We start from the raw sequence: 144,179 nt of genomic DNA on the forward strand, positions 1-144,179 counted from the left end.
GCGCCTCAGGGCATTGCCCGCCGGCTCGTCGCCGTACACCTCGACTCCCACCAAGCTATCCACGCGATCAGAGAACAGCTGTTTCGGCCGAACGACGCATTGTACATAAACTGTAAATACTTGTATATACACTTCGAGAGTCAAAATATATTATTATATTTTATTTAAATATACCGAATCGAATTTATTGTCTTAGGGACCTTTCCTACACCCAATCCTGGCGAGCTAAAAAGTCCACGTAGGAAATACGGTCGGTTACAAATTAATTAATCTGATTCTCCTTAATTACTTTTTAGAGAGGGGGTAAATCTCTGACGCCGGTGCATTTGCACTCGCACTAGACCATTCGGGGTAGGGCAGCAAGGGCCGAACATTCTTATTTAATTAATAAATGGTGTTGTAAGCCGATTACAACCGTATGTATCGAAATTGCGAAACGCATCTTTCGAAAGACGCACAAGAATCCGCTGCGCTCACGGAAGTCCCAAGTAACTTCCGTGAGATTACAACAGCGCGCTCGGAAGCAGTTCGTATCGTCCTAGAAACAGGCCTACACTGCAAAATCAAAACCGCGAGGCTACCGCGTTCCGATGTTGAAACTCTTAGCCTCGCGGAAGCTACCAACGCCCGGTCACTGGCCCCCGAAATTGCGCCAGAAACCATCATATTTAAGCGCGACCACACCGTGACTGAGCGGAGAGTAACATACTAACGTCCGAGCTACGTCGCGTGCTACACACCTTATCGCGAGTGATACCTGACACCATCACAGCTGACTGTAAGCGCAAGAGAAAAAAATAAAAACAACGAACAAGCAAGTAAAAAGCGTCTTCTTTACTCTCATACACCGACCCGAATCTTCACCCTTTGGGTCCTAACTCTTCAGGCAGGACGAATCCCAACTACTGACGGGAAAGAATTCCCAAAACGAGCAAACGCTTACAACAATGGAGTAAATTAATTCCGAACACGAAGAGAAGCACGCTGTACCTCCATAGTACCAGAATTTCCTATCCTTAACTCCTTTATGAAAAACTCAATTGAGAAATGCGAGCGATTAAAAAGAGTGGACGATAGTTGCGCGCCCCGCGATTAAAAAATGTGAATAAGAAGGCAAAACTTCATCTGGCGACCATAAAATCAACCACGATAATTAATTAGTTATTGAATTGGATGACAGGCGTTAGATGAATTATTGCTCCTCTTTCCGCGCTCTTCACCCCCGAATGCCCTCACTTGCGGGTATATAAGCCGCGATTTTCGGGCGAAATTCGAGATTTTGTCACTTTGTCTCGCGCCGAAAGGTCGTAAAACGTACTCCGTACCGATTCTTATACTTACAAAATTTCGCGATTCTTTCAATTTGAACTTAGAATATTTTCGTGATCTGAACTTATAAATTCGAACTTAGAATCTTCTCGTAACTTTGAACTTAGATTATTTCGCGAATTTGAACTTGGGATTTATCCGCGACTTAGAACTCTCTCGTAAATTCAGACTTTGAAATTCTTCTGCGTATTCAAGGTGGCAAATTCCTCCCTTACGTTACTAATTAATTCCTTCTTTATAATTATAGAACGCGACGAGTGATCATACCGAGCGTAGTGCGTGCGAACTTATACGAGTGAACCCAGCAAACTAAATTGTGAAAGCGAGTTCTCTTTTTACATAAAATTTCTTTTCCTTTTTTAAAATTAAAATCAGTGCAATTAAAGTTAAGTTCTTTTTTTTCTTCTCCTTTTCCTCCTTTTCTCCGCGCCACGGAACAGCGTGTAAAATATAATCGGTGGTGCTTCAGTTCAGTTACCTTCCTTCTATAGACATTGTGAGTGGTGAATCATGGTACAGAGTTGCAATTCCGTACGGAACGCGACGGCTCTCGTCACCCGCTGAGAGAGCGCGTTTCAGCGTTCTCTCGCAGTATACGGGCGGATCACGCGCTTTGGTTCTCTTTCTCTCTCTCTCTCTCTCTCTCTCTCTCTCTCTCTCTCTCTCTCTCTCTCTCTCTCTCTCTCTCTCTCTCTCTTTCTCTTTCTCTCTCTCTCTCTCTCACTCTCTCTCTCTCTCTCTCTCTGTCGTTATCCATCCCGCGGGAGACATACAAGCCAACAGTGCGGGAAGGTGCGCGTTGCGAAGCGTACGTCCTTCCCCGCCAACTGTCCCTACGAAGACTTTAGCGTAGGTAGGCGCGCTATATGCACCGGAGCGGACACCATCGGTGCCGCTGCAAACCAGGCGCCTCCATCTATGTCTATGGTGTGAGGTATTCGTCTCCCATCCTAGACCGATCCACGCTTAGAGCGATCCAGCGTCCTGCAAATAATAACAATCGTCGCGTGAAGCACCGACCGAACGCGTTGCCCGACAAATTAAACCACAATCTTTTATTCTGCGTATCTATCAAACAAAAAGAAGAACTAAAAGAAATGGCATTCCCGTAATAGATGGGAAGGTTTCGTCGGGGTGGACAACATCCAGCTGAGGAGATTCCTTGATTTCTTGGTTAAGGGTGAGGAGACCGGCTCCTGAGCCCCCAATCGGCCTCTTCCCCGCGACCCTACGACAGCCCCGTCTCCTACATCGTCCTCGCCGCCGAATCCATCCGACGCTGCTGTGCCGATTCCGTCTGGCAGCAGAGCCGAGCAACCGCCATCGGAGAATTAGCGGGATTACTCCCAGCCCGTAATCCTGCGCATCACCCCGTTCCTCCCCGGGACTCGCCTCCCGGCCAGGATTACTTTAATAGGGCCAAAATAATAGATCAAATAAATCAGTCAAGAAATTACTTAGGCGTATTTTTACACTCATCTTCCTACAATTCCCGCCTGCTCCAACTCTCTCAGTTTCCGCTCGGCAAAGTAGAGTAACTTAAAAATACGGAAAAACAATAATTCTCGCGATCCTAACCCCGCCGGACGTAACAATACTTTAATTCTAGAGAAGGATTTACAATTCTATGAAATCAATTAAGAGCCAAGTGAAAAAGAATTAGTGTTCAATCGGTAAAACAGACGACTCCAGCATCCCCTTAACTGCAATAGTTGTAATGTCTCTTATATTGGACAGACAAAGAGACATCTTGAAACTCGCATTAATGAACATAAAAAGAACATTAAAAAAGACGAAAGCAACCATTCGGCTGTAAGCAAACATTGCCTATCCCAAGTACATAATTTTAATTGGGATTCTCCCACGATCCTTTACAAAGAAAAACATACGAGAAAAAAGAGAAGTAGCGGAAATGTTTTACATTAAAAAATTCGATAACATTATTAACTTAAAAAAAAAGGCACAAAAAACTTAAATTGTATACATGACAGAGTTATAAATTTGACTTAGCTTATGTTTTTGTCGCTAGTTTTCAAAACAATATTTATCTAACTTTCCATTGCTGACACTGAATACACGCCAGTCACTGTACAGGTTTTGTGTTATACAGACGCGATTGACTTTTTAATTTTTAATTTTTATTGTGCCATTATTCTATTCACCTTTTCTGTGAAGTTATCGTTGTGCACGTTTACCGTCGTTTTTCCCAGATGACCACAAACGTTGCATACAATTATATTTAAACATCCACACATGTAAGTTTTTCGTTGCTCTTGAACATTAATTATTTTTAATTTTCGTGTTACGGGTCGGATTTCTCTATCCGACCTCGTAACCGATATATGTAGACCGCGATTAAGCATTCGGCGAAATATAAAATGTAGCAAAGAAAAGATCGCGCAACGCCGAGCGCGACAATGAGAAAAAGAACGCAACGACTCAATTAGAGCCGGACAATCGGAATTCAGACGCAGCAGCCTTATCAAGTAGCAGGAACGCTGATCGGCAAAGTTGCATCGTAACCCAGAAAACGGTAATAAAAAGGGAAAGCCCAACGCCAAGGCAGGCTCAATTAATTCAGTCAATTCAGTCAGTTATAATTTGTCTCGTACTACTGTAATCTATCGCGTGGACTTTGTTACTCTGTAAAATAAAAGTGTCTGACATACGAACTTCGTGAATGCCTCATTAACACCTTAGCCCCTGTAGCGCAACACCTAGTGAGACAGAGTGACCGGAAACAGAACAACCGCGACGTTATCTACAATAACCCATCGACATTTAAAAGACCAGCGGTGCAAAGACCTCTGACGGAGGACGGACCCCGACGTGCACGGAGCGGCACGACACTCGCATGTTTATTCTTTTATTTTTTCCTTTCATTATAAGTTTTTTTTTTTTTTTTTGAAAGAGAGGTAATGGCGGACGGTGATGAATGGGCAGGAGGAGTGCTCTCATTAGTTTATAGTAGGAAAGTGTAGAAGATGTGAAAGAGGAAGTGCGAGTGAGTGGAGGAGGTCAAGGAGGTGGAATAGTTGCTCGGACATTGGAGGGAAGTGCAGGGTAGATGGTGGAGAAACAGGAGAAGTGTTTGAATATCAGAGCAGGTGACCAGTGGATGAGATAGCGGATTTTGGAGATGGGGACAATGCGTAGGAGCGAATGGATGCGGAAGCTGAGCAGACAAGCGACGTGAGAGATGGAGAGTGTGCAGAGGAGAAGCAGAGAATGTGCAGAGTAATCGTCAGATGGCGTGGCAGGAGGCAAAAGAGGGCATGATAATCGATAATTCGATCCATCGATGTACGAGGCGAGAGGCCGTGATTGGTGGAGAAAATGATGTATGGAAATGATTGGTGGAATGGAAAGAAGGAGGTAGAATATTGGTCGATAGAGATAGGTGGATAGTAAGAGATGTGAACGGTGGTACCGGGTTTGAGAACGTTTGCGTTTCCAAGCGCGTGGTCCGCCAAGAAGGTGTGACGTAGCGGAGAGAAATGAAAATGAAAGTGAGAGAGAGAGAGAGAGAGAGAGAGAGAGAGAGAGAGAGAGAGAGAGAGAGAGAGAAGAGTGGCTAATGAGAAAGGAAATATGAAAAATGAAAGAGATAATCAAGGAGTTAAGGGAGATAAGAAAAGAAGCTGGTGGAAATTTGGAGGAGATGGGAGGTGGAAGGAGAGAAGAGGAAGAAGGGAGGAGCTGTCAGGGGGAGAAAAGAGGAGTAAGAAAGGCAACAGAAGGGAGATGGAGAGAGAAGAAAGACACAAGGTAGAGTGGAAAAGAGAGAGGGACAGTGAGCACACCAAGCACGGAATGGGGCAACAAGAGGAACAAGCGAGGAGCGGAACGGTAAAGACAGGTGACGAAATGACAGAGGACGGCACGGAAGATGGCGAAGGTGGATGATGGTCAGAGGAGGAGAGGGAGATGGTGGTAGATAATGAGATGGAAGAAGAGGAGGGTCGGGGAGAGAGCGGATAGCGAAATTAAGGAGGATAGAGAGCAAGAGAGTGAGAAGAATGGACATGGAATAATAGGTGACGGAAGGACGGAGGGTAGAAGGAAGGAAGGAGAAAGGAGAGCGACAGAAGGAAGAGACGACAGAAAGGTGGATTGAGGAAAAGACAAGGAGAGACGATGAAGGAAGTAAAAGAAGAACGGAAGGAGAAGGAGAGGGACGGGAGAGAAGGAAAGGAAGAAGAGAGGGGGAGATCCGAGAGAGGAGGGAAAGGGCTTTCTGGGGATTAGAAGGGAGACGTGGAGGGAGGAGAAGTTTGTAAGGGTCGCAAAATGGCCAGGGCGTGTAGGGGGTAATAATCGAATGTCGTGTTAAATGAGATGTATGATGTTGAGTCTGCAAATCCTGAAGGGACGTAGTAAATGAATACATATTAGTTTTTTTGGATACATGACATTTCTGGCATAATTGCATGCCTGATGCGTAGGATTCTAGCTATTGTCACCAAGCGTTAACGTATGTAATCTACAAAAAAGTTGTTATGATATTACCATTTACACGGCTTTCACTGCCCTAATTCTTTTCAATATTAATTAATTCCCCAAAACTGTAATATTTTATATCTTGCTTGATAAGAGCCAAAACTCATGGCCGAAACGTTGCAATAAAGCAGTTTCATATAAATTGCCAGTTTGGTCTTTTAATAACCAAATTATAATTTATATATTGATATGTAATTAAAATAATTGTGAACGTGAGATTCGTGTAGATAAGTAAAATCGACGGGTTTCCTTAAACTCCGGGCGGAGGAAATATTATTATTTGGGAAATCGTGGTGTTATCGTAGTATGTTGTTGGGTCCAATGTCTCTAATTGTGTGGCCTGGTTTTGTCAACGAAAGGTTGTTAAAAGTAGTCGCTGGCACTGCTTGTAATTAGTGAGTGCGGTCACTGAATTTATATTAATTAATTGATAAAAGCGAATAAGTTCGCAGTGACTTGGAAGGTCGAATGATACTCAAAGATCGACATTTAAGACTGAAAAAGTATAAATATGTGACTGACAAAATGACAGATAAGTGACTGACGTGTAGTTGACCAAAAGTGATTGGAAAATTAAAGAATAGTAACGTGACTAAGAACCGAAAAATTAAAAAATAATGACGCTCCAGCGTCCGTGCGCTGATTTAAATAGGGCGCGGACAAAGAGATCGACGCTAGCGCTCCGAAGTAGGGAACACTAGAGAGCCTTTAATCAGAGTGGCGCCGTGTGAATACCACATTTTGATTGGTTTGCCATATTTTATCGGGTCCCGCCGATTTTCAAATCTGAATATTTGTATTTTTATTGAAAAAATTAGAAATAAATAGTATACATATATATGGTGTGACATGGTGTTTTTCGCCCGTCACAAGGGCCGAAACGAGTCATTTAGGGCCGCGCCGTACCTTGAGGGGGGGCGGCCTTTCTCTTTTTGGCTAATTTAGTTTATAAGTTAATAACGAGCGGGTGGAGTGGTGTGCCAAGACGATCAATTGTAAATTGAGGAGCAGCCGTCGAGGGACTGTCAATAGAGAACATAGACGACCGAGCGCCGGGGCCCCGAACAGCCGAAAGACCACGAATCAGGTCAAGTATCTGAGAGTAATACCGAGATACATAAAGAAAGTTGTGGGGCAGTCACAGCCGTTATGTCCTCTTTAAAAAGATAGCAGAGCAACCGGGAGCCATTAGAAGCGCCCTCGGACGCTGAGATTCTACAGGACGAGCAGACCCCCCTCCCCCCATCGACTAGCGATCCGTGTGCGCGAATCGAAGCGCGATCGATGCGCAAGCTGCTACCGGCGTCCGCGGCACTCGACCGCTCACGGTTTGTCATTGTTTGGTAAGGCGACCAAGGGTGCGGGCCAGCAGCCACCAGCGACGTCCCCGACTATTGTAAGGCCACCATATCGACCACAAGGACGGAGGCACGGTCACTCCGCGATTCGCAAAATAGTAAAGAAGTTGGTAGACGCCATAAGAGAATATCGCGGCGAGAAATTTTCGGGATACCGAGCATATCCGGGGTCCGTGTCGAACTCTGTCTCATAATCTAAGGCCCTTATCCTGTAATTCTCCCCCTCGAAAGCCATCGAGCCGACAGTCACATTGAAAGTCATAAAAAGAAATTGCGCGATTTGCGGGACACCGGGACGACGCAAGAGAGTGAGACTTCTGAGATTCGTGTTCCGGGATTGAAAATACCGAGGATTCCGAGCGGACACTGAGCCGAGACGAGATCTCGAGAGCTCCGCCTTCCGGACGAGGATACCGAATACCCGGGGACGATGCCGTTGTACCGAGGCGCCGTAACCGCCTTGCGAAGATTTGTGTAAGACCCGCTACGGGCAGGGCTATACCTCGTCGTATATGTTCGAGCTTTCTGTATAATGTACGAAATCCCGTGTAGAATTGCGAGTAGAACGTGTGTGTCCCGAACATCGACGAGAATTGCGTTAGTCGTTAGCGTACCGAACTATGCTGTCGATCGTACTGGCACCGTGTAGAGTGATTATTAATCGTGTTATGAATTCGAATATGATTGTTGTAGATACGATGTGAGCGAGGCACTCACAACCGATAGTAAAATTAAATATTATAGTATAATATTGGATAATATAATAATATTAAATCTGAATTAAGAAAGATGTTAGAATAGCTCGCCGAGGAAGGCTCCTTATCGCGAGGTGTCAAGTAACATGCCTCGTGCGCTGCCGACCGACCATCGCACCGGTCAACGCACCGGGTATCGCATGAAATTTAGCGAAGTTCAGCTTAGCAACGATCATGCTACCGGAAATGCATATTTGCGTTTTGGCAATTGTTGCTGGATGCGCGCGGTTATGACCATATATGGTCATGCGGAGGGCCCATTGCCCCACTATTATACCAAATCCGCGGCACTACTTAAGCCGCCACGGGATCAGTGATAGTCAGTCAAGCCGATACATACGGCCCGCGAAATTAGCATACAAACTCAGAGTTCGGGACTTAGTCACAAGGCATCTCGAGCGAGCGAATATACAGCGCGCTATCTCAGAGCCGCGCGCCGTATCTTATCACCTCAAACAAGGGAAGTTATCGAACCCGAAAATTCAGAAAATTCAGAAAAATTATATGCAAGTAGAGTAGTTCGTTCCTAATAGGGAACTATTTTTCATTTCTGCTAACTTTCACTTTGAAGGGGTAAAACACCCCTTCGAAAAAAATTGGTTTTTTCCTTTTCATGTAAATATTTTCGAAACTATAAAAGATAGAAAAAAATTTTTTAAAAGTCGAATGGTTTTAAAAGTACTTCTAAAGTTATAAACAAAAAAAATTTTATTTGCTTTTGTTTAACAAAATACCCCCTCTCTTTCCTCTATTTTTTTAATTTTTAAATTTTTGTTTACACTAAATTAAAAGTTTTTTTTCCGAATTCAACCATATATGATTAATTTATATTTCAATAAACCATTTTCGAGAAATAATTATAAACGTTTCCGCATATACGTTATCCGTATATAGACTATTCGTATGCTATTCGTGTAAGCACTCTATTCTTTACAAAAACGACGACGATACTACAATTTAAGAAAAATTACTCTGTAAAAAAGACTTGGTTAGGTGGTATGACTGTGAGCGGACGCATGGTGTGTACGTGCGAATAATTTTATTGTAATTGAGAGAATATAGATAAGATAGAGGCGATATTTAGTGTCAGGAGAATAGCGAAATAGTCGAGTGCAAAGGGTAATTGGAGGAAGCATCGAGAGATAAGGCGTTATAATAGTAGGTAGAGGAAATCAGGATAGGTTAGGAGGTTAGGAATCACGGGTAGGAAAGTGCGGGAAAATGTCCAGGGAGATAAGAGAGAGAGAGGAGTAAAAGGTAAGAGTACAGAAGAAGGACAGAGGAAATTAGTGATGGATGGTAGTAAACAGGGTAAAAGGGTGAGTTCCAAGGAACAAGAGGAGGTAGGCAAAGAGAATTTGGATAGGGACGGATTAACTAAGTTAAGGAAGGAAGTCAAAGCAATAGCCTTAAAATTGAAAGAATTTAAGGACAAGATAAGGCAGGAATTAAAAATTTTAAAGGTAGAGCAAGAATTATGGAAGAAAAGAATAAAAGAATTAGAGGTTAAATGCATAGGAGTGGAAAAAGATATCATAGAGTTAGGAGAAATAGTAAAAAGAGGGGAAGTAGAAGGGGGGAGGGCTAGTAGGACAGAAGATAGCGACAGCATAGGAAGTGTTGCAGTAGGAAGAAGGAGAAGTGAGAGTAGAGAAAGCAGATACACTAGAGCGAGCTCGGGATATAGTTTTGAGAATAGTAGCGGAGGACTAAGTGACAGAGAGATAGGAAAATTAAAGAAATGGGTTGAGGATAGGGAAAAAAAGGAGAGGAGAAAGAACATAGTAATTAGAGGATTAAGAAAAGAAGATTTAGATAGGATACAAGAGGGATGGATAGAGGAGATGATTAGAGAAAAGCTAGGATTGGAAATTAGGGTGACAAAGTGATGGATAAGCGGGTCGGTGATAATAGGAAGTCTTGAAACCGAGGAAATGAAAAGGGATATTATGTGTAACAAGAACAAACTTAGGGGAGAACGGTTATTTATTGAACAGGATCTGACATAGGAAGAGAGTAATACGCAAAGAAATATCGCAAGGTGGTTTAAAGAGGAGAAGGACAGAGGTAGGATAGTTAAGATAAAAATAGGCAGGGTAAAGATAAATGGAATATGGCTTAAGTGGGAGAATGTGATGTCAGATAGGAGAATAGATTTGCCCAGAAGGAAGTTAGGAGAAGGGGAAGTTACAGATGATTTAGGCTTAGGTAGAGATGATAATGGTGTTAGTGCGGATAGGAATAAAGAGGAGGTGAAAATGAAGGTAGGAGTTAGTGTAGGAGATAAGGAAAACTAAGAGAGAGCCAAGAAGGGTGGAAAAAGAAAGAGAATAGTAGAAATAAGTTTATAGTTAATGGTAAAGGTAATGGTAAATATAATAGGGTATGTAAAAAGAAATGTAAGAGTAAGGATAGTAATAATGTAAAACATAGGACTCATTTGGATAGGAATATAATATTTTGGAACGTAGCGGGTTTAGGCAGACAGGACAGAGATTTTTGGGAATTTGTTAAAGAATATGATTACATAGGTCTAATTGAAACTTGGGTAGAGGAAAAAGATTGGAATAATATAAAGGATATGCTTCCTGGATCACATACCTGAGAATGTTGTTTCGCGGAGAGGAGTAAAAAGAGAGGTAGAGCTAAAGGAGGATTCATAATAGGAAAAAAGAAGGTGTGGGGGAGAGATGATAGGAAATTGATAGATAAGAGATGAGAAGGGTGGACAGCTACTAGGATAGAGAAAGCATTTAGAGAAAAAAGTATGTGGATAATAACAGTATATGTATAATCAAGGCAACTGGGAAGACGTAAAAAGTACAATAGCAGAGATAGTAAAAAAAAATAGGAATGATGTGATTTTAATAGGTGGAGATTTTAATATAAGAATTGGAGAACTAAGTATAGAAGAAGAGGCTTTAGAGTTAGGTAGGAAAAGTAAGGATAAGACAATAGGCAATAATGGGAGAGATCTCGTAGAGTTTATAAATAACATAGGTGGCTATATATGGAACGGAACGTTTGAAGGTGACAGGGAAGGAGAATATACTTACATTGGTGCTAGAAGTAATACGGTTATAGGCTATGTTATTACATGTGAAAATTGTATTGATAGGATAATAAGTTTTAGTGTAGTGGATAGAGTGGACTCGGATCACATGTCTCTGACAGTGAAGTTGGACTCAGAAGAGGAACTGATGGAGGAGGATCTACAAGATATAGAAGAAAGGAGGACAAAAACTCTATGGGACTTGGAATCGAGACACCTGTACGAGGAAAAAACTGAGGTAGCAGAATGGACGGAAAATTTGGAAAATGACTCAGCGGAAGAAATCTGGAAAAAATTAAAGAAGACGATTCTGGAGGCGATGGTGAAAAAAGAAATAAGATTGAAGAGAAGAAAAATAGGATATAAGGAATGGTGGAACAAGAGCTGTTCCAGGGAAAAGAGAAAAGCTCACAGAGCTCTGAAAAGCTGGAAGAAAGGTAAAATTACGAGGGAAGTTTACCTGGAGTGTAAGGGCAATTTAAAAGAGTTCCTGGATAATAGATATGCTATTTGGAAAGAAGAAGAAGAACTGGAGCTGAGAAACCTGAGGAATGCAGCTGAAGTATGGAAGTATATAAACAAAAGAAAAGGAAGGAGAAAGAAGATAAAAAATAGTATAGGAAAGAGAGAATGGGAGAGGCATTTCAAGAATTTGTTGGAGGGCTCGGACAGAAGAGGTAATGAAGTTACTCCTGAAGAGGATGAGATAGAAGAAGGAAATGAGAAAGAGGAGGGGGTGCTGATCAACGAAGAGTTAATTGGAAGAGCAATTGACAAACTGAAAAATAAGAAGGCACCAGGATTAGATGGAATTTCTATGGAGGCATGGAAATACGGAGGTGCTGCTATTAGGAAAGGGCTGACGGTATTAATAAAGAAGATCTGGCTAGGAGATAGTATTCCAGAAGATTGGAAGGCAAGTGTGATTCTACCTTTATATAAAAAGAGAGATCAGGAAAAAACGGAAAATTATAGGGATATTTCCCTACTCTGTTCTGCTTATAAGATTTACGCAATTTACGATCTTAAAAGTCTCCCTGGAGGAGGAATCAATGGAGCTGAAGGCGCTGCCGGAGAGTCAAGGTAATTTTAGGGAAGGAAGAGGAACGATGGAGAACATCTTTATTTTGAATCATGTGGTACAAAGAGAGAAACTAAAGGAGGATAAGAAGGTGTTCGCTTTATTCGTGGACTTGAAAGCGGCTTTTGATAATATAAAAAGGAAAGAATTATGGAACATCCTAGAAGAAATTGATATAAAGAAGCAAACAACTAGAAGACTGAAGAAGGTTTATGAAGAGACGAAGGCGGTAGTGAAAACAGAAGGAATTCTACATGTTCAAAGGAGTTAGACAGGGATGTGTGATGAGTCCACTACTTTTTGACTTATACATCGCGGACATTGACAAGTATATGAGTAAAAGAGGAATAGGTGGTATTAAATTAGGAAATGATAGGATATGGTCGTTAGCGTATGCGGATGACATGGTTTTATTAGCGAAATATAGAGTTGGATTAATGGATATGATGGATACGCTTAGGAGATTTCTAAAAGAGAAAGGTTTAGAACTTAATATAGATAAAACAAAGGTCATGATATTTAACAGAAATGGAAAGGAAAAGATTGGTAAATGGTTATGGGAAGGTAGAGAATTAGAAGAGGTTAGTTCGTTTAAATACTTAGGTTTTGTTTTTAATAGAAAGGGGGATTATAGAAATCGTATAAAAGACTTGAGTATTAAGGGTAGACTGGCCGCGAATAGGGTATGGGGTTTGGGAGAAAGAATTTATAATAACGATTTTAGTAGAAGATGGATGTTATTTTGTTACTTGATTAAAAGCGTTATGTCTTACGGGGTAGAAATTTGGGGTTGGGAAGAAAAGAAAGAATTAGAAAAGGTAATGTTAGATTATGTAAGATGGGTTTTCAACATAGATTTTTGCACGCCAAGGTATATTATGATGTTAGAACTAGACTTAGATAAATTAAGAATTAAATGGGGTATAAGAGCTAGAAGATTTGAGGAAAAAATTAAAGCTATGGTCGATTACAGATGGGTTAAACTTTGTTGGAATGAGAAAAGGAAATTTGGTTGGAAGGATCTATATGGGAAAGAGAGAGAAAGATATTATAACAGGAATAGATGGAGTTCGCAGGCTTTAGAGGGTTTAGATGGAGATGCAGCTAGGAGAATTGGCAAGGAGTTAGAAGCTAGAGATAAAGATGTACAGGTACAGAAATTGGAAAGTAAATTAAGCGAGGCGAGATATAATAAAAAGTATGCGGTAATTCTGGATAGGAAAATACGGAAGCCAAAGTATTTAAGTAAGAAATTCGTAGACAGCGGTAGGAATGGTATAGGAATAAGAGTGTTAGCTAGATTTATATGCGGCAACATGGAAGAAGATAATAAATATTGGTTAAGTAAGGTAGATAGAGAATGCGTATTTTGTTACAAAGGTAAAGATAATTTAAATCACTTTGTGGAAGAGTGTGAGATTACGAGGTCATGGTTTGTAACCTTAGGCAGAAATAGGAGAGAAAGAATAGAGAAGCTACTATGTGATGATTTCGATGATGTAAAAAAGGTGTTGTTAAAATTTTTGTATGAAAAGAAAAAGGCGTTTAAAGCGTGTAAAGAAAAGAAGAGATAATGTAGTAGGTAAGGAATTCTGTATAAATAAATTAAGGAAATAGTCTGTATGTAACTAACTGTGATCAAACCGTGATGATATGATAGGATAGGGTAAGATAAATTTTAATAAGTTAGTTGTTAAGATTCAGTGCATGGACGGATGAAAGAGTGAATGAGGTAGAATTATCATGTAAACCAAGTCCCCTTCTTGGCATGTAATTGCTGAAGTAAATAAATATATATATATATATATATATATACTCTGTAAAAATTATAGACTTTGTTTTTACGGAATAACCATCAATAAGTAAGAATCAAAAAAATTGTATCTAAAGTAATTTTTTAAAAATTGTTAGCAGTTTTAATTATTAAAATGGTTTCACAAAGCAATATTTAAATTATTTATATTATTATTAATATATAATACATTTCAGTAATATATAATACATTCATTAATATATAATTCATATTAATACATAATACATTTCAGATAGCTTTTAAGCCGATCAGTATGTACTTACAAATATATAAAAATTAAAACAAATTAATACTAATTAGTGACACGTATAAATTATAATAACAATAAACGTTATTTATTATTTTGTAATAATAACATTCATACATTTATTATTTCAGTGAATAATTTTGCAAATCAATAAACAAGATACTTGTATCTTGTACAGTAAAACTACTTTAACATTAAATGACGTAAAACTACATAATGCACTGATAACCTTGTCTAACTTTCTGATTTACATAATGCGGATATGTTTAACTATTTTGTAAATTACGGATTATAATTTGTACAATAATGATATTCTTCATAAAAATGTTTAAAACAAAAATATTCGCCTCACCACGCACAGCGCATAAAAACGGCCATTCCACAAATACTACATTTGGGTATATGCTTTTCATTTTGTAATGAAAGACTTTGTAATTAACAGAACTCTACAGGATTTTGAAATTCGTCAGGATGTATTTCTACATATACGCTTTTAAACCAAGCATATTGGAAAAGATTGTTGAATCTAGGCGAAGAAAACTGATTAATGTATGCAATTTAATTATTTCATTACGGGAGTGCAAATTGACATCTTTCTCTTGAAAAATTATATTATCTGAAAATGTTCGCACAAAATTTTTCCAAATCCGGAATCCAAACACATCTAAAGGCTGAATAAGGCCCGTCGTCTTTTTTGGAATGGTTAAAAGTTGTATCTTTTTGTCTTGTAGAATCAACTGCTGTAGCTGACTCGGGCAGTGTCCCGTCCATGAATCAAGTAATAGCATGCTTTTACGACCAGTATTCGGTAAATACACGTCGCTGAACCAAATTTTGAAATGTTCAGATGTAAATTTTCCTGATGTTGAAGCTTGGATGTAAATATTAACTGGACGAAAAAGAGTTTCTTGCACTCTTGGACCAAATGTTCCTGTGGATTCCTTTAAAACCATGTACAGTGGTGAAAGAAGACGTCCGCTTGCCGAAATAATCGGCATTATAGTGTAACTATGTGTCGCAGAAGATATCTATTGAACCGTTGCTTTAATTATTTTTGCACCTAATTGCGTTAATGTTTGTCCAGAATGTATTTCAAGGTTGAAACCACTTTCATCTGCATTATAAACTTCTTCAACTCCGATGGCTGGGATGTTAGATCTTACGTTTGAAACAAACAATTCTGCGATATCTTGTAGATTATTAATATTTTCAAGCATAAATTGCGTTCTAAATGTTGTTATTTTGCGGGAAACAATTCCATGCACATGCTTAAATTTCCAAATCCAATATTTACTTGCTTTAAATTCAAGTAGATCTATTTGGCTTTTTGCTTCCAAGGCCCATGATCTTAAATTCCTGTCATGAACAATAGATCTTCTTTCACGAGCTTCGTTGAATTTTTGCAGTACGTATTCCGTAATAAATACAACTTTATCAGCATTTGTTCCACCTTTCTTTATACTCGCTTCCCACCTGTATAGTTGATGTATGGATTTAACCTTGCGAAAACGGTTTTGTACAGTAGTTAAAGGTTGACTTGCTTTCTTTCCGGCTTTCCAAAACTTCACAGCTTTTCTCTTATAATTAAAGTCGACCTTTCCAACTTTATCATCAACAATGCATTCTTCAGGTTCAAAACTGTCTTCTTCTTTTTTTGCAGGCATAATAGGTTCTACAACTTGTGCTTCATGCGGTTTTGATAAATCTTCAAAATCAAGTACATAATCATGTTCAAATAATGATACCAATCGTACGTCTTGACATTTTTGTAGAATATCGCGAATTTCATTATGCACTTCAATTTCAAACGACGTTATAGGTGTCTGTGTTATACTTGCAATTTGAAACGTGGTTGCTAACATGTTTATTATGTTTGCTACATTTAACGGTGTCATTTTTAAGAGAATTATATGAAGTAAGATATTATATGAATCACAAACTCTTCTCTAAAATTATTGATTGCCGCCGTAAGTAAAACTGAAAATAATATTTTCTTGAGCATATTTATATGAATCAAAAGACGCATTACATATTATTTTATTTTTTTGCAAAATAGTTTAATTTATCACTTATATAACATTAATCTTATCTCATTTTTCGTGTAATAAATAAATAAGATGTTACACGATAAATTCTATTTTGATATTAAATGACGCAAAATCACATGTTGTGCCGATAATCTTGTCGACTTTTCTGATTGATATAAAGCGGATGTGTCTAGTTATTTTTGCAATAATATTTATTAAATAATTTTAAACAGCACGATAAATAAGATATTAGATGAAACTCTATTTTGATATTAAATGACGCAAAATCACATGTTGCGCCGATAATTTTATCGACCTTTCCGATTTATATATAAAGTGGATCTGATTTATACGTGTCTAATAGTTTCTAACGGATAAACAAAAATTATTTCTAATAAAAAAAAATAACGCAAGTGCGAGAGAAAGAACGCCAGATCCCTTTATCAAGGAACCAGAAAAGGTATTTTCTTTTAAAAGTAAAATTATTGTTAACAAATTTTAATTTAATTGTTTTAAAAGATGAAACTACCAACTGACAATGAGGAAAGGACGGAGTGGAAAATGGAAAACTACGGACCCATCGATGGGGTACAACCCATTGATTACCCGGAGACATATATTGTGTCACGTTGGTAAAAAAAAAAAAGATAACTAAAATCGCCAAAAAGCATTCGAAAGAAATTTCAAGCTTTAAAACGCTTTTTGGATATTGTTTCTATGATGATTTTTCGCTGAGTTGCAGCAGTTTAAAAATAGCCTAAATTTTCGGTATACAAAAAGTGTTCCCTATTTTTTTTGAGTAGTGTATATATATATATATATATATTTAGCATGTATATCCACATACACACACACACACGCACGCACACATATTTGCATACATTAAAAATGTTTGTTTACTTATAATTTAAGGAGAATGTGTTGATGGTACAGCATTCCTATTATTGACGGAAAATGATTTAAAAGAATTATAAATAAAGATAAATATTTCAGGATTAATCAAATTATTCAGGTGCCTCTCTACAATTTCTCTTCCATTCATTCTCTTTTATTCTCTTTCACTCTCTTCCCCCCATACATTCATCTCCTTCCCTCTCTCTTTCTCGACCATCCTCATCCACCATTCCCCCTCTCCCTCCTGTCCTAACACTCTACCTACCTCCTCCTGCCAACTCCCTCCCCATTCTGCTCCCCAATCCCTACATCTTTCCAATACGTGCTCCCAACTCTTTATCTCTCCTCCACATAACCTACCTACACATCCTATCCTCCTCTACCTTTCAATACCTACTCTCTGTTATCTCATTCCCTAATCTAAATCTTGCTACTCTTTGCCATCTACTTTCCCCCCTACTTTTTTCAAATATCCTGGAATACCTTCACTCTTTATCACACTGTACCATCTATTATATTTTGACTCTCCTATTTTCCTCCATCTGTCCCTCTTCTGCCTTTCTTTTTCTTCCTTTTCCCGCCAGCTTTCCTCCTCCCCTCCACCCTCTCCCTCCTCCATCCCTACCCCTTTACCCTCAATGAACTCCTTTCTTTCCTCCTCCCATCCCTTCCTAACCTTTCCTTTATTCCATCTTTCCCTTATCTCCATTAAACATTCCCTCGCCAACCTACTTCCCTTTCCTTCCATCAATCTCTCCTCAAAGCTCCACGCTCTTTTCCCTGCTCTTCCCTCTAGCTTGTTCCTCTGTATCTCCTCCCTTACCATATTCCCCGGTGTTTTCCCTCCCACTCCTACCACCCACCTTATGTACCTTGCGACGTTACTTTTCTTCGCGTCTACAACTTCGTCGCGCTCTGGGCTCTAAACTCTAAACTTAAAGGCTCTAAGCTCTAAACTCTCTTTATTGTAAGTTGGGCGCCAGGCGCGGAATCCGCGCAGCACAAAAGTCGAAAAACTCGGTATTTCGCACGACGGCCAAATGCCTGCTAGCCCGCCTCTACACGAAGTGGCAGAGGGGCGAAGTTCTTCTCGATACGCGGAATAGGAGAGGAGAGGTCTTGCATTAAAAACTAGATAGAATTAATAAATATAAGAATCGTATATTAAAAATAAGATAGCAACAACTTTATACGACGAATACATATTAGTCATTCGACACGACTCTGTTATACGACTGTATCGTACTCGACTTGGGATTTACAACATATCGAAAACTACACTCTATAGGTTACACACTGAATTTAACAATACAACACACTGCTCTAACAATAGACGGGATAGGCCTCGACGGAATGCGCGTATTCCTCGTAGATATTCTCACCTACAGTTCGTATATGGCTCACACTCTCGGTATGTGGCAAGTGAATCCCGTACTATTACCCTACGCGCTATCCCGTCGCGAAACTCTTACACACAGATCGACTGTCGGCTCGACATACTCCCCGAGAGAAGAGACAATAAGCGCAATTATTAATCTCTACGAGACGGAGCTCGACACAGCCTTGCCACGCGGTGACTCTAATCTCGGTATTCCGATTACAATCAATCCGAACGCTCGGTAGGGTAATTATTTCTCACGAAAGACTGGGCCGTCTCCGCCCTTACCGCGTGGTCAAAGTGGTGGCCTTACAGATGGTGACGTCGTCGATGGCCGTGGAACCGCTCTCGTCGTTGTCTCACCGAACAGTGACGAACCGTGAGCGGTGGGGCGCGCTGCGGATGCCGGTAGCGGCCTGCGCATCGATCGCGCTTCGATCCGCGCACACCGATCGCTAGTCGATGGGGGGTCCTCTGTCAGTCCTACAGGATCTCATTGTCCGAGGGCGCCTCTGATCGTGACGCCGCGCAATACGAAGAGTGCGGACTGCACGCCTCGATGTCCTTTTTCGCCGCATCGGCTGCTGCTGGATCGGTTCGGGTTGATCAGGCCTCGTCCGGCTTACTCTTCGAGGCCGAGACGACCACTCCGGCTGGGGTCTCCTCCACCCTAGTCATCGGATGTAAGGGCGCACGCTCTCTCCCCGGCGTCGTCCCAGGCTGCACCGGAATGCTGTTCCTCTCTCTACAATAGAATATAGCGGCAGTGTTTGTCCCACGACTTTCCTTACGTACCTCGCTACTGTACGTAGATGCTTGACCTGATTCGTGGTCCTTTGGCTGCCCGGGGCCCCGCTGCTTGATCGTCCAAGCTTCTTACTGACATTCCCTCTACGGTTGCTTCATTAATTACAAATGGTAATCGTGGCACACTACTTCTCCCGCGGATCGCATCTTCCGCTTGGCGGATACCTAAGCGTCTTATTAACTAAAAAAATATTACTCAGAAAAGGAGAGGCCGCTCTCCCCCTCGGGGTAATGAGCGGCCTCAAATGACCTTTCCCAGTCGGGCCATCCGGCCCTTGTGATTGACGAAAAACGTCACGTCACAACCTCTCTTTTATTTTCTCCACTTTTTCCCTCTCTTTTCATCCCCATATTTCCACTCCATAACTCATAATCGTCCACACTAATCTATCGAAGAACTATAATCTTCTTTCCCAATCCTTACCAAATTTCCTCTTCTCAATCCCCCATACCTGCCCCATTACCGCCGCCGCTTTCCTTTGTAGCATATAACCTAAATACTTAAATTCTCTTACCTCCTCTACTTTCTTTCCCCTCTACCTCCAATTCACCAATTTCCATCTTCCCCTTCCCTTTCTAAATCTCATTACCTTCGTCTTTTTTACATTTATATATACAGCAGTAGCCCCTTCTCCTCTATATAATCTTCCTATCTTTCTATCATACTCCGCATTTCCCCTTTCTCCTTTGCCAATAAAACTATATCGTCCGCATAAGCTAATGTGTACACCTTTTCCCCTCCCAACTTTACCCCCCCCCCATCTCACTCTGTTCATTTTCTGCTACTAGCACATTAAATAGAATCGGACTCAATGGGCATCCCTGTCTTAACCCCCTTGCCGTCCAAAACTCACTGCTAACCTCCTCTCCCACTCTTACTCTACTCTTTGTCTCTCTCAACAAGAGTAAATAGAGAGACAAAGCAATTCTTCCAGCCTCTCTACCAATCTTTCTCTAATCCCTCTCTCTCTTATTGCCCTACATAGTACCTTCCTATCTACTGAATCAAAAGCTGCTTTCAAATCTACAAATAGAGCCACCAATCTACCTTTTTCTTTTTCTATCTGCTTATTGATCAAATAATTCAGCACGTATATGTTGTCTATCGTTCCCATTCCCTTCCTAAAACCTGTCTGATTATGTGGTATTATCTCTTTCCTTTATATTTCTTCCTTTAATCCTTCCGCTAATATCACTGTGTATATTTTATACGCCGTTGGCATCAATGTCACTTCTCTACAATCCTCCACCATCCCCCCCTCTCCTAACCATCCCCTCCTTCCAAATCTCCGGCAACCCTTCTCCTTTCCATACTCTATTGCAGAATTCCCAAATCCAAACCTTCATTCCTTCTCCCCCACATTTCCATACTTCATTTGCCACCCCATCTACTTCCGCCGCTTTTTTTCTTTTCAACCTGTTTATTACCTCTTCCACCTCCTCCCTTCTTATTTCCTCTTCTTTATCCCTCTCTCTTCCCTCCTTCTTTCCTCTTGTTACCCTCCTTTTTACCCCCCTCCCAGCAAATCTATAAAATAATTCTTCCATTCCCTTCCCTCTATTCCCTCATTTATTCCCCTCTCCTCCTTCTCTTCCTGTTTACTATTTCCCACACCTGTCCCTCCGTTTCCGCCTCCTGAGCTATCCATATCCATCTTTCTGTTCCTTCCCTTTTTTTCTTCCCACATAATTCCTGATTCTCTCTTTTCGCTCTTTTATATTCCTGCTCTTCTTCTCTCCCCCTTCTCCATTCCTTCAGTTTTCTTCTTGCTATCCTCTTTCCCTCTCTGCATTCCTCATCCCACCGTCCTCTACCCCTCACCCTCCCATCTCCTCTCTTCCTCTATTTTTTCCACCGTTCTCTTAACCTTATCCTCCAGTTTATCCTATTCCTCCTGAACCCGCTCTTCCCCTAACCTTATCTCCTCCATTTTTCTCCTAAACATTTCCGCCCCTTCCTCATCCCACCATCCTCTCCATTCTCTTCTTTCTTTGTTTTTCCTTCTAACCCCTTTTCCCCTATAAGCGTTACCTCCACAGGATGGTGGTCGAAGTCTATCTTTTCCCCTATCTCCAACTTATTTCCTCATTCCCTATAACATAATCTATTCTCTCTGCTTCCCGTAGACGTAAATTCTCCTTTCTCATCTCCTTTAATCCCTCCGTTACATATACTCCACCCCCCCACAAATTTCACTAATCTTTCTCCCTCCCTATTTATTTTCTTATCCTTTGATCTTCCATTCTCCTCCTTTTTCCTCTCCCATTTTCCTGCCTCCAACCGCCTCTCTTATTTCTCGTTCTCACGTTAAAATCCTATAAGCGTTTCTATCCCCTTTTCCCTCTTTTTCATCCATTTCTTTGAAACCTGCAACACTCTCTCCATATTTCCATTTATATATATCCCTACCACTCTCAATCTTTTCTTTCCCAATTTAACCATCCCTATTATCATCCCCTCCATTTCCGTTTCTATCTCCGTCCCTTCTTCTGGGACTGTCCCGATTGCGCACATAAGCGATTGGACACGAACTCGATTGGACACAGACCCGTTTGCACACGGATCCGATTGCGCACCGACCCGATTGCACACGACCTGTTTGCACACGGACCCGATTGCGCACCGACCCGTTTGCGCACGGACCCGTTTGCACACCGACCCGATTGCACATGATCTGTTTGCACACCGACCCAATTGGACACAGACTCGATTGGACACGGACTTGATTGGACACAGTCTCGATTGCACACCGTCCCGATCGGACACAGTCCCTATTGGACACAGACTCGATTGGACACAGAACCGATTGGACACGGACCCGATTGGACACAGACCCGATTGCACACGGAACCGATTGCGCACCGACCCGTTTGCACACGGACTCGATTGCGCGCCGACCCGATTGCACACGACCCGTTTGCACACCGACCCGATTGCGCACCGACCCGTTTGCACACGGACCCGATTGCACACGATACGATTCCGCATTGCAGATAGTACATGGGTTAGCGACTTGGATGGGGTGGGTGCGGGAGGGGGGCGAAGCCCCCCTTGCACCCCCCCGTGTGTGTGTGTGTGTGTGTGTGTGTGTGTGTGTGTGTGTGTGTGTGTGTGTGTGTGTGCGTGCACAAAGCATTTTCTGCACCACATTGGTTTGCGACTATAAAATATGTATAAGAAAGAAAAATATCATAATGACTATTTTGTACGTATTTTTATGTCTAAATTTGCCAAGTATGAAAAAATTATGATAAATATTTATGAAAATATTAAAAATAAATATTTATTTATAATCTAAAAATTATTATAATCTAAAAATATAAAAAATATTTCGAGTTTATATACATAAATATTTTTCAGTACATTTAAAAAATATATTATGTATATTGTTAATAAGAATTTTTGTATTATTTCTAAATAATTTATGAAAAACGATTATATAACTTTTAAAAAATGTTTTTAAAAAATAAATTCGTAAAATATTTATAAAAATTTTCTGTGCTATCTAAATTGTTTTTGCATTATTCTGCGATGCAGAGTCGTGTCGTGTGCAATCGAGTGAGTCCCAGATGCGCACAGTAATAAACGAACACAGCAGGCTGAGTGAAACGGACACAGACCAAATGTGCACAGATCAAATGCACACAGACCAAATGCGCACGGATCAAATGCGCACGGACCAAATGCGCACAGTCGCAAACCTATGTGGTGCAGAGAATGCTTTGCACACACACACACATACACGGGGGGGGTGCAAGGGGGGGCTTGGTCTCCCTCTCGCACCCACTCCGTCGGTAGAGGTGCCCGAAAAGTCGCAACCCATGAAGTAAGTTTGTAGGTTACTGTGTCCGTTTGGTCTGTGCGTATTTGGTCCGTGCGCATTTGGTCTGTGTCCGTTTCGCTCAGCCTGCAGTGTCCGTTTATTACTGTGCGCATCTGGGACGCTCCCGTGCAATCGGGTCTGTGTGCAAGCAGGTTGGTGCATAATAGGGTCCGTGTGCAATCGGGTCGGTGTGCAATCGGGTCCGTGTCCAATCGACTCCGTGTCCAATCGGGTCTGTGTCCAATTGAGTCCGTGTCCAATCGGGTCCGTGTCCAATCAGGTCCATGTCCAATTGGGTCTGTGTCCAATCGGGAAATACTACTGTGTCCAATCGCTTATGTGCGCAATCGGGCCTCACTCTCTTTTTCTACTAATTCCAATCAAGAGACGGTAGTGGCTCGCGCCAAGTGAAAGCGCAGCGCGAGCTTGACCGTGCTCTTTACGCGAGTACGCGACTTGCGAGCACCCGAGATTATGGGATCTCAGAAACGGCTAAACGGATCGAGTTTTAACTAGGCTCAATCGAAAGTTTGGGGTCGATTTGTATAAAAAAACTTTTTTTATTTTTCTTCTACGTACCCTATGAGAGGAGATATCACGACGCAAAGTCCAAATATAAAAATTTTCATTTAAGAAACGTCATCGTCGTCCTCGATCTCTCATCAGAAAATGTCACTTTCACACTTTTGACACAAGAGGCGTTGTGTGCTATATGAACGTCAGGTTATTTAGGAATCTGTCATACCGACGAAATATAGTGATTCGTTTCACGCATGATCACGCATGATAATAATCAAGAGACACGGTAATGGCTCGCGCCAAGTAAAAGCGCAGCGCGAGCCCGACCGTGCTCTTTACAGTCTTTACGCAAGTACGCGACTTGCGAGCACTCGAGATTATCGGATCTCGCGCCATGTATTACCAGCTCACGCGAAGTGAGCTGACATGTATAGCGTGAGATTATGTTGATTTTTTAAACATCTCATCTATTTAATCATCAACACCAATGTAAAATTAATAATTAATCTGAGAGTAATACATTAAGAAATAATTAATCAGAGAGTAACATAGTACATTAAGATTTTACACTTGTGTCGATAAAATAGATGAGATGGTATGTGATGTAAAATGCGTATTATTGCTGTAATTGTCAATGATAATGTTGTAAGAATAAGAACTATCACCATTACCAAGGTATTACTTTTGTCAGTAAGATATAATTATACATTACTAGTAAAGTAAAGAATAAAAATAATATTGTTAAAACCATTCATTTGAAATTTTGTTAGATCTAATTAATAGTTATTAATATTGGTTGACAATTACAGCAACATTTAATACACAATTCTTCTACATCATACAACATTTCATCTCTCATCGACACTAATATAAAATCAGAGAGCTATTTTATTTTAATTTTATAATGGGTCACATAGGTTGCTCGGGCCACGGGTCAACTCGTGTCAAGTGACATGTGTAGTGGGGGTTAAATAATTTATTTAATGATTTTAAAGATTTTTAACATCTCATCTATTTAATCATTGTTCATTAAGATTTTACACTTGTGTCGATGAATTAGATGAGATGTCGTGTGATGTAAAATTGTATATTTTTTTGCTGTAATTGTCAATTAATCATTGACACCAGTGTAAATATAATTAATCAGAGAGTAACATAGCTCAGATTTTACACTAGTGTCGATGAGGTAGATGAGATGTTGCGTGATGTAAAATGTGTATTATTGCTTTAATTGTCAATGATAATGTAAGGATAAGAACTATCCTAACCATCACCAAAGTATTACTTTTATCACCAAGATATCAACAATTATATGTTACTAGTAAAGAATAAAAATAGTATTATTAAAACCATTCATTTGAAATTTTGTTAGATATAATTAATAGTTATTAATATTGATTGATAATTACAGCAACATTTAACCAATTCTTCTACACCATACAACATCTCATCTATCTCATCGACACTAATGTAAAATCTGAGAGCTTTACTTTTTGATTTTAATTTTACATTAAGTATATATTCTTATTAAATATACATTTTTAATTTAATATAAATGTAAATTTTTATAAATATTTAAAAAATTGAGAAATTTTGAAGCGAGTTTAATTCATTAATTGATTATTTGTTTTATGTGTAAATGTTCTTTTTACACAATAAAATTGTATTTGTGCTTAATACAATTTATTAATCAATGATTAAAATATTCGCTTTAATTAATCTATGTTACATCATAGGTTAAATTTGATGAAAAATATTTTATCTTCGATTTATTTGATACATAAATAAATGTGATATGTATGTATTTAGCTTGAATCAAATGTGATTTTTTGCTTTTTGAAAGAAGCTTACACATATATATTACCTATGTTGAATTAGTTTAAATTTCATAAAAAGTATTATCTTGAATTTATTTGATACATAAATAAATGTGATTTTTTTCCATCCAAAGGTATATATTATTTAAGTTGAATTTGATCAAAAGTTTTATCTTGGATTTATGATTTTTTCCTTAAAATAAAATATCACTTGATCTATGTTACATCAAATAACATTTTCGTGACCAAACATAATTATCCTTTTAAAAAAAAAGTAAATGGGCTCCAAGTGTGTGGACTTCTTTAAGGAAAGACACAAATTTAAAATAATCATTTTGATCAAATTCAACTTAGGCCTGGTTTCAAAATATGCCCTAAAGGAAAATTTTATTTAAAAATTTATAATAATATATTCGTTATATAAACTTTAGCTTCTTCTCGTAAAATTTTTTTCAAAGAGAAAGTTTTAGAGTGTAATCTTAAATGGTCTAGAAACCTAAGTAGTTTATAAAAAAAATACAAAATGCGTGATATCCAAACAAAATTACCTTTTTAAAAAAGGTAAAAAAAAGGCGCCAAGTGTTTGGTTTTCCTTTTAAGCAAAAAAATTATTGGATGATTTAACCTAAGTAATATAAGAAAAAAATAACAAATTCAAGGTGAAACTTTTAATCAAATTCAACCTAAGTGGTATATACTTTTGGATGGTTCAACCTAAGTATTATATACTAAGTGTGTCAAATTCAACCTAAGTAATATATACTAAGTGTGTCAAATTTAACCTAAGTAATATATATTTCTGAAATTTTTAAAGTTTATACTCACACACACAAATTAATTTCTCTACAAAAATAGTAATATCTAAATATTTTGCGCCAATTATAAGAACAAATATTTTTATAGAAACTAAAACATTATTACTATTCTTTAGCTAGTTTTTATAATAGAAAACAATTTTTTAAATTTATACTATAAAATGAGAGTATTAATTTGATTGTTTTAAGTTGGATTGTTTTAAGTTTGTCTTTACATACAATTTCGTTAATTACGAAGTATTTTAACGATAAACTTAAGAAGATGCTTAAATATAAGATTAAACTATAAATATTAGTTTTTTGTATTAAATTATTGGCTGCTGTGCACCGATACGAGGCTGCTGTGCGCATGCAAAAAACAATTGTCAGGAAGCATATTGGCAAGAAATAAAGGAGATAATTGAGCTGGCAAGTAAGTTTTAATACAAATAAATTATAAATATTACAAATAAATACTTTAATAGAAATAAATATTCTACTACAAAAACTTGGCGCTGCTAAACCAAATAATTTTCCAGCTCTTTCTTTTTCTTTTGTATGCGCATCTGAATGTGTGTGTGTGTGCGTGTGTGTGTGTGTGTTTAGTATATAACTTAGTTTATACATAAAGAAACGATTTATCTTTAAGGAAGCGGTTAATATCTGTCTCTTATGCATGCGTACGTTACAATCCCTTTCTCTCTCTCTCTCTCTCTCTCTCTCTCTCTCTCTCTCTCTCTCTCTCTCTCTCTCTCTCTCTCTCTCTCTCTCTCTCTCTCTCTCTCTCTCTCTCTCTCTCTCTCTCTCTCTTTCTCTCTCTCTCTCTCTCTCCCTCCCTCCCTCTCTCTCTCCCCCCCCCTCTCTCTCTCTCTCTTTCTTATGAGTGCGCAAACACAGAACATTGCAACAACATTGCGGCAATGTTGTAATATTTGTGATGTTGCTACAATGTTATAACATTGCCGCAATGTTGCTGCTATGTTCTGTGTTTGCTGGGAAGTGATAAAATGTAAGAAAAAAGAAAAAAAAACTTTTAATCCGATAAACTGAAGGATGGATGAGAACAATTAATTGATTGCAAGATGGTACGTGCGTAAATAGGTTCAAACAAGTTCTCTCCCCCTCTCTCTCTCTCTCTCTCTCTCTCTCTCTCTCACTTATTCATTTCTTCCTTTATTACATAATATTCGGGTGATTCAAAATACTAAATACCATCGTTAAAGATAATTGAGATGATTATCGATTATTGAGCGCAGCAGATGCCTCGCGGTGCTCGTGGTGCCTGCGAGCAGCGGTGAGTTGTGCCACCCCTGCTTACCTCTTGTATCCGATTCAGGATACGTAAACTATTTCTTATTATATCTAGAAATCTAAGCTCTGGATAATTTTTTGCGAAAGAAAAAGTTGACTCAGAATATTACTAAGAATACGTCTATGCAAGGACATATAGTTATTTTGAATCACCCTGTATATATATATATATATATATATATATATATATATATATATATATATAGTGATGTGACAGCCGCAGGCTGCTGTCCGTCACAAGGCCCTGAGGGCCCTTACGCGTTAACATCACGCGGGTCCTGCGTCCTCCCGCTCGGGAGCGGACGCAAAAGCGTGTTATCTCATGTTTTTGTGTGTGTGATGTCCCACGTGCTGTCCATTCGAATAATTATCAAGATTTTTGCGAGCGCTGCATCGTGAGTGCGGCGGAAATCGGTGGCCACAGCGATCGTTCTTGTAATTTTTTGGCGTCTCGTCTCGATGGAGAACATTCCCGGAGGTCACCAGGTGAGCGGACACTGAGGGAATAACGGAGACCCTTTTCGAGCGGTGGTCTGCAGGTAATACCGCCCTTATCTTGCCTACAATTCGTGTCGTTCGAGAATTCCGATACTGCCGCCAAATCACGTTTTCAGGATCCAGCGAAGGCACGCGAGGCCGATGTTTCGACGGGGCACCTACAAATCCGATCCCGCGCTAGTCCCGGCGGAGATCATGACAATTGGACATCAACGAACGCCCTCGTCGAGGAGGAAATAACGTCCCGGTAGCGGAAAAGGCGCCCGGCCAGGAGAAAGGAACCTGCCAGAGGAAAGCGCCAGAAATTCCAGCGCACGGGGCCCAACAGTATCGACCACCGCGCCTGCATCGATCAGCTGGCGACGGCGTGCACGCCGCGCGCTGCGCGAAAATCGATTTTTGGAAAATCGACCAATAAGGGCCCGGAGTATCGGGGGCAAGGTGGGGCGCGTCGCCGAGCGGCCCCCGCAGGATCCAGGATCCCGCTCTCGAGCTCTGGACGTTGTATTGTCTTATGCGTGCGATCCCGATCCCGAGCTGAGACACCATGTAAGAGGACGCAGGAGCCGGAAACCTCCCGATCCGGACGAGGCCGAGACGAAGGAGCCGGCTTGGTGAGACGAGCGTCGTAAATTGTAAAGCCACTGATTTCGCGATTAGGCGACTCACGAAAGAGTTAGGGATTTATTACGATCTTGTGGTCCTTAGATTAGAGTCGCGAATTTATTAGTGTATCGCTGCTTCGCCCGATCGCGCCCGCCCGCGTGAGTTCGTTCCGTGCTGTTCGTTTCGTATTCTGATTACATTGCGTGTGCGTCCCGATCCGCAGCCGAGTCAACTGTGATTTCGTCCTATAATTGTGTCGCGAGCTATTAATCGCGCTGTGAATGGTCGCGCATTTATGATTTATTGTTCAAAGAATTTGGTTTAATCTATCGCATCAATATCGCGAATCGTTGTTAATTGCGCTTTCGTCCGATTTCATATTCTTGTCTTGTACTACTTCGTTGGTGAGCTCAGAATAATTATCGCGCATATTACTTGTGGGATCTTGTAACGTGCGGAGGAGCACGAGCCCGCCGCTTGTCGCGTGAACTCGGAGCTACTGTTCGTCCCGATCGCTCTTGGCGATACTGTTATTCCATCAGGAGTTTGGCGTCCACCAACAGCGCCGGATAAAAAGCATAGATCCGTCGGAGAATTCCCACGTACGTCAAATCATCCGTGCATTGATTATTCCGTATTCGCGACAGGTAATGTCAAGCGATTGTCAGCTTGTAACGCGCGCAGGTCACCATTGCCGCCACATAGAGCCGTCTAATCCTGTACTACTTACTGTTAAATATATTTGTTAATTTTATTGTTAAATTTATGTCGCTTCAATAATTCTCTCGCCTTCCCGATTCCATCCGCCCGCGCCGAACCTCCCCCTCTGCCATTTTAGGGCTGAGCAGCTGGATATCGGAGCCGCTAACGCCCCGGTCGTCTAGCGTGCGCCCGTCTTTCCCGCGATTCTGTTACCGTAACGTTCATTAGCAATTTGGTGCACACAGAGTGGTACGCTTAACGTACCTGGCGCTCAACTAAGCATTGCAGTGGAAAATTTCGCGGAGGCAGTCGCCCCGACACCCGGGCGGCTCAGGGCCGCGACCAGGGACGGAGGCGAAGTTGGCTGTCGCTCGTGAGCACGGTTACAATATATACATATATGCGTGTGTGGATATATATATATTTGGATATATATATATATATATATATATATCCAAAAGTGCTCAATATATATGCAGAGTTGGTAACTTATAGTTAAAATTTAAATAATAAATTAATTTTAAATTATTTTATTTTTGACTTGAATAATTTTAGATATTTTTTAAACAAACATTAATTTATTAACTTTTTTTAAGTTAAAAATTTATACCTATTGTTGTAAGCCGATTACAACCGTATCTATCGCAATTGCGAAACGCATCTTTCGAAAGACGTTGCAAGAAGCACCTCTTTCGAAAGACGCACAAGAATCCGCCGCGCTCACGGAAGTCCCAAGTAACTTCCGTGAGATTTCAACAGCGCGATCGGAAGCAGTTCTGTATCGCCCTAGAAATAGGCCCTACGCTGCAAAATCAAACCGCAAGGCTACCGCCTTCTGATGTCGAAACACTTAGCCTCGCGGAAGCTACCGACGGCCGGTCACTGGCCCCCAAAATTGTGCCAGAAACCATCATATTTAAGCGCGACCACACCGTGATTGAGCGGAGAGTAACATACTAACGTCCGAGCTACGTGCTACACACCTTATCGCGAGTGATACCTGACACCATCACAGCTGACAGTAAGCGCAAGAGAAAGAAATAAAGACAACGAACAAGCAAGTAAGAAGCGTCTTCTTTTCTCTCATATACCGAGCCAAACCTTCACCTTTTGGGTCCTAAGGGTGCCTTCAGGCAGAACGAATCCCAACTACTTACGGGAAAGAATTCCTGAAACGAGCAAACGCTCACAAAATTGGTGGCAGCGGTGGAATACAAAAAGCCGTCGAGAACAAGGGAAAAACAACGGATACCAAAGAAGCCGTTAGGAACCAGCTGACTGAAGAAGCTAAAAAGAATTAACAAAGAACCAGTAAATTTTAAAACTAGAAGGAAGCACGATCTCGCAAAAAAAAGACCAGCCGACTGTAAGACGAGCTGAGACAACACCATCGTGTTATTTAGTGCGCGAGTGCAAAGATCTGTGCCAATGCGTCACGGTGTTAAGTGTTCTTGAAGAACGAGCTCCTCTGCCGGGGGAAGGAACGGCCGACCAGCCAACAAGGGGTGGACCACAACAAGGGGCGACGATTAGACAACTGTAGACTACGAGGAAAAGCCGCACATCCTACTACAACGCCATACGCGCCAGTCCATCCAGCGAGCTAACCTACGACAATCGCCATGCGCGCCGTTCTACTATTGTAAGTCAGAATTGTAAAAATATTTGCGCACTCATTGTAATGTCCTGTGCGAAGGGCAACGCGACCGAAAAATAATAATTCAGATAAAACAGCAGAAAATCAACACCGCGCGAAAAAATGAGGCAACGCGAAGTTTATCCGCGAAAGAAAACGCCTGTGAAAAAAAAAGAGGAAAAGAAGTGCTCGCTAATAAATAATACATTATTAGCGAGTAAAACTCTGATTCAAGTACGACGCTCTAGCACGTACACACGCGACCGCGATAAGACGCTTAGCCGTGCGTAATCCGACTCCACGGATAATACTCGGGAGACGACCGCGAGACATACAACATGCGATCTGCACATTGTCTCGAATAATTAAAACAAATAATTAATGTCTCATAACGGAAACAGCCCGCGAAAAGACCAGCAGCCATCGGAAGATTCAATAAATTCTCCGGAGCGCGAGGTAGTAGGCATAGCGGAAACCGCGTTACGCGATATACGAGACGCGACGCAACACGCGCTACGAGTTACAGGCGAAAACGGCACACACGTCGTCACCGAACGAGGAACCACAGCGGACGCACGCGAGTTTAGTTTAATAAGCGCCGAACCTAATTCGACGCGTGACTTAAACGGACAAAATCGGACCGACAATCGACTGACATCCAGTCCAACAACAATGGCCCACTCTCCCGCCGAAGCGTCCGAAAATATCCCGCGAAATGAAGTCGACGCGGAAATATTACGACTTCATAATTCCCTGCATGGAAACAATGACCATGCAGAAGAACGACCGGCACCGACGATAAATCCGAACCTCCCGCCACGAGAAACAATGTTATTGTATGATGTTATGCATGAACTACGCATCCTGAAATTCCAATTAGGTCTAAGTAGAAGAGATCCGGGTTATAAGCGAAGGACGGAAGCACCCCTGAGACCCCAAAATTTTCACGATCACGCCTTAGATTTGTCGTACGGACGATCGAATAACGACATTAGAAATCAGCGCGGATCGACAGTAAATTTTCTGAGTATGAAAGAAGCGCGAAATATGAGACCGGACATCGATGGCACACAGCGAAACCGCGTCTGCGAATTTATTAGCGCCGGTACATACGCGATGAAAAACATACACCCAGCCGATGAACATACCCTGCTAGAAGCCATCCTGTGCACGAAATTCAAGGGTAAGGCCATGATGGACTTCTATATGCGCGATGTATATAGCTTCGAACAACTGAAAAGAGAGCTCGAAAATGAGTACTTTTTCAAACGAAACACCGCACATCTGCAACAAGAGTTCAACTCACTAAAGCAGAAACCTGCGGAAAGCGCACAGGAATTCGGACGGCTAGTGGATCTTCTTGCCATAGAACTATTCGAATCAATGGAAGAGGGCAAGAACCACACCATCGAACAACAGCGATTCTAGAAAATATCAAGGAGCAGGCCCTGTACAATTACCAGATTGGTTTGCATGAAGACATCAAACTTCTGGCGCCCAGCAATACAGAACGCTGCAGGACGCGATATCAGGTGCAAGCGCCGAGGAAAAGGTAAGAGAGCCTAACCGAAATCGGAAGGAAAATCCTCGCACCGCGCCCAAGTACGCACGAAATACTCTGCGATGCGGAAAATGCGGCAAGAACGGGCATGACGGGCGAGAATGCCGCAGCAGCCGATACGCTAACCTGTTCGAGTTACCGCGACCGGAGGAACGGCCTCGCATAAACACAGTGGAACTATACTGTGACCATTGCAAAGAGGTAGGCCACACCCGAAAAGAGTGTTGGTCCCTTCACGGTCGACCCAAGAAAAAGGATGATGACCGCCGGAGCGAAAAACCTAAGACTATGAAAAAGATGGAAAACGGCAAGCGAGCAAGCAAGGAAGTGAAAATGATTAAGCATACCGAGACAGCAAGCAGCGACGAGAGCTCGCGCGATGACGCAAGCTCCTTGCGCACAGCTGATGCATATCGTGTGACATACGTGAAGCATGCACGGGGCAGCGACACTGGCCTCGACATGATTACACTGCCCGTACGCGAAGCAGAGCAGGGCCAGATCGAATTTCTGTTTGACACCGGCTCAACCGTGTCATTAATAAAATTAAAAACGCTGAAAGGACAAACCAAAATCCGTGATGAACACATCAAATTGACCGGAGTAACCGGGCAGTCTATTACGACACTAGGAAGAACGTCCGTGCACGTGGTAATGCACGACAAGAAAATCAAGCATCCCATGTACGTCATACGAGACGATGCCTCAATAGAATATGAGGGCATACTAGGAGCTGATTTCACAAGAAAAAATAATGTCACGTGCAACTATGGGACCAAAATAATAAGATTAGGCGACACCGAATTCAAGCTGTATCGCCGAGTCACTCTGCAGCTACGGAGCGAGACGATAGTGCAAATCACAGCAAGTATAAATACCCTAGGAGTCATCAACTACGAGGAGATGGCACCGGGAGTATTCCTAGGCAGCTGCCTAGTAGAACCCAAAAATCACACGTGCCCGATAAGTATTATAAATACAAACGACAAAAAAGTTGTTCTACAATTACCTCGTGTTGAAATTGAAGAAATAAATATAAACAACGCACCGGATACCCACACGGCGAACGTAATCCGAGATGCATGGAAACAAGAGATACCGATACCTCGCGCAGAGCGCACAATTAAACTACTTCAATTAAATCATTTAAACGAAGAGGAAAAGAAAGCAATCATCGAACATAACAGATATATTGGATCAACTCGGAAATGCAAAGTATTTTACCACGCTCGATCTCGCTGCAGGATATCACCAGATATCAGTAGAAAAAGATAAGGGGAAGACGGCATTCTCCACACCGTACGGGCATTACGAGTTCAATCGAATGTCGTTCGGATTAAGGAATGCCCCCGTGACGTTCCAACGCCTAATGAACTCAGTTTTAACGGGTTTACAAGGTCTCAAATGTCTAGTATATTTAGACGATATTGTTATTTACGGCCTGAGCGAGCATTACAAACGGCTAGCCGCTGTGTTGACACGGCTGAGAGACAGTAACTTGAAACTCCAGCCGGAGAAGTACGAGTTCATGCGCAAGGAGGTGAACTATCTAGGCCACGTAATCACCGAGGACGGAATTCTACCCGATCCCAAAAAACGACGCCGTGGAGAAATTTCCCACCCCCACAAAAGTAAAAGACGTGCAAGCGTTTATTGGACTAGCGGGGTACTACCGGAAATTTATTGAAAATTTTTCAAAAATAGCGAAACCCTTAATGCTAACAAAAAAGGGGGAAAAATTCGCATAGACGACCACGCAACAAAATGCGTTCGACACACTCAAAATAAAATTAACTACCGCACCGGTATTAAAATACCCGGACTTCAGTGAAGAATTTCTCGTCACTACCGACGCGTCAGATTACGCGGTAGGAGCGGTGTTATCTCAAGGCACCGTCGGCCAAGACCGCCCGATCGCTTACGCAAGCAGAATAATGAATCGAGCAGAACAGAATTATAATACGACCGAAAAAGAATTATTAGCGATCGTATGGCCGTGAAACATTTTCGGCCATATGTATACGGCACAAAATTTAAGATAATTATGATAATTAGAGTCTGATAAAATGGAGACTCAAGCTCGCCGAATATGATTACGAGATAATACATAAAGCAGGCAAAGGCAATACCAATGCCGATGCACTGATCCGATACCCCGTAATAGAAGACACGGAGCACGTAAACACCGTCGAAAATAAAAACCGACAAGAAGAAGAAGAAGAAACAGCAAGCCGGAAATACACGGAAAAAGAGAAGGAATAGATATTATATGAATATCACGACACTCCTCTAGGAGGTCATCAAGGAATCGCACGTACACTAAAAAGGATACGATTGGACCATAATTGGCGAGGCATCACGAAAGATATGGAGGACTACAACGCAAAATGTGAACACTGTCAGAAAAACAAATTAAGAGCAAAAACAAAAATGCCTATGGTGATAACAGATACCCCCGAAAAATCATTCAAGAAATGCGTCATGGATATCGTGGGACCATTAACGATAACGATCACAGGCAACAAATATATCTTGATCTTCCAAGATATTCTTACAAAATTTAGCAAAGCGATCCCGATTGAAAGTCAGGACGCAAATACAGTGGCACGAGCGTTCGCCACTAAAATAATTTTTGAACACGGAATACCAGAGAAACTACTCACAGACCAAGGTACGAATTTTACAAGTGAGATTTTCAAGAATGTGTGCAAATTGCTGAAAATCGAAAAAATGTAAACTACTGCATATCACCCAGAGAGCAACGGAACAGTGGAAAGATCACACCGGACTCTGGCAGAATATTTGCGTCACTACATAAATACCGATCAGACAGATTGGGACGAGTGGCTACCGTACGCTATGTTTACGTATAATACGACACCACATACCGTAACCGGACTTATCCCCTTTGAACTAATATATGGACATAGAGCTACCCTACCTACAGCCTTAAACCAACCGCCTAGATTGACATACTCCTATGACGATTATGCGCAGGAGCTACGGGAAAAATTGCGAGCCTCAAGCAGAATTGCAAAAGAAAAGGCACAAGAAGAAAAGCAAAAGGCGAAGAAGCAATACAATAAAAATTCAAAACCAGCAATTTTTAAGGTCGGAGAAAAGGTCCTACTTTACGACGAAACGGTAAGACGCGGCCGATCGAAAAAGTTAGACGCAAAATGGATCGGACCGTACAAAATAATTGAGAAAAATAACGACGTCAACTATATGATAAAAATGGGACGAAAAACTATACGCGTACACGCAAACCGATTAAAACTATTTATAGAGGCGTAAAGGACTCACCAAGTAGCAGATCCAGGCATCGCTTCAGGAATAATCACGAATTAATCCAAAATCAAACACTCATACACAGCAGACGACCTTAACAAACGCCTTAACAAACGACTTATTGCAAGATGCGACTGAGATTCTCGAATAGTTAGCACTAATAAGTACCAGCGCTATTGCGAGTTATAAAAATACTTTCTCGTCTGTAAAACAAATGTAATAAATAAGATAAATACAAAAGCAATATAATGTATATACACGACCACAACAAATATTGTAATACGAACCATCTCCCAAGCAAGCGTGTAAGCAAAAAAAAAAAACTAAAGACTCTTGGGTGCATGTCACAAAAAAACCGAAAATTAACGAAGAGCCTTTTTTTGTCGAAAAAGACAACTAGCGGCGTTACTGTCTTAATCATAATAGCCATCATGATTTACATAATCTATACAAAACAAACTAGCAAACCACCAAGGCCTAGCAAAGCAAGTTGTCATCTAAGAACAAAACTGTAAGCAAAAACATCGCACCCTCGTTTTTTTGTCTAACGGGGGAGGGATGTTGTAAGCCGATTACAACCGTATCTATGTATCGCAATTGCGAAACGCATCTTTCGAAAGACGTTACAAGAAGCACCTCTTTTGAAAGACGCACAAGAATCCGCCGCGTTCACGGAAGTCTCAAGTAACTTCCGTGAAATTTCAACAGCGCGCTCGGAAACAGTTCCGCATTGCCGTAGAAATAGGCTCTACGCTGCAAAATCAAACCGCAAGGCTACCGCGTTCCGATGTCGAAACGCTTAGCCTCGCGGAAGCTACCGACGCCCGGTCACTGGCCCCCGAAATTGCGCCAGAAACCATCATATTTAAGCGCGACCACACCGTGACCGAGCAGAGAGTAACATACTAACGTCCGAGCTACGTCGCGTGCTACACACCTTATCGCGAGTGATACCTGACACCATCACAGCTGACTGTAAGCGCAAGAGAAAAAAATAAAAACAACGAACAAGCAAGTAAAAAGCGTCTTTTTTACTCTCATACACCGACCCGAATCTTCACCCTTTGGGTCCTAACCCTTCAGGCAGGACGAATCCCAACTACTTACGGGAAAGAATTCCTGAAACGAGCAAACGCTCATAACACTATGTAAAAGAAAAAAAGTTATAAAAAGAGTACGTTTCTACATAAAACACAATATTTTTTGTTATTTCATATAATTTTAACTTATTTTAACTTATTAATTTACAAATAAAATATTAAATTCATCGAATGATCTATATTATAATTATTTGAAGTATTCAACTTTAAAAATTTACAAATTTCAACAATAATATGAATAATGCTTGTCAAAATAAATTTTAAATCTAACTTAAATTAATTCAATCTTTATTTAACTTTAACTTGTTAGTTTTTTATTCATGTAACTTTTAACGTAACGAAATTAATTTTACAAACTGTTAACTTTATAAGTTGTTTTAATTAAAAATTTTTTCTACCCAGTTTTGTAAATGTATATATATAAAAAATTCATATATATTATATTCATATAATAATAATGATAATTTTATTTTTTAAGGAGAAAGAGAATTTAAAACTTACCAAAAAAAATTTTTAATCGGCTGTATTTGGTAATTTTGCAAGTAAAAAAGTCCCAAATACAAATTTACTGCGGTTCATTCATGTGAGTATTAAAAAAAATAATGTCCGCGAATTATTACGTAATTATTATATAATACACACATAATATATATTAATCTAATTATACATATTCTTTTGCAGACATCAGAAGATTTATTGTCTTATAATACAGACAAGATAGAACCAAAAAAATAAAAAAACGTACAGCCCTTTTTAATATGTAACATGATTGGCCAAGAAAAAGGAAATGTTTTTATTCAGACGGATGGACACTTAATTTCAGTGAGCGATGATCCCATGATATCACAGCTCATATTGTTGCGCGCCGCGCATCGCCCGATATATCCCTGAAACGCCAGTCAGCTGACGGACCGATCGATATTTTCGATCGGCCGGTTGCCGGGAAAGATTTGTTATAAAATAATTGAATTGAACGGCTGGTTGCCGGGAAATGTTTGTAAATAAGATTTGAAGACAGTTTAGCGTCGGACTCCTGCCGAGGAGGACGTGTCACGCGCTTCGTGTTTTGAGCTTGTTCGTTAATAAAGTTATTGAAAAGCACATTACGGTTTAGTTTTCCTTCGGCGCGAGCGTGTGTGTGAGTGCGTGAGTGTTTCTCCGGTAAGGGTCAAGGGACTATCTACGATAGAACTTTAGAGGAGGTACGCGCAGTAGTACGAAATCCCTCGCGAGAGTCCACTCCGACGGCATAGCTGGAGCAATTTGTTCCGGGAGAAACAATATAATCTAACGTATCGACCACGATAAAATCTGAAGAACTCCGTTCCGAGTCCCTTTATCTTACCCTCCCTCTGCTCTCCTCTCGCACAACGCGCTCTCTTCTATTCAAGCCCTGATGCACATTGAATTTTAGAGTGAATCTCCAAGGTTTTATCTCCATAGTGAGATTTTCTAACGGACATAACGTAAAGATCTTCCTACGATTATCGATTTAATCTTCGATTTAATTTATTAGATTAGTCCGGTAATAAATAGAACAAATTTTTTAATTATTATTAGTAGTTATACTTATTTTAATCATGTCCATTTCTGAAAAAACAATACTAAATACTTTTTAATAAAGCAGTAAACATTTCAAACGTATTCGACGCAGCAATATATTGAAAGAAACATATGAATCTGTGACTATTGACGTTACTGAATTAAACGATCGTCACACTTCTAAAAATATAAAAATGTAGTTGTTAAACATAATACGTGACTGGAATATACACAAAGAAAGCATTATAAACTTTATATCGGATAATGTGGCTAACATTAAAAAAGCAATTACAGATGCGTTTGGCACTGAAAAACATCTGTCTTGTTTTGCACACACGTTGCACTTAATTCCATCGAATATTATTAAAGAGGATATTATTATTAACAATTTCTGTAAAAAAATTAAAAGCATTATTACATGTTTTAAATATTCTGTAGTTGCTGCAGATCTCATTCAGCCCTCAAATTAATACAAAGTGTCGAAATTCGATGGAATTTAACTTATGATATGATTAAACGATTTATTGAATTAGCAAATAAAATAAGTAGTATTCTTCTGCAACAACCTGCAGCACCGATAATGTTAACTGCATTTGAATTACAAGCTGCAAAAGAATTTGTTTATTTATTAAAACCATTTGATGAATCCACTAATATCATATGCGATGAACATTATCTGACTGGCAGCAAAGTGATTCCGATTGTTTATACGTTGAAAAACAAATTAGACATGCTTACATCAAAAACTGAAATAAGTGTTCATTTTAAAAATGCATTAGAACGAGAGTTTTTAAAAAGATTTAGTAATATAGAAAAGTTGAGCCGTAGGTGATATCGACTATTTTAGATCCTCGATTCAAGAACCTTCATTTTTCTAATAAAATTGCATACTCTTATTCTATTAACAAAATATCGCAATTGATAAATTTGGATGCAAATGAGTCAGATACAGGCGATTTTCAAGACGCGCAACAAAATGATTCAATCCAAACAGATAATTTTTGGACATTTTATGAAAATTTAGCTACTAAAAAATTTAATATGTTAAAGAATAATGATTTTTCAATGGCGGATGAACTTAAATATTACTTAAATCAATCACTAATAAAAATGGATAACAATCCACTAACATATTGGTTAAATGTACATTCTGGGTTGAAAAACATAGCACTGAAATATTTGACTATAATAGCAACCTCCGTTCCGAGTGACCGATTATTTTCACGGGCTGGAAATATTGTCACCGGAAACAGAAATTGTATAACAGGTGAACACTTACAATTACTTTTTTAAAATTCTCTCGCTGTGGAAGATTGGTTATTGTAATAATTATATATGTTTATAGTATACATAACTAGTTGATTTAACAAAATCAACATTAGACTAACTTGTCGCATATGTATTTGTTGTAATTAATTTTCCCTTTCTGAATACTTGGACCACTATTGTTTGCAATAGAATCCCATACATGAACTTTATACTTAAGATAATTAGTTTATATTAATTATAAAACAAAACTAAATGACTTAACGACTTAATGACAACGAATAGCGAACCGCTTTGTTCTCAAAATTAAATTAAAATATAACTGATAATAGAGATATCTAGTCAGAAATATAACCTTAATTCAAGGTTGATTCGACGTCGATACGGTTGATAGCTAGTTGAGTCGATAAGAAAGTTGATATTCCTGCAATATTGACCATTCCTTGCCAGAAATACTGTGTCGATTCAATGTCGAAACAATTAATAGTGCTTTTATTATACGTATATATTAAATTTTTTTTTTGCAAGTTATAATTCTTGCAGTTTAACCTATTTCATTTATATGCGATTATTAATAAATTACACGATATCTTAAATGTCCATAAATTTTGTTTCGTACAATGTTTTTATAATGCATGTCATATTTTTTAAAATTTAAATCCGAAGCCAAATTGATCGAATTTTGTAAGTGTGCATATAAAAATAGTCTTAGTCAGAAACATATAGTTGAAAAACTGATATCATCATTAATATATGACATATTGAATCAATTATTAAAGGAGAAGGTGGTGTTACGTCCGGTGGACTTAACGTTTTTCTTCTCGGTGTCCTTGTAAAGAAAATAATTAAGTAAGAGAAATCGTATTCTAACGGTCGCCGAGACCAAGAAATGTTTGCAGAGGATCGCTCTATTGTCACGCACAAGTTCGTGAGATATAGCGACAATTTTAAATTTTATTTTTAAGGAATAATAAATACATAAATTGAAGGAAATAGCCATCAAATAAATGCATAGTTCCCCATCTGTAAACTATTTCGAGAGCGACCGTTGGATATGATTTAATTCTTTTGGGAAGTCTGGGGCAATGTGGAGTCTAGAATAGAAAAATAAATAATAACTTTATTACCGAACCATACTCTAACAATGCCCTGGATCGGTATCCGATACTAGCAAAGAAAGAGGAAAATATTGAAACTTAATGAAATTAAAGTCTTCAAACAAGGAACCTCCGGAAACTATAAAAATTTATTATTCAAAGCAAAACCGCTGTCCGCGCTCAATCAATAAAAGTACGTTTCTCACTAAATAATCTACATGGGAGGAAAACATAAATGGTACCAGAGAGCTCGCCCGTGCCGAATATCAGGTACACCGGGGCCCGTAGGTACTTCTTCCAAAAATGATAGCTAGCGTAGTATAGGCCCTTACGAGCTCGCTATACTATGAAGCTTGGCTTGATCCCACGACGTGGGTGGTCTGCTTATGTAAACCTCATGTTGCATTTCTTCTTGTGAGTTTGAGGCGCCGCGCTTTCGCCTAGTGGCGGCCGCGCGCACTACTCGCGGTCGCCGGGGCCGCTGACCCGGCCGCGGACATTGCGTGCGCGCGCACGCGTCGCGCTGTGGCGCGCCGCCACAAAATGTTAAAATGTACCTTAAACAATTTTCGAAATTTTTAAAATTGAAAATACCTTACAACAAATGTTGACTGTTGTGTTTTGTCATATTAGCATTATTATATAACAGTAGGCTACTAAATAAATAATATAAATAATTACTAGAATTCTCGTCAGCTAATAACGGAGATAATATGGGTGGCCATGTTATCCGCACTGGCCATATTACCACCTTCTCCTCTATATTTTTGACATGGGATTTATGTGTGCACTTTCAAAATTTGATCAATTTGATTTTATAGCGTTTTCTACTGAAAAAACTAGTGCAACACTGGTGCACACTGAGTGTAATTTTATTGTTCCACTGTAAAAATTAGTTCACATATTTTCAGTGTTTAGTGTTCTACTGACAAAATTGGACAAAAAAATTGCACTGAGTGCAACTTTTGCTCTACCGTTTTTCAAGACGGTGGAAGATGCCAGTGCAAATAGATGTTATGTTCGTGCTTTAAGGTATTACATTAAAGTATATGTTATTACATTATTTTAGTAAACTTTATAACAATGAAATTGTTTAGTTTTTAAACCTGTCTAATGGATGTGTTCCACTGAACCACACTAAACCTGCACTATTATTGCGCTAGTGAAGTTTTCATCGAAATCTACCACAGCGCTGGTGCTGCACCAGTTTTCCCAGTAGAAAACGCTATTAGATTTTAATTTTAAAAAATATTATGACATATTGTTTATAAAAATATTGTACGAAACAATTTATGAGCATTTAAGATATCGTGTAATTAATTAATAATTGCATATAAATCAGGCCAAACTGTAAAAAAAAACGACTTGTGAATTGTAGACGAAGTCTAATAGAGCATGTATAATCGGTGACTGCATTCAGTAATTATTTGTAAAAATTTTTTACTGACCCGCGATTGAATAGTACGCCATAATGGCTCCTGTACATTGGATGCGGAAACGCTTGTCGCGCAGCAAGATGCGACGCGGTAGCCAATCAAAATTGGATCGAATTTAACTTTTTCCGCGCGGCGAAAGATTTGATTGGCTATCGCGTCGCATCTTGCCGCGCGGCAAGCGTTTTCGCGTCCAGTACTCCAGTGTGCAGGATAGCCATAAGCAGCGCTGCTGCGATCATAGAGCGTAGAGCGTCAAATGAAGGAGATGCAGGGCATGTTTGAACATGTTTAGCGTGCGAACGCGTGCAAGTTGCAATTAGTTGCAATTGTCGCAAGTCCTGTTCCATCTTTTGTCGTGCACCGCCCTATTCTGCCGCTAATTTCCGTCGATTATCCGTCAACTACAGGCTTTACTCGATATTTGCTTTTCCGGTTATTTTTACTTAACATATCCAATCAATCTTGAGTCTCGCCGGGTCGGTGCACGTGTTGAGTTTTGTTTATTAGACACAACCGCCCTGTTGACCGGGCTGAAGACCATTTTTTGTAGAAAGAAAAAAAAATTCAATCAATTTATTTAAGATAATATTCCTTAAAAGTGATGGATAAAGTTCCGAAAAGGGTAAACCTCCGATCGCGCTGAAATTTTAACCGAAGCTTACCCTTGATTAGAGAAGAAAGTCCCTAAAAGGATTTTTTGCGACAAAGCCTCGTTTGCCCCCCAGCTTCCTTCAAAGTTTTTACAGTTTTTACTAAATATCTCCGAAAATATTGATTTTAGAGAAAAAAGTTTGAAACAAAAAATGAAGCGCATAAATAGCTCTACAAAAAAATTATATACATTTTTTACATCAACTTATTATTTTGGCTGTTATGACCCAAAATAACTCGGCGGGGGTCAAATTGATCCCGTCGAACATTTTCTTTAATTTCTGTTTTATTAAATATGCGAAAATTTTTTAATTTAAAGGTTATATATATTTATTTAACGTAAAGAAAAGTTTAATTGCAAATTTGAAAAAAAGTAATTTTTTTACAGTTTAACATAAAACAGAAAATTTTTCTATAATCTCGTTTTGCGAGAAATATATCTCGTTTCGCGTGGAAATTCGTAAAGGGTTGTGCAGAGAACGCGTGGGCGGGGGAGGGGTTCCGCCCCTCCCCCTGCATCCCCTCCCGGTAATTTCTTCTAATCTAATCCACACATTTTAAAGTCGATATTTGGTTAACATGAAAACATTAGAAACGAACAACGTGGAAAGTCGCAAACCTATGTTGTACTGTACAAGCATGGATGTCGTTTATTTTACGTTTTATAAATACAATACATGATAAATATTATCTTTTGTGTTATATGTTAAACTATACTAATGTTTATGTTTTATTTTAAATTATAAAAATATTTCTGTTTTATGTTAAACTGTAAAAAAATTACTTTTTTTTTCAAATTTGCAATTAAACTTTTCTTTATGTTAAATAAATATATATAACCTTTAAATTAAAAAATTTTCGCATATTTAATAAAACAGAAATTTAAAAAAAAAGTTTGACGGGGTTAATTTGATCGCCGCCGAGTTACTCTCACGGAAAAAACACTAAAAATAACACTTTAAAAAGTACTCAAGTTGAATATAATTTGGGACAAGAAATAGACACTCAATTTAGTGTAAACACTTGAGTGTTCGCTCTTTAATTTACTTTTAATTAGAGTGTTATTACTCTCAACTTGAATGTTCGCCATCTAATTGAGTGTTAATTTCAATGTTAATCCTAAATTTAAGAATAACACTGAAATTAACACTCAATTAGATGGCAAACATCCAAGTTGAAAGTAATACTCAAATTAATACTCAAAGCCAGCTGAGTACTCTATAGTTGAATGTTTATTTTAGATATTCGTTTTATGTCCATTTCTACCAATGCAGATTAATTTTAATCTCGGTTGAACTTGCTTTTCTTGCTTTTGTTTTTATTTAACATTTTCTAATCCAATGTTTGAGAGTGCACACTCAATATTAAGTGTATACCTTCAACCGATAGATGTTGAGTGTACATCCCCAACGTTTCAGTGTTCACACTTTATGTTGGAAGTATACACTCATTTATTGAGTGACATATCCAAACTTTGAGAGTATACTTTCAAATATTCAGTATTTAAATCCAAACTTGGTACGAACATTTAATCATTGAGTGTACACACTCAATGTTTGAGTATAAACATTCAATCTTTAGTGTAAATACTTAAGATTTGAGCGTATACACCTAAATTTGGAAGTAAACTCCCAAAACCGAGTATTAACACTCAATTTTGAGTGTAAACTCTCAAAATTAGTGTTTTTTCCGTAAGGGTATTTTGGGTCATAACAGCCAAAATAATAGGTTTACTTAAAAAATGTATATAACCTTTTTTGTAGAGCTTTTTATGAGTTTCATTTTTTGTTTCAAACTTTTTTCTCTAAAATCAGTATTTTCAGAGATATTTAGTAAGAACTATAAAAACTTTGAAGGGGGCTGGGAGGCAAACGAGGCTTTGTCGCCAAAAATCTTTTCAGGGACTTTCTTCTCTAATCAAGGGTAAGCTTGGTTAGAATTTCAGCGTGATCGGAGGTTTACCCTTTTCGGAACTGAGGATCATATTTATATGTATAGGAATAGAAATTAAAGAACATGAAATTATAAAAATCAAATTTTACCATTTTCGTGTAGGTATGAAACATTTATAAATGATACAATTTTCTTTAATTTGATATCACAGTGAAAACTTGTTAACGTTACTTGTTAATAAAAGCATGTAATTCAAATTATTTATTATTTATTAGATTATTATTTAAAGAGGAAAATCCACTTAAAGGCTTGAATACTAATGCGAAGTTTGGGAATTTATTGCAGGAAAATTAATGAAGCAAATATTCTTAATTTTTTTGTATTACAATATATGTATATATTTAACTACATTTAAGACTTTCTTTAAAGAAAATATAATACAATATAAAACTTATAGCTATTGCCTGAAGACGCCTCGCCGCTGCCGATGGATTGCGGTAAACGCGATCTTAAATTATCTGTTATCTGGAATCAAAAAATGAGAGATTTTCTTATAAAAGAATAGTATACGCTGTCTTTGACGATCCCGGAATACTTTTTATACAAATAAACATATTCCGGGATCGTCAAGGACAGCGTATACTATTCCTTTTTAAGAAAATTTTTTATTTTTTTGTTTCCAGTCACGAGGTAAACCAGGATCACATTCACCGCAATTCACCAGCAGCAGCGAGGTGTTACCGGGCAAAAGCTATAACTTTTTTATTTTATCAAATTTTTTTTTTAATTCCTAAATGTAGTTAAATATATATTTTATAATAAAAAAAATTAAGCATATTTGCTTCATTAATTTTCCTGCAATAAATATCCAAACTTCACATTAATATTTAAGCGTTCAGGTGGATTTCTTTTCTTAAAAGATGTTGATGGCCAAAAGTTTCTGTGTTCAAAAATATGAAAAATCAAGTCACTTCCCTCCATCTTTCTAAGCTGGAAAACCTCTTTAACGGTTAATTATTTTGAATCTTATTGTTCTGATCTCTCTTGTGTATTGTTTATCCAGAGACATCAACCGTGGCACCGACCTTATGCATGTAAAGTTGGAAATCCAAAATAAATATAAAAAAAGAAAAAGAAAAAGAAGAATCTTGCAAATACATTTGTTCTGTCTTTGATCACAATGGATATCCACAATACTAAGCGAGTAAGTACTATTTTTTTTAAGCGGTTTAATTTTCTTTTTTTTATATTTTTATCTGATAAATGATTTTTTACTCGAAATTTTGCTTTGTCCTCATTTATTGCCCATTGGCCTATATATTCTTTTACATGTGTTGCATTTGTAATAAAGAATTCTAATCATAAGTAAGAAGCACATAATGATATCTATAATGCAATATCTTAGTAATTTCAATGATTTTTTAATTTTATCATGTGACAAGCTAAATTCTCTAAAATTAAACTTTTTAAAATTAAACTCTAAATTTAAACTAATGTAATCTTTTTCTTTATTTTGTGAATGCATAAAATACGGTTTTAAGTTTTGTGTTGCAATAGTTGGCCCTAAACGTTGTTTATAATGAGCGTCTTTAGTGTCGCAGTACCAGTAGGTCGCGGAGACTCATCCAAAAAATTAACGCGCAAAGACATCGCGAAACGTTCAATCCTACAGATTAATAACAACGATAATCTGTGTCTCCCTCGCACTTTGGTGCTGTCGCGTATTTATTGTCAACGGGGAAACGCGCGCGAGGGAGATTTACATAAAATGTCGAATTCGGTTAGATGTAAGACATCGACGTTACAGCGAGAATTAACGCGTAACGCCGGTGTCGTAATCCCCGAAGAGGGTTGTGGAATTCCATAAATTGAACGCTTCGAATGGTTTCTCGCTACTGAAAACATCGCAATTGTAATTTATAATTTTAGTACTTTCGGTCGTGGCGAGAAACCGTTGTACGATGGTACCACGTTATTCGGGACATTAGGACGCGAACTCTCGTATCATCTTAACATCATGTATTACGAGCGTTCGCGTCACCATAACCCGATATTAAGCTTGAAAGCCGCAGCCGGTTCGCGCGGAGGGTATTGCGTCGCGTGTAACGTAGGTTATCGTCCGGATAGGGGGCATCGTTGCGCGAAAAAATGTCCACGATGTTACGCAGCGACGCATTGCAAAAATCTCGATGCGGCGCTCGTCAGATGTGGAAGATGCAAAGAACGCAGTTTTTTTGGACAAAGCTGCTACAATCGGCATCGCGAAAGCAGCTCGTAAATCGCTCGCTTCCGTCTGTGATTCTGTTAAGATTTGCGACGGATGTGAGCGATTTGTAAAATCGGGATCTAAGCACAAATGCGACGTGTTGTACCCCTCGTTGTGAGTACGATTTGGGATCGCTGCCAGAGATCTCGCGAGGAAGGTATTTCGTCACATACACCGTTATTTGTCTTGAACACTTTTATTCTTGTATTCAGTTACAATGGGTAGATCGCGACCCCGCAAGGCAGAGTGTCGCGTCTATTAGCTCATTGTCCACGACCGCGCAAGGCAGAGCGTCGTGGTTGTGTGTTTACAATAAGTTATCTCGGCAATAAACGACCCCGCAAAGCAGAGTGTCGTGTGTAGTCTTAGTTTGTCTACTTCGGATTGACTCGCTTCTCACCTTCTTTCGCCGGTTTATATATCCGATAATTCGGTAGTTGGATCGAAAGAAGGGGAGGATTGCGTGAGGGCGTAAATCGGTCAGTATTCCAAATTATTGCTTAGACAGCAAGTGCTGTCTAAGGAGCATTGCGCTAATTGTTGAGCGGATTGCGCGAAACCTCGCGCGATGCGCTCGATGCTGACTGCAGCTGACCGACTTACGTCATCGTGTTACTGACACCTTATCGTTGAGTGTGTCACTCTTAACCGACGTGACGTATTGTAAGTCGTACTATTCGCTGCAGTCAACAAATCATCAATGTTACATGCGTCCTCTTCGCCGCAAAACCGTAGTCAAAAATCCTGGTGCGAGTACGAGTACGGTTGAACAACTGGAAGATACTTGTAATAAAGATAACCTTGAATGTGAGAACAATCGAGTCAAAGGTCGCGTCGCGTTTGTGTTTTACGATTTCCAAATACGACAAGACGAGGTGCTTGAAGGTAGTGAAGACACTTACCTTCATCTACCGACTCTTTGCATCGCGCAACAAGTCTGCGAAGTTTGCTCCAGGCTACACAATCTCCCATGTTATTTTTTGTCTAGTAGTCTAGCGCCATCCAAATTATGTCCCTCTAACTAAATAGCAATTTGCCGGTAAAAATGTACGGATCGATTGATAAAAATGTTTATTTTCTATCCTTTTTTATTATTAAATTTTTAATTTTTATTTTATAATTAAATTTTTATTATTTTAAACTGCAATACATACATATAAATATATATATGTACAACGTTTAATTAGGTAGTGGCGTAACACAGGCGTGGTGTGCTGAGTCTGACAGAGTGCATTGAAGAAGCATATTATCTGATACATATTTTCTACAACATACAATCTCCAGTTGTACAGTAATGTAAGTCCCGAATTTATGTAAGACTTAAATACTATGTATATGTATTATATGTATAATACGTATACACAAACATAGTATTTAGGTCTTGTATAAATTCGAGCCTTACATTAATGCACAACTGGAGATTCGTACGTTGTAGAAAATATGCATCAGACATATGCTTCTTCAATGCACTCGGTCAGACCCGGCACATCACGACCAAACACAGTTGTACGCCACTAAAATTAAAAGTTGTTAAATGAGAAACGTACTAAACGCGCTTTTATGTACTTCAATATGCCGCAACACTCTGCTTGCTCGGCCAGACCCGGCAAAGCACAGCCATGTTGCAGACAGTGAGGATGAGGATCACGTGAGCTGACGCCAAATTGAATTTTGGCTACGTAGTTCCTGATTTTAAGAAGGACATAAATAAGGGGGCGCTCGTGTACTAGACAAAATTTCGCCATAAGAGTTTGACGACCCTGGCTTGCTCCGCGATAGAGGAAAACGCGACGCGATGTCGATGGTGCGGGATACGTGAATTTGTGTTTCGAGATGATCCTGTGAAACAATTCGTCGATTTCGTAACTCGATCGACGAAATGTTTCAAAAAGATCATCTGTATCGCGCATAACGCGAAAGCATTCGACGCACAGTTTATATTAAAGTATATAATAGAAAGAACTGAAATGACTGAAAAACCCGAGATGATTTTGAACGGGACAAAAATAATCACACTTGGGCATATTAAATTTATAGACAGTGTAAATTACATGCCCATGCGCTTATCCGATTTACTCAAGGCTTTCGGGTTGAGGAATACGTATAAAGGTGTATTCCCACACCTTTTTAATAGAGTCGAAAACCAGACATATGTCGGACCGTTACCCGACATTCGATATTTTTGTCCCGAGCAAACGAAACCGGAAGAACGCGAACAATTTTTAGCTTAGTACTCAAAGATGTTTAACAAAGGTTACATCTTTGATTTCCAACGCGAAATTGTTCGTTACTGCCGTAACGACGTAATCATTCTCCGTCGCGCCTTCATGGAATTCCGTAAAATCTTTTTAGGACGTGACGACGTGTGTCCTTTCGAGGAATGCACGACGCACTATCGCATCCACGCGAATGAAAATTTTTCGCAAAAACTTTTTACGCGAGGGTGAGATAGGCGTGATTCCGTCAAAGGGATACAGGAACGCGGACAAGTCATCGCAGAAAGCTCTGAGCAAAACTCGCAGATGGCTCGTGTGGATGGAACGCAAATTAGGACATCAGATTATTCACGCGGGACGAGGACGGGAGCAACAAATTGCAGGCGCGAAAGTTGACGGATATTACGAAATAGTGACTGCTAACGAGACGCGACGTTACGTATTACAGTTTCACGACTGTTTTTGGCACAGATATCCAACTTGCTTTCGCGTTAATCGCGATCGTCCGCTTTTATCCACGAATCCCGAAGACACCATCGACACGCGTTACGAACGTACTCTCGCGAAGACGTGGCGTCTTCAAAGGTTAGGGTACCGCGTAACCGAAAAGTGGGAGTGCGACTTTGATCGAGATGTGCGAGAAAATCCGGAAATTAACGCATTTTTAGAAAATCACACAATATTGAAACACGCACCTCTTAATCCACGCGACGCGTTTTACAGCAGACGTACGGAGAACATCGCAACCCTTTATGAAGTTAAGGGTACAAAGAAAATACGTTACGTTGACGTATGTTCTTTGTACCCTTTCGTATTAAAAACCGGTGCTTTCCCGATTGGTCATCCCGATATTTATATCGGAGAAGAATGTGACAGATTAATCAGGACAGCACTGAATTTTAATTTCGACAATGTAGAAGGTCTTGTCCGCTGTAGAGTATTCCCACCGCGCAATCTTTATCATCCGGTGCTCCCGTTCTGCGTTAACGATAAATTGATATTCGGACTATGCCGTAGCTGCGAAACCTTTTCGAAAACGCACTGCACTCACGATTCTCCCTCCGATCGTGAATTCGCGGGTACATGGGTATCCTGCGAATTGCGTAAGGCTGTCGAAAAGGGTTATATCGTGACGGAGGTGAGCGAAATTTGGCAATACAAAGTCACGAAATATGATCCCGGTAACCGGCAGGGTGGCTTGTTTGCCGAATATATAAATTGTTTTTTACAATTAAAGCAAGAAGCGAGCGGGTGGCCGAGCGAATGCCAGGACGACGATGTGGCTAAGGAACGATACCTGAGAGAGTATAAAAAAACCGAGGGTATCGTTCTGGAAAAAAATAACATCGCTCGAAATCCTGATCTTCGATCGGTTGCTAAGCTTTGCTTAAATTCTTTCTGGGGGAAATTCGGCCAACGAGCCAATCTGCCTAAACCGAGATTATAAAAACATTTCAGCATTTCGTGACTTTGCTCACGAGTCCCGAGCACGAAATAACCAGTATATTACCCGTCAACGACGAGGTAATGTACGTTTCATGGCGGCTACGCGAGGAAGCGGTCGTAGCCTCGCCGATAACTAACGTCGTTATCGCTGCCTATACGACAGCACAGGCAAGGTTAGTATTGTATAGTTATTTAGAGAAATTAGGAATAAGAGTCTTATACTGTGATACAGACTCTTGTATTTATTTAAGCTCTGGTGCTCCGAACGAGTACGAACCACATACGGGTAACTTTTTAGGCGACATGACGGAAGAACTCGATTGCTATGGCAGCGGTAGCTACATTGAGTCGTTCGTATCGGGAGGGCCGAAATTTTACGCGTATGTAGTTCGTACGCTGGAAGGAAACACCCACGAGGTCTGCAAAGTGAAGGGGATAACATTGAATTACGCTAATTCAAGGCTCCTGAACTTTCATAGTATAAGAAATCTAATATCTGAGGTAGAAGAAGAGGAAGAAGAAGAACCGGGAAGGGATGGCGTGATAAAACTGCGTTTTACCGCAATTCAGCGTACAGCGTTTCACGACATCGTGACACGTAGTGAAAAAAAAACCTGTGTGCCAAAAAAATTGCTAAAACGCATATTTATCGATAATCACTATTTGTTCCCGTATGGTTTTTGTTAACTGTAAATATGGTTTCTTTTTTCTTCTTCTTTTTCTATTTTCTGTTTAGTTTTAAAATGTACGATAACCGAAAATTTTCCGTCCATTAGTGTATAAGAAATCTTGTAAATTTTGTAAATTTTGTAAAAAAAATGTACAGTGTAGATGTAAATAAACATCTTTTGTAAAATTTTGTAAAAAAATGTAATTAGTGTAAATAAAAATATTTTGTAAACTTTTGTAAAAATTATATAAAATTATGTAAAACTGTAAAAATATTGTAAATAAGTTTTTTTGTAAAAAGTGTACAGTGTAAAATTTAAAATATTTTTGTATTATAATGATTTTATATTTATACATAAAAATGTTAATTAAGTCATAAAATAAAAAAAGTTAAAATTAAAAATTTCTAATTTTTCATTTTAAGTAAGTTTATAAAATAAAAAAGTTTTACTCATAAATAAAAAAGAAAAAAAATTTTCCCTACCTTTATCCTTTTTAGCGCCATCGCCAATCGGTTTGTTAGCAGCGATGCCGCGCACACGTAAAAGCGAACACCGCGACACGGATAAGCTTATGTACGCGCGCGTTGCACCGCGGTCTGAATCAGCTAATTTCGTCGGCCGCGGTTCCTTTGTTTCGCTAGCATACGCGGGGGTACGCTGATACGAGCGTGCCGCCGCCGCCGCCGCCCCCCCGCGCTGATGAAATTATCTCTAACTTAAAAAAAATTAATTTACTTATTTCAAAAAAGCGAAAATTATTATTCTTACTTTTCATTTTTCTTTTTAAAGTCACGTAAGAAAATCAAATCGCTCATTACGCGAAATGGACGTGCGCTGGAAACATCCTTGGACGTCGATCGTTTGCGGACCCACTGGCTGTGGGAAAACGATCTTTGTAAAGACTTTTCTTTGTTATTTGACGCACATGTCCGACGTGTGTTTCGAGCGAGTTTTATTTTATTACGCAGAGTGGCAAGAGGCTTATCGTCAATTACAAAACGACGTGTGTGTAAAGGAAGAGAACACGCTAACAACGTTGCAGCGAGGAAAAAAAATATAATTGAATTTCGCGAGGGATTACCGCGTCCGGAGGATTACTCGAACGATCCGTTTATTCCAAAACTGGTGATAATCAACGATCTTATGAGAGAATCGTCGTCGAGTGATCGTAGATCTTTTTACAAAGGGCAGTCATCACAAAAATCTCAGTGTCATTCTTATCTCGCAAAATCTCTTTCATCAGGGACGCGGACAAAGTGACATATCTCTCAACGCAAACTACATCGTGGTTTTCAAAAATCCTCGCGATCGGGCGCAAATTCGACATTTAGCGTGACAAGTTTATCCCGACGACCCAAAGTTTGTTGAAGAGGCATACTACGACGCCACGTTAAAACCGCACGAATATTTGCTGTTCGATTTGAAACAATCGACTCCTGATAGATATCGATTCCGGAAGTGCATCTTTCCTAACGATACCCGACATTACGTATACGTGTCGCGTAGAATGGTTTCCGGAAGCGTATAAAAACCGCGTAACGGTGCTGGCGTGACTCAGTCGTGTAACTCGCACGCACGCACGCGATGAAGGAGAAGCGTAACGTTTCTACTGACAGTGCAGCGAAAATTGCCAGACGTTCGATCGGAAAGAGAAACGCCTGCCTTCTCGAGGCCGTGTGTCATCTGAACAAAAACAAACGGGCAGCTTTTCTTCGAACCGCGGACGAAAAATTTATTCGCTGTATCCACGAATGCGTTCTTAATACTCTTAACGGTAACGTACCACTCGAACGACGCGAAAAAGAACGACTGTCGAAATATAAAACGAGCCTACGACGTATCGCAAGAAAACGTGATAACTGGAAGTCTAAAAGAAAACTATTGATACAACGAGAAGGATTTTTATCCTATATTATCGCACCCATATTGTCAGCTTTATTATCACATTTTATCGAAAGGTAAAATCACACAACGATGGAAAGAGTCAAAAAAATGATCTTGATTTCTACGGAAAATCTCGAGAGAATGCAACGACAACAGTCGCATCAGCAACAGCAACTGTCAGCGGAACCAATGGAGAACTCGGTGTTACAAAATTCAAGAAACATCGCCGGGGATAATAATTCTGTACGAACTCCTGGAACTCCGTTGACTCGGCTCGATGCGGAAATGAGTCGCGTGCTTAATTCGTCATGACCACGCAACGCGGATGAAAGATAGAAAATGTACAAGGAGGCACTTTGGCGGTATCTTCATCTTATCCAAGTAGCCCGCAAGCGAAAAGCCATTTGGAGTGCGAACGAAACCACTAGCAACAATACGCGAGCTGAAGGAGACGAGGCTGACAACAACAACGATGACAACGACGCCGATGACTACGACGACGACGACGATTCAACGTTCGTTTTTCACGAAACTTCGCGAATTTCCGACAAACTCCCTCAGTAACATGGATACAGTAAAGGAAAAAACTCAAAAAGTAATTCGTAATATTCCTGTGTTAAAAAGTGTCGAAAATAATGGAAACTGTCCCGAAAACTTATCGTACACAAGCGCGTATGCTAATGCGTTATTTGCAAGACGAAGCGATACCGTGAAGGGTATCGTGACTATAGACGGCAACGTCGTGAAAGATTCTGATATAACCGAACTGATAAACGACGCGGTGCGTGAAAGAAAAACCGTGAAAGCAATGGGAAGAGATCAGTTCGCTCGATTACTGCGTAGCTTAAATACACGTACGGCACTGGTGGGAAATAAAGAATTATTAAAAGCAGCCTACGGATCTTCAATAAACGAGAGACCACAGTCTTTTGTGAGTTCCACGCCTAATATAACACGTTCGCTTCCAAAAAGGCGCTTACTCAATTGGAGTACGGTGAAGAAGCAATAATGTCGGAACTTGAAAAAATATATTACGATCCGACGCATTACGCGGGTTATTCCGCTGTAGATAATCTAACACGTGCTGTTAAACCAGATTTTTCGCGTGACGAAGTCACGCGCTGGCTCCAATCACAAGACGTGTACACGCTACACAGACCTTTACGGCGAAAGTTTCCACGTCTGCATTACAATGTAACAAATATCGACGACGTGTGGGAAGCCAATTTGATTGAACTGCGGAATCTTAAAAGTTACAATGACGGGTATTCTTATCTACTCGTGATTATCGACGTGCTCAATAAATTTGTCTGGGTAAAGCCGTTGTGAGACAAAACGAGCAATAGCGTAATAAAAGCTTTTCAACGTGTACTCTCGAGAAGGACGCTTACCCATATACCTGCAAACGGACAAAGGCAAAGAATTTGTCGCGCAAACAGTGCAAAAGTTTTTGAAAGAAAACGATATCCGTTTTCGAGTAAAGCGTAATCCCGACATCAAGGCTGCGATCGTTGAACGTTTTAATAGGACGTTGAAGGAGAAAATGTGGCGGTACTTTATGCATAAAAATACACGACGTTACATTGACGTTTTGCAAGATATCGTTCGTGCGTACAATCATACCCGTCACTCTTCCACCATAATGCAACCGACGATCGTGACGAGAGGAAACGCGCAAATCGCACGTGAAAATATATTTCGTCGATGGAACGTTAAAAATCAAAGTCGTAAAGCTAAATATCGCGTTGGAGAACTCGTTCGCGTCAGTAGAGCAAAAGCTACCTTCGAGAAAAGATACGAGGCAGGTTGGAGCGAAGAGATATTTCGTGTTCTCGAGTGGCGAAAACCTCGCGTATACGAACTGAGTGATTTAGCGGGTGAAGTCATAGACGGTATTTTTTATGAATAGGAATTAGCTCGAGTCGAGAAGAATTTGCGGGAGGACGAGTTTATCGTCGATCGAGTAATAAAAAGTAGAGGCTACGGAAAAAATAAGCAGGTGCTGGTCCACTGGCGTGGTTATCCCAGTAAGTTCGACAGATGGATACCCGCTTCGAATTTAATCACTCTTCAAGATGCGGGAGGACCAATTTTACATCATTTTTCCGAGCAATAGCAGTACATTTTCCGCATAATAAGACGTCATTTTCCGCATAATAAGACGTCATCTTTCACCACACAATTACCACACACTTTATCTTTGCATGGCGAATGGGAAGTCGGGCTTAGCGAGATTCAATTTCCTAATACTTTTCTCCACATAAATCATGGCGAAAACACTTTCAAATTCGTCGATATTGAACCGAAGGACAAAGACAAGAAAGACATTAAGTTAACAACGACTGAAGTTGTAATACCAAATGGTATTTACAAAGATATCAACGAACTTTTTTCCACAATTAATTCCGCGTGTAGAAAGGCTGGCTCGCATTTTCATTTTGAAGCTCGTAAAGAAGAAGGATTTAAAACTTTTATTAACATCGAATGTGTACACAAATGTGAAAAAATTCATTATGTAAACGTTTCCGATTGTTCGCGCGGGAACACTCGATCACGGTGTTTTCGGGTGTCGCGCGCGAGCGAGGATACGGACGGCTCGTTTGCTCGTGGCGTCCGTGTGTTCTCGCCTTCTGCATCCACCCTGAGACGCTCGTGTACGTCCTGGACCGAGCAGGAACATGCTCCCGTTCACGTTCAGGATGCCGCGTCGCGGTAGTCAGTCGGCCTGAGGTATCTGTGGTGTACAGATCGCCGTCTCCGCGCCCTGCAAGTCAAGGCGGAAGCGCGTATCCTTCAGTTTTCGAGTGCGTTTCTCGCATAATCTAATTTCAATTATCTATTCGATAAAGAATCCGCGGTGTGTGACTGCGGGTGACAATTATGAACATCAGATAATTATTTGAGTGAAAAGGCGAGGTGGTTGGAGGATTTATTTAATTCAGTGGAACGCTTACTCTGGATAGACGGAAACCCGTCATTGTGTGCGACGATTGGAATAAAGTGACGTTTCATTGAAATATTCATCGCTTATTTCATCACCTGCCTAAATTTGCTCGTGATCATCAGGTCACGAGATCCACGCACTCCGAACTCAACGCTGAGTCGTTCCGGTGAATCTAATCGCAAGCGCCATTAAGTTCGAATCGCCGCTTGCGCGCTTGTACATAAGAAGCTGGTTCTTCGAGCCGGATCGTGAGTGCGTGCCGACGACGGAATCGTTATCAAGTTTTATCTCACAATGACGGAGTTGATCGACACTTAATTAATGCTGCAACGCTCGATAGAACGAGCGCTTGAAAATTTTAAGAAGATCGGACGAGCTAATCTAACGCCGGCTAAGATCCGTTCAAGGATCTTCTTTTTCAAAGACCTGTGGACTCCCTACCAAGGAAATCACGTAATTTTGACGAGCTCGACTCCCGCAGCGGCCAAGGCAACGTCAGATTATTTTGTCAAGGCGCAGTTTGAAAAAACCGAAGAGATCTACAATGCTACGCTGGACCACATGCGAGACTGTCTAGCCAACTTGGAGCCTCCTGTGAGTCCGAACCAATCTCTTGAAAGTGGACATGCGACTCCATTCGCGTCCGCGTATTCGCTACCTCATCTCCCGCCTATGCGCTTGCCTCTTTTCGACGGATCTTATTCGGAGTGGAAGACATTTCGCGATAGATTCACCTCGCTTATCATTAACAATGTAGATTTAATTGACTTCGCGCAGATGCATTACCTTTCATCCTTGTTGAAAGACCGCGCGCTTCGAGTCATCGCGAACCTTCCGATTACAGCGGATGACTTTTATGTTGCTTGGAGCGTATTGAAAGTTCGTTTTGAGAGTAAGCGCCGACTCATCAATAATCATATGTCAACGCTGCTCGGCCTGTCGACACTCAGTCGCGAATCCGCTTCAGATTTGCAAGGCTTGTACGATAGCATTCACATGGCGATCTCATCGCTAAGAAAATTAGAAAGATCTCCGGAAGATCTATGGAACGATTTTCTCGTTCATCTTTTGATTCATAAGGTAGATCCTGCGATCCGTAAAGCGTGGAATCTCCAAACAAGCCAAGTTGACTCACCGCCAGCGTTCGCAGATCTTACAAAATTTGTACTCCATCCGTGCGCTTGAGGAGTGTTCGCCCACTTCATCTCAGAAGCCCGCGCCGAAGTCTGCGAATTCCTCGCGTGTGAATGTCGCGACGGCTTCCACGACTCTCCTGTCGGCGTGTCCGCTTTGCAAAGCGCGTCATTACTTAAATTTATGTCCAGATTTCGTTGCGAAAAATCCGACTCGGCGACAGAAAGTCGTTAAACGTTTTAAACTTGCTTTAATTGTATGAGTAGCCAGCATACTTTGCGAGATTGTACAAGTAAGTACACGTGTCGTTTGTGTAATCAGAAGCATCATTTGATGCTTCACGTTGATTCGGAAGCGAGCACTCCTTCCGCGACAACTACGCCGTCGGTAGCGTCAACGGCTCAATCTAGTCCATCGAAGGTCGAGATCGTTTCGCTATGTGCCTCCGCTCAATCGACTCGCGACTCGCAAGTTCTTTTGGCGACCGCATGAGTTACAGTAAAGGTTCCTTCCGGTCGCTCGATGACGGTGCAAGCCCTGCTCGATCAAGGCTCCGAAGCCACCTTTATATCAGAGCATCTAGCTCAATCTTTATACGCAAAACGCCTCCGGATCTCAATTTCGGCCGTCGGCGGTACTCGCGTGAGTAAAGTACACCACGCCTCTTCAGTCATAATCTCGCCGCGAGACTCAAATAATCCATCGCTTTGTACCACATTCTCAATTCATTAACAGCATACGCGCCGCGCCGCGTGACCGCATCTTCGCACTTCGCGCATCTCTCTGATTTATTGTGGGCGGATGCTGATCCGAGCAGCTCCGATCCTATTGACATTTTAATCGGTGCAGACATTTATTGTGATATTATTCAAGAGGACGTCCGAAAGGGCAACGCGGAGCAACCTATCGCACAACAAACGATATTCGGGTGGGTTATCTCCGGACCAGTCGCAACGAGCTCAGATTTGTCACGCGCGTCGCGCGCTTCGACGGTCGAGCAATCCTCCGCCAATATCACCGTTCTTCACTGCACAAACCTTCAGCCGCTCTCCGAGGAGATTCAAGTTTTTGGGAGGTGGAGGAAGTCCCTCCCCCTCGATGAGCAATGCGAGACTCACTTTTGTGACACTCATTCGCGTCAGCCCGGCAGTCGATATATTGTCCGTTTGCCGTTTAAAAGGTCTCCTCCATTAAATATCAGGCACTCGCGATTGACCGCCGAACGCCTCTTCAATTCAATATCTCGACGCCTCAATGCGGACGCGACGTTAAACAATGACTACAATGAATTTATGCGCGAATATATTGTTCTCGGGCACATGCGAAAGGCGCCATCAGCTGATCGCGCGAATCATCAATGCGTATATATTCCGCATCATCCGGTTATTCGTGAAGACAGTATCACGACTCGCTTACGCGTCGTATTCAATGCATCGTGCGCGACGTCGAATGGCACGTTACTAAATGACCACTTACTCATCGGTCCGAAATTACAAAAGGATCTACCCGCGATCGTGCTTCTGTGGCGTCATTTCAAGTTCGTATACACGGCAGATATTACTAAGATGTATTGCCAGATTTTGATAGATCCGCGAGATCTCGATTATCAAAGAATCTATAGGTGACCCGTCCGAGGGCCCCATCGATTATCAATTGCTTACGGTTACGTATAGAATGAATTGCGCTCCGTTTCTCTCTCTCCGCGTCGTAAAATGTTTGACTGATGACGACGGACATATGTTTCCACGCGCGGTGCCGATTCTTCGCGATCAAACTTATGTAGATGACGTATTATTCGGTGGAGACAATATAGATTCTGTGCGGGAGTCTCGCGAGCAGCTCGTTGCCTTGCTACGTCGAGGAAAATTCGAGCTCCGAAAATGGGCCAGCAACTCGCCGAAATTACTAGCGGATATCGACCCGTCGGACCGCGGCTTATCACACTCAAAACCCATCGGAATCGACGACAAAATAAAGGTGCTCGGCATCGCTTGAAATCCGACGCGCGACGCATTTCAAATTAAAATCTCGACAGAAGATTTGATACCTCGAACCAAGCGCACCATTCTCTCAACGGTCACGAAATTATACGATCCGTTAAGGTGGGTAACTCCGGTTATTGTTTCTACCAAGATTTTTATGCAACAGTTATGGCGCGTTCGAATCGGATGGGATGAGCAAATTCCTGATAATCTTTTCCATTACTGGAGCAGGCTCTACACAAGGCTTTCGCATCTCAATAACCTGCATATTTCTCGGTGGACCGGAATAACCGCTGAAACATCTCAGGTGAAATTGCATGGCTTCGCCGACGATTCTACACTCGCGTACGCTGCCGCGGTATACCTCAAGGTTACATCTGCTACCGGTCAAATCACAATATCCCTGCTCGCGGGAAAATTAAAGATCGCGCCTATCTCTCCCCTTACCGTTCTTCGTCTTGTTATGAATGATACACTCATAACGATAAAAAAGATGTCAGTAGCACGATGACGTAAGTCGGTCAGCTGCAGCAGTCAGCATCGAGCGCATCGCGCGAAGTTTCGCAGTAGGAATGGTAGGCCGGTTCTAACTCGGGAGCTCCGAGGGGGGTGCGGGGGATTTCTTGCTGGTAAAGGGGAGGGGAGGCGTCATTTTCTCCCCACCAACGTGACGCCCCCTCCTCCTTTAACAGCAAGAGACCCCCGCACCCCCACACTCCCCTCGGAGCTTAGGAGTTTTTGAACCAATACCCCCCCCCCCAGATTTTTCACGTACTCTATATGTCACTGTATACCATGTTGTACTGGGAATGAAGAGATCTTTTGGAATCAATCCATCATTAGATTTTTTAATTTTTCTAACGATGCACCGATTTCAAAAGATTTCTCTCTCCTTCTTTTAATACATTGTCAATCAATTGGGAAAAAAGCTACGCGTGAACGACTCGGACTCCGAAGGTGAAGTGCAGTTGTCTATCATGCGACCGATCGCATGTGTTATTTTCACATGCGTAAAAAACTGAATTCGCGGAAACGCCTGTCTCAACGCGGATATGCCCGCCCCGACGCGGAAAATGTCCATCTCGATGGGTGAACGACTCGAGACTGACTGACTGACAATGAGTAAGTACACCTTTCTTATGTGCGAGATGCTGCGTACGTAGCGGAATCTTTCATCAGTCGGAAGTTATTATTTAGACGTTAGATAAGATAGCGCCAACGCTTCGATCGATACAACTTGTAAATAAGAGATGCGGTCTAGCGTTCTCTCGCGCGCTCTTACTCTCATTCACCGCATATATATTTTTGCACGTTTTTACTCACACCAAGTTCATGATATTAATAAGGAAAGACGTAGGGAGGGGAAGTCGTGGGAATAATCTTACTCTTTGCTATCGGTGATAGACAAAATGTGTCGCCATAACAGTTAAAATTTTGTAAATAGAAACGCCGTAATTTTCTGTGTCGGCATCGACTTATGAGGGGAAACAATGCACGTAGTCGTGGAAGAAGATACCTTTTGAGACCTACTGAAGACAAAATAATATAAAAAATCTGAGAAGTGGTGTATAATTCAAAATAAGAAACGTTTGTCACACCGACTGACGTTTTAACTGAATTGTAAATAAGGGATGCGATTTGTGGAAGGGATGTGATTTGCGGTTAAGTATCGATACCCGATAGTTGATTGTAAAAATAGCGGCTCGCTGTGAAATTGTATAGTTAAAAAACAAAATGCTTCGGTTGAAACAAAGGAAAAAAAGATAAAATATACAAAGATTAGATGTGGGGAGGGGGAAGTCGTTGGAAAAAAAATTTTGAAATTCTCTCTACTATCAGCGATAGACGAAATCTATTGTCCAAACGGTTAAAATTTGTAAACAACAATGTTATAATTTTTTGTCGGCTGCTAACTTATGAGACGCGTAGTCATGGGAGAAGATACTCTTGAAATCCATCGAAGACAAAATAATGTGAAAACTTGAGAAGTGGTATAGGATGAAGAAATAAAAGACGTTTGTTGCACCGACATCTCAATCGCTACGAGGGATGCGATTCGCGGTTTAGCACCAATATCCAGTTGTTCGCAGAACTAGGAGCTTGCTTTGAAATTATATAAATAAAAAACAAAATGGCGAATGCCAATGTTCTGGTTGAGACAAAGGAAGACAAAGGGTTATAGGAAGTATATAAATGGGTCAGGAAATCACGATCGCACAGTCGACGTGAAGCTTAAGATACGAGCAAATCAGTGTGATGTGAAAAAATGACTTCGAATAAAGTGATGGTGGAACTTGTAGACATCGTAGATGATGTCGAAGTGATAGACATTGCGGACGATGATGTCGAAGTGATAGACATTGCGGACGATGATGATGTTGAAATGATAGACATTGCAGACGATGAAAACGAAGTGATAGATATTGTGGATGGTGCAAATAATGTGATAAACATTGCGGATAATCATCCGGAAAACTTTAATGTTGTGGATAATATACAACAAATGGACGATGCCCAGATAATAGACGTTATGAATGACATTAATTTTGAGGATATAATGGATGAAGAGAGCGTAGCATCGGAAGATAGTAACTACATTAGTGATGATTGCAGCGAGGACAGCGAGGATTATATCGATGCCGTTGAGAAACATTTGACACCTGCGGAAGTGCCATAACTGCAAGATCGAAACATTGCGGTATATACTTTTATTACACCACGGGTGGTACATATTCAGTATGTGCCGAATGCATTATGCGAATAGCGGACACCGATTTCGGAATAATGCATGCTTTTAGTAAACATATTACTAATGCGTTCGGTAGGCTGGATGGAAAATATTGCTCAAATTGTAGACAGCCCATGTTTGTAATGATTCCCAGTAACTTGTGTCCGGTTTGCACAGTGTAAAGATTTATTAATAATTATTGAAAAAAATAGTATTAAAAATGGAACATTTTGAGCGCGAGCTGTTGGACCAAATTGACAGGGTCGCTACCTTGAACGAGTGTTTTGAGTGGTTGCAGCGGTGCGACGAGTGTATCGAACGACTCGAGGAACATAGCCGCGTCAAGCGCCCTCGATTCAACGTTGGACAAAGACAATCTTTGGTGGCGAGAATCGCGCGACTCGCGGGTGAAAAGACGCGACTGCAAAGACGTTTCGTGCACGTCGGTGGTAATTACGCGAGTGACTCGTGTGACAACGCGGACAGACTCGTGTGGCGAGAAATTGACACCGCGTTTGAGAATCGCGTTCTGACAGAAGCAGTTATCAATGAGAACTACATTGAACCGCGAAAGTTTTTAGAAGACGCTGGTGGTATAGTACTCGATCGAGTGCGGGACGCTGTCGAAAGACACAACTCTGTGGTGAACACCGCATTCAATGGCGTATTTGTAACGGGCGACAAACGCGCCAATAAAAGTATTACCACGAAAAACAGTGATCTCTTTAAAACATCAGACTTGGATGAGTGGTACGAGCGGTGCGTTATCGAGCCCACGTTAGCATCGCTCGAGGAATTTCAAGAACGCGATAGTGGGTGGGCGTTGTCGCGTATACAGAATTTGACTGTAAATGTGAATAAGTACAATTCTATGCGCGCGGGATGTCACGTGATATTACCGCGGGAAATAATGACAAAGCGTGCGGTTGTTAACGTGGTTAATGCGGTTGAAATCGATGGACAATGCTTGCTTCGCGTGGTCTGTGATAGCCGCTCTATATCCCGCAGAAAGAAATTCAGAAAGGGAGTCATCGTACCCTCATTATACAAACGTTCTGAATTTCGATGACATTGAGTTTCCAATCGCGTTAAAAGACATTAAAAAATTCGAGAGACTAAATAATATTTCGGTCAACGTCTACGAGATCCAAAAGGATCAAACTGAAACCTATAAAATTCTCCCGCTAAGACTCTCCAACGACAAGAAGGAGAACCATGTTAATCTGCTATACGTGCAAGATCTACGCGAAGACAACGTGGGGCACTTTGCATGCATCAAGGATCTGTCTCGTCTAGTGAGCTCACAACTCAGTAAAAAGGAACACAAAAAATATATTTGTGACCGGTGAGTAATAATTTTATAAATGTTGTATTAATTTTTATAATAAAAAATAAAAATTTACGCTATTTTTTACAGATGTTTACATTACTTCAGTTTGGCGGAAAAGTTGGATGTCCACAGCGTAGATTGCCAGAAAATGAACGATTGTGCCATCCAACTACCTGCTGAAAACGAGAAATGGCTGAGCTTCCACAACATTAACAATAAGGAGCGTGTGCCGTTTGTCGTCTATGCCGACCTGGAGTGTACATTGGAGAAGATGGAGAAGGAGGATATGGAAATATCGTACCAACAGCATCATCATTAAGTATTTAGCTTAGGATATTATGTACACTGTTCGTACGATGACACATTATCGGGTATTGGTTTCATCGCGATAAGGATTGTATCGCGTGGTTCGCTAAACAACTAGAGAAATTAGCGCATCGCGTAAAATCAATTTTATCTGCTAAAATCCCCATGGAAACTCTATCGAAAGAGCAATGGGAGGCATATCGTAACACAAAGCAGTGTCATATTTGTGATAAGCCGTTCGCACCGGATGATACACGAGTGCAAGATCATTGTCATCTCACCGGTCGTTATCGCGGTCCCGCGCATTCGCTTTGTAACTTGTGTTATCAAAATGTGTTGTACATACCGGTAATTTTTCATAATTTATCTGGATACGATTCACACTTCATTATTAGAGAAATAGCCACAACATTCAAAGGAAATATCGATGTGCTTCCCGTTACAAAAGAAAAATATATTTCTTTTACGAAGCATGTCATAGGCATTCACTGCCGATGAATTAGACCCACACAATCACATAAAATTACGATTCATAGATTCGTATAAATTTCTCAATTCTAGTCTTGAAAAATTGGCATCATTTCTCGGTAAAGAAAAACTAAAAATTGTACGTAAGGAATTTTCGAATTTATCTGACGAAGAATTCGATTTATTGACTCGTAAAGGCATATTCCCATACGAGTATGTTGACTGTGTTGCAAAATTGAAGGAAACGCGTTTGCCATCGCGCGAATTATTCTTTAGTTCGTTGACGGGCGATACTGTGTCAGAGAGCGATTACGCGCACGCCAAGAACGTATGGGATCGATTCTCTATTCGAACGCTGGGCGAATACAGCGATCTGTATTTGAAAACAGATGTATTGTTGTTAGCCGACGTTTTTGAAAATTTTTGTGACAAATGTGTCGAAAGTTATGGTCTTGACCCCGCACATTACTATACATTACCGGGATTCACGTGGGACGCTATGCTTAAATATACACGCGTCAATTTCGAGTTGCTCACCGACATCGATATGGTAATGTTTATCGAGCGCGGTATACGCGGAGGTCTGAGTCAATGTTCCGGCAGATACGCGCAGGCTAACAACAAGTACATGCAGACATACGACCCATCGAAACCATCGTCGTACCTTATGTATTTCGATGTGAATAATTTGTACGGGTGGGCAATGTGTCAGCCGTTGCCCTATGGAGAATTTCGATGGGTCAAAAACGTTTCAAATTTTGACGTGAACGCGATCGCTGTTGATTCGCCCACAGAGTACATTCTCGAAGTCGATCTGGAGTATCCGCAACATCTGCACGATCGACACACTGACCTACCGTTCTGCCCGACGCGCGCCTGGCAAGCAAGAATATAAACTTTTAGCGACCTTGCACGATAAGAAGCGGTACGTCATGCATTATCGCAACTTGCAGCAATGCACTCGTCATGGTCTCCGCGTAACACAGATACATCGTGTATTACAATTCGTTCAATCCACCTGGCTCCGCGATTATATCGAGTTAAACACAATTTCGTACCCTCGAGAAAAACGATTTTGAGAAAAATTTATATAAATTGATGAATAACGCCGTATTCGAAAAAACTATGGAAAATGTGCGCAATCACGTAGATGTAAAACTTTTAACAAAATGGACAGGACGATACGGTGCGGAAGCAATGTTCGCTAAACCAAATTTCCACAGTCGCAGTGTTTTTGCAGAAAATTTAATTGCAGTCGAACTCCGAAAACTTGAGGTGAAATTCAACAAGCCGATTTATGTAGGTATGTGTATACTAGACATATCGAAAATTTGCTTGTATGAATTTCATCACGAGTACATGCTACCTTTGTACCATAACAAATCTAGAGTCATGTACACAGACACTGATAGTCTCGTGTACCATATTGAGTGTGACGACGTATATGAAAATATAAAACGTGATATCGCAAGGTTCGACACGAGCGATTATCCGACTGGTAACGCGTACGATATGCCACTCGCGAATAAGAAAGTTTCCGGGCTAATGAAGGACGAGAACAACGGTGCAATAATGACTGAGTTCGTTGGACTCAGAACGAAAATGTATGCGTTAAAAGTGGATGGAAAGAATGACGCTAAAAAGGCAAAGGGTGTAAAGTGTAACGTTGTCACAAGAACGATAACATTCGACGACTACATGCGTCGAATACACTACTCTGCGAGATGAGATAGAGATGACGCGTCATCAGACGTGCATACGATCTAAACTGCATGAGGTATACACGGTACGTGAAACGAAAATCGCTCTAAGTCCATACGACGACAAGCGGTATCTTGTACCTGATTCGGTAAAGACGTTGCCGTAAGGACATTATCAAATACCTTTATAATATTTTTGTATTGTACAGCCATTTTTATATTTGCGTTTTATGTATTTTATACTTTACATTTATATTTTAATGTTCACGTTTCGCATATTTTATAGTTTATATTTTATGTATTTTACGTTTTACATTTATTTTATAATTTTACATTTAATACTTCATATATTTTACGCATATATGTTACACATATTGTGTATTTTATGTTATATGTATTTTTAAAAATTATTTGATAATTTATGTGTAACGTTAGAAATGGACGATGGAAGGATAATAAAGATGCTTCATACATGTCACAAAAAATTATATTTTTTATATAATGTATGTAATGCACTACACTTTTTATATGTTTATAATAAAAACAATTTTTTATACTGATTAAATAACATTGTCTTTGTGTATCCACGAATTGTGTGATCCATCCCAACCACTTGACATAAACCTCGTTTCCTTTCCTGCGCAATACTTTCTCTACCAGAAATACGTCCGGGTGAGTCGCGCGATGCAACTCATGCTCGTAGAACGCTTTAGCGATAGATGTTCCGCGATAATCCTCGAGTAAATAAGTTATGGGGTTGGTACGCTGCACTTTAACGATCTTGAACACCTCGGTTGTCCAATTTGGTGTGTAACCTTTTTCGAAAATTGTCTTGTACTTGCTCACGCGTACAGAGTCGCTTACTTTAAATTTCGCTGGACTAGCAATCTTTATAGCGCTGTATACCGTATCCAAGAGTCTTTCAGCCATTGCGGGAGTTACGTCAACGGGTCGCACACCGATCGTTCGGTGCTTTCGAACGTTGTAATTCGACATGAGACGTGATAACAGGTCGATCCACTTGTAATTACCGTTGAGCGTAAACTGCTTCCACATATCGTTCTTCAGCGTGCGATTAAAGTGTTCGACGACCGACGCCTTCATTACCGAGTACGTGCAATAATGGTTAATGTCATGTTTTTGCAATAGTTTCTGCACGTCGGCGTTGTAAAACTCCTTCCCCATATCGGTTTGTAAATTTTTCGGACGTCTGCCGCTCTCTCGAATTATCTCAGCGATAGCGTCAGCTGTCTCGCTTCCACCTTTGCTCTTGAGCGGTATAGCCCACGCGTACTTGCTCAACACATCGATGACGATGAGTATGTAGTGGTAACCTTTGTTGAAACGTGAGTACGGAATCATCTCGACGATATTGGCCTGCCACAGATCATCGTATCCTTGAACTATGACATGTCTCCGTGGAAAATTTTTTCTCGCTGAAGCATGCAGTTCCTCGACGAGTCGCCGTTTTTCGGAACTAACATTAGATTTCGGTAATTTCATGTTTGGTGTATGGGATGACGTCGATCAACTGATTTGTTTTGACGATACGCAAGTTAATTTATAATAAGGCCTGCCTCGCGAAGTTCTTCGATGATGGACAGCATCTCGTTGTCATGAGCGTTATGACCAGCCCGATGCGAGGCTTCGAGCAACCATAGACGATCCACCAGTTCGTTAGGATCGTCCCAATGCACGTAATCGATCACGTTGTCGTTTAGTGTCATAGCGCGAGGTAATTCCTTTCCGATTGCATCATCGTTTGGTGTCATAGCGCGAGGTAATCCCATTCCGCCCGTAAAATCATATTTTAATAACGGTGCAATTATATATTTATACTTGTATCCCTTATTGGCTAATAATCGACCGTGTGTAACTACGTAATTACGTTTATGCGCGTTTGTAACCAACAATATATCTTTGTACTTTCGTTTATCGTTTTCCGCGTAAACTGAATCGTTGGGATATCGTTTAAAGATCAGTTCGTAAAGACCGTGTCTACCAACGTATTTTACATCACCGATAATTATGTGATCACTACTGTTGACGTCGAACGTTTTATTACCCAACATCATACCATCCTTGTCTAAACGAACGCCGTACACGGTATCCATAATTTTCTCTTTTTCACCACGGCCGCTGAGAAAATCTCCGATGTACTTTTGACCCAGCGGCCCCAAGTGCTGAGATAACGTTTCTAGACCTTCTGACGTTTGTAATCGATTTCGAACGGTTGCCGCAAACGAATCGTCGGCGGATTCAAAAACAGTCTCGAGAGCCTTATTTAACGGTTTTGGAGCTTCAATCGTTGATTGTACAGCTACCGTACGCGGTGTGAACGTTATCGTTGACGGATCTATCGCGTCGTTGGACGTACGCTGCACCGACGGCGACGGTAAATTCATTGCATCGTTTGACATATATCGCATCCATTTGTTCGATTCACTTAATGCATGGTCCACTGAATTGTCTTTTCGTTTTCTCTTATTTTTTATCACATCCTTCTGGATGAACGATGTTTCGATGCCTACGTCATCGACACGCGGTTCTTCCTTTATCACGCGGACGCCGGAATTATCGACGATCTTTTGCAGCGGCTCGATGAGCGGCTCGAAGTGTCTCTTCGCCGCGATATTCTCTTCGATCCTACCGGTCTTCAAAGCGCGATGTTTCTTACGAATCGATTCGCTCGTTTTCTCAATTTCGTTTGCGATTTTTTCGCGCTCACGCGTATCGTTGTCCCCAATCATGTTGACAGAGAGCGTCGATCGCTCACGTTTCATCCCCAACGAAGTATCGACTAATCGCTCCGCAGCATCGCGAATTCGTTAAATCCTCTTCTATATCGCCCGTTAGTAAGTGAACTATCCTTGTCTATTACTAGGAATCCATAATCACGCCGCCAACAATCACGACATAACGCACAAAAATCATCGTATGACATATCGGTGTTAACATGATCGTTGTACACATGCTTCAAGTTGGTACCATCCTGTTTAAACAGGATCAGCAGGTTTGCGTTGTCGCGTATAAGATGTTTAGGTATTCTCGCGTACGACTGACAAAGATAAAAGCAGTCGACGTTCGAGTGCCGATCCATCGCAAAATACTCTCTCACGGCATCCTGCTTGTCGCACGCAATATCGTCAAAGATGAAAATTGAGTTTGGACGCGCTTCATTCGGCGGAATGACGTCACAGTTATTGGAGAACGTAAAATAGTTAATTTCATTCATCGATCTTTCAAATACCGATATTTCGGCTGTTGCAAAGATTTCGAGTACACGTACACGTTCTCGAAACGTACACCGTGCGGACATTCCAACAAGTTTATCATAATGTTGGTTTTACCGCAATTCGATGGGCCACAAATAATCGCGCATATGGTAGTAGGCAGCATCGCGCCATGCTTGCGCCTCTCTCCATCATCCCCCATTAGTCGTAACTTGTCATCGTAATTCGTAACGCATATCGCCAACGGCTGTCGCACGAATCTCATGTTTTCGGAATCTGATTATATAGTGGAATCGAACGACCTATTTATAGGCGAGTGAGTGCAGCGTATGCTGTATATGAGTATGTGTGCGTGTGTGTGAATGCAGCGTACGGATAGAGAAAGCGTAAAGGAAGAAGATAAACTCATTGCGGCGCGTATCAATGGCCGCGCGAAGAAGGAAGATAAGCTCGTCGCAGCATGTATCAATGACTGCGCGGGCGTGACGCTATACCCCGCAATGGCTGGGCTTGATCGCTGTGTTTATCAATAGTTGGGCGTGACACAACTTATCACCGTGCGTACTAATGGGCGATCCTGTTGAAGATGACTGCTAAATTAATATAGAATTAATATTTTTACGTTCGTTCACATACTTCTCACATTCATTCACATACTTTTAACGTTTGTTCACGTACTTCTTACGTTCGTTCACGTACTTCTTACGTTCGTTCATGTACTTTCCACATTCGTTTACGTACTTTCCACGTTCGTTTCACGTACTTCTTACGTTCGTTTACGTACTTCTTACGTTCGTTCACATACTTCTTATGTTCGTTTCACGTACTTCTCACGTTCGTTCACATACTTCTTACGTTCATTTCACGTTCGTTCACATATTTCACACGTTCCACATTCGTTCACGTACTTTTTACGTTCATTTCACGTTTTAAACATCCTTACGTATATGTATAACCGTTTCTTATGTACGTATGTATAACCGTTTTACATATGTTTAACATCTCTCTTATATTTTTTGCTTTATTCAGAACGAAACATGTCGCGATTTGAGGCTATTTATAGGCGTGTAAAATCACGCATCGCTCAGTATCAAACATGTATCTCATACTGTCACACCTCTCCGATATACTCGAATTGAGCGCTGAGCAGTTACAATTCGTGCCAAAACCTATTTTGCTACGCGTGTGTGGCAACTACATCGAACACGTGTGGGACAGGCTTCCGGAACATATAAGGGCTAATCTAGAGGTTTGAAGCTATCGTCGTTGCTACGAGCATTACAATCAACCGTGGCAGCGGACGCACATCGACGGACCTGCGCCGTTGATCAAAAATTGTGTCGAATGTCAGCTGTCGCAACGGTAAAACGTGGCTGTGGTCAACTGCTGAATCGCGCGATAAACGTTCTTCCTTTCGAATTACATATTCCCGGTTACCAGTTTTGCGGTCCGGGTACTCGGCTGAAAAAGCGATTGGCCAGAGGTGACCAAGGTATAAATCCGCTCGACGCGGCGTGTCGCGAACACGACATTGTGTACTCCCAGAGCAACGAGCTCATCGACAGACACGCGGCGGACAAGATACTCGCGGACAAAGAGCTAAAACGAGTAATCGCGAAAGATTCACCTCTCGGGGAAAGAGCAGCAGCTGCTGCTGTCTGGGCAGCCATGAAAGCCAAGACGAAAATCGGTATGGGTATGAAGAAGAATTCAACAAAAAAATTGACGAAAAAAGAACGTATACTTCAGGCTGCAAAACAAGGCAGTGCATTACCGATTTTACCAATATTGAGTGCACTCGGATCCTTGATTGGTGGAGCGGCTGGTGTGACAAAGGCGGTGAACGACAACAAAGCCGCGCGACGTCAGCTCGAGGAGTTACAGCGTCACAATCGCGCGATGGAAGGTCACGGCTTATATCTCGCCCCGTACAAACGCGGGCGAGGACTGTATCTCGCCCCGTACAAACATGGAAAAGATGTACAGAAGAAAAAAAAACGTCGAAGAAACATTAACACTACTCATAGGTGCGACGACGAACGTGCAATTGACGCAACTAGCAAAACGCGCGCGTATTCCATATTTCAGACGTGTTTTTATGCGTAACGCGTTACCGACGAGTGGTGCGCGTCTAAACGAGAGTGGTATCGTAAATTTGGACGATACGACGGGCCCCGGTACTCACTGGGTGGCGTACGCAAAGAGGGTTAACCACGTCGCGTATTTCGATAGTTTCGGCAATCTTCGACCGCCTAGAAAACTAGTACAATACTTTGAAGACGGAGTGACAACGATTGAGTATAACGTCCTATCAAACGTACGATCAGAGCATTTGTGGACAACTCTGCCTGCAGTTTCTTCAACGCGTGTAAATTTAAAAAGCTGAATTAGTACCGCAAAGACTCAGTATTTCACCACCATCATGTCGCTGACGTTTATCCTGAGCGGCAAGAGCAGCGTTCTCGCGGCACACTATTCTCCGGCTATAGATTTGAGCGACGATGATTACGAGCTCGGTCTAGCGATTTTTGAAACCTATAACACGATACCGAACGTGAATGCCTCAAACAATACGTTTTACTTTGACAAGGATAACACGGAGATTACGATTCCCGAGGAATCGTACGAACTGCGAGCTATAAACGAATTTTTGAAACGCACAATTTCACGAAAACGTCCGCAACACGACGGAACTCATTCCGGTGACGTTACGCGTGGGGGCAACGATGATGATAATGATGGGGAGTATCCGATAACGCTTCGCGCCAACTACAATACAATGAGATGTGAGATCAAATGTGCCTACAGTATACATTTTGGTAAACCCAACAACATAGGATCGCTGCTAGGATTCTCACCGAAGCGTGGTGTACTGCTACCGCGAAAATGGCACGAATCGGACGCGTCGATCAACATAATGAACCATTATTCGCGTGGAATGCAACGTGACCGCGGGCGCGTACAGCAACAATAAAAGTGTACACACGATACATGAGTTTTCACCGAGCGTGCCACCAGGATATAAGATATCGGAAAGGCCCACACAAATCATTTATCTGCCAATCATCGTGCGGTGCATTACGGATCTGACAATACGCGCCGTCGATCAGAACGGACAATTACTTGATTTTCGAAGAAAAGAAATCACCGTCAGACTGCACGTGCGACGGCGGTTGCAACAATAACGCGAACGTGAGATGCTCGTGCTAAACACATCGCAGCGCGCGAAAGATAACGTTATCTCCACACCAGTGCCAACATTCCAACAGTCACCCGATACTCTTGCGACAACATTTAATAATATTCAATCATCTTGTTGTCCCGAGAAAAAGAAGCTCAACGCGTCAAACGTTAAATTTTTACAATCTCTGGGATTCGCGGTGCGAAACGTCTGATAACGATGACTGACATTCTAAACATCGGAGACGAGCCGATCTTCGATGATCGCATCGTCAAGATCGAGACTCATACGTACAATCCGTTTGCCAACACAACGTTCGGGCACAGCGACGAGATACGAATACCCATACACCAACAGGATCTGTACACATTGCCGTTTGAAAGTTTTCTATACATCGAGGGAAAAGTGACAATAAAGAAACCAGCCGAGGGATTTTTGGTGGTACTGGGAAATAATTGTGTCGCGTTCATGTTCGATGAGATTCGATACGAACTCGACGGTGTAGAAATTGATCGCAACAGAAATGTTGGAATAACCAGCACATTGAAAAACTATGCAACGGTATCGTCAGACAAAAACGTGATTCTGAGGAACGCCGGATGGATTTCGGGTTGGGACGTGAATGGATACTTTAATTTTTGCGTACCACTCAACATGTTGTTGGGGTTTTGCGAGGATTACAGACGCGTGGTGATCAACGCTCGTCACGAGTTAATTTTAATACGCGCGCGTAACGATAACAACAGTCTGATGGGAAGTTCAGAGGAACCCACGATTAATATATTCAAGATACAATGGCGCATGCCTCACGTACTGCTGAACGAGATACATAAGTTGTCGATGCTGCGTACTCTGGAGAGCGGACGGTACCTGAACATGGCTTTTCGTTCGTGGGATCTGTACGAGTTTCCACTATTGCAGCAAACAACTAAGCATTCGTGGGCCATCAAGACCGCTACTCAGCTCGAGAAGCCACGATATGTTATCTTTGCTCTGCAGACGGGTCGAAAGAACATTGTGTCCGAGGATCCAAGCCGATTCGATCATTGCAAATTGACAAACGTGAAACTGTATCTGAACTCGGAATATTATCCATACGACGATATGAACTTGGATTTCGATAAAAATAAATGGGCGATTCTGTACGACATGTACGCGCGTTTCTGCAAGGGTTATTATGGATACGAGTATCTTGAGCCGAACTTCACCACTTCAACTTTTCTACTTAACGGTCCATTCGTAATCATCGATTGCTCTCGACAAAATGAATCGGTCAAGAGCGCAACCGTGGACGTGTGCATAGAATTTGAATGCAAAGAGAATGTGTCGATGAATACCACCGCGTACTGCCTCATCATATACGACCGCGTGGTTCAGTACAACCAGTTGACAAACGTTGTGCGCAAAATCACCTAACAACGTTGTACATTAAAGGAGAGGGAGATAAGACAATATATAACTCTACGACGCATCGAAGTCAATCACAGTCTTCTTGATAACAACAGTCATGTCTGCACCAACGTTCGTAGACCTGCAAGGTTTCATCATTGGAGGAAAATTTATCGTTAAGGAATTTGCCTCTCTCAAAGATGGATTTGAACTCATCCACTACTTGTTTACACCCACTTATCCATGGGAATACCTTACCAAGGCAGAAAGATGTCAAGTAGCATGGTTAAAAGTGAATCATCATGGAATATCATGGGAGGATGGATTAATTCCGCACAGCATGGCTAGGAGTTTGATTACAAAGGCGGTGATGGGTACAACTGCAACCGATGATGAAATTCTCGTGTACGTCAAGGGATGTGAGAAACGAGAATGGTTGCGTGATTTGCTTCTGGACGAGGCGAGATAGGAAGCTTACGTCGAGAATATCGAGACGCATTACGAAGACATAGAACCTCTAAACAAGTTGGACATTATGTACACTTTACGATGTCAGAATCATGTGAACAACTGTGCTTTACAAAATGTATTTAAGCTGTTTAATTTGTGGTCTAAGAATAAAAAATATATATCGTATCCATTTTTACATTCTTTTACCTCCTCATATTTCCCTTTTTCCCCATCTCGTTTTATTTATACAATAATTTTTAACTTAAAACTATATAGGAAAAAATAATTCTAACAATATCATTTTTATACATTTATTTTGTTATATAAAGCATAACGTACAATATGATTCACAACGTGATTAGCTTACAGTTTACAAGATTGGTTTTCTTTACACATTTTTACTTGTCATATAAAGCATTATATACAATATTATCGAAAGCGTAAGCAATTAGCTCACACTCTACGAGACATGTTTTATCATATTTTTCGCGTAATAACTTTGCAGCGTCGCTTTTATTAGTAATATGATTTTGACGCAAAATAGTAATAAACTTCTTATATTTATCGCTCACGCTGTACGTATGTTGATCCAATTGATGACATACATAATCAACAATCTTCAAGTTCATATAGGAACAGTAAGGTTGACGGCTTCATGTACAAGCAATTATCATGCAACACCAACTTTATAATATTTTCATCGCGCATTTTTACAAGTTTTATAATCAGATCGCAAACTGCAAATCTTGAAGATACTGCACAAATCGTTGTGCAGTCAAAATAAGTTGACTGCACAAATCGTTCAATATCCACCCGTCGATCTATAAACGTTTTCCATGTTGCGTATGGCAAAATTATCTGATTGCCCTTGTTGTCACCAAGCAGTATTTCCACATAGGATATAGGTCCCACGCCGATTCCAATATCCAAGTATTTGTATGCTGTGGCAGTCAAGGCGTATCTCCTACTCAAGATGCGTGGAGTATAACGCGGCTGCGATAATGCTCTGTAAAAAGAATATAGCTCGCTATAGAAAAATATAAGATATTAATACAAAGAAAATTAAAAAAAAAAATTATAAAAAATACTTATGGTTTATCATACGCCTCGTTCTGTTGGATCGGAACGTAATAGTTCATGCTGTACGTTTCGGGAAGCTTTTGAAGTCTGTCTTCCACCGACTGAGGAGCAACGTTATCGAGGAGGTTTTGCTGTTCGTCTTGTAACACGCGAGTGATGTGGTACCATTGTCAGAACTCTTCTTATATTGTACACCCCTCCACAAATTTTTTAATCCTTTGTCTCAACTGGAGCACTCATCACACCCAATAAAATTACAGCGTTGCCAACGTTTTTGCTTGATCACGTGATCATCGAGAGCCAATCACGTTATCGCGAAACATGTTGCAACATGTTTAATGCAACGTTGCCCCTCCCCCCATCTAACACCCAAAACAGGGAGGGGTAAAAAGTAGCATTGTTTATATCAATACCCCTTATAAAAACATATCAAGTTTTCAAAAACATATCAAGCTTTTTCAAAGGCACCGCAAAATAGTTTACGTCTGATAAGCAGGATATCAGTTTACTTCTGATAAGCGGTTCTTCCCGGAGCCCCGGGTGACGTCACCCCTCCCCGCCGTAACACCCCCCGCGCCAACAAGTTCCCCCCGCACACCCGCACCCCCCTCGGAGCTCCCGAGTTAGAACCGGCCTAGTATTCCTACTTTTCGCGCAATCCGCTCGACAATTAGCGCAATGCTTCTTAGACAGCACTTGCTGTCTAAGCAACAATTTGGAATACTGACCGATTTACGCCCTCACACAATCTTCCCCTTCTTTCGATCCAACTGCCGAATTATCGGATATATAAACCGGCTATAGAAGGTGAGGAGCGGGTCAATCCGAAGTAGACAAACTAAGACAACACACGACACTCTGCTTTGCGGGGTCGTGTATCGCTGATATAACTCATTGTAAATACACAACCACGACACTCTGCTTTGCGGGATCGTGGACAACGAGCTCATAGACGCGACACTCTGCCTTGCGGGGTCGCGATCTATTCACTGTAACGAATACAAGAATAAAAGTGTTCAATACAACTAACGGTGTAAGTGACCAAATACCTTCCTCGCGAGATCTCTGGCAGCGATCCCAAATCGTACTCACAACGAGGGGTACAACAGTCTTGAGCTATCAGCCGCGCTACTTCTCACTCGTCTAACGAACTTCGTTCAAAGCTCGCTCCCCATCGAACCCGTGTCCGTCACATGCTGGACGGATTCAACTATCGTTCTCGCGTGGATACGCTCTCATCCATCTCGATGGAAAGTTTTTGTTGCTAATCGAGTACACGAAATTCAGTCTGGTTTGCCGGACGCTGAATGGCGTCACGTGCCTACTCAGGGAAACCCCGCGGACTGTGCGTCGCGAGGATTATGTGGCGATGAACTGCTCGCTCATTCTCTTTTGTGTCAAGGGCCCTCCTGGCTTGCGAAGGCGAGAGGAGAATGGCCTGAGGAGCCTCTGCCTAAGCCTGTCGATTCCCAAGTCGAAGCGAAGATTATCGCTTCGCATGTCTCGCAGACGCGCGCTCCGTGGGATCTTTCTTCGCGATACGCGTCGTGGCCCACCTTGATCCGCGTTACTGCATATGTTATCAGATTCGTCGATGCGTGTCGTCGTCGAGGCGATGATCAATCAAGTTCCTGGGACGTGCCTTCTCCTCCGCCGAATGTAGCTTAACCAAAACGTTTTGGATCAAGCGAATTCAATCGAAACTGTATTCAAACGAAATCAATAGACTAGCTAATCATCAAAACATCGCATCTAAAAGTTCTATTGCTAGCCTACGCCCATTTCTCGATCAGGACGGCGTTGTGCGTGTTGGTGGTCCTTTACGACACGCCCCTATTCCCTTTCGCGTGCGACATCCGATATTGCTTTCCTCGCACCCGTTAGTACATTTTATTATCTACGCGTCTTGCACGGTGGAACACAGCTCACTATGAGCACTATTCGTCAAGATTATTGGATCATTCGCGCGCGAAGCCTCGTGAGATCCGTGATTCATAAATGCCTGATCTGCATTCGAGAACGTGCCGCGGTGCCCACGCAACTCATGGGCGATCTGCCGTCTATGCGCGTTTCGCCCTCGCCGCGCAGTTTTGCGCAATGTGGCGTCGATTACGCTGGGCCGGTTCAGGTACGCGCATTCGCCGGCCGAGGTGTTGCATCGCGAAAGGCCTACATTGCCTTGTTCGTTTGTCTCGCCACGCGCGCGATCCATTTAGAGTTGATTAGCGATTACTCGTCTCCCGCTTTCCTGAACGCGTATGTAAGATTCTGCTCGCGTCGAGGTCTTCCGCGCATCATGTACTCACATAACGGGACGACCTTTGTCGGTGCTGAGAAAGAACTTAAGAAAGCCTATTATTCAGCTCTTCGCGATCCTCAATTTTTAAATAAAACCGCGTGTGACAACGTTCAGTGGCTGTTTATTCCGCCATCTGCGCCGCATTTTGGCGGGATGTGGGAAGCCGGCGTGCGTAGCGTGAAACATCACTTACGTCGCGTCATCGACAAACATACCCTCTCGTTCGAAGAATTTTCTACGCTCTTATGCACCATCGAGGCATGCTTAAACTCGCGCCCCATCGTTCCCTTGTCTGAGGCTTTCGACGATTATGATTATCTAACGCCAGGGCATTTTTTGATCGGTTCGGCTCTTACCGTCGCTCCGGAACCATCGATACTTCACCTCAACGAAAGTTGATTATCACGTTGGCAGATCGTCATATGGCCGAACGATTTTGGAAAATGTGGGCGCATGACTACGTGAATACATTGCAACAGCGGAGCAAATGGCGCCGCCGTCGACCTTCGTTGAAAATCGGGCAACTTGTGCTCTTGCGCGACACTCTGTTGTCTTCCTGTAAATGGCATCTCGGGCGTATTACGCGCCTTCATCCCGGATCAGACGGTCTTACCCGTGTCGTTACGGTGAAAACCGTGAAGTCCGAGTTCCGACATCCGATCGGTCAGCTTTACGTTTACCCGTTGAGGGTAAAGCATCCGACGAATAATAATTTCTCTCTGTATCGCGTTTCGTTGCGCGTATTTTTATAGATGTAGGTTAGTTATAATTCATAGAAATAAGTTAATTAAGTTGCGTATCAGCCAGCCTAAGCGAGCGGCTGAACTTCTGTCATTATTGTAATTATCTCTTCAACGTTTGAACTGTAAACGCCTTAGGGCTTTCCCCTTGGAGTTATTGTTCTGTTCACGCGTGTGTTCAGCGAGGACCATCCTTCGGTCACCTTCTCGTTGTTATATTTCAGTTCTCTTTCATTGTTTAGTTTATCGGCTTTAGCGTTTGCGATTGTTATATTGAAATCTACGTTTTCAAGGCGGGCAGTATGTTCGCGCGGGAACACTCGATCACGGTGTTTTCGGGTGTCGCACGCGAGCGAAGATACGGACGGCTCGTTCACTCGTGGCGTCCGCGTGTTCTCGCCTTCTGCATCCACCCTGAGACGCTCGTGTACGCCGGGTGTCCTGGACCGAGCAGGAACATGAAGCTCCCGTTCGCGTTCAGGATACCGCGTCGCGGTAGTCAATCGGCCTGAGATATCTGTGGTGTACAGATCGCCGTCTTCGCGCCCTGCAAGTCAAGGCGGAAGCGCGTATCCTTCAGTGTTTGAGTGCGTTTCTCGCATAATCTAATTTCAATTATCTATTCGATAAAGAATCCGCGGTGTGTGACTGCGAGTGACAATCATGAACATCAGTTAATTATTTGAGTGAAAAGGCGAGGTGGTTGGAGGATTTATTTAATCCAGTGGAACGCTTACTCTGGATAGACGGAAACCCGTCATTGTGTGCGACGAGTGGAATAAAGTGACGTTTCATTGAAATATCCATCGCTTATTTCATCACCTGCCTAAATTCGCTCGTGATCATCAGGTTCACGAGATCCACGCACTCCGGACTCAACGCTGAGTCGTTCCGGTGAATCTAATCGCAAGCGCCATTAAGTTCGAATCGCCGCTTGCGCGCTTGCACACCGACAATCTTTTGAAAATATTCGGTTGCGGAAACATGCTGTTTTCCAAGAAAGAGAATTTTTACACAGAGCTCACGGCACTGAAACCTAATTCCACAAAAGATTTCTATACAGCAAAATTTCTTATCATTAATAAACCTGATTGGGCTTTCTGGAGTAAAGAACCTCATAGTCTGATACGAGGTATTCCCGATAAAATGTTCGTTTATTGTAATATTTGCGAACCTTACATAACCGGTGATGTCAAGTCTCCTCTTCTTCGAATAGTTTCGATACCATTGGACGCGTCTAATTTTACGTACGGCGCGAATCAGACGACATATTTTTCTCCTCCGCATTACATACCTTTACAAAAAACGAATTTCCGTACGATCGAAATAGATATAAAAGACGCACTTGGTAAAAGTATATCATTTCAATCCGGAACGTTAACGCTGACGTTTCACTTTAGACATTACCAGTAACTTGAACGTTAAAGTAAAATAGATAAGTCATTAATATGGTACCAGAGGAGGAAGAATATTATAATTCAGCAGACGGTCGTAGGGGAGGGATACCACGAGTTTTCGTCGATTCACCAGATCAGCGCGGACATACAATCGGGAGTTTTATCGGTGGATTATTCAGAAAGGCACTTCCTTACTTGAGTAAAGGTGTACGTGCGATCGGTAAAAAAGTTTTACGTGCAGGTATTAACGTGATAGACGACGTTGAAAATAATACTCCTTTAAAGGAGACACTCAGAAATAAATTCAAGGAATCTCGAGAAAATCTCAAAAGAAAAGCAGAAGAAAAAATTAAAAACCTAATGAAGAAATCGGAATATAAAATATTGCCGAAAAAGCTGCCGCTTCAGTTTCTCTTCGATAGTCACGCTGGTCGGCAACAAAGTCGGCATCGCGTAAACGTCGGACGAGCAAAAAGAAAACAGTGTTGTGGCCCTTATTGGGATAAAGGGTCACAAGTATTTGGGATCGTCTGTCGGTACTCCTCGGATCAGGTCTAGTAAGAGATTGTAGCCGTTGGTTGAGTAACAATGTAGATATAGTATATTTTCTCTCTTGATTACACTGATCCGTTATAACACATATACTATAACCCGTGACAAGTATAAATGGACGAGCGACATACGTTCGTCGCTATGGCACGCAAGTAAGCCCGCTCGTTGTCTGTACCTCGGTGTTTATATACACCGTTTTTGGGCGAATGACCGGGGAAGGTACTTCCGCGGTCACTGGCCTTTGGACAGTGTACTTGTTTAGCCAGCAAGTGCTGGCTACGCGGATTCCACCCCAAAATTAGATGATTTTGGGTGTTATTGCTTGAGCAACCGGGTGCATTTCCCGGTGCGACGCCCGGTATGTAGGCCGGGCGATGTCCGCGTGCGAGGCGTTATTTGACACCTTTTATCGCTTGCAACATGTCGTATGTGAGTGTGATGCACTCACAACAACAGCAAAAAACAGTACGCGGAAGAAAAAAACGGTTAAAAAATTAACGAAGAAAAAGTCTCGTTCGATAAGAGGGAAAAATAAAAAGACATTCACTACGAATCGTCGTCGTCGTGTTAGTAAGAAGCGTGGAGTATCCAATATATTCTCTGTGACGTAAGGCCACCACTTCGACCACGCGGTAAGGGCGGAGACGGCCGGCCTGGCTTTTAGTGAAAGATAGTTACCCTACCAAGCGTTCGGTGGGCGAATTTATTATTACCGGAATACCGAGAGTAGAGTCACCGCGCAGCAGGGCCGTGCCGATCTCCGTCTCATAGAGATTAATAATAGTTTCGCCTAGTGTCTCCTCCCTCGAGAGTATGTCGAGCCGACAGTCGATTTGTATGTAGCGAATTAAGAGTAACGACGGGATAGTGCGTATAGTAATGACACCGGGATTCACCGCATACCGAGAGCACGAGCCGCGTGCCTGCTACCGAGACGCGTCTCCGTAGGCGAGGGATATACAAAAGAAATACGCATTTAGTTGAAGCCTATCCCGTCCGCTGTAGAGCCCGCGTGTCGTAATCAGAGTGTTGTATTGTTAAATTTCGTGAGTAAAGTATTGTGAATCTCAAGTCGAGTATGCGACAGTCGTGTAATAGAGTAATGTCAAGCGACCCTTACGCACATGCTATATAGAATTGTACATATTTCATCTCTAATATACGCCTTTTATATCCAACAATTATACTGAGTTTTTAATGCGCGACATCTCCTCTCCTATTCCGCGTACCGAGAAGAACCTCGCCCCTCTACCAATTTGTGGAGGCGAGCTAGCAGGCGTTTGACCGTCGTGCGGAATACCGAGTTTGTGAGCTTTGTGCGGCGCGGATTCCGCGCCTGGCGCCCAACTTTTGTTGAGCAACACGGTGAAGTTGTAGACGCGGAAAAAAGTAACGTCGCATCTCTTAATTCACGTCAAAAGTCTCTGTGCGAGAAATAAGCATGTCTTTTCTTCACACTCATTCCAGCTCGTGCTTAAAGAGTGAACTCGATTTCTTCTCATTACCTCCCACTCAAACCAGCATAGAGAGTTTGCAATGGATTTATTACAAGCCTGTGACATCACTCGTCGAAGATGCACCTATAGAATTTGTCATACCCGGCCACGGGGAAGATTACTTAGATCTCACTCATACCATGTTAAGTATTCAGCTACGCGTAGAAACCACTCCTCTCGCCGGTGGAGAGAAAGATACGACAGTGACTTCATACTCAAAGTAAGCCCTGTAAATTATTTGTTACATTCCATGTTCAATCAAATTGACGTATATTTTAATCAGAAACTTGTGTCACCTGCAAACAACGCTTACGCGTATCGTGCATACATCGAAGCATTATTAAACTATGCTTCTCCCGCAAAATCGTCTCATCTGACAGCGTGTCTATAGGACATGGATACGCCCGGGTTCATGGACAGTCACGTAGATTCCGCGGCACCAAATTCCAATCTTGTTATATTCAGGCAGGACAAGAATTAGATCTTATAGGTCATCTTCACTGTGACGTGTTTAATTAGGATAAATTTTTAATTAACGGAGTAGAAGTTAGAATGAGACTCGTACGCTCGAAAGACTCTTTCTGTCTAATGGAAACTAGTTCCACGTCGAATATTCGTATTTTAGACGCTAGTCTACTCGTAAGAAAAGCACAAATAAGTCCCGGTGTATTACTCGCTCACGCTAAAATGTTGAGTAAGACAACTGCCAAGTATCCTCTAACGAGAGTAGAGGTTAAAACGTTTACGATACACTCAGGTCTCGTAGGAGAATCGATAGATAACGTAATCCTCGGCCAACTACCGAAACGCGTAATTGTTGGTTTTGTAAATAACAGAGCGTTTAACGGAGATAGAAAATTAAATCCGTTTAATTTCGAAAACTATGATATAAATTTCTTTTCGCTATACGTCGACGGCATGCAAGTTCCTAGTAGACCACTACAGCCGAACTTCTCGAAAGACGAATTGCTCTACGTCGAAGACGCTATCATACGCTCTTTTCTGGAACTGGCATTCACTTTTTGAACGGGGGTAATTCTATAAGTAGAAACGATTATGCCGATGGATATACACTTTTCGCTTTCGATCTCACTCCCGATTTATCCGCAAATTGTGCCGGACATTGGAATCTCGTGAAACATGGCAGTCTACGATTAGAAGTACGATTCGCAAGGGCATTATCCACGACTGTTAACTGTATCGTTTATGCCGAATTTGATAATATTCTAGAAATCGACTCTTCTCGTCAAATTATCGTTGACTTTTCCGGCTAAACTTTTATGTCTGATAGTATATTCGGTAAAATCGTGTGAAAAAATTATAATCTCGTCACCAACACCATCATCACCACTACCGCTACCACCACCACCACTACCTTCACCAGTACCATCATCAATTAACCCCACCACCGCCATCACCGCTAACAACGCACTTTTTTGGTGATATTTTTAAAATCATACCGAGAAGAGAAATTAGTTTCCTACGAGACACGAAGACAGTCACCTCGAAAAGTCACCTTAAAAGAGTGAAGCAAGCAGTTGCTTATAACCATGGACATAGTTATTGACATCCAAGGCTTTCGGGATAGCGAGAAAAAATTTATTCCTAAAGAGATTGCAGTTGTCGCACTCGACGCTCCAATCATCGGCCATTGGATTACACTGCCTCCTTGCTCGTTTGAAGAATTACCCGAAAGTTCAAGACGTGAAAACAATTGGCTTTCACAGAATTACCACGGTATCGAGTGGTTCGACGGTGAAGCTAATCCTAAGTTTTTTGTAAACCAACTACGTGACATTACCCGCTGGGCTCGTTGCATCTTTACCAGAGGCCATGAAAAAGCAAGTTACTTGCGTGATCTTCTCTCCAGAAACATATATAATCTGGAAGCAGATTTTTCAACATAGAAATATTTGCCTGATGTCAACGAGTACGGTCACCGCTGTACTCATCACGGACTTCGAGTCAACGCAAAATTTCATTGTGCGTTACGTAACGCTCACAAATTGAAACGCTGGTTAAACGAGCCATTCAGCCGAAACTCGAGTCACGCCAATCTCTCGACTAACGACGAAGAAAAAGAAGAAGATATCGTACAAAACGTAGAAGTAAAAGTCGAAGATCCGACAACAGTCGAAGAGAAAGAAAATTATCTTTTTGAAACGACAACAGACAAAATCGAAACCAGTGACATACAAACATCAACCATTCTTACCAGTTGCGAGCTATCACCTTCGTCTCACGAAAACGAACGCACAGCTAAAGAGAACCCTGAAATAACGCAAACGATTCCACTCTCCCGGTTGTCGCCTTCGTATGAATTCACTGGAAATTTTACATGCGTTGCGACAACTGAATGCCAAGTACGTCGGCATCTATTTTGCAAACAGACTATCGAGGGTGTGGACGAGATCGACAGCAATCGTCGCTAACACAGACGATCACAATCAACCTGGCGAACACTGGATCGCATTTTACGTCGATGAACGCGGAACAGGAACATATTTCGATAACTACCGATTACCACTCTTGGACTCCAGATTCCTCCTACGACTGCGACGAAACTCAACGATGTATCAATGGAATACCGTGCCTTTACAAGGATTACTCTCACAAACTTGCGGACAATACTGCTGTGTTTTTCTATATTTTATGTCTCGTGGTTATAATCTTAATCGGTTTCTCAATTTATTTCCTTCCGATTGTGAGCTCAAGGACCGACAAATAGTAAAAATATTTAGTAAAATTTTTTCGTGTAAAAAAATAAAAAAATGTGTAAAACTTCAAGCGTGCTGCTATGTACAATTTTGTATTCCTAGAAAGTAAGCTATATTGATAAACATTTTATTTGTAATTTTAAGCAACGTCTATTTCTTTCTCGCTCTATAATATATAACTTTTTCCTATATCCGAGTCAAAAATTATACTCGCACCTGTTTTTACCTTAGGTCATAAATAATAGAAAAGGTGGAGAGAGAGATAGAAGAGACGAGAAGAGAGAGAGAAGAGAGAGAGAGGCAGAGAGAGAGAGAGAGGAGAGAGATGAGAGAGAAGAGAGTAGAGAAGGAGAGAGAGATAGAGAGGAGAGAGAGAGAGAGAGAGAGGAGACGAGAGAGGAGAGATGAGAGAGAGAGAGAGAGATAGAGAGAGACGAGAGCGTATGTATGGAGAGAGAGTAGAGAGAGAGAGAGAGAGTGGAGAGAGAGCGAGAGAGAGATGGGAGAAGGAGAGAAACTGTAGAAAAGGTTAGAGAAGCAATAAGGAGGCAGAGACGCAGGGAGTAAGAGAGGAAGGTATGGTAAGGAGAGACGAGAGCAGTAGAGGCATCGATCAACATAGGAGCGTTAGTAGCAAGAGGGATAGAGAGGAGAGACGATGCTAGAAGAGTAGAGAGTAGCGAGTAGAGCAGAGAGAACGAGAGAGGAAACGAGAGAATGACAGGGGAGAGAGAGAGGAGAGAGAGAGAGGAGAGAGAGAGCAGAGGAGGAGAGAGAGAGAGAGAGAGAAGAGACGAGAGCGAGAGAGCGAGAGAAGAGAGAGAGAGAGCGAGAGAGCGAGAGAGGAGGAGAGCGAAGAGAGGAGCGAGAGAGGAGAGAGAGAGAGCGAGAGAAGAGAGAGAGAGAGAGAAGAGAAGCGGCGAGAGAGAGCGAGAGAGAGAGCGAGAAAGAGCAGAGGCTAGAGAGAGAGAGAGAGAGCGCGACGAGAGGAGAAGAGAGTCGAGAAAGAGAGCGCGAGAAGCGGCGAGAGAGCGCGAGCGATCGCGCGCGATAGCCGAGAGGCGCGAGCGAGCGACTGAGACGGCCGATCTAGCGAGCGCGCGCGCGCGAGAGGACTCTCTCTCTCTCTCTCACCTCCTCTCTCTCTCCTCTCTCTCTCTCTCTCTTTCTCTCTCCTCCTCTCTCTCTCTCTCTCTTCTCTCTCTCTCTCTCTCTCTCTCTCTCTTCTCTCTCCTCTCTTCTCTCTCTCTCTCTCTCTCTCTCGCACTTATAAAGTATACTTGACCTATAAACCTATTGAGTCGTTTACAAAAACTCGTACCTGACCGAGCCGCATCCCCGCTGGATAAAACGCTCGGCACTAATAGACTAAGAGCCAGCGCCAAAAATCCAACGTGATTCGGTACAAGAGTAATTTATGCTTCAAATGTTAGTATTATTCTTAATTAAGAGAAAGCCCGATTGGCAGAAGGCAGCCTAGGTGCTAGAAGCGTGGGTGGGCGACCAAACATGCAAATTTTGAAGGAAAAAAACGTGATAAGGTACAAGGCTGAAAATTGGTATTTACATTGTTTTTGTAAATGTAATGAAGGGAAAAAATTGGCAGAAGCGTAGGTGGAGGCTGAAGGGTTAGCAGAAGTCATTAACATTATAAAAAAATTACTGAAAAATACGCGATAAGGTACACTTCTGCCAATTTGCATATTTACTTGTCAGATAATATAAAAACTGTATGTAAATCGGCAGAAGTGAAAATGGAGGATTAATATTGAAAAAGTTGATGAAATGTATGTAACGCGCCGTGAACGCTTATCAGCCGTTGTCGTTATTCTTTCATTGTTTTATAGGTGTACATCATGAGGTACATTTCTGCCAATTTGATTATTTATTTTATATATTGTGCACTAACTAAATGTAAAACTGGCAGAAGTCTAAGTGGAATATTTATGTATAAACATATATATATATATATATATATATATATAGCCAAGCAGAAATCAAGAACCATACGCACTGCGTTACGCTGAATTGCGCCGAATAATTTTAATGCATACTTTGTATGATTGTCTGATATTGCTATTCATTTTAAATAATAGAATTATAAACTTTTAAACAATTTTTACTGGTATGCTTATTATGATTTTGTAAAATTGTTAAGAATAAAGATATATCGACACATATATAGACATATATACATATGAAAGAAACAGGATAAGATGTTTGATTAATTTTTTTTAATATTCTTTTTTCTATGCATGTGTTTATTAAATAATAGATTTCAGAAACATCCTATCTTAAAAAAGGTATGTAATAAAGCCTCTTTTCCGCGATACTAATTGGTTCTCTCGCTGCACTTACTTCGTGTTACGAGAATAACTGTCATTGCGATTGTATTTTAAGCTATCAAATTTGTTCAAATTTGTATAGATGGTTATTGTTGTAATATATTTTTTAAAAGTAAAAAATAAAAAATCAAATAGCGCGCGCAAAGCGCGCGTCTGTGGTGTCTAGTAACAATATAAAATATATGAAAGATAGGTTCAAAAATATCTAGTCTTCAGTGTCGGTAGGTAACTCATTGTCCTCATCAGAATCATTGTTTTCGTAGCTACCGTATTCCATATCTTTCTCTTCAACTAAAATTAGAATTATGAAAGGTTAAAAATTTAAAGTAATAATAAAATTAATTAAACTTGTCGATATTTAAAGCTGTACCTTCGGAATCATCCTTGTCCATTATAACATCTTTAACAATCTTTGGCAATTGTTTTTCCGTCAAACCATTTAAATTCATAACGTGTAGACTGGTTAGCAATAGTACAGCAAGACCGTACAGCATGTTGACAAAGAATGAAAATTACATCAAAGCATTCATAGATGTCGGCGACCACTCATGCAACGAAAAAGATGTATTTCAAATTCTGGAAGCTTTTGTATGTCACATGTACGGTTTAACGTCTAAAAAAAAGCAGATGACTGTTAATAATGCTCGTTTTCAATTATTTTAAAAAAATTTTGAAGTCAAAGATATAAATTTGACTTTACCAAAGCCTTTACCAAAAAAAATTTGAAAAATTTCGACGCCTCCAGTTTGCCACCATGTCAAAGAGAATTACGCCAACAGCTGCTTAGTTGCAAATACATCACAAATATTTGGCAAAATGCTAATAAGAAAAAACCTTCTGATCTTGATCCAGAAGCATTTGGATGGATTGCTGCTAACCAGTTCACACGTTATGAATTTAAATGGTTTGACGGAAAACAATTGCCAAAGATTGTTAAAGATGTTATAATGGACAAGGATGATTCCGAAGGTACAGCCTTAAATATCGACAAGTTTAATTAATTTTATTATTACTTTAAATTTTTAACCTTTCATAATTCTAATTTTAGTTGAAGAGAAAGATGTGGAATACGGTAGCTACGAAAACAGTGATTCTGATGAGGACAATGAGTTACCTACCGACACTAAAGACTAGATATTTTTGAACCTATCTTTCATATATTTTATATTGTTACTAGACACCACAGACGCGCGCTTCGCGCGCGCTATTTGATTTTTTATTTTTTACTTTTAAAAAATATATTACAACAATAACCATCTATACAAATTTGAACAAATTTGACAACTTAAAATACAATCGCAATGACAGTTATTCTCGCAACACGAAGTTAGTGCAGCGAGAGAACCAATTAGTATCGCGGAAAAGAGGCTTTATTACATACCTTTTTTAAGATAGGATGCCTCTGAAATCTATTATTTAATAAACACATGCATAGAAAAAAGAATATTAAAAAAAATTAATCAAACATCTTATCCTGTTTCTTTCATATGTATATATGTCTATATATGTGTCGATATATCTTTATTATTAACAATTTTACAAAATCATAATAAGCATACCAGTAAAAATTGTTTAAAAGTTTATAATTCTATTATTTAAAATGAATAGCAATATCAGACAATCATACAAAGTATGCATTAAAATTATTCGGCGCAATTCAGCGTAACGCGGTGCGTATGGTTCTTGATTTCTGCTTGGCTATATATATATATATATATGTTTATACATAAATATTCCACTTAGACTTCTGCCAGTTTTACATTTAGTTAGTGCACAATATAAAGAATAAATAATAAAATTGGCAGAAATGTACCTCATGATGTACACCTATAAAACAATGAAAGAATAACGACAACGGCTGATAAGCGTTCACGGCGCGTTACATACATTTCATCAACTTTTTCAATATTAATCCTCCATTTTCACTTCTGCCGATTTACATACAGTTTTTATATTACCTGACAAGTAAATTTGTAAATTGGCAGAAGTGTACCTTATCGCGTATTTTTCAGTAATTTTTTTATAATGTTAATGACTTCTGCTAACCCTTCAGCCTCCACCTACGCTTCTGCCAATTTTATCTCTTCATTACATTTACAAAAACAATGTAAATACCAATTTTCAGCCTTGCACCTTATCACGTTTTTTTCCTTCAAAATTTGCATGTTTAGTCGCCCACCCACGCTTCCAGCACCCAGACTGCCTTCTGCCAATCGAGCTTTCTCTTAATTAAGAATAATACTAACATTTGAAGCATAAATTACTCTTGTACCGAATCACGTTAGATTTTTGGCGCTGGCTCTTGGTCTATAAGATCTGTTTTTTCCTATTCAAAATCCAGTAGTATATTCAGGGTAGCCAATCAAGGCTCTGGGCAGCTATGGGGTACCAATCAAAACGCGCCGTTCAAATTCGTGACGTCACAGCGTCCAGTCTTCCCCACTAGGCCCAGACGGGGAAAAGAGGGGTTTGTTTTGACACCAGACGGAGGAGGAGTGGGGGTTTGTTTTGACGCCCCATAGCTGCCCAGACAGGGCGACAGGGGGCAGACACCCCTTGCTGTGAGGGCGAGGAGTGGGAGTTTGTTTTGACGCCTCATAGCTGCCCATATACTACTCATACGTGTGATCTAGATCATAGATTACATTAATTTTGATCTAGATCGAAGATCGTTTCTTTTTTACTTGACAATTTGGTAGGAGTAGGAATCGAAGTTTTTTAAGCTTCTCTAATGGGCTTTTAGGAATGTCCCAGAAATCTCCAAAGGAGGAAATCTTCAATAGTTTCACCTTATTACCCCCACTCTACGCTTCTAAAAGGAAGTTCTTGCCGCCGGAAATTTTCTCTTCCGAAGATTTAGTGGTACGCATGCGCAGTAGAAAATCGCACAATTTACGCGAAACTTTCAAAACAAAAATTTGAACTAATTAAACAACTATTTGTGACATTAACTTTAATAATATAATTATTTATAAGTATACATATATAATTATACATAAGTAAATTAAAATCTGCAAGTTGATTAGCTACACATTTCCCGGACCGCGAACTTGGACCAAGTTCTAGCATCGCGGACACAAGGACCAAGTTCTAGCATCGTGGACTTTAATCTCAGAAACTATTGACCTAGAGTAGAGGTTACAGTATAGATAGAGACCCTCTAAAATAATTCGAGTCAAGTAGTAAAAAGGTCTAATTTTTTATAGATCAAGATCATATAATTTAAAAAATTTAGATCAGATCAAAGATTATCGTAAAAAAAAATATTTACTAGATCAATAGATCATAGAAGTTGATCCAGATTAATGATCCAGATCATTTGATCTAGATCCTTTACAACACCAAAAATAATAACTCATTAAAAATTTTATAAAAATAAAAAAATATGTCAAGTACATAAACACATTAAAAAATGGTACAAGATCAAAGTTATTCTTCCGAAAACAACCATGCTCCGATTTTGTTCAAATTTTATAAATAGCTTCTATTTGGATAGAAAAGAAGTATACTAAAAGGATTTTTAATGATTTAAAGGTCGTTAGGCAACTTTTTAAATTATTTTTTTATTTTCTATATATTTTAATATACAATTTTTTATGATGTTTATTTTGACGCATATTAACGTAAATATGGTACAGAGAATGCGTGGGCAAGAGAGGGGCACCGCCCCTCTGCCTGCACCCCGTCACCATATTTTCTAACTCTAATCCAATCAATTTTAGGTCGCTATTTAGGCACAATTTTAAATCTGAAATCGCAAACCCATGTGGTACAGTACAAGCCTGGACGTCGTTTCGTTCTGTAAACAGGAGTAGACCTTGCTACGAGTGGAAAGTCATAAACTCATGTAATACAAAAAACACGTGGGCGTAGGAGGGGCTTTGCCGCACCCTCTTTTGTTATTAACTAATAAAATTAACTAATTAAACTCGAATTGTGTTAGATAAGTTTTATGAAGTTTTGAACATCTGACGTTGTTTTTTTCAAAAACTATTGTCTTTATGGCAAAAATCAATAAAACATAAAATGTGTATTTCCATGAAATCTAAAACTTTTATTTGAAATATTTTTTGAAATTCCCCTCATTTACGGAAATAAATGGAAAAAACTGTGATTTTTATAGTTTTTTTATGGTTTTTATGAAAATCAAATTTGCGCCAATTTGCACTATCATATTCGTAATCAGCGCGCTAAAATATTACAAGCTAAATTAACTCGCAAACAATATAAACAATACATACTTTCAATTTAATACACATAGTCAAGGACAAAGTCATTGTCAACCCCCAGCCCCCACCAGGGAACTATCTCTCTCAACCCTCCGTCAACATATGTCAAAATAAACATCATCAAAACGTTGTATATTTAAATATACAGAAAATATAAAAAATAATCTAAAAAGTGGCTTAATCTTTGAGTCGCCAAAAATCCTTTTAATATACTTCTTTTCTATTCAAATGGAAGCTATTTATAAAATTTGAACAAAATCCCAGCATGACCGTTTTCGGAAGAATAGCCAAGATCAATACAATTAGCCAAGTATATTTGAAAAGAAAGACTTAGAAAAATCCTATAAAATCTATCAAAAAATTATTTTAAAAGTGGAAATGTTACCAATAATAACAGGTAGTGACGCAAAAATTTATAGATAGTAAGACAAAACTCAAGTCACATTAATCGCATCTTGTATATATAACCAATATTTTAATAAAAAGTTATAATAAATAAATTTTGTATAAATATTGTTATAGTTGGCGCATGTACTTTATATCATTATTTTTGTAGGAAAGACAATAAGGCATGAGACATAAAGGCAATAAAACAATAGGACGATAAGACAATTTACCTAATAAATAGTTTTTTCTTAGGGGCGCACATATACATACACACTTGGCGCCTTTTTTACCCTTTTTTTAATTAAATAAACATTAATTAAATATTATACAAATAATGTTCCTAAGTCATTATTTTAAATAATTTATTATTGTAACATAAATATTAAATTAATATTTATATATAATAAATATTAAAAAAATATATTAAAAATATTATGTTAAATGTTTTTTTAATGTAAAATAAATATTACACATACATTAAATATTACGTAAATAATTTTATTAAACTATTACTTTAATAAAAAATTGATAATTTTTAAATATTATTAAACATTAAATAAACGTTTTATAAATATTTAACAAACATTATTAGTAAAATAAATCCTAATAATGTAAAAATAATTAAAAATGAATATTTAAAAAACGTTAAAAAAATATTGCTTGCTGATTGGGTGTATTAATAAAAAAAATAAAAATAGTGAATTAGAGATTACAATTAGATTTTAATCCTAATGCATTTTATTTAAATTAGATGAATTCTAATCTCTAATTTACAATCCTCTATTTAATATTGTATAAACAGTTAAATTTTTACTTTTTAAGTTTTTTTACACAAATTGGATTCGGTTATTTCGGTATATTGTTCGGATATTTAGTAAATGATTATCCGGTACTTGATTATCCTGTAAATTTACTAATTTGGCACATATATAATTATAACATCTAAACACTATATAAAGAACTAATTTGAACAGTTATCCCTAAAATTCAATACTAACCCAGATAGCAAATCGTGGACAAATGGCAATTCCACACTCACTCCATGCTGCGGAGAACAACATATAATTGATCAATTTTTAATCAAATATGACCTTAAGAAAAGTAAAACACCATACTAATTCTTAGTTATTGATCAATGAATAGGATCTAAAATCTGAATTATTAATAATCAATTATTGACCTTATAAGCGGACATATCTCGAACAATTATTGCTTTAAAACATAAGTCACTTTTTTCTCAAATATACACCAATTGTTGTACTCGTTAAATGGTCATTTCTAGATCATTTTTAAATCAATTATAAATCTTTTTATTTAAAAGCTGTTTCATCACACAAGTGTCGACACAAGTCATGTAAATGGAAAGCATCCCTTGAAACGCATTCAATTTAAGTGTCTCCACGTGACAAGAAATAATAGCATGAAAAAATGTATGTTCGTGTAAAGAGAATAGTACACATAAAATTACATTATTGTTTGTAGTGTAAAAAAAATTCAAATAAATGTCTTATTAATAAATTTTATAAAAAGCGTATAATTACTTTTTTGCAAAACACCTTAAAAATTTAATTTAATTATAGAAGCATATATTATTTCTCCATTTAAAAATCCTGTAATTAATACAGAATTGACATTTTAATATTAGATTACATTAAGCCATTATGGAGTTACAATTGATTTTAAAATTTCATGTTAAAAATATTCAATTTGATTGATGTGAAATCGGGCAATAATTGACAATTTTATATTCAGCTTGTGATTGATCTAAAATTGCTTCATTTTGTAGATATACTTAGACCAATAATTTACCAATATTCTAAATAGCGTTTATCAGTTCTGTAGGAATTTTGGAGATATTTTGCTATCTGAGAAGTATACGAATTATCGTAAATTCCATTACTCCACATATAATCCATAACATTTCCAATTACCTTTGTAGTTCTTATAGTGTTTATTTGTTTATTATTCGGATTATATTAAACAGACTGAATACTCACTTAAAAAAATATTCTATCAAAATAATTAAAAAAATACAATTAGATTGAAAGATTTTTTGTATGATATAATCTCCAACGTTTCAACCCAATATAGTAATGTAGTTAATAAATATAAATGCTTACACATCATTTATATACACGTAATTATTTTAATATAATGTTACATTATGCGATTTTTTTCTCTTTTATTTTGTTGATATAATGATAAACGTACTTCGAAGAAATGAGATTGCCAGCTATACATTTTGTGCAAAGACCAAATAGACATTTATATACGCGTAATAAATTTTTGTTTAAAACAGATAGATTAATCACATATACTTAGCATCAGCAGTTTCAAAGTTCATAATAATAATTATTCTTAGAGACCGCAAGCTGTCCTTGCGCACGTCTTCATTTTAATAGCTAGAATTATTCATGTAATGAGAGAGAGAGAGAGAGAGAGAGAGAGAGAGAGAGAGAGAGAGAGAGAGAGAGAGAGAGAAGTATTCGCAAACTAAGATATAATAAAATGTTGGAACTATCGTGCTAAATAATCTTTTTATAATAGGAGAAGGACACCTATACGTTATTATCGTGATAATTGTGTACCGTATAGAAGGAAATTATGTAAAATCGGCTATATAATGATTATAATGAAGTGTGTGCGTATGTATGTATAATGTAACATGACATAATCGACTCTCATAATAATCAAATTCTAATTGACGTAATCACAACAATTCCAAGAAAATTGTATATCATACTTTCCAACAGCCGATATTCATCTGTATGAAGCATTTATTTCAAGAATAATTATAAGAAACAAGTTTAGATTTATTACTGAGGAAAATATCAATCATAAAGTTTCCTTCTTGTGACAGGAAGTAGTTCTACGTAATGATCTCTGAAAAATCACGCATTTTGTCTAAAAAAATTTAGGAACACTTTCAACAACATTGATACATTGGAAATAATAAGAATTAATAATGCTCAAGAGCATCAATAATTTTAGCTAATTTTTTCTTGATGTCAAATTTTGTGTTCGATTCATTTAGTGATGGATGACAACCCAATGAACAATACGTTGTCAAAAAGATCTCTAAAAGATATCTTGTTTCTGAAAATGATAACATGAAGAGACTTCTAAAAGATAACATAATGATGTCAGAATGTTAACCAATGCGCCGTTTTTTGAGAACAGAAAGATATCATAAAACTGATATCTAAAAGATTTCTTAAATCGGATATCTAAAAAATTTCTTAAACCGGATATCTAAAAAATTTCTTAAATCGGATATCTAAAAGGTTTCTTAAATCAGATATTTTTAAACTGCAACTAAAGATAAAAAAATAAAATAAAAATTCATTTTTAAAAAATTATTTTTATCAACAATAACATACAAAATTTAGGACAAATTTTTATTGATTAATTAAATTTAAATTAAATTATTTTATTCTTACTTGCCGCTGGTAGGTTTGAACCCGGAACCTTAGGATGACGAACCTTGTACTCTATCTGCTACGTAATGATCTCTGAAAAATCACGCATTTTGTTTTTAACAATTTAACTTATCGATATGGGTACTTGTTATTGTCTTATACATATAATACCAATATGTTATAAACTGACGCAATTATATTATTTTTTATAAAAGCAATTAAATTTTGCAAAACATTAGAAATAAATAGCATTAATTTATTTACTTATTAATTTCATATTGTTAAATTTATCTTTTTCCATAGCCTTAATAATTTGATGGAAATTGCGATCTATTTTTAGCATTAATAGTTTGAAGCGTTCAAATGGTTAATTAGATGGTTTTTATTATTCTGTTTTTGTTTAGTACATGATAAATTTAGATTTTGTGCATTTTTATGCACAGTAATTGTAGGCAAACCGTTATTTTTGAAAACATTATCTTTATGATAATTTTTAAATAATATCAAATGGATTTCTCATTTAAGATATTATAATGTTATCTATTTTATGAGTCAACTACAACGCGCATGGACGGCTCAAAAATTGGACAGCATTGTGATATCTTTTATGAGACATCAAGCTGATATCATTTAGTTGATGCTATAAAGATAACATTTTCAAGAAACTTAAATGAGACTCTTCAATTAGATATCTCAAAGACCTCTTAGTGTTGTCTGATTTCTGAGTCAACTACGACGCGCATGGACGGCTCAAAAATCGGACAGCATTGTGATATCTTTTATGAGATACCAAGCTGATATCATTTAACTGATGTCATAAGGATAACATTTTCAAGAAACTTAAGTAAGACTCTTCAATGAGATATCTTAAAGACCTCTCTTAGTAGACGTCTCTGGTAAATGTTACCATTTTGACATCATTTCCAAGATATCTAAATGTTTTCTTAAAAAAGTTCTCTTAAAGTTTTCATTCTAACAAGCGTGTTGTCTGGGAAGATAAGAATTTTAAAATCTTATTTTAATTTTTAAGACAAAAACACCAATTTCTTGTATATATTTGATAAAATATAAGACAATCAAGAATCTTGATTGATTGTTTGATTTTCAAGCAAATATATCTTGCTTTATCTTTACAAAATTTACATAATCTTCTCTTTCGGTCACGTCTTTTTACGTCAATTTACAAAAAATTGTGTTTATCGTAAGTTCAATAGTTCCTAGTTAATGATTGGAAATAAGCTTAGGATTCTTAATTCTGTTTTATAATGAATGTACTTAAAAAACCGTTCAAACATTCATAAAAATGAAATCTGCTATTACCCAATCAGCAAACAATATTTTTTAAACGTTTTTTAAATATTTATTTTTAATTATATTTATTATTAGGGTTTATTTTACAAATAATGTTTATTTATTTATTAAACGATTGCTTTATATTTATTATTTATTTTAAATAATGTTTTAGAAAAAATATTTATAAAACGTTTATTTAATATTTAATTAATATTTAAAAATTATCAATTTTTTTAAGAAAAATAATAGTTCAAGAAAATTATTTACATAATATTTATTTAATGTTTATGTAATATCTATTTTTAGATGTATGTAATATCTATTAAAAAAAACATTTAAAATAATATCTTAAACATATTTATTTAATATTATTATAATTTAATATTTATGTTGCAATAATTAATTATTTAAAATAATGACTTTTAGGACATCAAATATTGTATTTATACTATATTTAATTAATATTTATTTAATGTTAATTTAACATTTTAATAATTCGTTTAAAGTAATATTTACGTAACATTTATTGAATGTTTATATAATAATTATTTCACATTTAAAAAGTCGTTTAGAGTAATATTTTAAAAAAGATTAATTAATATTAATTTAATATTTATATTACAATAATTAATTATTTAAAATAATGATTTAGGATAAATATTTATATAATATTAAATTAATGTTTTTATTTAATATTAATATAACACACATTTTAATAAATCATTTAATATAATATTTCCGTAACATTTATTTAATGTTTACCCAGATAGCACAGAGAATTAAAAAAGAACTCAATTGTCACCAATTATGAATTCTTTTTGCATCTCAAAAAAATGTTTTGGGTATATAATAATTGTTTTATATTTGAAAAGTCGTTTAAAATAATATTAAAAAAAATTTTTGAATCCTGGTTGCGAAGCCTCATTAATTAATGTGAAGAAATCAAGTGTAAAAGGAAAATGAATCTACCCTTAAGAAAAGACATGAATTACTTTAGATTAACCTTTTACATACCTTAAATTATCTAAAAATTCAGTAAACTTTTAGATTTGTAAGGTAACTTTGAAAACTTTAACGTCATTTAAAGTAAATTTTTCTAAGGATAATGTAATGAGAGAATGACAAAAGCGTATAAAAAACCTCTATGAAAGTGTAGATTGAAATATCGGATCATAAAGTAAGTAGAGATTAAGACAATATTGTACTTATTAAACAATATGGCGTATTAACAATAAAAACATTATAAGAAATAACATTTATGTATTATTTTTTTAGGAAGAGAGCAAAAACATCTTTTTATAAGTTATTTCATATCTATATATTCTATTTCGCATATGTAAAAATCGATAAAAAACTGTAAAGCTTTATATTTATTTATAAAAATATAAATTAACTATATATGTTTCATCCTTCTGACAACATTTATTAAAATAATCTATGACAAATATGTATGCATAAACACGAAGTATTCATAGATTATCACGAAGTGTTAGGTTGCGTACGATCTTCGAAGTCAAACAACGTCGTTGATGGTTGACAGTTGGATGGCTAACTGTTTTTTCGGGTATAGAAATTAAACATGTTCTAACAGATAGGACTGCGGCTTAACTGAATGTATAGTTTTCTCCCCCTTACAAAATTATCGTAAAAATTAAACGATACTAGATTGATGAGATTACGTTAAATTTATAAAAATTATTTAATAATGTAATCAATTTTTTGCTTTTGTTGCAATAAAAATTTAATAACAAACTCAATATAAACCTGATAAGAATATTCGGATGAGTCGAAATGGACACTTTTACGCGCGCCGCGAATGTTGCAACACGGGATAAATTAGTAAGGCGTCACAGCAAGAAACCAGAATTATTCGAGATAAATGTTTAAAAAACAGTTTTTTAACTGTTAAAACAACCATTTATCGAATTTTAAAAAAACATTTCTTTTAATCTTAAAGCAGATGTGTATTAAATATTAAAAAAATATTTGTCTAAGAATTAAAAAAAAACGTTTTTTTTTTTTTTTAAATAAAAAAAGGGAAACTTTAACTCATTATTTTTAGCATTTTTAAAAATGTTTTTTCAAATAATTTTCAAATTTTATTGAAAATATTTTTTAAATATTATTTTGCTGATTGGATAGTAATATTCATCACAGAATTTCCAGACCTAAAACGCATACGTGTTATTTCTTTTACGTGTTATTGTTATGATTTATTATTTCCTCGGAGAAATAACGGATATGATTCGAATATTCCCCCACACAGAGCTAGAACGGAGAACGTCAAGGAAAATACATCATCATTATGTCATAAATCACAAAAGCTTAAAATACTTTCTTGCGATTAGCCAGTACTTCTTTGATCACGGACTTGAACTTCACCGTGCTGAAAAGAAACATCAAATATGAAAGCAATTATTATCGTGCTCGCCATTTCTGTCATCGCCGTTTTGGTAAGAATATTATATCGACTAAAACAAATAATCTATTCAATCTCTTTTTGTACAAAACATTTTGTAATTTGTTTTTTTCTACTTAATTTTTATTGTTTATCAATTTTTATTCTACCAGACTTAGACCCAGTTCTACAACTTAGTTTAGCCAGAGTTTGACCAACCACATGTCTAATAAATAAATTAATTTTCTATAAAACAAATTTTCCTATCGAATAATGTTAATTAAATTTTAGATACATTAACAATAAGTTATAGAACTAGGGCTTACTATTTTTATATTGAACCTAAAAATTTGTCCTCTATTTGTCGAAACTCTCTAATTTCTTTCTAATTTATTAAGTTTTTTATTGTATAAATATTATTTTATTTTTTCAATATATTTAATTTTTATTTACGAAAAATATACACTGGCGCAAAAAAAAAAACAGGACACAAACTTTGACCAAATTTTTAGGTAATCTTCAAAGTGACGTAACTTTGCAAAAAATCATTCAAATTACATAAACTTTTTTTTAAATTGAAGGGTAAAGGCTACTTTAAGAATCCCTAGACGAAAGTTCTATTTGTTAAGTGTGACCCTTTTATATCGCATGAAAACCAAACATGTTTATATTTTATTGAAAAATTTTATGAAAAAAATAAAAGTTTGTTATCATTTTTCACAAGTTTTTGTTAAAATCTTGCTAATATTAATCCAGATTCTTAAAGCTTATTATTTTCTAACAAAAAAAAACATGTCGATACGATATTTTTTGTTGATTATACACGAGTTTGAAATTTGCACTGCATTTTACAGTATTTTAGTGAATAAATGCAGTATTCTTTGGATACCATAAAATGTGCAATATAACACTGCACATTGATTTTATTCGTGTTTAATCACTCACTGCCAAATTTTATTATAATTACATAGGTTGTTCCACGAACACCGAAAGAAATTTTATATAATGAGTAGATTTTATAAAATATTGTAAAGTATTTCTTTAAAATGTTTTATAAAATCTATATATAGAATAGACCAAGACAAATCGGATCATAAGTCGAATCGGAATAAATAAAAATTGAAGTTATATTCATTATATTTTGGTTGAAATTTTTATTCTGGGGTGTGAATTACTTTGTCTCCATCTTCTTACATCTAAAATCACAGTAAGCAAATACAGTAAGCAAGAAACATTGATCAACGTTTTTAAAATGTTAATTTTAAATAAATTTTTTAAACATTGTAAATTAATCTGAAATAAATGTATAAATCCGTCAGTAATGAATAGTAAGAATGTGTATTTATTAATTGACAGCAATGTTAATGTTACAAAATTACGACGACGTTTCGGCCCTTTGGTTTGAGCCCTTTTCAAGTTAATGCTAAAAAACGATAGATTTACAGTAAATAATATAAGTTTCCGAACACACGTTACACGAAAAACGGAGATAAACTAAATTTTTTTAAAAAGAACAATATCTGATTAGTTTAAGAAGAAAGTTTATTGTCTACACACCAAGGACATCTTGAAAATATGAAAATTTTACTGAATAAACATATTAATAGAGCTAGAAAAATTGAAGTCCGATTTGATTAAGTTAACTATGCTAAATAAATGAATCTGTAAAAGGTCGAAAAAGACCAAAAATAATAATGAGGCTTACGTGTCATTGGTGATGAAAGACGATAATATCCAAGATATAGCACATTAAATAAGAGTGCTCTACGTCAGATATTATCAAAAATATAAAATATAAGTCAGGAGTGAAATAGTTTAACTAACATATCAGAGCTATATAAGATCACTCTTTGAAAGTAAAATGTGAACTGATGGCTTCAGAGAGTTTTGAGCGGAAGAAAGGTTAACTAGAAAAACAATTACATTGGATATGTTTGACAAAATATCATTTGTCAGAGATGATACTGTCATATATGAGGCTTAAATTGTCCGTATCTTTTTGTAAATTGATCGTGTTTTTATATTTTTTGATAAAAAACATCTTTGCTATTTCTCTCTTTTTTGTGTGTTGTTCTTTGTGTAAAATCTCCGCTCCCGTCCAATCGAAGTCATGTCCACAATCCAATTTATGCTTACTCAATACGGAGTGGTTGCTAATATCCTTTTTTATGTTATTACGATGTTCCTTTATTCGCGTCTCAAAATGACGTTTAGTTTGACCCGAAATATACGACACGTTACAATTTTATTGCAATTAATCTTATAACAAGTTGCGTTTCGTTTTTGTTGTCGAGTTTATCTTTACCTCTGTTGATTATAACATTCAATTTTTTAGGGATCGTATAGTCATATTATTCATAATATTCATTGAAAAGGGCCCAAACTGAATGGCCGAAACGTCGTCGTAATTTTGTAACATCAACTTTGCCAGTTGCTGTCAATTAATAAATACATATTCTTATTATTACTGGCGGATTTATATACTTATTTCGGATTATTAAACACCGACCTAAAAAATGGTGTGTTCCAACAATGATGGATTCTTCTGTAATATTAGAAGTCAATTTGGAAACGAAGCAACAGCTTTATTAAAATCGTGGATGAACAATATGACTAGAATTTGCAGATCGAGACAATTCATTTTTCTCCGCTGCAGAAGACACGATGTATTACCAACATATATTCAACATATGCGATCAAACATCTTTTTTAATAGTAGAAGCGCCAACAATAAGTTCAATAGCTATTTAAGACGGTATCAAAGAACAATACTAAACCTAGAGTTTAGAGACGTAATCATTTGAGATTTTTGCGATCCGAGGTTGTCTATATTGAAGATAACCTTTTTTTTGTTTACCTGAAGATCTTGTAATTAACTTTTTCAAATTCAACGAAAGCAAAATCAATGAATATAACCACTCGATGAAAGCCAAATCAATTAAAAAATTCAATAATATTGTTACACGCGCTGCCCGGTATACTCTCCGTCCGCGAGTCAGCTGTCGAATCGGCGATGTCAATCTGCGGCGGCGGTCAGCTGTCTGGAGTCGGGTAACGGGAATTGACGGGAATCAACAAACTATTGTCGAGAGGCATCGAGCCAGTTCGGTCGTTAATTGTAAACGCTTCTAATAAGCCATTCGTTTTGAGAGTTAAAAGTTGTCAATTCCCGTTGCCCGGCTGCAGACAGCTGACCGCCGCCGCCGATCGACATCACCGATTCGACAGCTGACTCGCGGACGGAGAGTATACCGGGCAGCGCGCGTAACAATATTATACACAAACACAACACTTGCAATCTGCTTTTAAGAATAGACAGATCAAAATAATTACGTCTTAAAACGTAATTATATGTAAACGAGCGAGACAATAATAAAATCGAACGAGCTGACAATAAAAGCGTGCAAGAATCGATCCGATAATGGATCTTCTAGATTATTTTGTATAATAACTTTGTGTTATCGCACGGACATTTCGTTCACAATAGCACGGAACGAAATCAACATTATACAGATACGCGTTACTCCCTGGCCTTAACGTTGGTTACGTAGTACATGTCCACGTCGTTAATATCATGAGGGCGCTGAAGGACATCTAAAACCTGGCTGTGTCAACTCTCAACCTCTTGTGGTATAAGTTACCTCTTCCACAGTCAAAACGTGGTACCAGATCTGGAAATCTGGCAGGCCTGGTGCCAGACAAGAGAGGCGAAGGGCCTCGCGTCGCAGGGCCTAGTTAAAACTAGCGACGCCTCGTTCGCATAGCGTCGGACAAAACAACTACGACACGGGGCACTGTTTGTGAAGTAGGGTAGTCGCCAAGCGAGCAGTGCTGTAACATTATAGGCGCAATGTTTGAATGCTATAAATTTTCTTACAGTTCGGCCATCCTGCGAGTTCATTCGACCCGAATGAATAATAAAATACAAAACAATTAAGCAATGGATAGCTATGACTATCGTAAAATATAAACCTTAATACGAGCACTACCTAACTTAAGAGGAAATAAGATACATAATGGACACAGAGTAATACATTAAATATCTAAGAAGAACACTAATCGTAGAATAGAGCTTATTTAATAACGGGTTTTATCCATGGTTTAAGCCTATCGGGCGACAAAATAGAATCATATGGCTTTTGAGTGATGTTAAAACCGGGAATGTCGGTGATTACATATCTGTTCTTATTTAATACTTTAGATACTAAGTATGGACCTTTGTATTTAGCCTGAAACTTTTTAAAAGAACCGAGAGCAATTGAATTTTGTATTAAGACATAGTCTCCCTCTTTATATTGCGACGGAGTTGAATGACGTTTATCGTAATAGATCTTACTATAGCTTTTGATTTTGTCGCTAATCTGAGAAGCTAATTGCTGATTGGTTAATCTTTGGTCTTCACGTGTCAATTCGGACTTGGCAACATTTCTTAAATAGTCAACTAATTGAATATCGGGATGATTACGAAGATCGTACCCTAAAAGTAATTTAGACGGAGTATTTCGAAGTGACGCATGATATGTTTTATTAATAACATACTGCACTGTCTCTAAACATTCGTCCCATTCTTGTAGCTCATCCGTTATTTTTTGCAATGAAGTAGACATAAATCGGTTAACTCGCTCGACAACACCATTAGCCCATGGTGCAGCAACTTCAACGAGTACATGTTTAATATTCCGCTTTTTACAGAAAGTTTCAAATTCTTGAGAAGTAAATGCGTTTCCTCGATCTGAAATAATTCGTAGTGGATTTCCGAAAATGTTAAACAGAGTGGCTAAATGCTTGATTACCTCATTAGATACCGTGGTTTTAATAGGATACTGCCACGTAAATCTAGAGAAATAATCGACTGTTAGAAAAATATGCTTATTTCCTTTCTCTGTCAGATCGATAGGTTCAAAATGATCCATATAAGCGGTTTCCATTGGTTTACTCGCGGATTCAGTTAACTGCATTTCTCCTTCTCGAAAATTCGTAGCTATATTAGCCAACAAACAAACAATGCAATTATCAATATAAGAGTGTACGCTCTTCCGTAACGAAGGAAACCAATAGGTAGCAATAATTCCTTGTATAGTATTTTCAGGACCGCAATGCGCGCATTGATCATGATAAATACGCATAATATGAATTACCATAGATTCGGGTACATAGAACCAAAGTTTGTCTAGACCTTTCCTAAAAACAAGTCCGTCAATCAATTCAAATTTTTTATGATCTGTCTCTTGTAAAGATAATGCTAAGTCTTTGATAGCTGGGTCTTTTAGCTGACGAAACTCCAGTTCACGTTCTAATGGTAACGCAGACACCAACGCAACCACTCTACTAAGAGCGTCAACATGTTGTAATTTTGGGTGCGGCCTATGAACGACTTTAAAGGAATAGTTTTGTAGTTGTAGTACCCAACGAGATATACGATGGTTAAGATTCGCTTTCGTTAAAGCATATACTAAGGCATAGCAGTCAGTGATGACTGTAAAATCAATTTCGTATAGGTAGATATGGAAACGTTCGATTGATTTGACTACCGCTAGCGCCTCTAACTCAAAAGAGTGATAACGAGATTCTGCTTCATTGGTGGCTTGACTGTAGTAAGCGACAGGGGCGAACTTATTGTTATCTTGTTTTTGCAACAAAATAGCTGCTATGACTGGCGTCAGTATGCAATTGCGTTTCTGCCTGAGGGTTATATAATTGCAATACCGCATATGACGTTAATAGAGTTTTTAATGTTTTAAAAGAGTTCACACACTCTTGAGCAAAGTCAAAAGGTGCATTTTTTCTAGTAAGTTTATGCAGCGGTTTAGCTATGCTAGCATAATTAGGTACAAATTTCCTAAAATAATTAGTGAGGCCTAGGAAACGCTGTAGCTCAACTATTTTAGTGGGTTTAGGAAAATTATTAATAACGTTCGTATGTCTTAGGCTCATAGTAATACCGTCTGGTGAAATTATATACCCCAAAAACTCAATTTTAATTTTTTAAAATGAACATTTCTCATAGTTAATAGTCAAAGAATACCTTTTAAGTAGGATAAGAATTTCTTCTAAAAGTTGTAAATTTTCTTTAATGGTAGGTGTAGCAATTAAAATATCGTCCATATAGGGAATGACTAAGTCGCGTCTAATATACGGCTGAAGAATGTATGTTAGACGCTTGTGAAATTCAGCCGGTGTCTCGCAATAACCAAAGGGCAATCTATTGAACTCAAATTGTCCGTCCGCGGTAGCAAACGAGAAGTAATGCGTATGATCCGGATGTATTCTGATATTATGAAAACCTTCCTTCAAATCAATAGTTGTGAGCACGGACTTGTTTTTTAGTCTGGTCAGACAATCTTCTATAAGCGGAAATGGACATCGTTGTTTGTTAACTCGCTGGTTAAGTGGTCGCAAATCCACACATAATCGCAGCGCGCCATTACGTTTCCGCACAGGTACAATCCGCGCACAATATGGAGATGTACTGGGTTTAATAATGTTACGAGCTTATAAATCGTCGGTTATTTCGCGAATTTCCACTCTTTGCTGATAGGGCATTGGTCGCGGTAAATAAGAGTAGATTGACGTATCCTTTAAAGAGACTTTAACAGAATGATCATCTTCAACCGGAGTAATTTCTACATTAGAGACTTTGTTTAATAATTTTGTAACTTCCAAGTTCACTTCAGGACAAAAATCTGTTTCAACGTATAAAATTTTTGTATGGTCATTAGATTGAGAAATATCCATAATTTCAACATAAGCAATTTCATTAAATAACTGAATTTTGGTGTTCAAGTCATTATTAGCAGGGCGAAAACGAACTTCAATATCATGTTTAGCAAAGAAGTCACACCCGATGATTAAATCAACTGATAAAGTATCATTCTGCGAAATCAGTAAATCAATATCCCCTACAAAATGAGGTAACAGTTCAAGCATGATGCTAGCCGTAACAACACCCCTAACTGGAATTGGGTTGCCTGAAATGGACCTGCAAGTTAATATTGGTTGATTAACAGGTGTAGTCTTTAAATCAAAATATTTCTCAAAAACTTTAAGTGAGATAAATGATACAGGACTTCCCGTGTCGAGTAGCGCTGTCAGATTACAAAAGTCGTTATTTAACGAATTAATTTTAATAGTGGTCTCGCAAAGTTGCAGCTTACGTGTACCGGAAGTTTCCACTTCCGTAACCGCAGCAATAGTTGATGGGACATCTTTATCTGGCACGACCTCTTTGTCCTGGAGCTGTGTTGTAGTTTTAACGACAGCAACGGGTTTTGACGGTGTCGCAACTGCAGCCGCTTGTCCCTTCCTTTGGAGGCGATAACAATTTTCTTTGGAATGTCTCTTGTGTCGACAATATGTGCAGAAGATATCTTTCCCTTGAGAATCCTTGACTCGATCTTTCTTTGGAGAAGAGGAGTTAGATTTAGATTTATCCCATTTACGCGTTTGAGTTGGGGACTTATTGAGGTCTCCAATATTTATAACCACGCGATGCATTTTCTGTAAAAACTTATCTATAGAGTCCGTCTCTATTAGTGAAGCTGTGCCACGCAGCGAGCGATTAGCAATTCCTGTAATTAGATAAGAAATAGCTTCGCTGTCCAACAGATGCAAACTTTGCATAAGCACGAGCTTATCCGTGGCGTAGTTATGGAATGTTTCCTTTTGCGGATTCCATAGACGAGCTTCCACTTTGCGGATAGTGGCATGTCGTGATATCGGTCGATCAAAACGCTCTTGAATGACTGTCTTGAAGCTTTGCCTCGATAACTGAATCTGGACATAAATGAAACCATTTTTTAGCTGAGTTTTTTAACTTACTTGTAGCAGCCAAATAGGTAACTTCCGACGAAACTTCGTGGATAGCCGCCACTCGTTCGAGTCTGCGAATCCATACATAAATGTCCTCGCCCTCTGTTCCACCGAACTCGGATATTTGCGAGGATAGCAGTTGTACCGCTTGTGCTGAAGATACCGATGAAATCGCTGTGCGACGGGATATATTCAAATCTTCATTAGGAAGCGTAGAATGTTGCACCGGATCCACTGAGTGTCGGGGGGATGACGTCGGTTGCATTCCCAATCGAGGTCGACTTCTGGCTGATTCAGCTTCCACCGGAAATACTCCACATGGCTTGTTGCTATCATCATAAAGCAAATCAACTTTGTCTTTTAGTTGCATCACTGTTTGCAAGAGAATTTCAAGCTGATGTGTCGAAGAAGCCGCGAAAGAAACACTGGGTTGATTCATATGTAAATTCGTGTTACCGACGGAGGTACTCGGACCCGGGTCAGATAAATCCACTAATGGTTGTTCCATCTCGGATCGCGCGTAATATTGAGTGAGAACTTCTACGCACTTGTTTCTGTCTGTTATATTGCAGGCCAGATCAAGAGTACAAATCTCGTCTTGTAATTGTTGCAACGACATAGATTCCAGCCTATTAACTGAAGCGATGGATCTCGTCCCAATCTTCTTCGGTGTCTTCTTCGAGCCCATCTTATACAGCTTGCTTCGATATAATTTGGTCCTCAGCGCTGAACAGCTCAGTCTCAAGACAATGACGCAATTGGCAAATGCAGCAAAACTGGATATCACGCTGCAAAACGGCTTGGCGTATTACACGTCCGGATCGCTGGCACGTAAATCACAAATGAATAACTTTGAGCGTATCCCGTTGTGAAACGTAAAACGCGCGTCGGAATTGCGTAAGCCGGCTGACCTGTCCGAACAGGCACATGCGCGTCGACTATCAAAATGGCGGCAGATCCGAAAGTTTTAGAACGAACAGTCGGCGTTGCTCGTCGTTTCGCGCTTCTGTGAGTAGTTTCCTTGATTACCGCTATAAATGTATAATCCTCGATAATCCACTAGGATCCTGATAAAGATTCCATACGGTTCAGAATTAGCCACAGGATCAATCCCACTTCTGATGTTGTAAACGACCGGTTTAGGCATGACCCGCGAGATATTTAAATCGAAGGAAAATTGTCCAGGAGGAGATACACCAGGTTGAGACTTAATAACCACTCTCGTTGCAAGCTAGGAACTTCTTTTATTCGCACTTCTTCTCGTAAATCAACGCAGATAAAGTTATATAAAATATTGCGTAGTCGCGTGCTCGAAGCACGTGCTCGCTTACACACGTCTTGTTCGTAGGAGTGCTACTGACCTAGTGCCAGACAAGAGAGGCGAAGGGCCTCGCGTCGCAGGGCCTAGTTAAAAACTAGCGACGCCTTGTTCGCATAGCGTCGGTCAAAACAACTACGACACGGGGCGCTGTTAGTGAAGTAGGGTAGTCGCCAAGCGAGCAGTGCTGTAACATTATAGGCGCAATGTTTGAATGCTATAAATTTTCTTACAACACCATCTGTTTAATAAAAGATGACTTTTCTAATATATGTGTTAGTTAATAATAAATAATAACATTTATTGAGAATCAATGTTTAATTAAAATATTATATTAGGTTTTGAAATAATACCGTTATGATAGAAACTTGATAGACAAAAAAAATATTTGTAAATAAAATAATCTCTGATATTACTTTAGACAATACTTTAAAAATACATGATTGTGTTACATATAATTACTATTTTAATAAAGTTAATAATCTTATCATACATTAAAAACAGATCATTTTTAATTGTAATAATCAAATTATTTATAATATTTATATCGTACTTTTAGGTTACCTGCTACAAACTCACGGATTTCGCAACTTGCAACTCGCTCATCGTGATGTTGATTTGGCTATACTAGAGTCTTATAATCAGAGAAGCGTGAACTGTACCCCCACTTTGTGTCAAGTGAACCTTGCGAACTCAACATGGCGGCTATAAATCATCGACCAATCAGAAAGTAGGAACAAGATCGCGCTTCTCTTATTATAGGATTCTAGGCTATACCAGACAGCATTGAGTTGTCACGAATCATGATGGTAGTAGATGACTATGCTTATCATATATTTCGGTCCTAGAGAAAATTACTTGGATAGACATTATCGTAAACACCCATAGTTAACTTAATCAAATCGGACTTCAATTTTTCTAGCTCTATTAATATGTTTATTCAGTAAAATTTTCATATTTCTAAGATGTCCTTGGTGTGTAGATGATAAACTTTCTTCTTAAACTAATCAGGTATTGTTCTTTAAAAAAAAATTAGTTTATCTCCGTTTTTCGTGTAACGTGTGTTCGGAAACTTATATTATTTACTGTAAATCCATCATTTTTTAGCATTAACTTGAAAAGGGCCCAAATCAAATGGTCAAAACGTCGTCGTAATTTTGTATCATCAACATTGCCAGTTGCTGTCAATTAATAAATACATATTCTTTTTATTTTTTGTCATCTTTTTAATTGGGGGGGGGTTTAAGTTTTAATTTTTTATTTATTAAAAAAAATTTTATTTGATTCCAATATATTATAAAATTTATAAGCGTTTTTTCATAAGCCATGAAATTTCTCGAAACAAGACAAAAATATTTGTCACAATTAGAACAGAACCGATTACTTTGTTTACCGCATTTCATAGAGTAGTACTTTTTTACTGTGTCCAGACTGTGTAGAATCTCGTGATATTTCAGATCTCCAAGTTTGGCTTTTTGTAGATAATTATCTGCTACACTTATTGCAAAATCTTTGACAGTACTTTTACATGTTTCTTCATGAGCAGCATTTAATCTCGGGGATAAAATACCTCGGACAAATGTTGTATCTTGATGATACTTTGTGGATAAATGTCCATCCATGTAAATTACGTGAATTCCACATAGATGTACCCAGGTAGCAAGGTGACGTTATACGACGTCAATAATTCGTCATTTAAGGTCGCAGACGTCATGTTACCAAATTAAGATGTAATAGCAACGTCATTTTTTGACCTATTAATTACGTCAGTCATTTATCCATCCTACAACGTATTTCCGACGTCATATTCTTGACTAATTAATAACGTCAGTTAATTGATCATTTTACGACGTATTAATAAGGTTTTATTAGCGACTAATTACTGACGTTAACTATAATTCTTTGTAATAATTGACGATTTGATCTCAAATGACGAAATATTGAGGTCTAGTGGACGACACCTTGCTACCTATAACTACATATTAATCATTATTTAAAGATTGGTTAATAAACAACATTATTAAAATTAATATAATATCTTATATAATTAATACTATCAATATTTTAGAATCATCCCAAACAGCACATAATATTTATGATAAATATTTATTAATATTTATTTTTTCAAAATATTATATAAATATTTTACGCATATTTTATATACACGAAGAAAAAAATCTTTATTCAACATATTATTAAAATATAAACTAAATATTTTATATAATATTTATGTTAAATAAAAGATAAAGATTTGTATAAATAATATTTTGTAAATATTTATAAATATTTTATAAATATTTTTATAATATTTATGATAAATCTTTATGATTTGTCAAATCTAAGACCACAAAAATATTTATAAAATATTTGGATAAATATTTATAAAATATATAAATAAATATTATAAATATTTTATAAATATTTTATAAATATTGTGTTCTGTCTGAAGTATAATTTAGCTTTATCAAAAGAACAAAGCAAAAAACATATTTTTATAAGTTATTCCACATGTTATTTCGCATATGTAAAAATCAGGAAAAAACCTGCAAATTTATATTTATTTATAAAAATATTAGTTAACTACAAGTTTCATGTTTTTCGCATCTATTGAACTGATCTATAACAAATATGTATTCATGAGCATCAAGTGTTCATGGATCATCACAAAGTGCTAGGTAGCGTACGATCTTCGAAGTCAAGCAACGTTGACGGCAGTTCAGAGTTGGATAGGTAACCGCGGAAGTTAGGCAACCCAAATGTGACTATGGTGTGGTGGGTCACAATGCTGTTGAAAAACAACGTAAATTTTTTTTTACATTATAATTATGTTATTTTAATATTTTCATAATGCAAGTACTGCATATATAGGACATGTACCCGAAATATTTTCTAAAACGTCAAAAGAACGGCTTTTACTATCTGGGATAGTCATAAAAATGACGTTAAAATGTCTCGTTTATTAGATGTAATCTAAAAACCTATGTTTTGTCATAAAAATAACAATAAAATACCGTCAAATGTACGATACTAGCTTCTTGAAAATGACGCCAATAATATGAAAATAATGACGTATTTTTGACGTCAATATATGACGTCGTTAGATGAGACAAATGTACGTCAGTTTTACGACATTTAGACGTCATTTTATCTCGACATTATGACGTCTAGTTCGTCATAAAATGACCAAAAAATGCCGTCAGTTAAACATCTTGCTACCTGGGGTAACGTAGATGTTTTCACAAGGTAACCCAGAAAAGCATACAAAAAAATTTGAATTTTATTTATTTTAATTTCAAACTATAATGTCCGATATATTGTGTTATAACTGTAAATTTAATTTTTTTAATCGTTAATTTTAATTTTAATTTACGTAATATGTAACCTTTACAAAATAATACTTAAAGTATATCAGCATAGTTGTAATATATTGTACCTTACGGTGCAACAAATATATTTTTCGGAATCGTTCTTGCCCAAGGAGTTAGAACTCGTGGAAGGAGTAATGACGAAGGCCAGGTCTACAAATCACTAAGCACTCGTCTTTATATATTAAAAAAGAGTCTATTTCTTTAATGTACAATTCGACTCTCAACACACGCGGACGTCAAAGATGTCGCGTCGAATTACATGCGCCGCAATAAGATACGCCGCGCAGCACTATGTTAACGCGTTACTCGGTCGCTCGCTTGAGATTCGTTCTCCCGGCTAAGTCCCGATTAATAATTATTCTAAGTCCCGCACTCGACACTTGCACGCGGGATACGCGTCACCGCATGTTTGACTAATTACTGACCCGGATGGTAATTATTCTAAGTTCCGCACTTTAGGATTCACTCGCGAAACGTACGTATCTGCTTGATCGATTTCTAACTGACCTGCGGCCCGCTAATCGGCAGCCGCTTAAATAATGCCGTGAGATAAGCATTATTGGAGGAGCAATGGGCCCTCGATATGACCATAGTTAGCGCGCGGAAAATATTTGCGAACTTAGCAACAATTGCCAAATCGCAAATATGCATTTCCGGTGGAAATGTGACGTGATTGTTGCTAAGCTGAGATTAGTCAAATTCCGCGCGATGTACGTGGCCTAGTACGTGGGCCGGTGCAATGGCCGCCAGCAGCACACGAGGCACGTGTCACTTGACACCTCGCGATAATATGCAGCCTTTCTTGGCGAGTTCTGAAGTGCTATTCTTACTTTAGTATCTCTCTATTTTAATATTTCGAGTGAGTCCCAGATGCGCACAGTAATAAACGGACACAGCAAGCTGAGTAAAACGGACACAGTAACAAACAGACACAGTAATAAACGGACACAGTGCGAAACGGACACAGTAACAAACGGACACAGTGCGAAACGGACACAGTAACAAACGGACACAGACCAAATGCGCACAGAGCGAAACGGATACAGTGCGAAACGGACACAGACCAAATGCGCACAGAGCGAAACGGACACAGTGCGAAACGAACACAGACCAAATGCGCACAGAGCGAAACGGATACAGTGCGAAACGAACACAGACCAAATGCGCACACTGCACATGCGCACGGACCAAATGCATACACGGAAAGTCGTAAACCCATGTGATGCAGTGAATGCTTTGCACGCACGCACGCACGCACGCACGCACGCACACACACACACACACACACACACACACACACACACACACACACACACACACACACACACGGGGGGTGCAAGGGGGGCCTTCGGCCCCACCCCGTCCAAGTCGCTAACCTATGTAGACTTTATTCTGCTTGCAATGTACATGGATTGCATTTGGTCCGTGCGCACGTGCAGTGTGCGCATTTGGTCCGTGCGCATTTGGTCTGTGTCCGTTTCGCACTGTGTCCGTTTCGCTCTGTGCGCATTTGGTCTGTGTCCGTTTGTTACTGTGTCCGTTTCACTCAGCCTGCTGTGTCCGTTTATTACTGTGCGCATCTGGGACGCTCCCAATATTTTAATATAAGTTGTGAGTGATTTTGTCTCACTCACAACAAATATTTGCGAAAATTATCTTAACGCAATTAATGCTCACTACAAATTTATTTTATAATTATTGTACAAATTATTGCAATACAAAAACCATTGCAGCTTGAAATCGTACAATTATTATATCTATATTTTTAACCCTAATCCTTTCAATCAGTCATTCATGTACCTCCCTTTCCTTCATGACGATCGTTACCTCTACTTCGAAGAAATATTTCTCTTATAAAATTGTTATAAAAAAATATTTGACGCAAATAATTTTCAAATTTTTTTTACATTAACTTTTAGTCGGAGGTATAGAGAAATTATAAGAGATTATAAATGTTTGTGAATTTTTTTGAACCTGTTAACATAGTAAAAATTGCACTGGATATGAAATACTTTAGTTGGAGGGATTAATAAATAAAAATTTCACAAAAAACATTAGAAGCAATATAACAAAATAACCTGGACACATAACACTATTTCAATATTATTTTTTAATATTTGATTAATAATTAAATAAATTATTTATCAAAAGTTTAAAAACCGATCACAAAATTCTATTGTAGCAAAAACTATGACTTATGTTGTTATATATGCAACAATTATTGCGAAAGTTTACTAACAACTTACTAATCAGTGAAACAAATACATTGAACTTTCAACGATAATACACTAATTTTGAAGTTAAAAATTATTAAAATATGGTGTGTGTGTGTGTGTGTGTGTGTGTGTGTGTGTGTGTGTGTGTGTGTGTGTGAAAAATCAGTGAAAGCAGTGAAATTATACTGACTTTTAGTGGGATACTTTTAACTAATCAATCGATGAAGTAAATATAATACTGATCTTTCAATGGTAATACGCTAATTCTAAAGTCAAAATCATTAAAAGACTAGTGAATTCTGACTAATTACCACAGTTACAAGTACAGTTATACTACTACAAGTCAGTAATTGATACACTGCCATTTAGAAAGCGAATATTATAAAATGTGTTAATTATTAATTATTAAATATATACCGTATGATTAATAATCTAAATATCAATTATAGGGACAACTCACAGATGAACAAAAAGCAAAATTGAGAGAGCATAAAGAATCTTGTATCAGTGAAACTGGTGTCGATTCAAGTAAGTATAGAATAAACTATTTGTATGATTAAAATAGATAATTACATTAATCATAATTTTAATTCTAGCCCTAATTGAAAATGCAAAAAAAGGAGATATAGCTGAAAATGACGAAAAACTTACTTGTTTCGCTGACTGTTTGTTAAAGAAAATCGGAATTGTAAGCAGGACTCGTATTAAATTCTAATGTGTATTAAAAAACCAAATTAATAACAAATTAATTTTTACGTGTGTTTTCAAGATAAATGCAAATGGAGACATTGATTGGGAAGTAGCTCGTGCTAAAATGCCACCAGGCGTATCGCAAGAACAAGCTGATCATATACATAATGTGTGCAAAGACATTAGTAAGTAACATGAACTTATATAAGCCAATATAAATTTGTATTTGTTTACAAAACTGATATTTTGTAATTTTAATGACGGTTCTCTCAAGTAAAAATGTAATACAAATTATTAAAATATTATTTCAGCTGGAACTGGTTGCGAGAAAGGAGGCAATCTGTTTAAATGTTTCTTGGACAACAAACATTTTCATCTTTTGTCATAAGAAAATAAGACCAAATTCCACATGAAAACTTAAATAAATCTATTAGATTTATTAGATGATACACAGTGCATTAAAATATTACTTTGCACATTTATATGTCAATTGCACATTTATAAAACTGTATTAATGAACAAATAAATATTCACGCCACTTCAGCATAAAACAAGTTTTTTTTGCTCTTCCTAAACTCTCAAAAATGAATTATTAAACAAAAAATATTAATTTTAATGAAAAAAAGCAATTATTTGATTTACTGATATTGACATACCTATCCTAAGCAGCAGTCAATATTTTTTTAACATTTCTGAAATGTTTATTTGAAATTATTTTTACATTATTATTATTTATTATAAAATAATATTCATTATTATGTTTTATAAATATTAATAAATATTTACAAAAAAAAACATTTGTTTTATTTTATTTATTTATTTCAAATAATGATTTATAAAAAATTTTTATAAAATAACAAAATACTATACAGTTGAAATTTATTGTCGCTAGTGATAAATAATCCAAAAAATAATAACTCAGACTTGGAGATAACTCACACATGGTGAATTCGACCCAACTGGCAATTTTATTAGAAATTAAAGTGTTAAGTAGGATCAAGAAAATGGCGGCCGTGATAGATAGGTGGGACTCTTTATCCCGGAGTTTTGTGATGGGAATAAGGAGAAGTTGTGGCCGAAGTGATTAGTGAGGTGGATTATGGGGATAAAGAGGTCTAAAAGGTCAAAAAAAGCCTTATTGCAAGAATTTTTTTTAGAAAAACTACTTGATGAATCTTTTTGCGGTTTTTACCACTTATTGTTTATACATATATTGAACTGTTTAAATAAATTTTTATGCGGAATTATGGTAACATATACAGAAGTTAGAGCTAGAATACGCAGGTGCCTTAAAAATTTCTTCAAATCTGCGAGCACTCTAGCGCCTCGTAGAATCGTCTGAAACAAAAAACCCAGAGATTTTTTTAAAGCTAATAAGTGTATATAGTTTATATGTGAACCTAAAACTTGGGAAAATTTTCTTAAAGAAAATTTAAAAATGGCGGATTAAAGTAAAATTTTCGATTTTTGCCTAAAATTTTTGCCTTATTTTACTTATAACTTTTAGTAAACATTAAATTATTAATTAAGTATAATTTAAAAAGCGGACATTTGACGTCCGGTTTAATATGTCAACCAGACATCGGACAAAACTTCTAAATGCTACTTCCGTGCCAATTCTTCCTCTCGCCATCTCGTCTTCTATGCCTTACACCGATTTTCTTCTTGTTCTCCTGCCTCTCATTCTTCCTCCACATCCTTCCCTCTAATGTCCGGCTCTCCTCTCACTTTGTCATAAGGGAGTAAAAAGGTTCAGAGGCAAAAAAAAGTCGACTTTTTTTTATTGTTTAAATCAATATTCTATCCAGAGAACATCTTTCTAAGGCCCTAAGTATGAATAAGCACCGGAACAGTTCAAAATAAACGCCAGCGTGTCCCAAGCGCTTCCGAACGGTTCGGAGCAGAGTGCCCGGCGCGCACTTTCTACCATCTTTTTCGCCTTTGAATGTTCCCAAAGGCATAGTAATCTATACGTGCACACTTCTAGGTGTTTCTAAAGCAGCTGAGCGTGTAGATGACTATAGTCGACATAACCTTTCGAATATAATCGTTAGAGCGTGAACGTAACGTGGCGTTGTGTTTACTTCGTACAGTGCTCGTGTATTTGATTAATTATATATTCGAAATAATGTCTACTTATCCAAAACAAAGCAGAGCAGCTGCAACACGATCGGCAAGGCCAAAAAAACGGAAGTTTCATGGCAATCAGTTTTTGGAGACAGGCGACGCTGAAGATGTAGTCGTCAAGTTAAATCACTTTTCCAAGATCTTTCCAGAGAAGATTTACTTGAAAGATGCCTGGGAAGACATACGCAAAACGCAAATGAAAGCTTCAATGCGATGGTGTGGCGGCTCGCACCGAAATATCTTAATTCGGGACGAAAAATTATTGAAATAGCTTATATTGCTGCTGGAATTTTTAACGAAGGATTTTTATCAGTTTTGCGGATCATGGAATGCATGGGCTTAGTTATAGAGTCAGTTTGCAAAAATTTTTCAAGTCAAATGGACGAAAATCGCACGAATGCCCAAAGGCATCGTAGTAGAAGCGTTTCACAAAATAGACGATTACATCAAAAACAAAAGCAACAAGAGCAAAATGAGAGATATGAAGAGGCTCAGGGCTTATTATATGGACCAGGGATAGCCGACTAATGAAAAAAAACCACGTAAGCAATTGTTATTAAGCTTTTATCAGTCTGTTTCCCTCTTCCAAAACGTACGATACGTTTATTATGCCCAAGCCTAGGCTAAAGGGCAAATTGTGATTACAAAGCATAAAGTTACAACGTATTTGTTTAAAGCCAACGAAGCGCAAGTGATATTGATTGATTTATACATAAGTAATAATGATTAATAACATAATGATTTGAATATAAAAGTTATGATGATTAACAACATTCTAATCACAAATAAGAGCCAGTAAAAGTTGACAGTATTAAACCCTAATCATAAGTAAAACTAAGGTCAACATAGAGATAGAACAAATAAGAGTAAAAATAAATTTAAGGACGCTGAGATAGACTATAACTAGAAAACGCAGTAAATAACATTTAGACAGATTCGTAAGCTAGAAGATATGCGCGAAGAAGACGCTTAAAAGTATGCAGTGAAGGTGCAGATACAATATGATCAGGGAGAGAGTGCCAAAAGTGAACCGCAGATAAATGAAAGGAATTTCTATAAGCACTGGTTCGATGAGGAGGAATATGGAAAATTTGTGATAATGAAATTGTGCGATTAGATCTCCTAACTGAAGGATCAAGTTGTATGAAGAGTTCGCAAAGGTAGGAAGGAGACTGAAGATAAAGAATGCGGTATGTTAGGCAACCTAGAAAATACAGCCTTCTATTTTCAACAGAGAGCCACTCAAGACGACGTCTGTACGGTGTAATATGTTCATCGCGCCTTAAGTTGAAGATGAATCTAATGCAGCAGTTCACAAGCCTCTGTAACCTAATATTCTGTTCACCAGTCAAACCATGATAAACCAAGCAACAGAAGTCTATATGAGGGATAATCAAAGTATTGACTAGTTTGATTTTAAGCGCAGTCGAAAGAGAATTTTTATTGAACTTAAGCTTATACAAGGCATAGTGAACATTTTTAGAGACCCGTAAAATGTGTTTGCTCCATGACAGGTTTGACGTAAAAATGACACCCAAGTTCCTCACCTCACTAACGAAAGATAAAGGAGTGCTATCAACTATAATAGGAGGGAGAAGAGAGGTATCAATGTTTCTAGTGTGAGGTTGACTAGCTAAGATGATTTAGAGTTAGACTTAGTTAGATTAATTTTGAGACCATTGTTGTTTGCATACTCAAATATAGCATTTGCATCTTTAGAAATCAATTCCAGGCCACGAAGAACATTCATAAGAGAGCAGGAAAGATAAATTTGCAGGTCATCAGCGAACAACATATGACTGGAAAATGACAAAACATTGCTAATATCATTTATGAAAAGTGAGAATAGCAACGGACCCAATACAGAACCTTGAGGTACACCAAGGGAAGTTGGAAGCCATTCAGAGCGATTTCCAGCTTCATCCATTACAGCCTGAGATCGACCGGTTAAGTATGAGTAAAGCCAAGTGACAACAGACTCAGAAATACCAAGTACTTTTAGTTTGGTAACAAGTCGGAGATGCGGTACGGTATCAAACGCCTTGCTGAAGTCGAATAAGACTAAGATAGTGATGAGTCCACCATCCATCCCTACCCTAACATCATCACAAACACGTAGTAGAGCGGATTGGGTGTTATGGTTGGACTGATATGCCGATTGCCTCGGATCCAAAAGATTATAGTTATTTAAATAGTCAACAATTTGGCCAGCGATTAACCTTTCAAGGATTTTGAACATTTCAGGCAAATTGGCAATCAATTGAGTGTCAGACGGGGACCTAGGATTACTAATCTTGGATAAAGGACGGATGAGAGCAAGCTTCCAGTGAGATGGAAAAGCAGAGAGTTCCAACGACTTATTAAATAGATCTGCAGTTCAGGACGAGATACGAGGCCATGCTAAACGCAGAACATAAAGTGGAATGCCATCAGCGCCCGACGCATAAGAGTGAAGGGGGCTATGAGCAATTAGATTATAGATCATGTTAGATGTGACAGGAGAGAACACAAATTCAGGACGACAAGGTGGACAGGATAAAGAAGAGATGGCAGAAGTAAAGTCAGTAAAGCATAGCGGCGAAGCAGAAGAAACAGAAACATAATAAGAGTTTAGCTGGGATGAGGTGAAAAACTTAAGTGGAGAACCAAAGGTGGACTTGGCGAGACCAAGTCGAGCCAGTTCCCTCCATAGTTTGGCAGGATCAGATATATTGTCAAGGGAGGCAAGAAGAAACTCGTTCTTAGCACGCCTAATATCAGAATTCAGTTGGTTCCTGAAATGTTTATATCTAAGATATCCCAGCAGACTGTTAGAACGCTTAGCCTGCTTAAATAGAGTATTGCGAGCACGTAGGCGGTTCTTCAAATCCTCAGTAAGCCATCGCGCCGGCGGCCTTCTAACCACAAAAGTACGAGCCGGAGCACAAACATCAAGCGTATTGCAGAGAGCCCGGGTCAGCATTGCACTAGATTCATGAACATAAGATTCATGAGATAATTTGCTAATGACTGTAGAAGCACCGTCAACTTCGACGTTAAGAAGCTCAAGAAATTCCGAGTCCACTATACGCCCGTAACCTCTCCTCCTAATAAGGTGCTCAGTGTCAGCTTGAAATCCTATGGACAGGGCGAGAGACAGAAGGTCATGACCGGCTATAAAAGGACTAGAAGATTTCACAAAAGATACAATTTTTTCGCAATCATCAACTATGAAGACATCAAGCCATGTATTAGAGGTAGCTGTATGAAAGGCGGCTTCAGATTGGATGAAGTGATATCAATATGAAGTGATAGGCCATACATAAGTTTCCGTAAATAAGTTGCCTCGAATTGGTCGGTCAACAAGTTGCAATTTAGATCACCTCCGATAATTACGTTTTTATACATATGAGAAACACAGGTGAGCGACGCAACAAATTTATTAAGGTAGTAGCCTTTTGGCCTTCTGTAAACGGATGCAAACAACAAGGATTCATTATTAGGTAAGCGAATTTCCATGATCAAATATTCTGGTTCGTTAATGTGATCACCGTCCGACACAGAAACAATAGAAGCTTAAAGTGATTTATGTACATAACAAGCTACCCCCCCATTGGGCCCACACGATCATTGCGAATTAAGAAATAATCATCTAAGGCCACTAAATCATCAGAGATGCCTTCTTTCAGCCAAGTTTCAGAAACAGAAATGATATGATAAAAGTTAGTATTAAAATGTATTCTAATGAAATCTATGTGGCCCCGCAAAGAATTTGCATTAAATTGAGCTATGCGAAGTAAATGCCGAGAATCACCGTTACTATGCGAGACAGGTGTCAAAGAGCGAACAAAGGGCGTACATCAAATGAGCTTATTAAGATCGTTCTTGGAGTCAATACGAATAATCGGGTCACCCTCAGAGTGTCTGACCTGGATATGACCGTCATTGACCCAGACATACGCATAAGATCTTTCTTTAGCAGTACGCTTTGTGAGCTGGAGTAGTTCATAAGTATCTTTAGGGAGAAGCTCATTTACGTAAACCCTTCGATCGGAACCATTACCACAAATATCGCCCTGAACAAGCGTACGCCGCACACGCTTCTTGGTTATAACTGCGTCTCGAACGGCGCGCGAGGTCAGAGCAACAATAATTGAAGCTGTAGATGATGCAGGCAACGGTTGATCACTGGTTGCCACTGGTAGAGTCCTTCTGACAACAGTCCTTGCATCCAGAATGTGGCAGGATAATTCCGATATGTCAAGGGTCTTGAAAATATTACGTGCGCATGCCATAGGCGACACAGACATTGCCGCCGGAACACCCGAAACAATAAGCGAATGCTCGGTATGATTCAATGCAGAGTGATGGGCCTTGATCTCACTTTTCAAATTTCGAACTTCATCCACAAGAGTGGTACTCTGCCGCTCCAGTACCGCAATTCGCTGACTATTGCGCTCGACACTGCTAGCAATGCTGTTTAACTGTCTAAGTTTATCATTGAGTTCACCATTAGTACTACGCTGTTCTTCAATGAAAGATGCAAATCTCGCATCAGTCTCTTTAAGTTGAGCCATCAACTTGATCAGCAGCTCACTAACAGAAGAGTCTGTTGCAATGGCATCAGTGGCGACATGCGCCTGCAATCTCGATTGAGCAACATCACTCGCGGCGGAAGCCATTCCGACAAAATCAAACTTAAAACGACGCACCGTATTATCAACAACAGGAGTGAGAGGCAAATTTAACGATGAAGTAAGTGATTTGCAACACGTGTCAACATACCTATTGACAGAGTAAGATTTAACGCATCCAGGATGGAACACTCTCTTGCATCCACACTCAACCAGTGAAGTCGCGACGGTTTTCTTACATTTAGCACAGACGGGCGGCATAAGTAAGTCAGTATTCAAACTCTCCGACATTCAAAGTTATGAGCACTAGCGCACGAAAAATAAGTAATAAGTACTGTGAGTGTAATGTCAAATCACTGTCACAGATAGCAGATAATCAGCTGAGAGATCACGTTGGAGTTTGATCTTTTGAAGCCCAAAAGGTGTCACGAAGTTAAAGATGAACAGCAGGCAAAATCGATATATTGATGGATGTAGCGTGATCACCACGTGCTCGGATGACGCAGGCGCAGGAAGCGGTTCGACGGCCGCGGCGAGCCAGTAGCAGAGAGATCGTCGATAAAAAGCACAAAATGCACAAAAATGCATGAAGCGAGAAAGCACCTACCGGCTCCACATGCACCAGCGTCAAGTAATTAGCGCCCTTGACAATATGTCTGCAAAAAAAAAGGCCCCGGAGGGCAAAGAACGGCAGAAAAAGCCAAAAACGACGGAGCGACAGTCAAACACGTCCACAAGCTACTTACTCAGAGAGAGAGAGAGAGAGAGAGAGAGAGAGGGGGGGGGGAGGGGAGAGAGAGAGAGAGGGTGGGAGTGGGGTGGGAAAGACGTTTATACACACGCACGCATACACTTTCTCGCTCCGATGCCGGAGCAATTTAGTAATAGACTTAGGGCGGGTTTATCAATGCTCAGCTAAGTTAAATTTGACTAATAGTTAAATACTAACTGTAAGCTATGTGTTTATCAAAGCGGAATAACTAACAGTTACGCATAAACTGTTGGTTAAAGTGTTTGTAACAAACACTTTAACCAACAGTTTATGCGTAACTGTTAGTTATTCCGCTTTGATAAACACATAGCTTACAGTTAGTATTTAACTATTAGTCAAATTTAACTTAGCTGAGCATTGATAAACCCGCCCTTAGAATAGTAGAAGGAGAACGCGAAACTAGGCAGACAGGAGATATTGTTATTGAATTTCGAAAAACAAGAAGCGCGCAAAAAAGTTTATTTTATGAGGGTGTGTTAATGTATAACGCATTACCACCCGAAGTTAAACATTGTAATCGTTTAGAAATGTTTAAACGAATGCTAAAAAAGTTTGTTTTTAATGATGTAGCATAAAATTGTATATATATGTATTGAAAATAGCTGAGAAAGCTAATAAAAGATCAATCAATCAATCTCTCTCTCTCTCTCTCTCTCTCTCTCTCTTTTACACAAACACGGCATACACACACGTCGCGTGTAGCAATCAACTGGTTGCAGCGCTGACGCACAAACACTCATACACTTGATCACTCACTCACCTGCTAACTCACCTTGTAAGGTAAAAGGCCGTATTATGAGACACTTCTTTGCTACACTGAGATGTTTTCATCTACATTTAATTGATTTAACCATGAAATCTGATTTCTTTTGCTTGATTGATACATTTTATGTTTATTTTAATGAAAAACATTGCTTATAAATAATTTTGAGCTAAAAAAAATTTAACAAACGAATAAATTACAAGAACATTATGATCCCATTTATGGGACAGTACTAAGTGGTATAGCCCCATTTTTTAGACAGTATGTACCTAATTATGAGACAGATGAATAAAACCACAAAACAAAGAATTTTTGCTATAAAATTTATTATTATTATCAAATTATAATTTTAAATATTAAATTTTTATAACTATAGAAATTTTACATACCAACAAAGTTATTATTTAAAAATCAACCCTTACGATTACATTTCAATGACTGTTTTTTTATCACAATTATTGTATTTCTTGTTTAATTTTTTTTTGAATTTCTTTCATTTTTTCTTGTAATTCTTTCTTCTCTTTTGCTAGTTTTTTTTCTGTTCTTGTAATTCCTTCTTCTTTTTTATCTTTTCTTTTTTAATTTCCTGAAGTTTTTCTTTTTGTAAATGATGATTGAACCATTTATCGGAAGTCACAGCAGATGGTAGTTTTGATTTTCCTAAAGCTTCAACTTTACTCCTTTTTTTGGAGGGTAAATATTTTAATGGGAGAGTAAACGCTTCGGAAAAATCATCTGCAAGACTAAAATCAACAGCTGAAAGATAATATTGCTATATTATTAAATAGTGCGTTACTCCAGTTAGGTATTTAAAGTTTACTTTTTCGTTAACTTAATGTACAAATAAGTTAATTATTTAGTTCGTAAGTTTCTTAACATTCAATCTAGTCAATCTAGTAGTTCTGACGCTCATAGTACTAACCTTGATTAGTATTTACAGAAATATTCTCTTTCTTATGTGATAAGTCATCTGGTAAGATATTATCTACCATAGACCGATTATTATTGCTTTCAGTGTTATTGTTTCTTGAAGAACTGATCATACCAATACTCTCTGGTTTGATTTGAATTATATCCTTACGCTCTGAAAGAAATAAATAAATAAAATAAATAAAAATGTTTGAATAATGAATATATAGTCACAAAATCTTGTCTACAAACCTATTTGATTATTTTCTAAAGAAGTACCGAACTGCTGTAGAATACTTTGATTCTTTTGAGAAGGAAAATCGATAGAATCTACATCTAATGGAATAATCGTAGAAGTATCACCAGTAGAAGTATCACAGACTAGTTCTAATAAATCTTTTTCATTGTCAGGTACGTATAAAACTTCAGAAACTATTTTATAATCATCTTCAATAACAGACTCATTGATCAAATCAGGTGAAGCTTCAGGTTCAAAGAAATAAATAGGTTGTATCAAATCACTTTTAGGAGTAGTGTCGTTCGCAGTAGATTCATTCGTAGATAAGAGTTGATTAATACGGATATTTTCTTTATCAGTTTCTTGTGAAACTAGTCTAACTTTATGGGTATGTAAAATTTCAATATTTTTCACCGTTGGTTTTGTTTTTGAAATATTACCTAATCCATAAATATAAGAATCATTTACATCATTTTTTTTAATAAAAAACTGATTTAAAAAATCTAGTCTAAAAGTTGATTAAAAATTGATGAAAAAAATTCATTAAAATGTATTTTACAAAATGTATATATATACATACATACATACATGTGTGTGTGTGTGTGTGTGTGTGTGTGTGTGTGTGTGTGTGTGTGTGTGTGTGTGTGTGTGTGTGTGTACAAATAGTAAAATTGAATATATGTATATAAATAGTGAAGTTGTATATATGTATAAATTTAATTCATTACTGTACCGGTGGATATTTGATTTATTTGAACATAGTATTCAAATAAAGCTTTCTTTTCAATGTTACCAGTTTAAGATCCTTTAGATAAAGCATTTTTTAATTTTAAGAGTAGTTCGGCAGACAAATTGTTTTCGAAATTTTGCAAAAACTTTCTTCTTTCAGTCTCACAAGGGGACCTTACGGGTCATGGAACACCGATTTTTTTTATCCTTATAGGATTTGAAGATCAGTACCCGGACTTCAATTTCCTAAAGCAGTACGACGCGCTTCTCAAAAATACTCGAGAAAATCGATTTTGAAGATTTCCGATATCTGTAAGTACAGAAAATTTTAACCTATTGTCAGAGCCGCTCGTAGCCGAGCGCACAGAGCTCTAGTTTCGTAAGCGCGGAGTCGCTGGTTCGATTCTCGCTCTGGCCTCAATTTTTTTTTCATAAGTTAATAAAGTTTTTTTTTTAATCCTATATCTTAACATTTATCAAATTGAAATGCTAATTAATTATTAAATATTTATTCGTTATTTTTTAAATAAAAATTAAATTGGCTCATGTAATACTGACGAGTAATGTCAAATGTATTTATTATTAATATATTTTATAACATACATGAATTAATAACTCATAAAAATTAAACAACCATTTTTATAAATATTATTTTTGTTTTTTATATTATTTTTGTATTTACTCGTAATCTCTTAAAAAGTATTTCATTTTCTTTAATGTTTTCCATTTTTTGTACCGAATTTTAATTTATTATAAATATTCGCATTTTCAATCAAGTAGTAATTAAAAATAAAAAAATGTTAATTTTTATTTAAAAAATAACAAATAAATATTTAATAATTAATTAGCATTTCAATTTAATAAATGTTAAGATATAGGATTAAAAAAAAAAACTTTATTAACTTATGAAAAAAAAATTGAGGCCAGAGCGAGAATCGAACCAGCGACTCCGCGCTTACGAAACTAGAGCTCTGTGCGCTCGGCTACGAGCGGCTCTGACAATAGGTTAAAATTTTCTGTACTTACAGATATCGGAAATCTTCAAAATCGATTTTCTCGAGTATTTTTGAGAAGCGCGTCGTACTGCTTTAGGAAATTGAAGTCCGGGTACTGATCTTCAAATCCTATAAGTATAAAAAAAATCGGTGTTCCATGACCCGTAAGGTCCCCTTGTCAGTCAAATCCCTCGAATCTTCTTGCTGATCTAAGGACTCTTTTCTTTTTTTCCTTTTCTTCAGAACGTTATAATCTACAGCATGAGGATTAAAAGGCCATAGCCCAGATGCTTTAAAACCACTGATAACAGCTTTCTTTTCTTCCATATTGTCCAGTGTGAATTTCAAAACTATAGGAAAATCTTCTTTTTTCAAGCGCATAACATTCTGCTGATTTTTCCATTTTGGTACAGCTTTTTTCCAAGCTTGTTTAAAAGGATGGAAGAATGATATGTCGAGAGGCTGCATAATATGAGTTGAGTTTGGAAAAAGCCCAATCAATTCTATTTTCTTATCTCGACAAAATCTCACTAGAGGTATGTTTATGTGCGAAGTGATTGTCCAGAAATTGAGTTTCCAGACAACTGGAAACTCAACCTTTTCACTGATAAGCCACGGATAAAACACGTTTGTGATATACTCGTAAAAGGTCTCTGTGGTCATCCAACCATTTTCAGATATACCAATACCCCAACCTTTTGGAGTATTTTCGACAATTTTCTTTGGTACATCTCCTTTATAAGCGTACATTAACATAGGGGGAGCACGAACACCATTTGCAGCATACATAAACAAAACTGTGAGACTTTCTTTTCCAGCGTCAGTTATGGTGTACACTGAGCGAGATCCTACTTCTATTAAGACTTTCTCTGAATCTGGACATAAAATAATATTAGTTTCATCACAATTGAAAACTCTAGTAGAAGAAATTTCTAGCAAATTTTTTTCTTTTAAATATTTTTTTTGATCGCTGAACCACTCTTGCAAATCTTCTTTGCTTACGGTTGCTCGATTTAAACTTAAATGCTGAGGTTTTCTCATTGTCAGTTGCGGGTGACGTTTTCTGAACCCTTCATACCAATGTCTGCTTGGACGGTTTTCTTTGAACGGAGTTTTTTTTTGCAGCAATGTGACAAACTTCTGCACCGAGTCCAACAATTCTGTTTTTGTAACAGGCATCCCTCGTTCAGCTCTATACAGTACCCAATTTACTATATCATCTTCTTCGTTTTTTGATAAGACAGTTTCTGGTCCTGTTTTTTTTTTTAATGGCATCAGGATTATTTTTCTTCCTACCAAGTGTGGCTGCAGGAACTCCAAATGCAGCTGCAGCTTTTCTTAAAGAAACTCCTGAATCGATAGCTTTCAAAGCATGATCCATGTCATCAGATATAGTTAAGCCTTTTAGTTTTCTTCTTTTTAGAAACTTTTTGTGGATTATTCACAAAAACCATGGACTTTTGTTTTATTTTGTTTGCTTTTTTTCTTTTGATCTTTTTACACTCTTGCATGTTTGTTTTTCCTGTTGATCTTTTTTTCTGATCCTGAGATTTGTAACTTTCATAGTTCATAATAATCTATTCTAAAATTATAAACAAATTTAGTTTATATCATGAATGTTCTAAAAAAATTTGTCTGATTTTATTCGTTATTATTTATAGTAGAGGTTAGTTTAGAGGTTAGTTTTTAAACTTTTTAATTTCAATCACAATTCCACTTACCTATAGACAGATTTTATATTTCACAGATTAATTAAACTTATTAATTAATTTTAAGTAACAGCATATATGCAAAATATAAATTTTAAATTAAAAAACGTGTTGCAAACAACTGTATCATAAATCAGTACTATACATGAATGTACGTGTCCGTCGAGAATGGGACGCGGACTTTTCGTCTCATAAACCGGAACGTTCGCAAGTTCCTTGTACGTATTGTGAAACACGCGAAATTAGAAAAATTATCAAAGCATAAGAAAAAAAACCTATATATACAGTTAAAATTTTTTTCAAAAGCTTTTGAATAAGCTATAAAACATTTTCAAAAGTCCTCAAGTAACTCAAATGAAAAAGGAAGTATAGCTCGCGATTTTACGTTGTACGACTGTTATACTTACTTTTCTGAATGCATTTGGAGAAACAAATACTTTATATATTTTTTAAACAAAATATTTTGAAGCAAATTTTGTATTAATTGATTTATTATTTAAAATAATAATATAACTTTCTAAATAAAATTTTTTTATGAGAATCAAATTTTCGAATTATTTTAAAATCTATTTATACTTATGATGTATCATAAAATGACATTGTCTCATAATACGGCCTTTTACCTTAGCAGCGTAGCCAATCTTCATGCTTATGAACAATCATTAGAGATGTTTGTTAAAGATGCGCGACACATCCAACTTTCTCGCTTTTGCTAATTACACTCAATTGACACAATAAAAATTACTGTTTATTCACTCACTACCGATTTTCAAAAATTACTTTATTCACCGTTTCCAAAAATTACTTTAAAAGAAACGCGAATGCGAATAGCACAGGACTCGACGCGAAGCGACGGACCGCAAAGACTGCACGACGACGACCACGAGTTATGTTTACAACGTACTGCGACCGGGACTAAGAATGCCGGCGCCGTAAACAAAGGGAGCGAGCGCGTCGGCGCGGCGGCGTGGTAGAAGTCGCTGTCGCAACTATTGCCATCTGCGGCACCGCATCCTTGGCTGCGTGGCGCGTGATTGATGCGAGCGGCGAGATAAGACAAACGGTCGGCTAAAACCTTTGCATTGCGAATGCGGTAGAAAACATGAAACGTATGACGTACTTAAAAAAATTAATCATTTATTATAATTAATAACTATTTCTAATTATAATAAATATTTATTATTTTAAAAAGCATGTGTTATACGTTATTACGTTTTCGAAACTATTGCAATTACGGTACGAAAGTGTCAGTCAATCGCAAGAATAATGTAATTAATAATTACATTTGGGAAAATTTATTTTTATTCTGCTCATGAGACATGTTCCACCGTCGAAATGTATTGGTCGCTCTGAAAAGAGTGGATTGGTTAAAAGAATTTTTTAAGTAGATGCTCAAAATGTCCGCCATCCATCCTAACGCAAGCTCTCATGCGTTTTAACAAATTTCTTTCGACGTTTTCCATTACTTCTTCGTCGATATCCCACACAGCAAATCGTAATCTTGTCTCTAGGTCTTCGATATCTTCGGGAAGCGTTTTATAAATTACTTACAATATCCCCATAAGAAGAAGTCCAGAGGATTAAGATCCGGAGATCTTGCGGGCCAACGTATCGGACTGTAACGACCATCCAGCGTCCGGGAAAATGCTCGTTTAAGCAATTCGTAACGATCCTGGCGTTGTGTGGCAGCACCGTCTTGTTGAAAGATAATCTTGTTTCTTTCAAATAATGGTACATTTTCTAGGAAATCTGGTAAATTTTCTGTTAAAAAATCGACGTAGGTTCTTCCAGTTAAAATGTCTGGGAAAATAACTGGACCAAGTATATCAGTGCCTCTTATTCCAGCCCACACATTAAGTTTCCAACGAATTTGAAAATTTCGGAGTCGCGTGACTCTGGGATTTTCTTCGCTCCAAAAGTGCATATTATGCACATTAAAAATTCCTTCTTGCGTGAATAGCGATTCATCGCTGAATATTACACGAGAGAAATATCGAGGATCTCGATCGATGTTTCGCAGAAAATTTTCGCAAAACATTCGTCTTGCAGGGTAATCTGCTGGTCGTAAATGCGTGCGTGTGTATAAACGTCTTTCCCACCCCACCCCCACTTTCTCTTTCTCTCTCTCTCTCTCTCTCTCTCTCTCTCTCTCTCTCTCTCTCTCTCTCTTTTTCTCTCTCTCTCTCTCTCTCTCCCTTTTACACAAACACGGTATACACACACATCGCGTGTAACAATCAGCTGGTTGCAGCGTCCGACGATCCGGAACAACTTTTGGTTGTTACATGATTTTAAGAAACGCGTATTCCTAACATAATTCCAAGACAATCTTTTCTTTACCAAAATTTTATTTAAAGCATAATTTTATGTTATAAGGTAAAATATTTAGTGACTTACGCGGTGGTAATCACCCGTCAGCTGACGCGGATAGTCAGCCGCGCCCGCGTTACGTTCGAGGCGCGCCGCCCCTGCCTGCCTTCTGTACTCGACGCGTAATTCGTTAACTATTTGGCCTTATAACTCATAAACTACGCTTCAAATAAAATTTTGGTAAAGGAAAAATCATCTTAGAATTGCGTCAGGAATGCGTCATTTTACGGATCGAATGTTGTTCTGAATGATTCTGTATAGTAAGTTTTTGCCCGAAGTTAAAGCTTCCAAAATATCAGGTTGAGACTGTCGACGAAGCATTCTTTCTTCTTGAGTATTCTGCTGCGCGCGATCGTCTGCCATCTTCATTTGCATCTTCTATTGTAACATATTCGTAGGCATTTGGGCCACTGTGTACTCCCATGGCTTCAAATATTTGTAATAATGTTTTGGAATCTTTATTGTATAGTATATTATAATAAGTTTTCACCGAGGGTTCGAACCGGGTCAGAGTCGAATCAGAGTTAGGTTGGCTTACCTGTTTCTACCGAACCAGTGTTACACCAGAGTTACACCAGGGTTGCGGTAAGGTCGGGCTGTCGAAGCGATCTGGCCGATACTAAGCGATTGGTTGGATCGCTAACACGGGAGACTCTCCTATCGGTTGGTGCAGGTGCTCACCGGACACGGGTGCTGGCGAAGCGTGAATCCACGGGGAAACAGCGCCGGGTTCTGATTGGCGAACTGGGTGACGACCTCTCGCTGCCGACCGTCGTTCGCAAGATGGTCAACAACGAGGAGTACTGGGCCGCAATGTCCTCCTTCTGCGAGGAGGTCAATGTCACGGAAGGAGGACGCGGAGCGGGAGAACGATCCGCTCGCCGATTCCGCCCGCAAGAGAAGGGGAGAGAAGGAGGAGAGAGTTCGCGGGCAGAATGCTACGAATTCCCCTCGGCGAAGTGAATGCGTAAAATTGCAGTCGCCTCTTTAAAAAAAGGGGTTGCGGCAAGGTTGAACCTTATTACCTGTGCAAAATGTCAACAGTAGCTTGACATTTGAAGGTTATGTGATTATCAGAACAGAAAAAAAAATTATAGATTCGATAGTCATAATATTAATTGCACAGTATCAAAGTAATATGCATAAATTATTTCTCATATTACAAAGTCGGCGACAAAGATTAGCATAAAGATTATGACATATAATGTTTATAATTATAAATACATATTTGCTTGCATTTGAACAATTGATTGCAATGCAAAGTTGTAAACAATTTTCGCAAATCTGAACGAAAGGCAGAAGTTCTGATTTTTGAAAAAAAAAATAGTATTGACAAAATATTTAGATGAAGACTGGCTTGAAATCTTCAGGATAAAAAAATCTGTATTTGATTACATATGTGACAAACTACACAATAGATTACAACCCGCAATACCATTCTTGATAGTTAAAGAGTCAATTTCTGTTCAAAAGGCAATTGCAGTTATCATATTCTACCTGGCAATCTGCTGTGAATACAGAGTTGTTGGTCACTGTATCGTCGAAACCTCCCTGATGGACAAGTCTTGATACCACTTTTTTGGGATAAATAAAATGACCAATGATATTCGAACGAAGGGAAGAAATCCTTTATTGCTCGAGGGGGAAAAGCTTTTGGCATAAAAACCTCTTAAATGATGTACAATATGAATGATTAACAATTAATCACGACGAATTGTGCTTATTATGAACTCGCATATGACCGCGAACGATTACGTGAGTAGTTATTCGCGCGGCCCCGGACGCTCGGAATATATTCGCGAACGCACGCTGCAATCGCGGGGATGACCCCTCTGACGATTGGCGACTTTAATATATTATCGAGAACGATTGATTCGCTATCTCGCACGCACTGACTCTAGTGGTCTGTTCTTTCTAGCTACACTGTTGCACTGGTGCAATAAGTTAGAATGAGAAAAAATATACTTGTCTTACTTTAACTTATTGCACCGGTGCAACAGTGCAGCTAGAAAGAACAGACCATATGTCAATTTTCGACTGTATCGCACTGTACGAATTCTCAAAGAGAAGTGAAGTTCCCGTCCTACTCTAAATGACTAGGCGACCGTGAATTATCCCTACTCCATCGTGTGGACGGCCATGGTGACGATACACCATGCATTGTATCAACCGATTTGGTGTGTGTGTGTGTGCGTGTGCGTGTGTGTGTGTGTGTGTGTGTGTGTGTGTGTGTGTGTGTGTGTGTGTGTGTGTGTGTGTGTGTGTGTGTGTGTGTGTGTGTGTGTGTGTGTGTGTGTGTGTGTGTGTGTGTGGTGGAAGGGGATTCGGGGATGTTCTACCGAACAGTCACTTATTTGGAATTCACAAGACATCAGTATGGAGATGCGTCCACAAAGTTGTCAAAGCAGTAAATGACGTATTACAATGACATACATTCAAATTTATCAGGCATCTTGATCCACAATACATTGTGGATCAAGATGGTTGATGAATTTGAATGTACAATGATTGCTCAGATGAGGAACGTACACACATCCCACAACTTATTGGGGCTATTGATGGCACTTACATTTCCGTGTTACCACCTGCAGATAAATATAGAGACTACATCAATCGAAAGGGATGGCCGTCAATAGTATTGCAAGGAATAGTTGATCATACACAAGTATGTACCTATCATACAAAGGTACGTACATATAATAAGTTATGCATGTAAAAGTTTATAATGATATATTTTATGTACAACTCAACGTTTTGAATAATTAATGTTAGATTTAGAAATATTAATTGCCAAGCACCTGGGGCACAACAAACATTTAATACTGCAGGTGAGATAACCAATCTTATTAATATTATTATTGAAATAAAATCATTGAATTCTTGACTTGCAATAATGAATACAAATAATTAGCCCAGATAACTAATTACTCAAATTAGCAATATTGGAGTAAGATTCAACAATCGCTGTAGTTAGAACTAAATTTTACAGAGAACTTAATATTACAAAGAAAATATTATTACAGATTATTTAAATTTAAATCAAAGTACCAATCTGTATATACATTTGTGGACATTTGTACCATATGTATGTCCGCAGATTACTCCGTCATTTGTGGTCCGATCCTCATGTCACTGATCTAAAAATTTTCCATTTTTAACGGATTGGGCAGCCATCGGCTCGAATTTTCCATATACAGGTTGTTTCAAAAATTATCGACCTCTTTTTTTTTTTAATTCTGTATATGGAATCCGAACTCATGGCAGCCTTCCCCGTTACATTTTGAAAATTTTGAGATCAGTTGCATGGGGCTCCGACAACAAATGACGGAGTCGTTTGCGGTCAACTGGACGTCTGTATGTATGTCCTCGGATTATTTCGTCATTTGTCATCCGAACCGATTCCAACTGGTCTTAATTTTTTCCACTTTTAATGAAGACGGCTGCCATCGGCTCGGCTTTTTCATATACAGATTGTTTCATAAAAGATCGGCCTCTCTTTTTTGAAACTCAATGTATTTCAAAATTTCGAACACATGGCAGCTCTTCTCATTAAATTTTGAAAATTTTTAGACCAGTAGCATGCCGATCGGCTCACAAATGACGGAGTATTTTGCGGTCATCCAGGCAAACATCCCAAGTAGAAATTTGATCCGGCATGCCGGATTTAGTTTGCACCGGATCAGGCCTAAATAAGATTCTGCCGGATTCGGCATACCAAATTTGACAACTATTCGGGCCAAATCAGGTCTTGATAAGGTATGCTGGATTCGGCAGAAGGGCCTTCACTTGGACACAGTATAATTGGACACAGTGCAAATGGACACGGTGCAAATGGACACAAAATTATGTACACGTTTCAAATGGACACGGTTTATTTCGACACAGGAATTTTGGACACAGTAATTTTGTACACAGGAAAAATAAATTCTAGATAAATTACAATTTGGACACGATAAAAATGTACACCGTGCAATTGGACACGTAAAATTTGTACACCGCAAAATTGTACACCGCAAACTTGTATACCGCCAACTTGTACACCGCAAACTTGTACACCGCAAAGTTGTACACCGCAAGTTGTACACCACAAAGTTTGGCGTGGAAAGTCGCAAACCCATGTGGTACAGAAAATGGTTTGCACACACACACACACACACACACACACACACACACACACACACACACACACACACACACACACACACACACACACACACACGGGGGGGGGGTGCAAGAGGGGCCTTCCCGCACTCACTCCGTCGAAGTCGCCATGTTGTACATTGCAAACAAAGTAAAGTTTATATGTATTAGCAGATTTCCAATACAGTATACACGGTGTACAACTTTGCGGTGTACAACTTTTACGTGTCCAAATAAACGATGTACAATTTTACGGTGTACAATTTTACGATGTATAACTTGGCGGTGTACAACATTGCGGTGTACAAATTTTACGTGTCCAATTGCACGGTGTACATTTTTATCGTGTTCAAATTGTAATTTGTCCAGAATTTATTTTTCCTGTGTACAAAATTACTGTGTCCAAAATTCCTGTGTCGGAATGAACCGTGTCCATTTGAAACGTGTGTATTATTTTGTATCCATTTGCACTGTGTCCAAGCGAACCACTTCCGTTTATTACCATAAGAATTTGATATCTTCTTTTGAAACAATATTTGTATTAATTTGTTTTTTATTATGACATATTATATTTTAAAGATAGAACATTTGAGGAGAAAATATTAACATCAAGATATTTAAACATATTTTTATATAATTAAAAAATATTTACAATTACATATTATTTACAAGTATTGTTATCACTCGGTCTTAATTACTTGATAAAGTAATTGATGTGATCTAAAAGTGTACTCTTGAATATCTTTTCCTTTTTAAATACCCTTACATTCTGTAAAAAAAACAGATATATATAGAATCAATTCGGGTGTATTTTAGAGATTAAATGAAAGTTTTTAATTAAAAGCATTATAATATTATATTTATTTGATAATAATTATAAACATAAGAAACGTAACCACATAAATGATTATTTATGGTAAACACAAAACAACTATTTAGAGTAAAATACTTCTTTGGTAATAGCAACGTATAATACTGAACATCTAAATATTTAAAAAATTATAATTATTTCAATAATAATGATTATTAGATGTATACTTATAAAATACACTGGCGCAAAAAAAAAACGAAACAAAATTTTTGACCGATTTTTAGGCAATCTTTAAAGTGATGCAACTTTGCGAAAAATCATCCAAATTACATGTACTTTTTTTTTATTAAAGGGCAAAGACTCTACTTTGAGAATCCTTACGCGAAAGTTTGATTTGTTAAGTGCGAACCTTTTGTATCGCATGAAAACCAAACATGTGTTTTTTAATTGAAAAAAGTAAAAGTTTGTTATCATTTTACACAAGTTTCTCGTTAAAATCTTGCTAATATTAAATTAGATTCTTAAAGTTCATTCTTTTCTAAGCAATTTAAAAAAAAATACATGTCGATACGATGTTTTTTGTTGATTGCACACGAGTTTGAAATTTGCACTGCATTTTAGGGTATTTTAGCGAATAAATACGGTATTTTTTGAATATCATGAATTTTGAGTATCAATATGATATTAAACATAGATTTTCTTTATGTTTAACTCAATCATACCGCCGTCATCAAAGTGACCCGATGTGCACCACGTAGAGAATTCATGGTTTTCAGCGAACCATAATTTTGGCGTATGTTTTTGATTGAGATTATGAAATATTTTCAGATTCTTAGAGATAATGAAGACTTCATTGAGAATCTTGTTTTTCGACTTAGAGCTTAGAATCTCATTCGTATGTATAAATCGTCAAATAAGTTTTTCTGATTCTTCACAAATAAAAATAACATTTTTACTTGGATAAATAAAATCAGGACAATTTTTAAAATGCAAAAAAGGATAAGGTATATTTTCTTTCTCTATAATAAGCTCAGGTGAACATTGCATACATTACAGTTTTTTATGTACCATCTTAGCAACAAAACCATTAATATACACAACAACATTTTGAGTGAACTCTGACAAGTTACAATCATAAACATTATCGTGAACAGTCAAAGCATTATTTACAGAAATGTTAGGTAATGATGCAATATCAAGTCCGCTCTCTGTTATTGCTTGAGACTTTTGTTTTTTCATTGCTGAAGAACAATTTAATATATTTATTTCTTGCAGAGGTATACAGTTTCCTAATCTATTGTCTTTAATTTCGCAATAAACTAGTAATTTTTTATAAGCTGCAATAAACTGTTCAGCTGTAGGATTATCGTTGTTTCCACAATGTAACCGAATTTTGCCAAAGAAAAGCTCGATACGGTCTTGCCCTAATTTATATAATGGAATGAATTTTGCCAAAGAAAAGCTCGATACGGTCTTGCCCTAATTTATATAATGGAATGTATTTTATCACTGAGTTGTCAATATCTATATATTTATCATACATGTTAATTGCACTATTTAAAGCTATAGTCAGCCCTTGAAAACCTGTTTTCCGTTCAGAATTCAAAACAGGTGTACCGTCGCGTAATTTTAAATTCTTAATATAACACAAATTTTTTCATAAAATTCTTTAATTTGCACTATGTTTTGATTGCACATTGCTTGTTTATAGCCTTTAGCTTTAATGTCTCGCGAGTTTAAAATATCGAAAACGTCATTTATTATTAAAATAAATGTAACTGTTCCATCGCAATCTGCGAATTCTTTCAACTTTAATTTATTTTTGCAAAATATTAGTGCTTCTGCTACAAATTTACTGAACAATTGTGTGGCTAATTTGGTTTTTATTTTTTGCTTACTGAAAAAGATATGACTCTTTTTTAATTTATTTGCTAAGTGCAATCCTTCATTTTTTTGCAGCTCATTCAGACATTTAAAATTAATTTCATTATTATTTGCATCAATAAAATCTTTTCTCTAAATAAATTCCTGATCAACTTAATCATATGAGTGGGTCTGGAAATATATAAGCGCCATTACTCATTTCAGTTTTTAAATTATTAACATCTAAATTGCAATCCAATAATTTAGAAGCAGTAAAATTGACTGCTGCGCCATCAATTGTAATGTTTATCACACTTATATAACAATCAGCTAATAAATCTAAACATCGTTTTATTAATTCACTTTTCTGAGTCCCGTTCAGAGATTTAATTAAAAAATATCCAATAGGAAGTTTTCAAGACTTATTTACAGCAACTAACGTAAAAGTTAAAACCTGTGTTACGTCCAGCTTTATGAAATGTTGGGTAGGATCGGGAGGTTGGTTAGGTGTCTTACGAAATGGAGATAAAGCAAGGAAGGGTGTAACGCAACACGATTCCCGAAGGCACACGCTCGAGGAAAAGACAAGTGTCTTAGGGCGGACGCACTTTTTATTGCTAGGAATGTGGATCAGTGTGCCGATAGGCTCGCTATAACCCTAATCTCCGAGCTATGCGTTGGTCCTAATTTCGAGTCAACGAACTTAATTGTTATAACTCGGGATCGGACCCGATCCAGTCTTTAGTCGGGGATGAGAGTAGGTTAATTTATAAATAAATAAAGAATTTTGACTTAACTACATATTTATTAGAATAGAATAGAATTTATTGTTTCCCAAATGGGGTTACAAGGCGCTTTTTTTTACACGGAGCGTTCCCGAACCGTTCACAAATACTTAAACCCTCTGCTCCCGAAACCGACCTGGCCATATGCGACCCTTACATTCTGTTACCTCCCACCCCTCTCGCACGCCCCTTACCCCCCTACCCCCCACCCCCTTCCTCCCCTTTTCCTCCATTCATCCCTTCTCTCTTCCCATTTCTTCTCTATTATTTTCTTCAACCTCTCTTCAAACCTCTCCTTCCTTTTTCCTTCTGGGACCTCTCCTCCTCCTCTTTTTCTCCTGACTTCCTCTGCTCTCCCTGCTTTGCCTTCTCCATCTTCTTCAGGCTTTCTCTCCTTCTCTCCTTCCCTCCTGCTTCTCCTGCTTCTTTCTCACCTCTCTTCTCCCCTTCCACGTCTCTCTCCTTATCTCCTCCGTCTCTTCCTAGTAACATAAAGCATAAGACATAAATTATCTCCTCCAGCTCCTCTCCCCTTTAATTCCCTTCCTCCTTTCCTTCTCCCTCGCCTATTTCCCACTTTTCTTTCCTTTTATTCCATACCCATTCTATCCCGTCCACCCACATGCTTCTATTCCCTACGTACACCTTCTTTCCCTTATTTCTCTCCTCTTTTGCCCTTTCTAACATCCTCCACCTGATTTTCCTCTCCTCCATTGACAGATCCTCATCCAACCTTACATCCCAGCGATTCTTTATCTCCGCCCTCCTCTCTAGCAACCAGTCTCTATCCTCCTCTCTCACCACCTCCGTTATCACCACTATCGTCCCCCTTTCCCCCACTCTTTCTGACACTATCCCTAACTCCACCTCCTTTCCCGTTTCCCTCTTCATAATCCCCTCTATTATCGCCTTTCTTTCTATCACCCCCTCCCCCTCCACTCCCCTCCATATTATGTTTCTTCTTCTCACCTCCCTTACTCTTCTCTCCCTTTCCGTCCTCCTCACCCTTTCCCACCCCTCTCTCTCTGCTATCTCCCTCATCCTCCTCTCCATTTCCCTTTCCACCCTTTTCCATGCCTCTATCCCCCTCTCCTTTTTACCATCACCGTTCCCATTTCTCTCCCCATCTTCCTCCTCCGCTCTCTCTGCGCTCTTCCTCTCCTCCCTGCCAGCTCCTCCTGCCTGTCCCTCCTTCACTTTCCTCCCCTCTTGGCTGCTTCCTTCCTCCTCGCCTCTCTCCTCGCCCCCTCGCCTCTTCTTCTCCCCTTCTCTTCTCGACTCCTGCCACCAGCTCTCCTCGTCTCTGTCCTTCCGTCCCCTCCCCTCCTCTTCCCTCTCTTCTCTTCTCCTCTCGTTCTCGCCTTCCCCCATTCTCTCCTCCCTCTTCTCTCCATCCAATTGTTCCTTTTTTCCTCTCCTTCCCTCTCTCCTGTCGTCCTGTCCGATCCTCTTCTTCTCCCTCTCTCCTTCTTCGCTGTCCCTTTGCGCTTCCTCTTTTCCACTGCCTCTTCTTCTCGCTTCCCGCATACTCCTCAGCTCCTCCCTCTCACCTGCTACCTCTTCTTCCCTTCTCAGACCTTCTCCTTCCAGCGCCTCTAACCTCTCTTCCAAGCCTCTTAGTCTCTCTCCGACTTCCCTCAGTCGCCTTGTCATTTCCCACCTCAATTTCCTCAACTCTCTTCCTAGCTCTTCCATCCTCTCTTCCTCCCTCGCTTCTCTCTTCTCCCCACTATTTCTCTCCTCTGAATCCGGCACTTTCTCTCCCTACGCACTTTCTCTTTATCTTCTTACTGTAATGTTCTTTCTCTTCCTGTGTCGAAATCACACTGTCGACATGTGCCATCGATGGACCACGTGTGCGGAAATCCGCGTTCCCAAAACACGCTACCATCCTGCCCTAGCACTCTTGCCAACTTAACTCTGTCCCCATATTGCCATTCCCTTCCTTCCACCAGATGACGTTCCTCTTCTCTCTTCGCGCTCACGCTACCGCATCTCCGCGCGCACCGCCATCTGCCCTCCGTCTTTCCCCTTCTCCTCTCCATCGAAACTCTCCTCTACGTCGCATCTCTCCAGCGCCCTCTCTCTGACCTCTTCTTCTCGTTCCTGCCTCCATCTTCCCCGCTTTCTTCTCTCGCTACTCCGATGCTTTCCCCGACTTCTCCATCCTAATATCTTCTCACCTCCATCTTCCTTTCACTTCCCTCCAATTACCCGTTTATTTCCCGATCTTCTCTTCCCGATTTTCCACTTCTTTCTCTCCTCTCTCTTACATTACACCCTCACAACACTATTCACTCCGGAGCTCTCTGTGCCACCTCTACTCTTAACCACGCCATCTTCCAATCCTCCAACTACATATTTATTATAACACACGTATTTTTTACAAATAAAGAGCCTGAGTTTGCGATACAGGGCTGCGTTCAGATTTCCCACTCGGGTGCACCTAGGCACCCAAAGAGCGTTCAGATTCCTCTTAGGGTGCTTTTGCCGGACGTTAGGGATGGGACCGGTAGGATGTTCACATTGCCACTTTATCCACTCGAGAGAGTGAAAAAAACCACACGGGTCCTTGAGCCGGGTGGAACGGGTAGGATATGACGTCATATAGACTTCTTCCTGTTATAAAGCTGTGTTCCAAAATGCTTCGACAATATGAAAATTTATATTTGAGGTTTGTACGCTACAGATTTTTAATATTGTCAATGCAATATTTCTATATTTTCTGATCCTTTTCTAAAAAAGATATGTTATTTATTTATCGAATGTATCGAAGTCATCTCGAAAGTCTCGAAGAATTGTTGCCTTTAATCCGCGATGCTGATTGGTTCTTTCGCTGATCACTGAGCCGCATGCTTCGTAGTGTTTGACAGTTGTGTTTTCAAATCAAAATTGGTTATATCAAAAGTGTGTAAGTAATAAGGTAAGTAATAAAGAGATATATTAAGTAATAATATAATCTCTCTCTCTCGGAAATAACAATAATATCTTTAAAATTTTATAATCTTTTAGAAAAAAAGAAGGAAAGGAAATATATTTGGTAGGAGAAAGAGAGAGTTTCGACTTTTGTAGAAAGAAGAAGCAGAAAAGGAAACAGAAGGTGAAACAGCGACTTCTATAGAAAGAAGGAGCGGAAAAAGAGAGAGAGAAAGAGAGTGTAAGAAAGAAGAAAAAGAAAAGTGTTAGAGCATTAACAGTAAATATTATTGTAAGTTAGCAGCTCGCAATTACATATATTATTGGCTATATTTTTTTCTGTGTGTGTATATTTGTGCGTGCGCGCGCGCGTGTGTGTGTGTGTAAAATTATGTAAATTTATAAATAATTACATAATATTATATAAAAATATATTTTATTAAAAATTATTATTTACTTAATTCTTTTAACTTTTTTTAAATAAATACATACATATATGTGTGTGTGTGTGTGTATTTATAAAAAAAAGTTTAAAAAAAATAAGTAAATAATTTTTATTAAAATATGTTTTTATATAATATTATGTAATTATTTATAAACTTACACTTACACGTTTTTTATTCAAAATTGCAGAAGATAGAGGATAGATATAGACAACATAAAAATATGATTAATAATTTGTGTTGAGAGAGAAAGAGAGAAAGAGAGAGAGGGAGAAAAGGAGAGTGAAAGAGCGTGAGATAAAAAAAAATAAAAAATAAAATTTAAAATAATTAAGTAAATAATAATTTTTTATAAAAATGTTTTTATATAATATTATGTAATTATTTATAAAATTATACTTACACGTTTTTTATTCAAAATTGCAGAAGATAAAGGATAGAGGATTAAAGAAAGAGAAAAAGATAAAGAAAGGAGAGAAAAAAAGAAAAGAGAGAAAAGATTCAAAAAGCATAATTCTTTTAAATTAATAAACATTAAGACATTTCATAAAAAAGCGGAGAGAAAAAAGGAAGAAAGACGAGATAGGTATTTAATAATTGTTTAAAAAGCTGTAAAGCTTGTTTTGTCAAAATTTTGAATTTTTAATGACTTAATTGCGTTTTTATTTTTAACATATATAAATGTTTTTATTTAAGGTTAAAGAAAATAAACATTATATTAAAAAAAGAAAAAAAGAAATAGAGGAAGCAGAGAGTAAGAAAAGAAAAAAAGAAATATTAAAGAGGTATATACAGAAAATAGAAATAAAAATTTACATAATATTAATGAATGTCAGGGGTAGAAAATCAATATATCATTTGGTTGTAATTAACATTGACTCCGAACTGGTAGATATATTGATTTTCTTATAGCTGTTTCAAAATCAATTAATATAGCTGATACGGACGTAAAACCATATACATATACACTGCAAAAAAATGTAATGTATCCAATGAGATATGTAGTTGAGGACTGCCTACTCAATGCAATACTATATGTTATATTAGCACTTAACAAATCAAACTTTCACCTAGGGATTCTCAAAGTAGAGTCTTGGCCCTTTAATTAAAAAAAAGTACATGTAATTTAGATGATTTTTCGCAAAGTTGCATCACTTTGAAGATTGCCTAAAAATCGGTCAAAACTTTTGTCTCGTTTTCTTTTGCGCCAGTGTTTATATAGATATTTATAAAAAATAAAAAGTTTAAAAAAATTGCAAGAATTAAATGATAGGTAGAAGAAGAAGAGAAAGAGAGAGAGAGAGAGAGAGAGAGAAGGAAAGAGAGAGAGAGAGAGAGAAATTAAGTAAATTTAAAGATCTTATTAAGAGAGAAAAAGCGAGATTTCGGGAAGGTAACATTTGCGTTTTAAATATTTTGAAAAAAAGGAATCTTAAACTCTTAATTCTCATTTCTTATTAATTATCATTCTAAATAATTATCAATTTTTATTAATTATTATTCTCATTAAATATCATTTGCGTTTTAATTATTTTGACATTTTGTGTATTTTAATAGAAGAAAAGGAATGAGATTAAAGAGAAAGAATTGAGATCGAGAGAGTTTAAAAAAGAAATCCAGAAAGTGAAAGTGTTGAAATTTGATTGAAAATTATAATATTATAAATTTTAATTTATTTAAAAATTTAAATTTAACGTTGTATTATTAAGGCATAAGATTTAAAATATTTAATTTTAAAGTTGTTGGATGCTTGTTGTCAAAAGTTGTTGAAATGGTCAGAAAGCGATAGTGAGTTTTATCGAAAGAGATTAGAAAAAGAAAGAGATTAGATGAAAGGAAATTATAATTGAGAGAGATTAAACAAGAAAGCCAGAAAGTGAAAGTTTTGAAATTTTATTGAAAATTAACAGGTAACGTTACATTTAATATATTATAATTTTTAATTTATTTAAAGGGGATTAAGTATGGAGGTAAAGTGTGTAAGAGTGATATTAAGAAACATGCAAATATAATATAATAAATAATTTGTGTTTAGAGAGAGAGAGAGAGAGAGAGAGAGAGAGAGAGAGAGAGAGAGAGAGAGAGAGAGAGAGAGAGAGAGAGAGAGTGGGGAGGAGGGGGGAGAATGAGAGAGCGTGAGAGATATAGAAGAGGATTAAATAAGAAAGTAAAGTGTGTAAGAGTAATATTGAACAATATGAAAATAATATAATTAATATAATTAATAATATAATTAATAATTTAGAGAGGGGGAAAGGGAGAATGAGGGAGCGTGAGATAGAGAAGGGCATTAAATATGATAAAGTGTGTGAGAATAATATTACAGAAGAAGAATAAGTGTTCAATATAAAAATGCTAAGTGGCGCGCGCGAAGCGCGCGCAATGTTGTGTTCTAGTACTAATAAAATATATAAATGACATTTATGCGCAACTTGTAGACAAATTTATGGATTTCATCTAATTTATATCAAAATAGAAATCATCGTCCATTCTTTAAATTGAATTATGATGTTCTACTAGTATTTAATTCTACTTAATTACATTTAATTACAAAAGATACTTATGTTACTATTTGTTCTAGCAATGACCTATTAGATGCACCTACTGTTAACATGAATGAACGTCGGCGAGCTATTGCACTTACTGCGATTACTCTCAGCAATGAATTTCTTCGTTGCCATGTATTTTTCGATTCAGATAGTGAAACCAGTGATGATTCGGATTTAGATGAAGGAGATATAAGAAGACGAGTTGACTTACGTGGAGGTCAACGGAAGCCTCCAAGAGTGAAAAATTATGTTGAAATAACTGTACCAATATTTAATGCACAGCAGTTTAGATGACCGGCATTTTCGGATGACCGTATGAAAATTTAGAAGCAAAGCTCAGTCCTGTTCTCTCTTTATCTTAAGGAAAAGCTGTAATTCCAGTGAGAAAGCAATTATTGGGGTCGTTGTGGTTGTTGGCAACACTTGATTCATATCGGTAAGTTTCTGATAAACATTTACTTTTATATAAGCAAAAAATGTGTAATAATTTAATTAATATGAGTCTTTCAAGTTCTGTTGGTGAAAGATTCGACCTTGCTAAAAGTTCGTTAAGTAAAAGTTTCATGAGAGTCGTTGCATGTTTGAATGATATATCAGGCCAAATCATTTTATGGCCAAGTGGACAAGAACTTGATAGAGTGAAAACAGATTTCAATAAAAATTCGTTATTACGAGGCATTATTGGTGCCATTGATGGCACACATATTCTTATAAAAGCGCCTAAGGTATGTAATTATGTTATTGATGTCTATTGTAAAAAAATGTAATATTGTAGTAGAAAGTAACTTGGAAGTAAGTGGAGAGAAAAAATTTTGCATTCTTTTTATTCCAGGTTGACTCCCAATACTGTAGAATCTATAAGAAAACGTATGCCATAATTTTGCTGGCAGTCTGTGATGCTCGTATGAAATTCACTGATTGTTTTGCAGGATTTGCAGGTTCAGTTGGAAACGTAAGAGTTTTCAGAAATTCCGATTTATAGAGAGAAATTCAAATAGATAAACAATCCTTTTTTTGAAATGATGAATTTATTATTGGTGACAAGGCATACCCTGTTTTAACATGGTGTATTTCCCCGTATATTGATCATGGTCAACTTACAGCTGTAAGAAATTTTGTTACTTATTTTTATTATATTATTTCTTGTAAAATTGATTTAAATTTACACATTTTTTAATTTCTCTTCAGGCCCAGAAAAAATTTAACACCGTTCTTTCATCAAAACGATCGGTGATTGAACGTGCATTTGCACTATTAAAAGGTAGATTTCGTAAACTAAAGTTTCTTGATATGAATGTAGATGAAATGATTCCACATGTTATAATTGCTTGCACAGTATTGCATAATATATGTCTGGATGGCATTAATGGAAATGATGTAGAAGACTTTATACAGGAAGGTATGGAAATGGACATTGAGGAGGCTTATGTTGGAAATATACCTAATGAAGAAGCGAAAGAAGTAAAACGTGAATATTTGTGCACTTGTCGCTGAAGCTTAATATTGACACACAATTTAATAATTATTTTTATAAGTATACATAAAAATAAAAAAAAAATAATTCAGTATGTAATAGAAGAA

The 144,179-nt window shown here is 38.3% G+C and overlaps 9 protein-coding genes and 1 long non-coding RNA gene across 10 annotated transcripts in view; 8 read left to right on the plus strand and 2 right to left on the minus strand.

Moving 5' to 3' along the window:
- The first annotated feature begins 10,728 nt into the window (after positions 1–10,728).
- Positions 10,729–12,346, plus strand: LOC118646456. Its single transcript, XM_036289404.1, has 3 exons — positions 10,729–11,564; positions 11,667–11,914; positions 12,027–12,346. The coding sequence occupies exons 1-3, from the start codon at positions 10,729–10,731 to the stop codon at positions 12,344–12,346; spliced, it is 1,404 nt and encodes a 467-aa protein (XP_036145297.1).
- Positions 12,347–14,565: 2,219 nt separating this feature from the next.
- LOC118645306 lies at positions 14,566–15,152 on the minus strand. The gene has a single exon (XM_036286174.1). It carries the CDS (start codon positions 15,131–15,133, stop codon positions 14,615–14,617), a length of 519 nt encoding a protein of 172 aa, XP_036142067.1. The 5' UTR covers positions 15,134–15,152; the 3' UTR covers positions 14,566–14,614.
- A 22,220-nt stretch (positions 15,153–37,372) lies between these two features.
- Positions 37,373–38,637, plus strand: LOC118645402. Its single transcript, XR_004963103.1, has 2 exons — positions 37,373–37,483; positions 37,582–38,637. It is a non-coding gene; the product is annotated as an uncharacterized LOC118645402 (long non-coding RNA).
- Positions 38,638–49,460: 10,823 nt separating this feature from the next.
- On the plus strand, positions 49,461–51,400 carry LOC118646457. The gene is made up of 3 exons (XM_036289412.1): positions 49,461–50,639; positions 50,726–50,886; positions 50,965–51,400. The coding sequence occupies exons 1-3, from the start codon at positions 49,461–49,463 to the stop codon at positions 51,398–51,400; spliced, it is 1,776 nt and encodes a 591-aa protein (XP_036145305.1).
- Positions 51,401–72,493: 21,093 nt separating this feature from the next.
- On the plus strand, positions 72,494–73,690 carry LOC118646458. The gene has a single exon (XM_036289422.1). The coding sequence runs from the start codon at positions 72,494–72,496 to the stop codon at positions 73,688–73,690; it is 1,197 nt and encodes a 398-aa protein (XP_036145315.1).
- A 3,433-nt stretch (positions 73,691–77,123) lies between these two features.
- On the plus strand, positions 77,124–77,891 carry LOC118646459. Its single transcript, XM_036289429.1, has one exon. The coding sequence runs from the start codon at positions 77,124–77,126 to the stop codon at positions 77,889–77,891; it is 768 nt and encodes a 255-aa protein (XP_036145322.1).
- A 9,380-nt stretch (positions 77,892–87,271) lies between these two features.
- LOC118646461 lies at positions 87,272–88,240 on the plus strand. Its single transcript, XM_036289439.1, has 2 exons — positions 87,272–87,327; positions 87,416–88,240. Exons 1-2 carry the CDS (start codon positions 87,272–87,274, stop codon positions 87,738–87,740), a joined length of 381 nt encoding a protein of 126 aa, XP_036145332.1. The 3' UTR covers positions 87,741–88,240.
- Positions 88,241–98,367: 10,127 nt separating this feature from the next.
- Positions 98,368–114,317, plus strand: LOC105839081 (general odorant-binding protein 56d). Its single transcript, XM_012685128.2, has 5 exons — positions 98,368–98,520; positions 113,626–113,704; positions 113,773–113,864; positions 113,946–114,051; positions 114,178–114,317. Exons 1-5 carry the CDS (start codon positions 98,473–98,475, stop codon positions 114,252–114,254), a joined length of 402 nt encoding a protein of 133 aa, XP_012540582.1. The 5' UTR covers positions 98,368–98,472; the 3' UTR covers positions 114,255–114,317.
- Positions 114,318–136,963: 22,646 nt separating this feature from the next.
- On the minus strand, positions 136,964–138,385 carry LOC118646469 (cilia- and flagella-associated protein 251-like). The gene is made up of 2 exons (XM_036289447.1): positions 137,257–138,385; positions 136,964–137,172 (listed from the first exon to the last, which is right to left on the minus strand). The coding sequence occupies exons 1-2, from the start codon at positions 138,383–138,385 to the stop codon at positions 136,964–136,966; spliced, it is 1,338 nt and encodes a 445-aa protein (XP_036145340.1).
- A 4,014-nt stretch (positions 138,386–142,399) lies between these two features.
- Positions 142,400–144,179, plus strand: part of LOC105836242 (protein ALP1-like) — a 2,230-nt gene continuing 450 nt past the window's right edge. Inside the window, 5 exon segments of the mRNA XM_028191266.2 lie at positions 142,400–142,889; positions 142,891–142,910; positions 142,912–143,034; positions 143,110–143,323; positions 143,431–144,179. The exon segment at positions 143,431–144,179 is cut by the window's right edge and continues 450 nt beyond it. Of these exon segments, the coding sequence (XP_028047067.1) occupies positions 142,662–142,889; positions 142,891–142,910; positions 142,912–143,034; positions 143,110–143,323; positions 143,431–143,580 (735 nt within the window). The 5' untranslated portion in view covers positions 142,400–142,661 and the 3' untranslated portion in view covers positions 143,581–144,179.

The sequence above is a fragment of the Monomorium pharaonis genome, chromosome 1 (genome assembly GCF_013373865.1).
Source record: "Monomorium pharaonis isolate MP-MQ-018 chromosome 1, ASM1337386v2, whole genome shotgun sequence".
Lineage (NCBI taxonomy): Eukaryota > Metazoa > Arthropoda > Insecta > Hymenoptera > Formicidae > Monomorium > Monomorium pharaonis.

Excerpts from the sequence above, each read along its gene's own strand:
- LOC118646457 (XM_036289412.1), top strand. The coding sequence starts at position 49,461 with ATGAAAATTTTTCGCAAAAACTTTTTACGCGAGGGTGAGATAGGCGTG. Across the intron at positions 50,640-50,725 it reads GAAATCCTGATCTTCGATCG|CATTTCGTGACTTTGCTCAC; the intron begins GTTGCTAAGCTT and ends AAAACATTTCAG. Across the intron at positions 50,887-50,964 it reads TATACGACAGCACAGGCAAG|CTCTGGTGCTCCGAACGAGT; the intron begins GTTAGTATTGTA and ends TATTTATTTAAG.
- LOC118646458 (XM_036289422.1), top strand. The coding sequence starts at position 72,494 with ATGACTGACATTCTAAACATCGGAGACGAGCCGATCTTCGATGATCGC.
- LOC118645306 (XM_036286174.1), bottom strand. The coding sequence starts at position 15,133 with ATGCCGATTATTTCGGCAAGCGGACGTCTTCTTTCACCACTGTACATG.
- LOC118646456 (XM_036289404.1), top strand. The coding sequence starts at position 10,729 with ATGTATAATCAAGGCAACTGGGAAGACGTAAAAAGTACAATAGCAGAG. Across the intron at positions 11,565-11,666 it reads AATGCAGCTGAAGTATGGAA|AAGAGGTAATGAAGTTACTC; the intron begins GTATATAAACAA and ends GGGCTCGGACAG. Across the intron at positions 11,915-12,026 it reads TCCAGAAGATTGGAAGGCAA|TCTCCCTGGAGGAGGAATCA; the intron begins GTGTGATTCTAC and ends CGATCTTAAAAG.
- LOC118646461 (XM_036289439.1), top strand. The coding sequence starts at position 87,272 with ATGTCGGCGACCACTCATGCAACGAAAAAGATGTATTTCAAATTCTGG. Across the intron at positions 87,328-87,415 it reads TTCAAATTCTGGAAGCTTTT|TCAAAGATATAAATTTGACT; the intron begins GTATGTCACATG and ends AAAATTTTGAAG.
- LOC118646469 (XM_036289447.1), bottom strand. The coding sequence starts at position 138,385 with ATGGAAGAGCTAGGAAGAGAGTTGAGGAAATTGAGGTGGGAAATGACA. Across the intron at positions 137,173-137,256 it reads GAAAGAAAAGTGGGAAATAG|GAAGAGACGGAGGAGATAAG; the intron begins GCGAGGGAGAAG and ends TTATGTTACTAG.
- LOC118646459 (XM_036289429.1), top strand. The coding sequence starts at position 77,124 with ATGAGCACTATTCGTCAAGATTATTGGATCATTCGCGCGCGAAGCCTC.
- LOC105839081 (XM_012685128.2), top strand. The coding sequence starts at position 98,473 with ATGAAAGCAATTATTATCGTGCTCGCCATTTCTGTCATCGCCGTTTTG. Across the intron at positions 98,521-113,625 it reads TTTCTGTCATCGCCGTTTTG|GGACAACTCACAGATGAACA; the intron begins GTAAGAATATTA and ends TATCAATTATAG. Across the intron at positions 114,052-114,177 it reads TAATGTGTGCAAAGACATTA|CTGGAACTGGTTGCGAGAAA; the intron begins GTAAGTAACATG and ends ATATTATTTCAG.